Source organism: Hemiscyllium ocellatum, chromosome 5 (assembly GCF_020745735.1).
Source record: "Hemiscyllium ocellatum isolate sHemOce1 chromosome 5, sHemOce1.pat.X.cur, whole genome shotgun sequence".
In the NCBI taxonomy this organism is placed as follows: Eukaryota; Metazoa; Chordata; class Chondrichthyes; order Orectolobiformes; family Hemiscylliidae; genus Hemiscyllium; species Hemiscyllium ocellatum.
The window spans coordinates 49,357,252-49,501,430 of record NC_083405.1 but is presented as its reverse complement, the minus strand read 5'-3'; the positions used below and the strand labels follow the sequence as shown (position 1 = coordinate 49,501,430).

At 40.9% G+C, this 144,179-nt stretch overlaps 1 protein-coding gene across 1 annotated transcript; it reads left to right on the top strand.

The window, feature by feature from the left end:
• The first annotated feature begins 35,878 nt into the window (after positions 1 to 35,878).
• On the top strand, positions 35,879 to 139,079 carry scin (scinderin). The gene is made up of 16 exons (XM_060824740.1): positions 35,879 to 36,194; positions 36,310 to 36,464; positions 46,888 to 47,049; positions 73,268 to 73,417; positions 84,765 to 84,857; positions 86,186 to 86,318; positions 96,797 to 96,885; positions 97,359 to 97,574; positions 101,466 to 101,587; positions 110,027 to 110,117; positions 115,317 to 115,487; positions 120,281 to 120,455; positions 121,869 to 121,990; positions 129,507 to 129,584; positions 133,235 to 133,295; positions 138,657 to 139,079. The coding sequence occupies exons 1-16, from the start codon at positions 36,002 to 36,004 to the stop codon at positions 138,827 to 138,829; spliced, it is 2,184 nt and encodes a 727-aa protein (XP_060680723.1). The 5' UTR covers positions 35,879 to 36,001; the 3' UTR covers positions 138,830 to 139,079.
• The last annotated feature ends 5,100 nt before the right edge of the window (positions 139,080 to 144,179 follow it).

Genomic DNA, 144,179 nt, shown 5'->3' with positions numbered 1-144,179 from the left:
TTTGAGTGAAACAAAGAAATAGCAAAAGGGTTGCAGATATTTTGTCAATCTCACTAGAGGTCAGCATTACGAAATGAGTAAGGCTGATTAATAATTTTGTTGAAAAAGAACATTTTGAAATGAATGGCCATAATACGTCAGACTTTTACATTATATTTGAAAGTGAGGTCGTAAATTTGGAAACAAGGTTGTTAAATATGTGTTCTGGCTCTCATTAACAAGGGGATCAAGTTTAAGAGCTGCGAGGTTTTGCTACAGCTCTACAAGTCCCTGGTGAGGCCACACTTGGAATATTGTGTCGAGTTCTGGTTGCCCTACCATAGAAAAGATACAGAGACTTTGGAGATGGTGCAAAGAAGGTTTACCAGGATGCTTTGTGGACTGAAGGGCTTACCTTATGAAGAAAGGTTGAATAAGCTCGGACTTTTGTCTCTGGAGCGAAGGAGGAAGAGAGGAGATTTGATCAAGGTATACAACATAATGAGTAGAATAGATTGAGTCAATAGCCGGAGACTTTTCCCCAGGGCAGGATTGACTGGTACGAGGAGTCATAGTTTGAAGATATTAGGAGGAATGTATGAAGGAGATGTCAGAGGTAGGTTCTTTATGCAGAAAGTTGTGAATGCATGGAATGCATTACCAGCGGTGGTGGTGGAAGCAGAGTCATTAGGGACATTTAAGCGAGTGCTGGACATGCACTTGGATAGCAATGAGTTGAGGGGTGCATAGGTTAAGTTATTATATTTTATTTACATTAGGATTAAACCTCAGCACAACATCATGGGCCAAAGGGTCTGTTCTGTGCTGTACTTTTCTATGTTCTATATTCTTTGTTCTAATAAATAATAATCCTTCTTGAAACACAGTTTAGTGTTACCTGGAGTTACTTGGGTGCGACACCTGGAAACTATTTAAAAGATGAAGCAAGTTTTTTCCAGTGTTGGGATGAGTCTTGCTTCTCACATTATTCTGCCATTTTCATGCCATAGCTCACATCGTTCCGGTCCCTGTAAGATTCAATCTGATAAGATCACCTCTCATTCTTGTAAGCCCTACTGGCCCAATCCGTGTAATGTTTCTTCTTAAAATAATTCTCATCGCAGGAATCAATCAAATGATTTTTCACTGAATTGCTTCTAAAGCAGATACATCCTTTCTTAAATAATAAGACGAAAACCAGATTTGATTTCAACAATACTCTTCACAACTGAAGCAAAACATTCTCCTTTTTATATTCCATTCCTCTTTTGATAAATAACAATATCCCATTTGCATTCCTAATCACTTGCAGTGTCTACATACCAACTTTTGTGAATACCGAAAGCCCCCTGTAACGCAGAGCTTTGCAATTTTTCTCCAGTGAAATAATATACATCTTTCTGCCCTCCTAAAGTGGGCAATTTCATATCTTCCATATTATAATCCATTTTTTTTCCCCAGTTGCTTCAGTCTGTTTTGAGCCTCCTTATTTTTTCCACACAATCTACTTTCCTACCAATATGTGTGTCAACTGCAAATTGTTTCATCTTTCCAACACCAAACTGTCCTGCTATAACCCCCTTAATAAAAGATTTCAGAATTTTCCCTATGACAGACATTAAGCTAACTATACGTCTAAAGTGTCACCACGTCTTTCAACATCGGGGGATGAAGTCCATTAAGACATGAATGCTCATCAACTTTTTCTTAGGACTTTTTCTTAGCATTACAGCTGTACTGGGGGAGGATATTCCCGGAAATATATATAGGGAAGTTATTTGGGTGGAACTGAAAAATAAGAAAGGGATGATCAGTATCAGTTCAGACTTGAAATGTGAACTGTTTCTCTTTCCACAGAAAGGATTCTGGGTAAGCTAAGATGGAGGATGGGAAAAGTTTCTGGCTGTAACATCTGCTCATTTTTTGAGGTGTTTTAGATATTGGAGATGATTTCTTCGAATTCCAGGAGCGGCAATCACTGTGTTATATGCTGTTGCATTGTTTTGGAACTTTGGAGGAAAAAAAGTCGAAACAATAGCATTTTTAAAAGGGAGAAGAAATGACAAAGGAAGCACATGGTGAGGTTAGTGCAGGAGAGAGAGAAAGAATCCCACATTGCTAGCTGACAGAGTTAGCAGTTACTGCATTTGCTGTTGAATTCATGTGTCACTGGACATCGGAGAGCATCTGGGAAAATTTAAAAAAACAGTGGCATTCACAACTGACCTTGGAGGAACCTGTTGGGAGAGGTCACAGCACAGAAACAGATAAGTGGATGTTTTAAGCGTGGCCGTAAAGTAAGTCTGCAGTACTGATAAGAGTGGGTTCTTTCTCGACTATATATTTTATTGAGCTATGTTTCTTGATTAAAGTTAAAATATAAGCCATAAGTATTAATTTAACCTGGAGCAGTGTTTTGTAGAGGATTAACACAGTACTATTTTCTGGGTCTGTAGATTGAAAGAAGCAAAAATGGCCCTTAGTAGAGTGATATGCTCTTCTTGTCAGATGTGGGCATTTAGGGAGAGTTTATGGGTTACTGAGGATTATATCTGCAATAAATGCCATTGGTTGTGAATCCTATCAGATCAAATGGATCATTTGGAGAGCAGTTAATGGCAATGAGGAATTTACAAGTGCAAGGGGATGTGATGGATGGCAGTTCTAGGAAGGGGGGATGTTTAAAATCTGATTGAAGATTTGTAGCTCGGGTATCCGTTGTTGTGGTTCTGCTCGCCGAGCTGGAAGTTTTTGCTGCAAACGTTTCGTTCCCTGGCTAGGGAACATCATCAGTGCGGTGGGAGCCTCGTGTGAAGCGCTGCTTTGATGTTTCTTCCGGTATTTATATTGGTTTGTTCTTGCCGCTTCCGGGTGTCAGTTTCAGCTGCAGTGATTTGTATCTGGGGTCCAGGTCGATGTGTCTGTTGATGGATGTTCTTGCCGTTTCCGGGTGTCAGTTTCAGCTGTAGTGGTTTGTATATGGTGTCCAGGTCAATGTGTCTATTGATGGAGTTTGGGGATGAATGCCATGCTTCTAGGAATTCTCTGGCTGTTCTCTGTCTGGCTTGTCCTATGATAGTGGTGTTTTCCCAGTCAAATTCATGTTGCTGGTTGTCTGAGTGTATGGCTACTAGAGATAGCTGGTCGTGTCGTTTTGTGGCTAGCTGATGTTCGTGGATGCGGATTGTTAGCTGTCTTCCTATTTGTCCTATATAGTGTTTTGTGCAGTCCTTGCATGGTATTTTGTAAACTACGTTAGTTTGGCTCATGAGCCAAACTAACGTAGTTTACAAAATACCATGCAAGGACTGCACAAAACACTATATAGGACAAACAGGAAGACAGCTAACAATCCGCATCCACGAACATCAGCTAGCCACAAAACGACACGACCAGCTATCTCTAGTAGCCATACACTCAGACAACCAGCAACATGAAATTGACTGGGAAAACACCACTATCATAGGACAAGCCAGACAGAGAACAGCCAGAGAATTCCTAGAAGCATGGCATTCATCCCCAAACTTCATCAATAGACACATCGACCTGGACCCCAGATACAAATCACTGCAGCTGAAACTGACACCCGGAAGCGGCAAGAACAAACCAATATAAATACCGGAAGAAACATCAAAGCAGCGCTTCACACGAGGCTCCCACCGCACTGATGATGTTCCCTAGCCAGGGAACGAAACGTTTGCAGCAAAAACTTCCAGCTTGGCGAGCAGAATCACAACAAGGGGGGATGTCTCAGATACAGTCACATAGATGGGATAACTCAGGAAAGGTAAGAGAGGTAGGCCGGTAGTGCAGGAGTCTTCTGTGGCTATCCCCATTTCAAACAAGTATACTGTTTTGGAAAATGTAGGGGGTGATGGATTGTCAGGGGAATGTAGCACAAACAGGCAAGTTTCTGGTATTGAAACTGGCTCTGATGTAATGAGAGGTATGTCAGGTTCCAAGCTATCGTTTGTCTTAGTCTGAGGCACAGACAGACGTCTCTGTGGCCAGCAGCGAAAAATCAGAATGATGTCTCATGGGTGTCTCAGAGAGGGTGCAGAATGTTCTCAAAGGGGAGAGCCACCAGCAGGAGGTCATTGTACACATTGGAACCAATAACATAGGAAGAGAAAAAGTTGAGATTCTGAAGGGAGGTTGCAGAGAGTTAAGCAGGAATTTAAAAAGGAGGTCCTTGAGAGTAGTAATATTTGGATAACACCCGGTGCTATGAGCTAGTGAGGACAGGAATAGGAGAATAGAGCAGATAAATGCATGGCTGAGGAGCTGATGTATGGGAGAAGGATTCACATTTTTGGATCATTGGAAGTTGTTTTTGGGTAGAAGTGACCTGTAGAAGGATGGATTGTACTTAAATTGGAAGGGGACGAATATACTGGCAGGGAGATTTGCTGGAGCTGCTTGGGAGGATTTAAACTAGTAAAGTGGGGAGGTGGGACCCAGGGAGATAGTGAGGAAAGATTTCAATCTGAGACTGGTACAGTTGAGAACAAAGGCGAGTCAAACAGTCAGGGCAGGCAGGGACAAAGCAGAGAACAAGTCAGGACTGATAAATTTAACTGAATTTATTTCAATGCAAGAGGCCTAATAGGGAGGGCAGATGAACTCAGGGCATGATTAGGAACATGGGACTGGGGTATCATAGCAATTACAAAGACATTGCTCAGGGATGGACAGGACTGGCTGCTTAATGTTCCAGGATACAAATGCTACAGGAAGGACAGAAAGGGAAGCAAGAGAGGAGGGGAAGTGCCGTTTTTTTGAATAAGGGATAGCATTACAGCTGTACTGGCGGAGGATATTCCTGGAAATATATATAGGGAAGCTATTTGGGTGGAACTGAAAAATAAGAAAGGGATGATCACTTTATTGGGATTGTATTATAGACCCCCTAATAGTCAGAGGGAAATTGAGAAACAGATTTTCAAGGAGATCTCAGTCATCTGAAAGAATAATGGGGTAGTTGTGGCAGGGGATTTTTAACTTAACAAACATAGAATGGTGTTAAGGGTTTAGGAGAGAGAAATTTGTTAAGTGTATACAAGAAAATTTTCTGATTGAGTATGTGGATGTACCTATGAGAGAAGGTGCAAAACTTGACCTACTCTTGGGAAATAAGGCAGGGCAGGTGACTGAGGTGTCAGTGGGGGAGCACCTTGGGGCCAGCGAACATAGTCTATTAGTTTTAAAATAGTGATGGAAAAGGATAGACCAGATCTAAAAGTTGAAGTTCTAAATTGGAGAAAGGTCAATTTTGATGGTATTAGGCAAGAACTTTCAAAGGCTGACTGGGTGCAGATGTTCGTAGGTAAAGTGACAGCTAGAAAATGGGAAACCTTCAGTAATGAGATAATGAGAGTCCAGAGAAAGTATATTCCTATTAGGGTGAAAGGAAAGGCTGGTAGGTATAGGAATGCTGGGTGACTAAAGAAATTGAGGTTTTGGTGAAGAAAAAGAAGAAAGCATATGTCAGGTATAGACAGGATAGATCGAGTGAATCCTTAAAAGAGTATTAAGAAAGTAGGAGTATACTTAAGAGGAAAATGAGGAGGTCAAAGAGGGCACATGAGATCGCCTTGGCAAATAGAATTAAGGAGAATCCAAAGGGTTTTTACAAATACATTAGGACAAAAGGGTAACTAGGGTGGAGCCGCAGAAAATGGGAGAGATACTAAACGAGTATTTTGCATCAGTGTTTACTGTGGAACAGGACATGGAAGATATAGAATGTAGGGAAATAGATGGTGACATCTTGAAAAATGTCTATATTACAGAGGAGGAAGTGCTGGATGTCTTGAAATGCATACAAGTGGATAAATCACCAGGATCTGATCAGGTGTATCCTAGAACTCTGTGGGGAGCTAGGGAAGTGATTGCTGGGTCTCTTACTGAGATATTTGTATCATTTATAGTCACAGGTGAGGTGCTGGAAAACTGGAGGTTGATTAACATAGTGCCACTGTTTAAGAAGAGTAGTAAGGACAAGCCAGGGAACTATACCAGTGAGCCCGATGTTGGTGGTGGGCAAGTTGTTGGAGGGAATCCTGAGAGACAGGATGCAAATGTATTTGGAATGGCAAAGACTGATTAGGGATAGTCAACATGGCTTTGTACATGGGAAATCATGTCTCACAAACTTGATTGAGTTTTTTGAAGAAGCAACAATGATTGATGGGGGCAGAATGGTGTACATATCTGTATGGATTTCAGTAAGGTGTTCGACAACGTTCCTCATGGAAGACTGGTTAACAAGGTTAGATCTCATGGAATACAGGGAGAACTAGCCATTTGGATCCAGAATAGCTCAAAGGTAGAAGACAGAGCGTGATGGTAGAGGGTTGTATTTCAGACTGGAGGCCTGTGACCAGTGGAGTGCCACAAGGATCAGTGTTGGGCCCTCTACTTTTTGTCATTTACATAAATGATTTGGATGCAAGCATAAGAGGTACAGTTAGTAAGTTTGCAGATGACACCAAATTTGGAGGTGTAGTGGACAGAGAAGAAGGTTACATCAGAGGTCAACGGGATCTTGATGAAATGGGCCAATGAGCTGAGAAGTGGCAGATGGAGTTTAATTTAGATAAATGCGAGGTGCTGCATTTTGGGAAAGCAAATCTTAGCAGGACTTATACACTTAATGGTAAGGTCCTCGGGAGTGTTGCGGAACAAAGAGACCTTGGAGTGTAGGTTCATAGCTCCTTGAAAGTGGAGTCGTGGGTAGATAGGATAGTGAAGAAGGCATTTGGTATGCTTATTGGTCAGAGTATTGATTACAGGAGTTGGAAGGTCATGTTGTGGCTGTACAGGACATTGGTTAGACCACTGTTGGAATATTGCATGCAACTCTGGTCTCCTTCCTATCAGAAAGATGTTGTAAAACTTGAAAGGGTTCGAGGATTTGAGCTAGAGGGAGATGTGGAATAGGCTGGGGCTGTTTTCCCTGGAACTTCAGAGACTGAGGAGGTCTACAAAATCATGATGGGCATGGATAGGGTAAAGTCGTTTCCTTAGGATGGGGGAGTCCGGAACTAGAGGGCATAGGTTTAGGGTGAGAGGGGAAAGATACAAAAGGCATCTCAGGGGTAACTTTTTCGCACAGAGGCTGGTACGTGTATGGAATAAGCTGCCAGTGGAAGTGGTGGAGGCTGGTACAATTACAACAGTTAAAATGTATCTGTATGGATGTATGAATAGGAAGGGTTTGGAGGGATGTGGGCTGGGTGCTGGCAGGTGGGACTAGATTGGGTTGGGATACCTGGTCGGCATGGACGGGTTGGACCGAAGGGTGTCCATGCCGACCAGATATCCATGCTGTCCATCTCTATGACTTTATGAGATGCTGCCAGATCTACTGAGTTTCTCCAGGATTCTTTGCATAAGAGTTTGAGTCAGTGTACTCAAAATTATGTGAGGCTTTGATGTAGCATGTAGGGGGAGACCGATTTGTCTGACAAGACAGGCTGTGACCGGGCAAACATTTCCCAGGTCTATAACAAAAAGGCATAGTATGACTAATTCAGTTGATCTTGCAGAGACAAGCATTGACACAAATGGTTGCATGCTCTCCTCCTGTGCTGTAATTATTCTATGATTCTATAGTTTCTCAATTGGTCTCCTGCCTTGTCCTTATATTGCACCTTTCTCTAGTTTTAATCTCCCCTCATGTCCTCAATGAACTTACTTTGTACTTCAAATTTACTTTCTGCTTTCTTCATCATATTCTCATTAAATTGCTGAGGACACAACTTCTCTTCCCAGGTTCCATTTGAATCAATATTGTTAATATTTATTTCTCTTTCAATGTCTGTTTCTCATTTAAATCTGTTCTCCTCAAAAATCAACCCTGCTCCCCATCACTCTTGCAAACTCACATACCATCATATCTCTTCGGTTTAAATTTGAATTTGAATTTGAATTGAATTTTTTTTAAAAAAAGCGCGGAGCGGACCCGGACGTTGGTGTAGCGCAAGCTTACCTGGGTAAGTTGGTTTTTTTTTCCCCTATAAAGGCGCGCAGCTTCAAGGCCTAGGCCTCACTCTCTCAGCAGAGCAGGTAAGGGCTGTTTGGCAGTGGCTGCTTGAAGGCTCGGTGACGTTTGTTTAACAGTTTAAATTTGAATTTTTTTTTTAAAAAAGTGCGGAGCGGACCTGGAAGCTGGTGTAGCGCAAGCTTACCTGGGTAAGTTGTTTTCCTATAAAGGTGTGCAGGAGAGGAACCCAAGGCACTACAGAGGTAGAGCCTCCCACCCACCCTCCTCCTCTCACCTAGTAATAAGACCCGTTGTGGTAAGAAGGTAAGTGCTACATTTTGCTTATTCTCGTGTTTAGACCTAGTTTTTTTTTAAAAGGTTACTTTTAGAGGGATGGCAGTGAAGGCAGTGCAATGTTCCTCTTGCAACATGTATGAGGTGAGGGATGCCATGGTCATCCCTGCTGATTACACTTGCAGGAAGTGCACCCATCTCCAGCTCCTCCAAGACCATGTTAGGGAACTGGAGCTGGAGTTGGATGAACTTAGGATCATTCGGGAGGCAGAGGGGGGTCATAGATCGGAGCTTTAGGGAAGTAGTAACTCCAAAGATTGCAGACAGATGGGTCACAGTGAGGGGGACTGGGAGGAAGCACCCAGTGCAGAGACCCCCTGCGGCTGTTCCCCTCAAGAACAAGTATACCGTTTTGGATACTTGTGGGGGGGGGGACTTACCAGGGGTAAGCAATGGGGTTCAGGCCTCTGGCACAGAGCCTATCCCCGTTGCTCAGAAGGGAAGGGTGGAGAAAAGCAGAGCAATAGTTATTGGAGACTCGATAGTTCGGGCACAGATAGGCGGTTTTGTGGGGGCGAGAGAGACTCACGTTTGGTATGTTGCCTCCCAGGTGCAAGGGTACGTGATGTCTCTGATCGTGTTTTCCGGGTCCTTAAGGGGGAGGGGGAGCAGCCCGAAGTCGTGGTCCACATTGGCACCAACGACATAGGTAGGAAGAGGGATGAGGATGTTAGGCAGGCTTTCAGGGAGCTAGGTTGGAAGCTCAGAGTTAGAACAAAAAGAGTTGTTGTCTCTGGTTTGTTACCCATGCCACGTGATAGAGAGTCGAGGAATAGGGAGAGAGAGCAGTTAAATGCGTGGCTACAGGGATGGTACAGGAGGGAGGGATTCCAGTTTCTGGATAACGGGGGTTCTTTCTGGGCAAGGTGAGACCTCTGTAAACAGGATGGTCTACACCTGAACCTGAGAGGCACCAGTATCCTTGGGGGGAGGTTTGCTAGTGCTCTTTCGGGGGGTTTAAACTAATTCTGCAGGGGCATGGGAACCTAGACTGTAGCTTTAGGGTACAGGACCTGGAGTGTAGGGAGGTTAGGAACATGGCATCAATCTCGAAGGAGGGTGCCTGTAAACAGGAAGGTGGCTTGAAGTGTGTATACTTCAATGCGAGAAGTATACAAAATAAGGTAGGTGAACTTGCAGCGTGGGTTGGTACTTGGGAGTTCGATGTTGTGGCTATTACGGAGACATGGGTAGAACAGGGACAAGATTGGTTGTTGCAGGTTCCAGGGTTTAAATGTTTTAGTAGGGTCAGAGATGGGGTAAAAGAGGGGGAGGCGTGGCGTTGCTTGTCAAAGATAGTATTACAGCAATGGAAAGGACGATGGATGAAGACTCGCCATCTGAGGTGGTTTGGGCTGAGCTTAGAAATAGGAAAGGTGAGGTCACCCTGTTAGGAGTTTTCTACAGGCCTCCTAATAGTCCTAGAGACGTAGAAGAAAGGATTGCGAGGATGATTCAGGAGAAGAGTGAAAGTAATAGGGTAGTTGTTATGGGGGACTTTAACTTTCCAGATATTGACTGGGAAAGCTATAACTTGAGTACGTTAGATGGGTCGGTGTTTGTTCAATGTGTGCAGGAGGGTTTCCTGACACAATATGTAGACAGGCCAACAAGAGGTGAGGCCATGCTGGATTTGGTTTTGGGTAATGAACCAGGCCAGGTGTTAGAATTGGAAGTAGGTGAGCACTTTGGGGACAGTGACCACAATTCGGTGACTTTTACTCTAGTGATGGAGAGGGATAAGTGTGCACTACAGGGCAAGAGTTATAGCTGGGGGCAGGGAAATTATGATGCGGTGAGGCATGACTTAGGATGCGTGGCTTGGAAAAGTAGGCTTCAAGGGAAGGGTGCAATCGATATGTGGAGCTTGTTAAAGGATCAACTACTGAGTGTCCTTGATAAGTATGTACCTGTCAGGCAGGGAGGAAAGGGTCGTGTGAGGGAGCCGTGGTTTAATAAGGAATTGGAATCCCTTGTTAAAGGGAAGAGGTCAGCCTATGTAAAGATGAGGCGTGAAGGTTCAATTGGGGTGATTGTGAGTTATAAGGTAGCCAGGAAGGATCTAAAGAGAGAGCTAAGAGCAGCAAGGAGGAGACATGAAAAGTCCTTGGTTGGTAGGATTAGGGAAAACCCAAAGGCTTTCTATAGATATGTCAGGAATAAAAGGATGATTAGGGTAGGAATAGGTCCAGTCAAGGATAGTAGTGGGAAGTTGCGTGTGGAGGCTGAAGAAATTGGGGAGACACTGAATGAATACTTTTCGTCAGTATTCATTCAGGAACAGGACATTGTTGCCGATGTGAATATTGAGTCACAATTAATTAGAATGGATGGCTTTGAGATATGTAGGGAAGAGGTGTTGGAAATTCTGGAAAGGGTGAATGTAGATAAGTCCCCTGGGCCTGATGGCATTTATCCTAGGATTCTCTGGAAAGCAAAGGAGAAGATTGCAGAGCCATTGGCCTTGATTTCTATGTCCTCGTGTCTACAGGAATAGTGCCAGAAGACTGGAGGATAGCAAATGTGGTTCCCTTGTTCAAGAAGGGGGGTAGGGATAGCCCTAGTAACTATAGGCCAGTGAGTCTTACCTCTGTTGTGGACAAAGTCTTAGAGAGAATTGTAAGAGATAGGATTTATGAACATCTGGATAGGAATAATGTGATCAAGCATAGTCAGCATGGTTTTGTGAAGGGCAGGTCATGCCTCACAAACCTTATTGAATTCTTTGAGAAGGTGACTCAGGAGGTGGACGAGGGTAAAGCGGTAGATGTGGTGTATATGGATTTTAGTAAGGCGTTTGATAAGGTTCCCCATGGTAGGCTACTGCAAAAAATACGGAGGTATGGCATTGAGGGGGAGTTGGAGGTTTGGATTAGGAATTGGCTGGCTGGAAGAAGAAAGAGGATAGTAGTTGGAGTGTGGTTACCAGCGGTGTTCTGCAAGGATCTGTTTTGGGACCATTGCTGTTTGTCATTTTTATAAATGACCTGGAGGAGGGGCTAGAAGGTTGGGTGAGCAAGTTTGCAGATGATACGAAAGTCGGTGGAGTTGTTGACAGTGAGGAAGGATGTGGCAGGTTACAGCAGGATATAGATAAGCTGCAGAGCTGGGCAGAAAGGTGGCAAATGGAGTTCAATGTAGCTAAGTGTGAAGTGATTCACTTTGGTAAGAGTAACAAGAAGATGGAGTACTGGGCTAATGGTCGGATACTTGGTAGTGTGGATGAGCAGAGGGATCTTGGTGCCCATGTACACAGATCTCTGAAAGTTGCCACCCAGGTAAATAGTGCTGTAAAGAAGGCATATGGGGTACTGGCTTTTATTGGTAGAGGAATTGAGTTCCGGAGTCCTGAGGTCATGTTGCAGTTGTATAAGACTCTGGTGCGACCGCATCTGGAGGGTTGTGAGCAGTTTTGGTCGCCATACTATAGGAAGGATGTGGAGGCACTGGAACGGGTGCAGAGGAGGTTTACCAGGATGTTGCCTGGTATGGTAGGAAGATCGTATGAGGAAAGGCTGAGACACTTGGGGCTGTTTTCATTGGAGAAAAGAAGGTTTAGGGGTGACTTGATAGAGGCGTACAAGATGATTAGGGGTTTAGATAGGGTTGACCATGAGAACCTTTTTCCACGTATGGAGTCAGATATTACGAGGGGGCATAGCTTTAAACTAAGGGGTGGTAGTTATAGGACTGATGTTAGGGGTAGATTCTTTACTCAGCCAGTCGTGAGTTCATGGAATGCCCTGCTAGTAACAGTGGTGGACTCTTCCTCTTTATGGGCATTTAAATGGGCATTGGATAGGCATATGGAAGAAAGTGGGCTAGTGTAGGTTAGGTGGGCTTGGATCGGCGCAACATCGAGGGCTGAAGGGCCTATACTGCGCTATAATTTTCTATGTTCTATGTTCTATGTTCTTCCTTTATTCTCTGAAGTCATTGAATGTGTTGTCACCCAAAATATGTTTGAATCAATCCAATCAGGTTTTCACCCCTGCTGCAATATTATGAAAGGTCTTGTCAGAGATGTAAATGACAGCTCTGTGACCGTGGCAAAGGTGACTGTTCTCTCCTTATCCTTCTCAACCTGTCCAAAGTCTTTGGCATCTTGGCCTCACAATCCTCCTCTCGAGCTTCTCCATTGTTGTCCAGCTGATGGAAATGCTCTCACCTTCTTCCACTCTCAGTTATCAAACTGGAACTGATCTGTCACTAATCTTTCTTCTGGCATGACAGCCTTTTAGCTCCAGTTTACCCCAAGGATCAAATCTTGTTCTCCCTCCTATTTCTCAACTGCATGGCCTTAGCTCTATATTAAGATGTGGGGATGTTCACTCTCAGTTCCATATTGTTTAACACATTTTTAGCTCTTCAGACACTGAAACAGTTCATGTCTACTTCCACCAGACCTGGGCAACATTCAGGCTTGGGCTGATAAATGGTTATTAGCAGTTGGCCCATGCAATGGCTGGACAAAGACCATTTCTAATAAAAGGAAATTTAGCCATCACTCTTTGACATTCAATTGCATTACCATTGCTGAATCCACCACTTGGGAATCACCATTGACTAAAAGCTGAACTTAATTAGCCACACATATAGGGTGGTTGCACCAGCAGTTCAGAGCTAGGAAACCTGTACTGAGTAATTTACTTAATGTCTCCCCAGTGCCTGTTTAGCATCTAAAAGGCACAGGTCATGAACATGTTGGAATACACCATCTTGCTTCACCAACACTCAAGAAGAATCCAAGACAAAGCAGCCTACTTGATTGCCACCTTATCCATCGCCTTCAACTTCCCTTCACTACTGATGCATGAGGGCAGTAGTGTATACCATCTACAAGATTCATTGCAGAACCTCACCAGGGATCCTTTATCAACATGGTCCACACCTGTACACCTCTAACACTTAGAAGAATCAAACGGCATCTCCACTTCACTGTTCCTTCACTGTTCCACTGTTACTGGATCAGCTGATGAAATTCCTTTCCTAACAGCAGCATGGGTGTCCCTACATCTCAAAGACTATGGCAGTTCATGAAGGGCAGTTCACCGTCACTTACTGCATGGTGAGATAGAAATAGGCAAACATAGTGCCGTCACCAGCAACAACAACATCCCATGGGATTGACAGCTAGTTATGTAATGGTATGATGTACCCATCAGTGATTATCATAAAAGCTTACCTGGTCAACTCATGTTCTTTTGCAAAGGTAACAATTAGTTCTAAAGCAAGTTGTGAGTGAATAAGCAAAACAGAAGAACATACTAAATCTTGTCCTCCTTAAATTACCCTTTGAAATGCAACTGTCAATGGGATTATTTGTGGAAGCAAGCAAAAATCCCCTGGTTGACAAGAAATCCAATTTTTACAAAGTGTATAACACATTCAAAATGTACTGTAGAATTCCACCAAGTATTCTTTGAAAATGTTCTGGAAAATAAAGCTCTTTCAAAACATTCTTCTTCCTTCAAAACCCTGACCTCTTCCAGCTAGAAGAACAAAAGTAGCAGATGCTTGGGAACACTGCCACATAACAATTTTCGTCCAAACCACACGTCATCCTGACTTGGCACACTGATTTGCTGTTCCTCACTGTTGCTAGTTCAAATACCTGGAAGTCCCTTCATGTGCATTGTGGATATACATGAATCAAATGAACTATGATCATTCAAGAAGTTTGATTATCACCAGGCCCTTCTGTAGGGTGTTTGGAGATGGGCAATAAATGCTAGACTTGTCAGTGACACCCACATCCTGTGAAAGAAAATAAAATGTGCAGGATCCTACATGTCTTATTTACTGCTTTCTTAACCTGTCCTGCCAAATTCAATAATTTCAGTAAATATCCCTCAGATCTCTTTGTTCCTGCACTCTTTCAGGATTATAGATTAGACTCTCTACAGTGTAAAAACAGGCCCTTTGGCACAACCAATCCACACCGACTCTCTGAAGAGTAACCCACCCAGACCCATTTCCCTCTGACGAATGCACCTAACGTAATGGGCAATTTAGTGTGGCTGATTCACCTGACCTGCACATCCTTGGACTGTAAGAGGAAACAGGAACACCCAGGGGAAACCCACACAGACACAGGGAGAATGTGCAAACTCCACACAGACAGTCGCCCGAGACTGGAATCAAACCTTGGACCCTGGTGCTGTGAGGCAGCAGTGCTAACCATTGAGCCACCAAGCTGCCTCAATATTATATGCTATATAAATAGTATATATTATACTGTGTTATCATTTTAGATTGTCCTTCCCCATTTTCACAGCCAAGATAAATATTTCATATTGCTGTACATGAAATCTCATAAGTCATATGCCTGAAAATGTGTTGCTGGAAAAGCGCAGCAGGTCAGGCAGCATCCAAGGAGCAGGAGAATTGACGTTTCGGGCATGAGCCCTTCTTCAGGAAGTCATGTACCTGCCTATTACACCAACCCGTACACATCCTTAAGAAGTTTATATCCAACCATCTTATTGTTCACAATATTTTCCAAGTTTGTGTCAACTGCAAATTTTGATATTATGTCTTTTACACTCAGGTATCCTGGTTATAAATATTGTGCCCTAATACTAATCGTTGGGAAATCATTATGCAGATTTCTCCATTTGGGAGAACAGTATTCGCTATTTCCCAGGCTTTTCTATCACTCTACTCAATTTACACCCATGCAACCTTTGACCCTTTTATTCTATGGTCATTAAGTTTGCTGACGCTTTATAAAATATCTTTTGGAAGTTCATGCATACACCCACATTAACTACATTATTCTAAACAAATATTGATGTTACCTCATCAAATGACTGAAATAAGTTAGTTAAATATAGCTTTGCTTCAGTAAATCCGTATTGGCTTTTTAAATTAATTCATACTTATCCAAGTCACTGTTAATTTTTTTCCAAAGTACCACATTAAAATACTTCAGTCCAGCAAGGTTAAACTGACTGGCATGTTGTTGCTCAGTTTACCCTTAGGCCTTCTTTGTGAACAATTATATAATGTTTGCCATTCTTCAGTCTGCTGGCACTACCCTGTTTCTAAAGACAATTGGAACATTATGGCCAGTGTTTCCACTGATTTAATGTTTAACTTTCTCAGTGCTGTATCCTCCTGGTCAGGTTCTGGCAAATTATATACATTAAGTTCAGCGATCTTATTCGAACCTTCTCTTTATCATGTTTAACCCATCCAACGACTCAACTGCCTTTTCTTTCATGGTGACTTTGGACAGCATCTTCTCTTCTGGGAAAGACATGTAAGACGTCATTTATGACCTGAGTTTCTGCATCCCTGGGTAAATGTCCTTGTCAGGTCATTATTGGCCCAACACCCCCTTCCAAGATCAAGAGATCAAAGAAATATGGACAGGAGTGAGCCACTTGGTCTCTCTCGAGCTTATCTCACCATTTAATAGAATCATGGCTGACCTGACCATTTCACATCCACTTTCCAGCTTTTTCCCTGTAAACCTTGAATCCCCTACTGATCAAACATCCATCTATCTATCTATCTATCTATCTATCTATCTATCTATCTATCTATCTATTTATCCAAGCCTTAATAGACACCAGGACCATGTCCCCACAGCTGTCTGTGCTGCATAACAGCTCCAGGGACCCAGGTTTGATTCCAGCCTTGGGTGGCTGTGTGGTGTTTGTATGTTTCCCTGCGTCTGTGTGTGTTTCTGCCAGGAGCTCCGGTTGCCTCCCTCAAGATATGTAGGCTAGGTGGATTGGCCATGCTAAAGGGCCCCATAGTGTCCAGAGGATGTGTACGCTAGGTGGATTGCCCATGGAAAATGCAGGGCAGATTGGGTTAAAATATAAAGTAGGGGCTGGCTCTGATGAGACACTCTTCAGAGGATCGGTGCAGACGCGATGGGCCAAATGGCCTCTTTCTGCCCTGGAGGAATTCTATGATTCTATATTCCATTCACTTTCCTGATTACCAGTTTCACTGGTGTGCTTTCACAAGTATTGATTATTTATGTGCCTGTGGAAAATCTTTTACTGAATTTGTACTTTAGTTTATAGTCTCTTCCTATCCTTCCCATTTGCTTCTCTTCTTCTAAAACCCCCCTTTGAACCTTCCATATGCAGTTTGGGTCACAATTGTATGATCTACCTGAAATCTACCCTATGTACATTTTCTCTTTCTTATCTTACTTTTTTTTATCATCCAGGGAGTTCTAGATCAGCTTGTCCCATCGTTTCTTTGTGGGAATGCACCTAAACTGTAGCCAAACCATCTTCTCTTTACAGTCAGCACATCTTGAGATACTGCTTCAAAAACTGCTCAAAATGAACAAAGTTATGCTTTTTGATCACTCATGGTAAATTCCCTTTGCTTGCTGCTGGATTTCCAGGGTACCCTTTCATTATGTTTTGGTATATTTCATTGCTTACGTAAATGTCAGTTTTTATTATTGAAATTGTTTGCAAATTGCTTCAATTCAGTAATGCTCATGCAGTGTGACTGTTAAACGACAGGAAATAGGTCCACAGGTATAATTGCATGTAAAAACAAGGAAATTAAGAATGCATTATACAGAATGCAATAACAAATTTAGCAAATGAATATCCTGGTTTCAATTAACAGTAGAATTTTAATGATGTGATCTGGATGTAAAATGCCGCAAAATTGCAATATAACAGATTTTCCTATCCAAGGAAGTGCACACCTACAATTGGTTCCATCGGTATGCAATTTTCATCCAATTTGCTTTTAAAATGAGATCGAGATGTGGAAATTATTACAAGTACTAACTATGTCTTCTTGTTGCTTTTAAATTCTGGAAATAAATGAGAGTATGATCGAAATCTAAGTGCTGTACAATGTAAAATTTGGCAAGAATGATTGACTCAGCAGTGTGTGCAGTCTGCTGATGATACATAACTATATGTTTGATTAACCGAACAGCCTCAATTAAGAAAAGCAAAGAGCTTAGGAAAAGTGCTCTGTTGGTGTACTGGTAGTCTCCTTAGCTTGAGGCTGGAAGTCCTGACCAGTTTCAGACATATTACCATTATATAGCTGAACATGTTGATTTTTAAAAAATCTACCATTTGTCTAAAACAAACTGACTTTGGCAAGTGATAGTTTAATGCAAAAAAATTAAGTATTGGATAATGTAAATTAAGAACTTTGAGCTGATAATTATGAAAATAATTAATTTTTAAGACATTATACAACTAAAGATCAGTTTGTTTGTTACAACTGTGCTCATGCTTTAAAGGAACTGTCTCATTTAGTCACTGTTTCTCTCCACGACTCTGAAGTCAGTCATTTTCAAATTAACCTATTCACTGAAAGTTCCAAGGTGGATGATTTCACCACCCTTTCAGGCATTGTGTTCCAAATGTTTCTAAGATTTGTTGAAAATGTGTCTGCTCATTTCCACAGAGGTGGGAAGGCCTTGAATATTGAGGACATGAGTAAATGCCGCTTTTCATCTTGAAAGGACAACGTGAAGAAACCTATGGGGAGGTGGCATAGAGTGTGGAATCTATTGCAATAAAGGTGAAATGAGAACAGAGGGGCAAAGGATGGCTGGGCAAGGAAGGAATCTCTCCCGAGCTTGCAGGCAAGCCACCAGCACGTGGTCATCCCTCTCTCCTGCCACTTTTGTTGTGGATAAAACACCAATGACATTGGAAAGAGGCCCTTAGTGGATCACTAAGCTCAACAGATCTAAGGTAAGCTATCTACCCATCATGTGTCCTGTTGTTGGCAAAATACCAGCAGAGGCGAGTAGTTGATATGCATGGCACCGTCTGCCATTCTACCCAATTTTATGCCTTCCCAACCATGTCTCAGCCCACTGCAGAATTGAGCAGTCAGGAAGGGTGAATACATTTTAGGTTAGATGTCTCTGATTTATCAGATTCTTAATTGACGTCTCGGTCTGGATAAACAGAAATTTCCTCCAAGCAAATATTGGGACTATCAAACCTATTGTCTATGGTTCCTGCTACGAACTGTGCTCCCCACCCCCAATGCTTTGTCCAGCTTCAGGTCTGGTCAGACCATTCTTGAACCGTGGTCTTATGTTCAAACCTTAGTCGAGCCTCTGACCACGTTTGCTCTATCACTCATATGTCCTTTTTTCTCCATAATGTTAGCCGACCTGCCTGCTTTAATGCAACTGCTGCTGCGATTGCATTAACGTCTTTGCTCCCCCTAAGTCTGACCGTTCCAAATAGTGTAAAGGGAGTCAGACAAAATTCTGCTGTGAATATCGTACTCAGTTCCACTCACACATTATCCTTATGTTCACTGATACAATTTAAAAGAAACCTGAGGGGCAATTCTTTTCACACAGAGCGTGATGCGCATTTGGAATGAGCTGCCAGAGAAAGTGGTAGAGTACAATTAAACATTTAAAAGACATTTGGACAGATACTTGACCAGGAGAGGTTTAGAGCGCTATGAGCCAAATGCAGAAAAATGGGACCAGTTCGGTTTAGGAAACTCAGTCTGCATGGACAGGTTAGGCCAGAGGGTCGGTTTCTCTTTGTGCTGTGTGACTCTTTGACACTATGACTCCCAGCAAAACAAAATCCCCATTTTCAAATCCTTCCAATAACCTCCTATTTTCTCTATCGCTGCTGTGATTTTGTTCAACAAAAATATTTGCAGCCAGCAAGGCCCAGGACAAAACAAATAATTTGCATAGTCTCATTTCTAACTGTTCTTTCCTATTCTCTTCTACACCAACATTCTCATATTAAACATTATTATTATAACCTGGTGCCAGACATTGTTAAATATTTACTTACCACGTCAGCCATGCCATCATTCCTCACAATCCATGACTAATCTTAGCCATTCTTTGACCATTCTTATATGTTTTATATTTTGTCATAGCCTTTTTCTTATTTTATATTGTCATGCTCAGTACAGTCATAATATGCACTTGAAGTCAATACATTTTCAAAAAATGGCTATTAAGATGACTGCTGCAAATCATGTGACCTTTGGCATTTGCATTACAGATGATATCAAGTCTCAGACAATCCTTTAATTCACTACAGGCATAGGTGATTGTACCTTGTATTCATTTTGGAACACCTTATTAAGGATTAATCAACATCTAAAGACAATGAACCTTCCAGACTAACTTTAACGTCTCTCGTCATTTTAATTCCTGGACACAGGGAAGGCTGAAACTCAAAGGCATTTAACAACATACTATTGTATTGTGATGGCCTTTAATATCTAAACTAGACTCCGTAAGGCCCAGAAGTTAAATCACCATGGTTATGTCGATGACACTGTTTCAGGGACACTTGCCTGCACTACCTCCAATATCATTAATCATTAGAAAATATATTAATTTATATCTTGAATATGCTTAATGATTGAGCTACCACAGCTCTCTGAAGTACAAAATTTCAAAGAGTCATTACCTTCTAAGTGAAGGAATTCCCCCTCATCTCAGTCTTAATTGGCCCACATATGACCTAGGCTGATGGTAATATTGGAAAAGCCAGATTGTAGAATGAAACCTGCTTTGATAACTATAATTGCATTTTTGCAATTTGGTTACCAATGTACTTTTAACAAAAGACAAAGTGTGCCGCATAAAGTTTGGAGAAGCAAAGCTATATATCTCAGACCTTTGGGAAAGATCTTATCATAAACTATAAAAAGAATGATTTAGCTACCTTACCCAACAATATCTTTTACAGACACTCAACCCAAGTAAAGTATTACTCTTACCCTCACTTTAAACTTTCTTACTCAACTTCCAAATGCAAATGTTTACTGTTCATAATTTCTACATATTCATCAGATGTTATTCTCCCTGTTATTGTCTTTCCCTGAGACACCCAGACACAGACTAACTCATTGACTTTATCGACACTGATCTCCAAGTAAAGCTCAGGGTTATTTTCACCCATATATCATTGGAGACATGAAACATTTTAAGACTTCTATCCAACTCTAAAGGATAGCAGACTGCCAAAACCAAGCTTCCCTTCTACTGGCATGAATGCTTTTTCTTCTGAACTGAGGCCTGCTTCTAACCTCAGGTAACTTGCCAAGTTATTTACTTCAAGGGTCATGATTTCTTGTTTTACTTGACTTAAACAAAACGTTCCTAAATCTTTAAGAAAAAAAACACCTTCACAGAATTAAAACCCAGAAACCCACAAGTCTCTACTTCAATATGTTATAAACCTTCTGTACACAATTCCATATTTGCAAATATCCTCTGATTCTACAGGCACCAGGCAGGGGCTACATCCCATCTACTTCCACGGGGACAAAGTAAAATAAATCCGTTCATCACTTCTGAAGAAAGGTCACTGGACCCAAAACTTAAACTCTGCTTTATTTCTACAGATGCTGCTAGACTTCTGAGACTTTCCAGACTATTTTTTTGTGTGTTTCTGATTTCTGGCATCTATAGTTCTTTTTTTTCCCCTATCTACATCCACCTTGTCACCCGATGTACGAATTTTAACAGTTTCAATTAGATCACCTCTCATTCTTTGAAATTTTAGGCAATACAAGCCCAGTTTCTTCAACCTCTCCTTATAAAACAATCCCAGGGATTAATCTGGTGAATTTCAGTTGAAATCCTCCTATGGCAAGTATACCCTTTCCTAGTTCAGGCAACCAAAACTGTGAACAACCTTCAAGGGGAGGTCTATAGGCTCTGTACACTTACAGCAAGACATCTTTATTTCATATTCGGGCAGCATAGTGGCTCCGTGGTTAGCGCTGCTGCCTCACAGCACCAGGGTCCCAGGTTTGATTCCAGCCTCAGGCAACTGTCTGTGTGGAGTTTGCACATTCTCCCCGTGTCTGTGTGGGTTTGCTCCAGTTTCCTCCCATAGTCCAAATATGTGCAGGTCAGGTGAATTGGCCATGCTAAATTGCCCATAGTGTTAGGTGCATTAGGGAAATAGGTCTGGGTGGGTTACTTTTCGGAAGGTTGGTGTGGACTGGTTGGCTAAAGGGCCTGTTTCCACACTGTAAGGAATCTAATCTAATGCCCTCAGCATGAAAGCTAACACATCATTAACCTTTCTAATTGCTTGCTGCACCTGCATCATAATGTTTAGTGACTTATGGTCAAGGTCATCTGGATCTCCTCCCAACCTCTCACCATGTAAGAAAATATTGAGTGGAAAGTAGGCAGGAAGGAAACATTTGCATCAGTACCATTTCAACCTTATAGATGAGCAATCAGCCTGTAAGCAAAATCTCAACATTTCACTAAATACAATAAAATATCATGTTTGTTTTCTACCTGCCCTCCTGCACCTTACACCTCAGCGTTCATAGATTCAGACGCATTACTTTGAATATTTCTTACAGCACAAGTTGTAATACCAATAATTTGCTGTGTGCACACAATAAACCCAGATATCATCCCCTCTTTAAGGAACAGCAGCTGCCTTTTAAGAGCTGCTGGCTGGATGGACTTTGTGGCTGGTGTCCAGCAGCATCTCTGCTCATTTTTTCATGTATACAGGGACCTTATTCAAATGAAGGGAGTGATTTTCTAAGTCCTGGCTTGATTAAACAATCTGACTGCTGTATACTGCCAATTCTTTCAAGGTATGGGGACTGGGGATAGGTTTTATCCATCTTGGAAACCTCAGACTTATCTGTTGCAATGCAAATATGCTTGAGCTATGAAAACAAAGTGCAGAAGTGAACTTTTTTTTTAAAAATGCCTTTGCCAACCTCTTTAAAAGGCCAAATTGGCAATTAGTTCTGTTGTATTACAGGAAGATTCTACAGAGTCCAGCAGAAATATTTTAGAAGTTACTCACATCACTTATTTTGAGCTGACCTTAAAGACACTAACTGAATATTCATGAGAGGAAATGAATTCTGGGCAATTGTTACGATCAGGCAGTAGGCTAAGGAGAGCTGAGTTGGCACCACGACAGAGAAACAATATAACATGAACAGACAGAACAATAAGGATACTGACGCTACTTGCATGGTTTGTCTTTCAGCCCACTAAAGCAAGAAAGTAACTATATGTAAAGGGCTCCTCAGGAAGCCTGAATCTTAGATTGATCACTCAGATTTCAGGAAATCTGGCAGCTAAAAGGAGGCAAGGACTGTTGCACAGAACAGGTACATGCTTTATCAATTGTGCCACCCTAATATGAAGTAAAGATGTCTTGCTGTAAGTGTATAGAGCCTATAGACCTCCCCTTGAAGGTTGTTCACAGTTTTGGTTGCCTGAACTAGGAAAATTGCTTCCTCCTTTACCCACTAAGCAATTCCATTAATCCATCCAGAAATTCCAGGTTCCAACCACCTGGGAACCAATGTCTTCCACGATTTGGAGATGCCGGTGTTGGACTGGGGTGTACAAAGTTAAAAATCACACAACACCAGGTTATAGTCCAACAGGTTTAATTGGAAGCACACTGGCTTTCAGACAGCAACAACCACCTGATGAAGAAGCGATGCTCCGAAAGCTAGTGTTTCCAATTAAACCTGTTGGACTATAACCTGGTATTGTTTGATTTTTAACAACGTCCTCCACAGCTATCCTGCAATTAGCACCAGTTTTCACCTCCATCTCTCTGGTTTCCTGTGATCATCTTCCATAATGTCTAGAACCTTCAGGGACATCTGTCTTTTATCTTCCATTAAATCACCCGTATTTTTGATTCAATGACCAATTTTCATGCAAAGCCCATCGGGAGCAGTGGAATGGTAACAGCAGATTTTTAAAAAGTAGGGGAAGACGGAGGGGGCCAGAAACTTGCCTTTAGTTGATTTTGTTAATGCCGTTCCAGTGAAACAAGCCAGTGAGACCCTTATGTTCAGACTCCTGACTTAATAATATACTCAACAGTATGTACTTGAAGTATTCAGAAAGCAAACATCTGTGAAATGTTCCTTATGGTGAGTCAGATAAATTAGGATTAAAGTGTATTAGCAAGGGGTGTTGCCCCCAAAACTATTATGTCAGCAAAAGTTGGGTCTGGAGCAGAGGCACAGGTGTGTGTGTGTGTGTGTGTGTGTGTGTGTGTGTGTGTGTGTGTGTGTGTGTGTGTGTGTGTGTGTGTGTGTGTGTGTGTGTGTGTGTGTGTGTGTGTGTGTGTGTAGCTTTAAGGAGACTTGGTGGGGCAGGGAAGAGATATTCAGTAATGCTTAAAAGTATCTCTCAATATGAAGCAAAAAAAATGTAAAAAAAAGCCAAGTATCTGAAGTACATTTCATGAGTGAATAGAAATTTTCTGATGTACGATGAGAACAGTGTTAGAAGAAATGAAAGGTTGGAGTTTTGAATTTGTTTACTACCTGTGTTTGAAAATATCTTCACAAGTGAACTTCAGATACTTGTCTTTTCACCTTTTTGGGGTTTTTCTTGCTTTACATCGAGAGATGCTTTTACATATCACTGAACATTGTTTGCCATCACCAAATCAATCATGTTACATTTGCAAGATGGACTTGTGAAGATATTCTCAAACACAGATAGTAAGCAGGAAAAATTGAAGAATTGCTGAACCACAGTGAGTGAAGCTTTATTGTTCAATAAGTAAATGTGATCAATGGACCAACAGGTTTATTTTGAAGCACTAGCTTTCAGAGCACTGTTCCTTCATCAGGTGTTTCTGGAGATACACAAACCCTCACATAGACTTAAACCCCTTCAGACTCACACTCGCACACGTACACACACCCTCTCACAGGCACTCATAACCCACCGAAACTGCCTGTCCTCCACCCTCACTCCCCCCCTCCGCGCGCTCGCGCGCACACACACACACACACACACACACACACACACACACACAAGTTTGTGGGGTGAATTTGTATTTGCAGAATTACACTTTACTTTGCTCAAAAAGTGCATGAATCCAGGTAAGATTCTGTAAATCCGTTTTTTAGATTAGAATCAGTCTGACCATTGTGGCACTAAGTTAAAAATCACACAACACTAGGTTATAGTCCAACAGGTTTAATTGGAAGCACACTAGCTTTCGGAGCGACGCTCCATCATCAGGTGATTGTACACAGTGTGGCACAGACAGCCTCACAAGGAGTTAACACCTACAGTACCTTATCTGGGCCAACATGACACCAATTGTTAAAGTGCACTTGAGAATGTAACTTCCAAAGAAGGTTTTGCAATTTGCATATGAAATAACTGACACCAACATGGTCATTCTAAAAGATGAGAGACTTAACAAACAATCCAGGTCTTTTTCAATATATCATTTCAGTTACATCACATTGGAAACTTTTGCTATAAAGTTTGTGTCTTATAATCTTATTCTCCACAATCACCTGATGAAGGAGCAGAGCTCCAAAAGCTAGTGCTTCCAAATAAACCCGTTGGACTATAAGCTGGTATTGTGTGATTTTTAGCTTTGTACACCCCAGTCCAACACCAGCATCTCCAAATCATGGTCGCTGAAGATTAACTTCAAGTACCAAAACGAAAAGTTAAATGTTATTGTTTTCTTACTTACCCTCATTTAATCAATTCTCTTTATTCAGAGCTGATCTACTGTCCTGGAGGTGATGCATTTCACATGTGGGCATCACCCCCTCTGGAGAGATTTCCAGCAAGGCAGCAGGAACTCTCCTTTCAGGCAGATTTCTTAACAGGGCTATCTATCAATCCACATCTGAAAACCGCTTCTGTCATCACTTTTCCAATTCCCTCACTATGATCCAGTACGTGTGATGTGGAAGTCTTGAGAAGCCTCCGTTGAAATCTTCAGCAAAAAATCGCCCCTTAATCTTTTTGTAGTATTCTCAACTAAGGCTAGTTCAGCAATAAATTATTAAGAGAGGCATATTGTACCTAAGAAAGAACTGCAATTATGCAGTGCTTTTCACAACCACCTGATCTTAAAAACATCACAGAGCATTACATAATACAAAGTGCTTTTTAAGTATAATCACTGTTGTAATGTACAAAATGCAGCAACTATAAGACCATAAGATCATACAGTATAGGAGCAGAATCACTTCATTTGCCTATTCAGTTTACTCGACCATTCAATCATGGCTGATATGCTTCTCCATGCCATTCTACTGCCTTATCTGCAAAATCCTTATTCCCCTTACTAACTAAGAACCTATCTATCTCCATTGTGAATACATTCAATAACTTGGCCTCCACAGCCTTCTGTGGCAATGAGCTCCACAGATTAGCCAGCCTCTGGCTGAAGAAATTCCTCTTCATTTCAGTTCTAAAGGGCTGTCTCTTCATTATGGTCCTAGTTTCTCCTATTACTGGAAACATCTTTTCCATGCCCAGGCCTCTCAGTAACCTGTAAGTTGCAATCAGATTTCCCCTCAACCTTCTAAAATCCATTGGGTACAGATCCAGAGTCCTCAACCATTCCGCATATGACAAGACCCTCATGCCCAGATCATTCCTGAAAACTTCCTCTAGACCCACTCTCATACCAGCGCATCCTTCCTTAGATACAGGGCCTAAAACTGCTCACAATACTCCAACTGTAGTCTGAGCAGAGCCTTACACAGCCTTAGCAGCATCTTTGATCTTGTATTCTAGCCCACTTGAAGTTAATACTGACATTGATATCCTAACTGCTAACTGAGACTGTATATTGATGTTAAATGTATCCTGAACGAGGATTCCTAAGTCAGTTTGTGTTTCAGATTTCTGAAGCTCTTCCCCATTTAGAAAATAGTCTAAGCCTTTATTCTACGAACCACAGTGCACAACCTCACACTTTCCCACATCCTATTCCATCTGCTATTCCTTTGCCCACTCTCCTAGCCTGTTCAAGTCCTTCTGTTGCCTCCCCTCTCCTCAATATTAGCTGCCCCTCCACCTATCTTTGTATCATCTACAAACCTAGCAGAAATACTCTCTGTTTCTTCATCCAGATCGTTAATGTATGACATGAATAGTTGTGGACCCAACATTGATTCCCTTGGAACTCCACTATTCACCAGCTACCATCCTGAAAAAGTCCCCCCTATCCACACTCTCTATCTTCTGCCAGTCAGCTAATCTCTAACCATGCCAGTGCCTTGACCCAACATGATGGGTTAATATCTTATTCAGCAGCCTCCTATGTGGCATTTTGTCAAAAGCCTTCTAATTTCTGCAAGTCAAACTCACACAAGTGGAAATGTGAAAAAATGATCATGTATTCCGATGATTATGATGCAAATTGAGGGATAAATATTAGACAGCAAATCAGGACACAGCGTTCTTGTTCAAATGATGCCATGGGAATGTTTATGCCACTTAAAAGGGCACATAACGTTTCTGCTTATTGTTTGATTTGTAATCTGGCACTTCCAACAGTGCAGCCCACTTTCAATATTGGACTACAGCATCAGCCTAATTTTTTTTGTACTCAAGTCTTGGAAGAATCTAAACCCACAACTTTGTGACTCAAAGGCAAGTTTACCATCAGAGCTGCAGCTGTCAAAAGCAGAGTCTTTCCAAACCTTAATAAGGTTTAATTGATCATTGACTTCAAAAAGAAAGGAGGATAACACACCCCCATCCACATCAATGGAGCGGAGGTTGACAGGGTTGAGAGCACCAAGTTCTTAGGAGTGATTATAACAGACAAGCTGTCCTGAATTTCCCACATAGATGTGACAGTCAAGAAGGCACAACAATGCCTCTTCTTCCTCAGGCAGCTCAGGAAATTTGGTATGTCCATAGGACCCACACCAACTTTTACAGATGTACCACTGAAAGCATATCGTCTAGGTACATAATGGCCTGGTATGGAATTGTAAGAAACTACAGAAGGTTGTGTGCATAGCCCAGACCGTCGCAGAAGCCAAGCTCACATCCACAGACTCCATTTACATGGCTCGTTGCCATGGAAAGGCTGCAACATCATCAAAAACCCATTAGACCTTGGTAATGCTTTACAACAACCTCTTCCACTATGCAGAAGGTGCAGAAGCATAAATGCACACAAGAACAGCTGCTTCCCTACCATTAATAAACAGATGAATACATTCTCTAAATTCATATAATGCTGATGTTGCTAATGTTAATCTTGCCTCGTGTAGGCCCTGTGCGATGTAACCTGAATGCCTTTGTCCAAGATTGTTTTACTCCCTATGATCTCTGTGTCGTTGTTGACTATGATCTGCCTGTATTGCTTGCAAACAAAGCTTTTCACTACACTTAGGTACATGTGAAAATAAATTAAATCTAAATCTAATCTAATTTGTTACGACACTTTAGGAAAGATTTCAAGACCTTAGAGAGGGTGCAAAAGAGATTTATTTGAATGTACCATTCATTCAGGATTTCAGTGATGTGAAGAAGCTGGAAAAAGAGCTTGAAAAGAGAATGTTGAAACAAATTTGATAGTCATCAAAGATATGAAGAACTTTAATAGTGTAGTTAAGGAATAGTCTACAGGTGGTCTTGTGGCACAGTGGTAGTGTCCAAAGCCAGAAGCCTAGGTTCAAGTCCCATCCCTCCATAGACATGTCTGAACAGGTTGACCTTTAGTGAATGGCTGGCAACTCAAGATGATAGATTTAAGATGTTTGAGAAAAAAACTTTAGGCAAACTGAGTTGTTACCATTTTGAATACTTTGTGTGAAAGGGTCATTGAAGCAGATTCAATAACTAATCCAAAAGGAATTGATACATTTGGAGAAGAAGAAAATAAATACCCCAAGACCAGCAATAGAACAAACTGGATAGTTCTTCCTAAGTGCAAGTATAGATATATTTGGCCAAATGGCCTCCTTCAATGTTGCATTATTTTATGATTCAATATTTTTATAAAGAATGAAGATGGATTATTCAATGCTCAATCTAACTGAAAAACAGACAATGCAAGGATTAAAGTAATGTTTAAAGAAGAAGTTTATAACAAATGTCAGGGACAGACTATATGAGAAAACAAGGCAGAGAACAGAGTACTAGGTAAAATTAAAGGAAGGATCTAAGATGGGCAAAAGTAGAGCATGAGAGGAAATTCTGGAAAACATAGAAGAGATCCAAAAATCTTTCAGGATGTAAGGTTAGTTAGAGGAATCGCTGGACAACTTAGGGCCCTAAAAAGTAATTTTGTGAAGGTAGGGGGCATGATTGAGGCAATGCACTTGCTTTCACAATGGAAGGTGAGGCAAACTTTACAATGAAGGAAAAGTAGTAAAGGTACCAGACAGCAGGATAAAACTAGATTGGGTGGGGGGGCATAATAAATCTATTCATATCACTCAAAGGTAATGAATTACCCAGTACACATTCGATTTATCTTAGATTGATCAAGCTAAGCTAGAAATAGAAAAACCCTGAATCTAACTATTCCAATTCCTCTTCCTTTGGATGGGAGATTGATGTCAGAAAAGCTGGAGTTTTGGGAACATTAAATCCATATTTAAAAATCTGGTAACAAAACACTAATGAATTGAAAGTTTGGGATGAGAAAAGTTCTGTCAGGGCCAGAAGGAATTCTCACTGGTGGAAACATTGATTAATACGAGCCAACCAGTGTAGATTTCTTAAAGATAAATCAGGCCTGATTGAATTGATTGGATGCCTTGATAATGTAACAGAGAGGAATTAAGAAAGTTAGTGCAGTAGCTGCTATATGTATTGACCTTCAACAGACTTTTTATAAAACAAATGTATGTGAAATTAATGAGGTATGAGACATGTAATTGGCTTAGGGAAGCAATGCAGCATGAAATGATGAATAGATGTTTTACTGACAGGATAGAAGTATGTAGTTGAATGCCTGAGTGTTAGTAAGTAAGTACTAGGACCATTTTGAGTTCTTGAAAAGACTTGTAGCTTGGATTGTGGATGAGGTAGTGGATTTGTTTGCCGAGCTGGCATGTTTTGCTGCAGACATTTCGTCACCTAGCTAGGTGACATCATCAGTGCATCTTCAATAAGATTCAATATTGGTGGACTGTCCTTTCCAGCATTTATGTGTCTCTGTTTTATTTCATACTTCTGGTTCTGTATCTGAGTGGTTTGTGTATGGGGTCCAGTTCAATGTGTTTATTGACTGAGTTCCAGTTGGAGTGCCAGGCTTCAAAAGCACATCCAACAGCATGAATGTTATCTACAAGATACCTTGCAAAGACTGTGAAAAACATCACATAGAACAAACACGAAGGAAGCTGACCATATGAGTGCACAAACATCAGTTCGCCACTGCTAGACATGACCAGCACTCTCTCACTTCCAACCACATAGACAATGAAGGACACAAATTCAACTGGGACAATGTAACCATCCAAGCACAGGTGAAACAGAGACACGTAATAGAATTCCTTGAAGCCTGGCATTCCAAGTGGAACTCAATCAATAAACACATTGAAGTGGATGCCATATACAAGTCACTCAGACACAGAACCAGAAATACCCAAAAACAGAGACACATAAGTACCAGGTGGGACAGACCACCAACACCTTATCGAAGATGCGCTGATGGTGTCACCTAGCGAGGCAGTGAAACGTCTGCAGAAAAACACACCAGTCCGGCGAACAAATCTACAACCTCATTACAACCATTGTTTTTCGTGTTATACATACACAGGCTGAATGATGATCAGGGGATTATGGTTTTATCACCTACAAATGAAATTAACTGTTTCAATGTAGTAAACAGTGAACAGGATAATAGCAGCCATAGGAGGATGTAGGGAGGCTGGTGAAATAGACAAATAATTTCATGTGTATCAGTGTGAAATTATGCAGTTGAGAGGAACAACATGGGGAAGCAATAGAATTGAAACAGTGCCAATGATTTAGGTTAATAAACTTTCAACAGCTGATGAAATGTTAACTCTACTTTCCTCCCTCCACCAGATATGCTGGCCTGCATTTACTCTATTTGGTGCAAATGCCCCAACATCTAGTATATTCCATGCATTTAAGGTGGGGGGAGGGGGGGGATGCAGGTACACAGCAGTAGGACCTGTGGCTGCGTTTTCCAAATCTTTGAAAGCAGTCTATTACGTGCCTATGTTTCACCTGTGCTTGGATGGTTACATTGTCCCAGTTGAATTTGTGTCCTTCATTGTCTATGTGGTTGGAAGTGAGAGATAAGATGATTAAGAGATGTTTGGAAGAGTCAATTTTGTAAATATTGAATACAAAATCAAGGAAGTCGTGGAAAATCGTTCCAATCCATTGATTCAACCTCAGTTGGAATATTGCATATTCTTCAGAATGCCACAATTTGGAAGAGATTTCAACCATTTAGCAAGGGTGCACAAGTGTTTTATCACAATGTCACATGAAATGTGGAAGTATTTTTTGAGATTGTGATGGAGAAAACTTCAGCTGAAAGATTCAAAGTAAATTGGATTATTATCTGAAGATAAAACAAAAATATAAAGGCTTCTCAGAAAAGGTTGCTGAGTGGGACTAGCAGAAATGCACTTCCAGAGAGTGAGCAAGGACATGACAAGGCAATTAACCCCTCTCCTGTAATTATTTCATGATTCTATGTTCCTGTGTTTTAATGCATTTATGCAATTAATATGTTTTATTATGTTTAAATGAATTGGTTTCACTTCTATTAATGATACAAAGCACAAATTGATGTCTGAAGATCTTTGGTGAATTTCTATAGTGCATCTTGTAGATGGTACACACTGCTGCTACTGAGCATGATAGAGGGAGGGGATACTTGTGGATGTTGTGCCAATCAAATGAGTTGCTTTGTCCTGGATAGTATCAATGTGAAAGAGGAAATGGTGTTGAAATTTCTTAATCCCACCTATTTACAGGTATGACCATATTGATGTATTATAATCCTGTGTTTTTCTAAATTATAATATATTGAGGTAGATCTTTCATAATTTCCATAACAGTAATGAGACAGTAAGAGGGACTAATTATACTTTTCTGTTACTGATATGCATTGGCTTTTCTTCCTCATTCTCATGACAAAGAGGGAGCACTTCCTTTTCTGTACTCCAATTAGCCAAGCCAATTCCTTTATCACTGTGAGCTTGTCTCAAGTTGATGTTGAAGAACTAATACTAACCTACCATTATCTTCATTGGTTTATCATTAATCTTAGATCCCGGCACCTAGGTATCATCTAGGTCTATAACTGGAGCCATTTAATTTTCACCCGCTCAAATGCCAACTCCCTGAGCTAATATTCATTTGTTCTGGTCAAATCTCTACACCCCATGCCAGTTAGAAGAATTGGTCAGATCACTGTTCAAAATTTGTGGTTTTCATGTTCATTGTTTGACTTGTGGATCTTCGTCTGCATACTCAATAGGGTTCCTGACTTGTGGCTCAAATTAAAATACTTCAATCAATTTATTTAATCCTGGGATGTAGGCATCGCTAGCTAGCCAGTATTGATTGGCTTTCCCCAGCTGCCCATCAGAAGGTGCCTTCTTCAACTACTGCAGTCCATCTGCTTTGGGTTAATCCACAACACCATTAGAGAGGGAATTCCAGGATTTTGACCCACTGACAGTGAAGGAACAGCGATAGATTTCCAAGGCAGGATGGTGACTATTTCTGGAGGGGAACTTGAAGGTGGTGGTGTTCCCAAAAATCTGCTGGTCCTTGTCCTTCTAAATGGAAGAGGTCACAGGCTTAGAAGATGCTGTCTGAAGCTCTTTGGTGAATTTCTACAGTGCATCTTGTAGATGGTGCACACTGCTGCTGCTAAGCATCAGTGATATAGGGAGGGGATGCTTGTGAATGTTGTGCCAATCAAGCGGGCTGCTTTGTCCTGGATAGTGTCAAGCTTCTTGAGTATTGTTGGGGCTGCAATCATCCAGGGGAGTAGGCAGGGGGTGGGGGGGTGGGGAGGCAGCACTCGCCTCTAACATAGTTTGTTAAGTTTGAATTGCAGAATATCTATAAAAGGTCAGTTTTGCTGCATGGAGCATAAAGATTTTGTTTTACTTTATATCATATAATGTAATTTATGTATGATATTACCAATATCAAATTTGGGCAAATGATAAGGAATCAACTTTACATAAATTTGTCTTTCCACTTGTTTGACCTTTCCACTGAAAATGAGAAGATTGGAAAGTCTGCAAAAATAGATGAATTTGCAAGATTAATTTAAAAAAAAGCTTCTGTCATTTTCTCACAAATGTTCCTTTCTACATTTCTAAGAATTATGAAGCATATAAGGTGACTGAGCATAACAGATTCTGCTCGGTCTGCATAATGCAAAATTCACCATCCACAAATATAGTCAGGCTGCTGAATTAGATTCCCTACGTTGTGGAAACAGGCCTTTCGGCCCAGCCAGTCCACCGTGACCCTGCGAAGAGCAACTCACCCAGATCCATTTCCCTCTGCCTAATGCACCGAACACTATGGGCAATTTAGCATGGCCAATTTACCTGACTGGCACATCTTTGGATTGTGGGAGGAAACCCACGCAGACACAGGGAGAATGTGCAAACTTCACACAGATAGTCGCTTCAGGCTGGAATCAAACCTGTGACCCTGCTACTGTGAGGCAGCAGTGCTAACCACTGAGCCATCACACCACCCCAGACAGGCTAATGATTATTTATTGAGGAAGCCAGGTCTCAGCTTAACTTTTTATCAAAGATTTACCATCAGTTTAGGCCAAGATGTGAATCATGCACAAATTTGACACAGCAAAGCTGTTTTACATCAATAAACTATGTATTTGCACTTACCGTAACAACCTCAAAATAGCAAGCATGCAAACTGCTGAATGAATAAACTAATCTTTTCTTGCCAAGTCAACAAATAAGTCTGAAAACAAGTCATGCACAAATGATTGTTTGCTAATTTCAAAACAGGATCAGCATCAACTAAATTTAATTTTTTACTAAGTACATACAATAAGTTACATACCGGATTGGCGAGCAAGTGTATAAAGGCAGTGGTAACACAACAATTCAGCAATAAACAGGTTTACGTTTATGAATATTGAGTCAAATTTGGTTTTTGAGATAAAATCAGTGACAGTAATTTGCGTTAAAACTCCTTTAACAGCTGACAACAGTGCAATCAAATATAATTAAAATCCCTGCAATGATTTAGTGGCACATGACTGTCAAGATAGTAACTTTCTTTGATGGCTTTATTCTGTACCTGGTTAAATGCGGTACAAAAGTATTCTAATCAACTGGCCTTAAATGTATCGCCCACCAGAGCTGGCTGTCTTGGTAAATGGTATGAAGTTAAATCTAGATAGCATGAAGTTAAATACAATGGATGTCCAAAGAGATTTGAGGATTCAGGTGTGACACAGATCTCTAAAATGTCATGACCAGGTGCAGAAAATGATCAATCAAGCTAACGGACTGCTGGCTTTTAGATCTAGAGGTCTGGAGTATAAGGATACAAATGTTAGGCTGCAGTTATACAAAACCTTGGTTAGCCTCTATTTAGAATACTGTGAGCAGATCTGAGCACTGCACCTTAGGAAGGGTACATTGACCTTGGACAGATTACAACATGTTTCCAAAAATGATACCTGGACTTGAAGGGGTAAATTATGAGGAGAGATTATAAAAATTAAACCTGTTTTCTCTAGAGTTTAGAAGGTTAAGGAATGATCTGATCAAAGTCTTCAAGATATTAACAGGAAATGTCAGAATACATAATGATGAACTATTTCCACTGGTTGGAGATTCTATAAGTTAGAGGAAATAGCCTAAAAATTAGGGCTAGGCCATTCAGCAGAAATATTATGAAGCACTTCTACACACAAAGTGTGGTAGATGTTTCAAACTCTCTTCCACAAATGGAAGTTAATGCAAAATCTGTTGTAAATTTTATATCTGAGATAGGTAAACTTTTGTTTAGGAAGAGTATTAAGAGGTATGGGTAAAGGGAGCATCTATGGAGTTAGGTTACCCATCAGCCATGATCTCACTGAATGGGAGAGAATATTTGAGGGACTGAATAGCTTATTCCTGCTCCTATTTGCACCACATCCACAAACATTCACTCCCCTCACCACCAACACTCATTCAGAGCAGTGTGTATCGTTTGCAAGAGGTACTGCTCCTTAGACAATACCTTCCAACCCAGGACCACAATCATGTCTGGAAAGTCAATGCAAATTACACAAGAACACCACCAACTTCCTGTTACTTTCCAAGCCACTTGCCATCTTGTCTTAGAATACATTGGTGTTCCTTCAGTGTTGCTACGTTACATTCCTGGAACTCCCTCACTAGTGACATTGTGGAGATATCCGAACTAAATAGACTGCAACAATTCAGGAAGGCAGCATACCACCACCTTCTTCAGGGCAGTTACGGATGGGCAATAAATGCTGGTCCAGCCAGGAAAAAAAGCTACATCCCCTGAATGAATGGAAGAAAAGGGTGTTTGTAAAGTACCCATCAGCACTATTCCAGCAAGGCAGACACAATTAAAAGCTGACAGAGAGGAAGAAAGAGATTTTTTTTAAAATTTCTTTTAATATCTGTCCCTCAGAGAAAAACTCAAAATCATGGATACATCTTACTAGCTGAAGGTTCTCTTTCTGTAGCATGCTGCAGGCTGTGTTTTCTGGGGTGTGGTCACATCCATTCAAGCCTGGGCCTGGTGGGAGGAGGGTGCAAAGCTCAGCTTGCCAACTGTGGTTGGAAATATCCCAAGAGGTTTCATCATATGACCTCTGAGTTCAAACTGAGTCAAGCAGGCTTTTTTTTCTCTCGACCCATTTAAAAGAATAGAACTAATAGATGCAATAGTCAATAAAGGTAACAAATAAAACATTTTTATGTGATTCTGTGGCTACTCACACAAACTTGTTAATCAGACCTGAGTTGGGGAGTTGTCAAGGTGGGGAGTATTCTGCCATGGATTCTCTGCACTAGGTTACATTGGCTTACATTCTGTAGGTCAGTATCTGAAGTAGCCATCCATTCTGTTCTATTTCGCTCAGAAATCGAGTGGAATATTGTACTTATACTGCCTTCACGCCCACTGCAAGGCTCTGCTCCAGGTTGTTTAGTGTTTTGGGAGCGCAAATAGCATTTATCTGTTTTGTCAAAACATTAAGATAGATATGGTGCACTTTGGACAACATTGTTAACCTGACTTGATGTTACCCTGGGGCCACCGGTTGTGTACCCCTTGGGATTAAGGCAGACCCTCCCAGGGGACCTGCCACAGCTGCCAGCCTTGAAGTTACATGGGAGCTGACTCTGGAGTTATGTGCATCCTTTCAGCTGAATACCCAGAGGAAAGGTCTTGGTGCAACAGTGTCCTAAAATAGAGTTTATGTAGAACATAGTGCACACAAACAAGTCATTCCGCCCAATTCATCTGTGTCCTTGTTTATTTTGCACACGAACCTGAATCCCCTAATTTTCGCCCTAACTGCATATTCTCAGATCCGGGGAAAAAATAGCCACAGAATTCGGGGGGAAAGTTGTTTCAGAAAAGTTTGTCAAACTTGACTTCAACGCTGATGACTCGGACTGTGTGACAGTTTCCCCAGGAGTGAAGGTGCTAACTGTGGGGGCGATGGCTCCCGATGAAGGTTCCTCAAATAATTACAGACACTCTTTATTCCTCAGCAATCCAGTTCCGTATTCCACAAACTCTGACATCACTGTTGCTCTTACACGCCCCCTCGTTGCTTTTTTTAAAAGTCAGCCTGCCGAGGGTTTGGCAGCAAAGTTTTTCGTTTGGTTTTGCTCAGTCTGAGAAAGATTTCAATTGTTGCCGGCTCCCCCCGCCTCAGCAGCCCCGGAGAGAGAAGCATGGTGCTGTACCACAAAGAGTTTGAAAATGCCGGGAAGAAGGAAGGGGTCCAGGTCTGGAGAGTGGAGCATCTGGAGCTAGTGCCAGTTTCACAAAGTTTGCACGGCAGTTTCTATGTCGGAGACGCTTACCTGGTGATGCAAACCAGAAAGAGGGGAAATAACTTCACTTACAATCTCCATTACTGGTTAGGTGAGACGGAGTTGCACTGTATGGGGAGGTGTGTGTGTGTGTGTGTGTGTGGGGGGGGGATCTCATATTTTGTTCTAAAATTCGGCGCTATTAATGTGCTTGATCTTCCCCTTAGGCAAGGAATGCTCTCAGGATGAAAGTGGCGCCGCTGCGATATTTGCAGTGCAGATGGATGACTATCTGGGAGGGAATCCCGTTCAATACCGAGAGTTGCAAGATTACGAGTCGAATACTTTTGTTAGTTATTTCAAGGGCGGACTTAAGTACCAGGTAAATAAAACTGAAGGCGACTGCTCCCCAACTACACCGGGCATGAGTACAGCACTCTCATTTGTTTTGTCGTTCATTTTTCAACCGTTGACCACTTTGTGCTAAAACTACAGGGAGTGAGTTTTGTCATTTGTCGTGCGCCATAAAGTCACTTCAACAGAACATACAAGTCATGGTAAGGCATGTTAAGGGTGGACAGCGAGAAATTGTTGTCAGTTCCATAAGGTTAGCTCAGCAGCGTAAAGTGTTCATTTCCTCCCAATGTCCATTTCCTCCCACTGCACCTATTTCTCCTTACGATGTGTGGTCAATTTTCATATCTGCTGGAACAGTTACTTGATTGGCTATTTGTCCGGACAGCAAACCTAAAATCTATCTCTCTCATATCCAAAGGTATCGTGATTTTTACATAAATTAGAGTAATAAGTAGTAAGAACAACCGGAATCACAAACATTTGAATCAATTTGTCTTTTAATATTGGAATATAAACATTTAACAGATAGCAATAGTTATAACCCCAATTAGTATTGCAACCCAAAAATCAGAATTGACCAGTTTGCCTGAATGGTGAGACTGATAGTTAGTAACACGTCAACATCTTTGTGCTATTCTTCAAGAAAGTTTCTCATTAGGCTTGTAGACAGCCTCCAGTCAATCTGCTGGACAGTCTGCGAGTAAAAAGGTAAAAACAATGCAGATGCTGGAAACCAGATTCTGGATTAGTGGTGCTGGAAGAGCACAGCAGTTCAGGCAGCATCCAAAGTGCAGCAAAATCGACGTTTCGGGCAAAAGCCCTTCAGCAGGAATAAAGGCAGTGAGCCTGAAGCGTGGAGAGATAAGCTAGAGGAGGGTGGGGGTGGGGAGAGTCAGTTGACAGTGTCAACTCAGTCTCCTGCTCTCTAATTTTAACTGTTGTTCCAATCTCATTCAACTCCCTCGATAGGTGACTTATTCAGGATTCCAACCAATCCTTCAGTTTTCATAAAGCTGGAATTTTCATAATCCTCTCAGTATCTCCAAACTAACATGACTGGTTAATGAACGATAAGAAGATGGATGCCTGTCTGATTAATTCCACTTCGCACTCTAGGAGTGAGATGAGCAATTGCAGAGCCCATACTGCTTCCTGACTGTTGATGAACTAGCTCGGCATAGAGTAGGGCATGTAGTGGCTGCTTTATGCAGCTATTTCTAACCAGCTTTGTACGTTAATTTAGCATTTCTTTTCATTTATTTTTAATAGGATAAACTTTTATTTAAGAAGCATTGACATTGTACTTGGCAACCTTTGCCATGGATGAATACAATTTGCATCAAAATGCATCAGCATCAATGTTGCAGCATTGCCAATATATAATTGCTTAGAGGCAAAAAAAAATTACAGATGCTGGAAACCAAAATAGACAGACAGGAGGCTGGAAGAACACAGCAGGCCAGGCAGCATCAGGAGATGGAGAAGTTGACGTTTTGGGTGTAACCCTTCCTCTGGACTTGGGGACCATGTAATTGCTTAACATATATGGGGAGAAGCTGGCGTACTGGTCATGTAATTGGGCTAGTAATTTAAAGGCATTAAACTAATTCTCCAGAGAATTCTGATTTTTGAGTTGCAATACTAATTCCAATGACCTGGCAACAATGGTGGATTTTAAATGCAATCAAGTTACAAATCTGAAATTGTCCCAATAATGGTGGCCATGACAACTATCATCAGTTACTGTAAAAACCCGTGAGGTTTACAAATGTCCTTTATGTGAGGAAACCTAACATTCCAGATGGCCTACACTTGACTCCAGGCGCACAGCAACATTGTTAATTCTTATCTAACCTCAGATTATACAGTTCAATTAGCAACAAGTGCGCATGTCCCATTAAAGAATAAAGAACATGAGTTGAAGCTATTGGTTGCTCTTCCTCCATTTACTTCAGTTTACAATTGAGTCAGAATGGTTAGTATGACCTCGAAATATTGAACAGAAAGTATTAGTCACTAATTTGTGTGCAGCAAGCAATTTAGGAAGCAATGATATGTTAGTCTTTATCACTAGAGGATTTGAGTACAAGAGCAAAGAAGTGTTGCCTCAATTGTATTGAACACTTATGAGATGGTACCTGGAATATTGCGCACAGTTCTGGTTCCTTGTCTAAGGAAAGATATACTTTCTGGAGAAGGAGCACAATGAATGTCCACCGTACTGATTCCTGGAAAGGAGGGATTGCCCTATGAAGGGAAATTGAAGAGACTGGCCCAGTATTCTCTGGGGGTTTAGAAGAATGAGAGGTGATTTCAAGAAATTTACAAATTTTCTAAAGCAAAGTAGATGCAAAGAATCTTTCTTTGGTGGGGGTGGAGATGTCCAGAATAAAAGGATAAAGTCTCAAAATAAAAATCAAACCATTTTGGACTGAGATGAGGAGGACTGTTTTCATTCAAAGCCTCGAATTTTGAAGTCAAAAACTCAATAATTACTCATTTCAAGAAAGACGTTGATAACTTTCTAGATTTTTTTATATTCACAAGAGGGAGGTGGGCATCACTGGCTAGCCAATGACACTGAAGGAAAAGCTATATATTTCCAAATCAGGATGGTCAGTAACTTGGAGGAGAACTAGCCGGGGGTGGTATTCACATGTATCTGCTGTCCTTGTCCTTCCAGATAGAAGTGGCCATAGGTTTGGAAGGTGCTGTCAAAGGATCTTTGGTGAATTTCTGCAATGCATCTTGTAGATAGCATACGCAGCTGCTACTGAGCATTAGTGGTGGAGTGAGTGGATGATTGTGGATGTGCTGCCAATCAGTTAGGCTGCTTTTTCCTGGATAGTGCCAAGTTCCTTGAGTTTTGTTGGAGATGCAACCGTCCAGGCAAGTGGGGAGTATTCCATCACATACCTGACTTATGCCTTGTAGTTGATGGACAGGCTTTCGGGAGTCAGGAGGTGAGTTACTCACCACAATATTCCTAGCCTCTGACCAGCTCTTGTAGCCATTGTCTTTAGGTGGTGAGTCCAGTTGAGTTTCTGGTTAATTGTAACCAACTAGATGTTGATAATACAGAACTCAGTGATGGTATCACCATTGAATGTCAAGGGGTGGTGGTTAGATTGTCTGTTATTGAAAATGGTCTTGCCTGGCACGTGTACTTGCCACTTGTCAGCCAAGCCTGGATATAGCCCAGGTCTTGTTGCATTTGGACATGGACTGCTTCAGTATCTGAGGAGACACGAATGGTGCTGAACATTGCACAATTGTCAGTGAACATCCCCACTTCTGACCTTATGATGGAGGGAAGATTATCGATGAATTAGCTGAAGATGGCTAGGACGAAGATGCTACCCTGAGAAACTCCTGCAGAGATGTCCTGGAGGTGAGATGACTGACCTCCAACCAACCACAACCATCTTCCTATCTGCCAGGTATGACTCCAACTAGTGGCTGGTATGATAATGACAACAAGGAATATGGAGTCATTTGGGAATGAAGCATTGAGGTAGATGAATAGTCATGATCACTAATAGTGGAACAGGGCTGAATGGCCTATTGCTGTTTCATGTCATCCCCATTACTCACCTTTTAAGTTAATGCTTGTTATGTTTTTTGACACATCAGTTTTCTTGAAACCCTCTGGTCTTGATATTCAGAGTGATGTGTATTTGGAGTGAGGAGTATGTGATTCACAATTGATTTTCAGTTTTTAACTGCAGAATAAGCTTTAAGATTTGTTTCCTCTAGGTTCCCAATTTGGCAACCAGCCTTCTGTCAGGCAGGAAAACCTTCAGAACAAGGATGCAACAAAGGAACAGCTAGGAAAGTTCAAGGGTCCTATCTGCAGGACAAAGTGGGAGAAGTCTTGGTGGGTGTAGGTGCTAGTTTGGGGAAGAGAGGATGCAAAAGGTAGTCAGGGAGTGCGTGGACTGACCTCCTGACTGATCTCAGTTAAAATTAGAAGTTGGTGGGTACAGAACTGCAGAAACCTTTATACCCAGGCTACTGAAACCACCATCTAGTGAGAAACAATGTATATCTGTGTTGGGTTAGGAGAGCAGTACAAGTATAATTATAGTTCCTCATGAGTGGTACTGGTCAGGGAGCTAGTTAGCTTAACTGTAGATCACCCAACATAAGCTCCCTGCTGTGTGCTGATAATGGTTGGGAGGTCATTAAAAGGCGACCTGCAAAAAACTGACAGAAACCTCTAATGGTAGGCAAGGACTGAATAATGAACATTGCTGTCTGTCATCGAACACCAAGAAGGTGTCTTTAGAAGGTTTTCACTCATTTCTTCCTCAGCTTTCAGGATGCATGTGTCATATTACATGAAATTTTCATTTTCTATTACATCTTCCATCCCTGATAGCACTAAAATTACTATAGTTGGTGGGAATAATATTTTTGATAATGAAACATAGCTTCAAGTCATTGCAGCCTTAAGCTAATAGATATAGACAACTCTAGAATCCTGGTGGTGAATCCACTGAGTGGAATAATTATGTGTAACGAACCTAAACAGGGTGGTGGTGACATTATCTGAGTGCCAGAAACCTTGGTTAGCTGCCCCAACAAAGTTTGCAACAGGTTTCAATTTTTTTGCAGTCAGTTGAAAGCATATCATCTATTGTTATAATCTGCAATGATCCAGAATTTCCTCCAACCTTGGCTGTTTTTCTAACTGCTGGGGTTGTACTGTAGTTGAAAAATCTATTTCAGAAAAATCTATACATAGAGATCAAAACATACTACCAAACAATGCATTTATTGAATATTGCTCAGATAAATTTGATTGTAAATACCGATAACTTTGCATACTAATGAAGGCTAAACCAAAGGACAAAATCCGAAGTGACACTTTCACTATGTGACACATTGCTTGGCTAGTAATCATTTACAATATCTTCAGTGTGGACACCTTTCTACCCTACATCTGGCCCTGTCAGGATATTCACCAGCAAACCATCACCAAGGTGAAAGAGGCCATAAGGCATAGAACAAATTGAGACTCAACACCAAAGTGCCCTTCAACAGCATAGGCCTGACTGCTGACATAGCATAACTCTGAGCATTGAACAGTAACATTTGGAAGGATCAAGTAACAGCAATACTCTGTTATGAATATGCCCCTAGATCTTGATGGAGGGCATAATAGTGGTGGAGTTTAAACATGCTGATCACTTTGCCTTGTTAATTGTACCTGAGTGGTATAAGTTTGTCCTTTTAATAAAAATGAAGGTTCAAAGAAATAAATTGCAATGTTAAGCTTTATATCACCATTGAGATGGTGTCTGGCTGCAGTGTAAACTTGTTTTAGTGATAAATACTGTAAGGTTGTGGGATAACAGAGCATTCAAAGTAGTTTGCTTGTGTGCTTGTAAGCCAATGATTATTTTTATCTGGAGTAATACTTTATAATCAATGTATTTGTAAAGTAATTGATCAGTGAATGCAAATGAATATGTTATAGATTATGAACTGTTCTGTTAACAATAAACAATATTGCATGCTTACTTTACTACTTAATGATCCAAAGTATATCAAATAATCTCATAACAGAATCAAATAATATTTATGACTCAAGCAGCAATTTGACCATTCATAGTTTTGGTGACCAGCGAAGAGTGATGCTGCCTAATAATCCCATTCATATTGTCAATTACAACATTAAACTGTGTATCCAAGTTTTTAAGTTCCAGACTCCTATCACCCCAGGTGAAAATTTCACCTTAAAACCCCTCCAAGCCTTCTATGATTAATTTAAATTTGGATCTATTGATCTCCCTGTTAAAGGTAATATAACCAATATACTTGATCTAGATCCCTCATAATTTTGTACAACTCAGTTTAATTTGCTGTCATCTTCTTCTGTTACATAGAAAAGAAAACTTTTGTTTACCTACTCTTTCCTCCAAACTGAAGTTTTCTTGCTGTTCAACATAATTTTAATCTCTTCCGTAATCTTTCAAAACCAGTCGCATCCTTCCTGTGTTGCAGTGACCAGAATGGCAGACAGAACTCTAGCTTTCAGCATTCTCCTTTTTATTCCCTTGTTTATCTTCCCCAAGGCATTACCTCGCACTTCTCTGATTGTACTCCATTTGCCAGTTCCTGCTCACTTGAACAGTCCATTGATATTTTCCTGGACTCTGCAACTTCTTTGTTACAGTCAATGACAGCCATTTCATCAGGAAATGTTTTGTTCCTGATAAATGCCACAGACAGCAAGAGCCCTAGCACATGGTTTCAAGGAGAGCACTGGAGACAGCCATCCAACCATCAGGCAACTGGTATCTGTCGCTTGCTGCCACAAGTCAGATTTGGATTCAAAGTGCCAGTTGGCCTTGGATCCTATTAGCACTTACTTTTCTGACTGGACAACCCCGTGGAAGTGTGTCAAAAGCCTTGTTGAAATCCATGTGGACTGCATCAAAACTATAATCTCTCATTGATCTTCCTTTTATCTTTTCTCAAAATCCCAACAAGTTACTCAGGCATTGCTTTCCCTTCACAAATCCATGCCGACTTTCCAAATTAATCCAGGTCATTAATAAATAATGACTAAAACTTTTGAATAGCTTGGCTAGCATCAAGGTGAAGCAGAATGGCCTCAATTGTCACTTTACCACTTCTCAGTCAAGAATATAATATTAATAGTTCTCCGACATCACACCTGTAGTTTGGAATGACTGAAAAATGATAATTAGGGTTTCTGCAATTTCCTTCCCTCCCTTTATACTTTAGGATATAGGGGAGGCATTTCCTGAGTCGTATTATGCTGATAATAATGTGTAGTGTTGGAAAAAGCACAGCAGGTCAGGATCTACAAAAGCTGCAGTTTTTGCATTTTTTTGTGAAAAAAAGATGCTTGAGAAATGGATAGGGAGCTGAAGGCTGTGGGTACATGTGGCTAAGCCATTCCTTCCTCCTGAGGAACTTTCTAGTGGTGGCTGGTTAAGAAAGTTGACAGCCTGCTCCAATAAGATGAGCAACCTACTTAAAAGCCCAATTGGGGTGGGTTTTCTGAGGGAGCTTGGAACTTCCCACTGCGTGCAGAACCCACCAACTGCCTGCACCCTCCTAGTGGCAGGGTGTCCCCGGGAAGGAGTTGGCAACGTGGATACACAATAGTCAGAAACATAAACCAGTGGAGACATGTTTCCACCACACTGATGGCCCTTGTATGCTGTAGGCCACTTCAGTCTAATATCTGCAGAGTGCAAGATTATATCCATGTTAGTGTTGTTATGGACTAGGCCAGACCACTCAAAACATTATTAAGAAGGCAGCCCAGGCTGTAACTTTGCTATTTGTTTTGGTAAGTGTACAGTGAAAATGACCCAGAGTAAGTTAGCTAGGTTGACAAAAAATTTATTCACAGAATTATGGAATTAAACACAAAGAACAGAATATAGAATACTCACAGAACTCAGTCCACCCAAACTAGACTTAATTATGCTGTTCTGAAAATATACAACAGTCCCAATAAACAAACTCCTTTAAGACAGAGTAAAAGTGAAACAGAGGCTTATAAGTCGAGATTAGAAAGGCAGAAGGAGAAAGAGAGAGAGAGAGAGAGGCTTCCGGCTTTCTTCCATACACAACATTGCTGAACTGACCCAAAACTTCAGCTGCCAGACTGGCCACACCCCTTGCAGTATACAGTTTACTTCTAAAACATGAGGCCTGAGGTTTCATTTGTTTACATAAAAACAAAAGGCCTCTGAGTAAACACTTTCATTTCTGTACCAAACCAGCCAAATCGGAGCCTGGGCTGTTTTATGACCCCTCTGAAAAAAACCAAAGACACAGTATCCTCGAGGAAAAGGAACATCTTTTAGAAAAAGGACCAGCTTTCTATCAGTGTTCTGTCATGACTTCCTACCTACCTCAGCAGCAGCCAACTCTGCTAGTGGAGCCATCATCTGTCCAGAGCTGCAGATTCTCCTATTGGACCTTCCATGTAAGGAGCCCATCAGTCGGCCATATTGAATACCTCCTGGAAGATTCCTTCCGCCAGCACACAACTGACTCATATTGGTTGAGACCCAGAATGGTGCTAACATTGGAACCATTCAGGAAAATACAACCCAAATTGTTAATTAAGAGCCATTCAAGTGTCTTTTACTATTGCATATAGGTTACCGCTTTAATCCATAAAGGCCCTTTCTTCCCTCACCTTGTTTCTTGCACTTTATTTATTTGTAAAGGGTCTTTGGGTGTTTGAGTTTTCTTTGATTCTACTTGTTTGTATTTTCTCATGTACTTGCTTTCATTTCCTAGTTTCCTTTTTAATTTCAACCCTGCACTTCCAAAATTCCATTAAGGTTTTATCCTCGTTTTTGGAATCTGATACAAACTGGCCTTTTTGTCTCTTCCTACTCCGTGTGTTCTTTGATAACCACCGATCTAGATTCACAAGTCTCCCTCCTTCTCTTGTGCTATCATATTTATTATGAAGCCTTTGCTGTGTTTACAGCAAAGACAAAGCAGTAGGGAGTGATAGCGATGTAAAATATGTGTAAATGTTAGCGGTGAGAAGAAGATAATATATCTGCTGTGCTGAGAGCAAAGCTAGCAAGACACAAATAAGATATGGTCGGAGCTGGTGGGGAGTGAGGTGGGGTGTGTAAGGAAAAAGGAGGACAGAAATGAAATTGTGGAACTCAACATTGATTCCTAGAGATTGTAAAGTACCTAAGTGCAAAATAAAGTTATGTTCCTCCAGCTTGCATTGAGCTTCATTGGAAAAACATAGCAGGCGCAGAATGAAAATGTTACCGTGGGATCAAGGTGGTTTATTAAAAGGGCAAGCACCAGGGAGGTTGGAGTAACTCTTGATAGATCGACAATGGTATTCTGCAAAACAGTTACCCTCTGCATTTGGTCATGTCAGTGTAGATTCTAGTTGATTGGAAAGAAGTACATGTAAAACACTGCTTTATTAGAAGGGTAGTTTGGGGCCTTGGGTGGAGAAGAAGGAAGAAGTGAAAGAGCAAGAGATACACCTTCTGCATCAGTATGGGAACGTGCCACAGGAGAGTGAGGAAGTATTCGGAGTGGTGGAGGCATGGAGCAGGGTGACAGGAGGGAACAGTCCTTGCAGAATGCTGAAAATGAAGGTGAAGGGAAGATGTGGTCATCCTAATGGAGGTGTCAGAATTGGCAGAGGATGCTCCTTTGGATGCAGAGACTGATGGCATGGAAAGTGAGGACAGAAGGGACACTATCATTGCTCTGGAAGGGAGAGGAAAGGGTGAGGGCAGAAGTGTTGAGGGATGGGTTAGGCACAGTTGAGGACTGTGTCAATGGGGAGGATCTTTGATTGTGGAGAAATAAAGACCTGTCAGAAACATGACTGGAAGATGCAACAGATGGAAAAATTGGTCAAATTGAATTAAATCCTTGCAGCAACTGGGGCTAAGAAAGTGCAGTAGAGGGAACTGTGGCAATTGGGTCAGTTTGTAATGCATATTAGTTGACAGTCTATTCTCAGAAAAGTAAATTGTGAAATCAAGAAATAGAAGAGAAGTCAGAGGTGGACCAAATGACAGTGAGAGGATGGAAATTGGAAGCAAAACTGATTAATGTTTCTAAGTCCAGACAAGAGCAGGAAGCCACATTGATTATATCATTGATGTATTGAAGAGCTTTGTGTGAAGGATCAAAATAGAATTGGAATAAGGAATGTTCCACTACCCCAGTAAGAGACAGGTTTAAGTGGGACCCATGTGACTACCCATAGCTGTACCTTTGACTTGGAGACAGACGAGTGAAAGGAGAAATTGTTCAAAGTGACACAGTACAAAGACACAATTGAGAAGATGCTCCGTGAAAGCTAGAGGAGAAGGCTTTCACTCTAACTTATTTGGATCCTTCAGGCATTCCAAACTGAAGAGCAAGGAACTCTATTCAGTCCTTTCAGGCATCCTGCACTGGCTGCTATTCTGGCCATGTGTGTTCATTGATCTGATTAAAATAATTTGTATCTGCAGTCAGTTTGCTCCACCATAACCTTCAGGTATTTAGGTATCTGTTGTCATTGTCTGATGAACGATATGTGAAAGTACTACAATGAAGATGTAAGTTTCAGCAAAAGCAGAAGATTTTGTAACAACTGGCAAATTAGGCATAAATGAAACATACATGCCTGAAGTACCTTTGCAATAACATTGTGTCTTATTGGAATGCAAACTTCCACCAAGAACAAACATGCTAGTAGAGGAGTTCGGTTCTCACTGTTCTGTGAGCAAAAGTTAGCTGATACATAATCGGGCAAAAATGTGTTGACATTTACAGACAAGCATTAAAAATAATCAGTTTTACTAATGCTTGTAGTTTTTAATACATTTATTTCTAAATAGGTTTCTTCTCATGTTTGCATAGCCAATGGAAAATAAAAAATGCATGATTGTTTATTTCTTTTGCTACCTTAGGCCGGTGGTGTCGCTTCTGGCTTTACACACGTCATTACAAATGACCTCTCTGCAAAGAGATTGCTGCATATTAAAGGCAGGAGGATTGTCAGAGCAACAGAAGTTCCTCTTAGCTGGGCCAGCTTTAATAAAGGAGATTGTTTCATCATAGATCTGGGGAAGGTAAGTTGAAAGGAAGTTTTATTTCATAAATACAATTCTCGATGATCTCTTCTGGTCTACCTGATGTCTTTCACCTCCTCTGTGTCTTTCACTGTTTACTGTTGCTTACTGGAGGATTAAACATACAACAGTGCTTGAGATTGAATACTTATAATATCTGAACACTAGATCCTGAGTGAGACTTTTTGACATTGTTCAATGCCACTATTTTACTCAGGATAAGCTATATAACAACGTAATTTTGCAGTGAAATGCATTCCAAAGAACGTTGAATGCAATTTCTTTTTAAAAATACAAGGGTAGTTGACAATGTAGCTGAAAATGTGTTGCTGGAAAAGCGCAGCAGGTCAGGCAGCATCCAAGGAACTGGAAATTCAACGTTTTGGGCATAAGCCCTTCATCAACTTTCCTGTTCCTTGAATGCTGCCTGACCTGCTGCGCTTTTCCAGCAACACATTTTCAGCTCTGATCTCCAGCATCTGCAGACCTCACTTTCTCCTAGTTGACAATGTAGCAACATTGGAAGGTCTGCTGATTATGAAAGTGCCTTTGCACAAATCAATATAAATGTAGAAATATACCTAAGAAACAAAGGTGGCATGTCAAATCTCATGCATGGTGCATTCTGATGTGATTTGCTATTGTGTGATTTTTAATTTTGCAAACAGCCCTTTCATTGTAAATGTAGTCTCATCATCTGCCTCCAAAATCTATGTTTTTTGACTTTTAACTGATTGACTTCCCAAGAAGAAATTTGAGGATGCAATGAATAAGGTGAGAGTATTTCTGTCAGCAAGACATGCAAAGGAAACACGATGTTACTAATGTTGTTTTGCTTTGAGCCTTGGGCAAAGGCCAATCTGATCTCAAGTGGTCAATTGTGCTATTGATCTCCATTCACTTTGCTGTAAGATGTTAGGAAGGCAGTTTTGTATTTGTCATTGAATGTTAGGTGTGTTATAGTAGCAAACAGTACCATACTTACAGATCTAATCATTAGATTTTATGTCTTATTCCCACACTAAAACAACAGCTGCTCCTTTTTTTTTGAGATATTGTAGGTGTTGGAGGTGATTTCCTCAAATTCCGGGAGCAGCAATTACTGTTTTATATGCTGTTGCATTGTTTTAGAACTTTGGAGAAAAAGAAAGTCAAAACAACAGCAGTTTTAAAAGGACGAACAGACAAAGGAAGCACATGGTGAGGTAAGTGCAGGAGAGAAAGAGAGAGATAGAGAGAGAGAAAGAACCCACAGAGCTAACTGACAGAGTTAGCAGTTACTGCTTTTACTGTTCAATTCATGTATCGCTGGACATTGGAGTGTGTCTGGGAAAATCAAAAAAACGGTGGAATTCACAACTGATCTTGGAGGAACCTGTTTGGGAAAGGTCACAGCACAGAAGCAGAGAAGTGGATTTAAAGTGTGGCCTTAAAATAAGAATGCAGTAGTGAGTTGAGTGCATTCTTTCTTGATTGTATATTTTATTGAGCCATGTCTCTTGATTAAAGTTAAAATATAAGCCATAAGTATTATTTTAAACTGGAGAAGTGTTTTGTAGAGGAATAAGACAGTGCTATTTTCTGGGTCTGTAGATTGAAAGAAGCAAAAATGGCCCTTAGTAGAGTGATATGCTCTTTTTGTCGGATGTGGATGTTTAGGGAGGGTTTATGGGTTACTGAGGATTATATCTGCAATAAATGCCATTGGTTGCGAATCCTATCAGATCAAGTGGATCAATTGGAGAGGCAGGTAGAGGCAATAAGGAATTTACAAGAGCAAGGGGATGCGATAGATGGCAATTATAGGAAGGGGGGAAAGTCTCAGATACAGTCACACAGATGGGGTAACTCCAGGTAAGAGAGGTAGGCAGGAAGTGCAGCAGGCTTCTGTGGCTATCCCAATTAAATACAAGTATGCTGTTTTGGAAAATGTAGAGGGTGATGGACACTCAGGGGTATGTAGCACAAACAGCCAAGTTTCTGGTATTGAGACTGGCTGTAATGTAATGAAAGGTACGTCGGGTTCCAAGCAATTGATTGTGTTAGGGGATTCTCTAGGCCGAGGTACAGACAGATGTTTCTGTGGCCAGCAGCAAAAAATCAGAATGGTGTTTTGCTTCCTATGTGCTAGGAGCAAGGATGTCTCAGAGAGGGTGCAGAATGTTTTCAAGGGGGAGAGGGACTAGCAGGAGGTCATTGTACACATTGGAACCAATGTTATAGGAAGGGAAAAGGTTGAGATTCTGAAGGTAGGTTACAGAGAGTTAGGCAGGAATGTAAAAAGGAGGTCCTCAAGAGTAGCAATATCTGGATTACTCCCAGTGCTACGAGCTAATGAGGCCAAGATTAGGAGAATAGAGCAGATGAATGCATGGCTGAGGAGCTGGTGTATGGGAGAAGAATTCACATTTTTAGATCATTGGAAGCTGTTTTGGGGTAGAAGTGACCTGGAGAAGAAGGTTGGATTGCACCTAAATTGGAAGGGGACTAATATACCAGCAGGGAGATTTGCTAGAACTGCTCGGGTAGATTTAAACTAGTAAGGTGGGGGTAGAGGGGTACCCAGGGGAGATAATGAGGAAAGATTTCAATCTGAAACTGGTACAGTTGAGAACAGAAGCAAGTCAAACAGTCGGGGCACGCAGTGGCAAAGCAGAGAACAAGGTAGGACTGATAAATTAAACTGCATTTATTTCAATGCAAGTGGCCTAACAGGGAAGGCAGATTGAACTCAGGGCATGGTTAGGAACATGGGACTGGGATATCATAGCAATTACAGAAACATGGCTCAGGGATGGACAGGACTGGCAGCTTAATGTTCCAGGATACAAATGCTGCAGGAAGGAGAGAAGGGAGGCAAGAGAGGAGGGGGAGTGGCATGACGGCTGTACTAAAGGAGGATATTCCCGGAGATACATTCAGGCAAGTTATTTATATGGAACTGAGAAATAAGAGAGGGATGATCACCTTAAAGGGATTGTATTATAGACCCCCTAACAATCAGAGGGAAATTGAGAAACAGATTTTCAAGGAGAGCTCAGTTATCTGTAAGAATAATAGGGTAGTTATGGTAGGGGATTTTAACTTTCCGAACATAGACTGGGACTGCCATAGTGTTAAGGGTTTAGGTGGAAGGAATTTGTTAAGTGTGTACAAGAAAATTTTCTGATTCAGTATGTGGATGTACCTACGAGAAAAGGTGCAAAACTTGACCTACTCTTGGGAAATAAGGCAGGGCAGGTGACTGAGGTGTCAATGGGGGAGCACTTTGTGGCCAGCAACCATAATTTATTAGTTTTAAAATATTGATGGAAAAGGATTGACCAGATCTAAAAGTTGAAGTTCTAAATTGAAGGAAGGCCAATTTTGACGGTACTAGGCAAGAACTTTCAAAAGCTGATTGGGTGCAGATGTTCACAGGTAAAGGGATGGCTGGAAAATGGGAAGCCTTCAGTAATGAGATAACGAGAGTCCAGAGAAAGTATATTCCTGTCAGGATGAAAGGGAAGGCTGGTAGCTATATGGAATGTTGGATGACTAAAGAAATTGAGGTTTTGGTGAAGAAAAAGAAGGAAGCATATGTCAGGTATAGACAGGATAGATCAAGTGAATCCTTAGAAGAGTATAGAGGCAGTAGGGGAGTATACTTAAGAGAGGAATCAGGAGGGCAAAACGGGGACATGAGATAGCTTTGGCAAATAGAGTTAAGGAGAATCCAAATGGATTTTACAAATACATTGGGGCGAAAGGGTAACTAGGAAGAGAATAGGGCCCTTCAAAGACCAGCAAGGTGGCCTTTGTGTGGAGTCATAGAAAATGGGGGAGATACGAAATGAATATTTTGCATCAGTATTCACTGAGGAAAAGGAAATGTAAGATATAGAATGTAGGAAAAAAATGGTGACATCTTGAAAAATGTCAATATTACAGAGGAGGAAGTGCTGGATGTCTTGAAACACATAAAAGTGGATAAATTCCAAGGACCTGATCAGGTGTACCCTGGAACTCTGTGGGAATCTAGAGAAGTGATTGCTGGGCCTCTTGCTGAGATATTTTTATCATCGATAGTCACAGGTGAGGTGCCAGAAGACTGGAGGTTGGTTAACGTGGTGCCACTGTTTAAGAAAGGTGGTAAGGACAAGCCAGGGAACTATAGACCAGTGAGCCTATAGTTGGGCAAGTTGTTGGAGGGAATCCTGAGGGACAGGATGTACATGTATTTGGAAAGGCAAGGACTGATTCGGGATATCAACGTTTTGGGCATGAGCCCTTCTTCAGTACAGAACTAGAGGGCATAGGTTTAGGGTGAGAGGGGAAAGATATAGAAGAGACCTAAGAGGCAACTTTTTCGCTCAAAGGGTGGTATGGGTTTGGAATGAGCTGCCAGAGGAAGTGGTGGAGGCTGGTACAATTGCAACATTTAAAAGTCATCTGGATGAGTATATGAATAGGAAGTGTTTGGAGAGGTATTGTCCAAGTGCTGGCAGGTGGAACTAGATTGGATTGGGATATCTGGTTGGCATGGACAAGTTGGACCGAAGGGTCTGTTTCCATACTGTACATCTCTGTGACTGTATGACTCAAACCTAAAATCAATATGTAAACAATTTAAAAGTAGACCATCTGCCAGCTCAACAAGTAATTAACTATGCAAATGCGCCATCCAGATTGTAAAAGAAAAACCCAGACTTTGGTTGAATCATGAAGGAGAATTTTGATTCAAACAATTCTGGTAATTTCATGAATCCGAAGGGCCAATCTAAGATAATTTTGACCTTCATTTCAATCTCACATTGGAATCATGCTCTTGATGTTTTCACTCACATATTAATTTTGTGGCAGACATTGAATTTTTGGGGTAGTGGCAATCTCGGCCAAACTAACACCCTGGCCGTGTTTTTTTTTTGACAAGGGAAAGGAACTCTGTATTCCTGAGAGAAAATTCTGCTCAGGGCTTCCTCAGTAACGTGGAGCTGTACTTCCATGCTGACAGTTCAATTCAAACGAGTCAGCTGTGGCGAACAATCAAAGACCCAGCCACATAAGAAAATATGATGTCAGTGTGCTGGGAGGGTAATGTGTCAGACCAGTAGAGGGGACAGGTAAGTAACGTGGAGAAAAGTAGGACATGTCCTCAGAATGTCTGCTGGTAATGCCAACTGTTGGAGTGGGGGGGGTAGTGTGCCATGGGTAGTATGCAAGATGGGTAGGGCATGGGTGAGTAGATTGCCAGCTGGGTCAAGTGCTACACAGGTAGGTCAAGTGGCTGGGGTGCCAAGGTACAAAATGGCACGATAATTGATGTAGCACTTAGGTTATGCCAGGCTGAGTAGGCAGAGGGGAAGGGGATGTTGTGTCCAGCACAATTCAGTGTTAGGGGTTACATCCAGGAGTTTGGGTTTGGTCAAGTCCAGCAGAGGCATTAGTGCCAGATCAGGTCAGATCCAGAAGGGGGTGGGTTTCAGGTTAAGTCCAGGGGAGGGTCAGGTCCCTGAATAGTGTTGAGTCCAGTTCTGCGAGGTGTAAGGGGTCTAGGGAGTGTAGTTGGAGTTGTATAAGGTATGTATGAATTAGTACTGTTGAATTGTTAGTCAGGTGTTAAATCGTACATTAGTTGTCTAAGTTTTCCTGTGTAATTGCTTTACTTAATTTCTTCGGAATCCTCCACAGTTTCAAACTTAAATGGAAAATTTCAGAGAGATCCAGGCATAGAATAGGATATTTAAATTCCCAGGCAACTTCCATGGAGTCTGTTGTGATGGGGATACAGACCATTGTGTGTACTGCATGTGTGTCCAATATCAATGATCATCTGCTCTATTAGAGCTCAGTGTAAATTGCTTCTGCTAAAAGTATTGTGTAATGCCATTATGCTGCTCCAGAGACTGCACTGTGATGATGTGAACACTGAAAAAAAATTATAGCATGACATAATTGCAACTAAGTATTAATTTGATTCCGTTGATAACATATTACATCGGAGTCAGAAAATTACAGTTATGTTACACACTCCCTAAATTAAGCAGATAATTCAAGTTGATGTTTTAATACCAAAAGCTACATTTACATTGGTTTCATACTTCAAATGATAATGTTGAATTCAGGCCTTGTCTATCTATTCAGTTAGACATAACAGATCCCATGCATATTTCAAAGAAAATGTAGACTTCTTCTGTTGTCCTGCCAACAATACAACCCAAAATCATTACTACCGAAAACAGACTAATTGGCTCTGTGCCTCATTTACTGAGAAATGCCTGCCTTACTTTCCTAAATTACAGGAATTATAACTTTGGAAGCAATTATTTAGATGTGTGATCTTGGGGACATGACAAGGCTAAGGAGGTAAAAACAATGACTGCAGATGCTGGAAACCAGATTCTGGATTAGTGGTGCTGGAAGAGCACAGCAGTTCAGGCAGCATCCAAGGAGCAGTAAAATCAACGTTTCAGGCAAAAAAGGGCTTGTGTCCGAAACGCCGACTTCGCTGCTTCTTGGATGCTGCCTGAACTGATGTGCTCTTCCAGCACTACTAATCCAGTAACTAAGGCTGGTGTATAAACTGCAGTTTCATAGGAAATGAAAATCTAACCAGGTGGGAAACTAACTATTCTTACCCATTTTACACTTCCATCCTCGTCACAAGTTGTAGTCCCTTATAAAATGATGACCCCTTTCTTTAGTTTATCAACTGGTAATGTTTTGATTAGCAGATACACAAGGGCTTTTTTTTCACCAAAGTTACACTCCCAGCACAAACCTTTGTCTACCAAGACTGCATGTGTCCAATCAGAGGTCAGGATGCTCAACAGGTTTCATCTAATGGAAATTTCTCCTAATTTAGGTCAGAACTAAAATCTGCCTTCAGTTCAGTGTCACTAATTTTAAACTGAGGTTGCCAGGTTATTTCAAATATGCTGAAATGAAACTGTGAAATGAAAGGTTCCACTAATTAGTTAATTGATAAATGTCATTCAAACTTAACTCAGGCCCTCACTTTCAACAAGTGAGGAAATCCAACACTTTAAAATATCATGGTTGTGTGAGGCCTAATGTATATTGGCTACCTGAGGCCTTTTCAAGATTTTAAGGGAGATGAAATGGATGGTTATTTTTGTAGTGAACATCCCAGTCATTACTGAAATAGTTCATTTAGCATTCAAGCACACTGTACCAGACATAATCCAACACAATCTATTGGAGGGCATATTTGGTCATATGTGCAGTTAATATCGAACACAATCATTAACATGTAACATTTCTTTCGAACTATCTTCATAGTTCTCACTTGGTGGTCAAAAAATCTATTTTTAAAACTTCTACGCTTGTCACAATGGTGAATCAGTCATTTACAGGAGTAAAGCCAGAATGATCACAGCTTGAATACAAACCACAACCATGCAAAATGTAAGCTGTGCATGAAAAACTTGCATCGAAAACAAAATTGACATGTAGAATTTAATTCAGTCAGGTTGGAGCTCAGGCAGATGGAATAAACTTCAGACTGTAGTGATTACATTGAGGGCAGCCAGGTGGACCTCATAGAATATGAGCTCTCTGATTGTGGCTGTTAATCTGGTCCAATCAAGGAGCCCTGGCTGACAGATGTAAACCACCTGTTCACTCTGAGAGCCTGCTCTGAGCAAATTGGATCAATGTCAAGGACTCTGCTCATGTGAAAAAAGATGATTTGGTGACAGGATACCAGCCTCTGTGGAGTTACTTCAGTAGCAACAAAGTGGGATTAATGATGTAACCATGCAAAAGCACCTAATAGTTGAAGTACAGCTGGACTTCAAGCAGTCACTACAACTGACTTTGTCATGGGAAGAATGTGCCGTGGAGCATATGAGTTGCAGAGTATTTTGATGAAAGTGGACACCCTCATCAGTCCAACTGAGCTTGAGAATACCACTGCTGTTTCTGCTTGACCATTGAATGATGGATGGTATGGAGCTGCAGTCCAAACTTTGAAGGCAAGCTTAAAGAAACAGCCTAAAGCTTCACCAGCTACCACACTGTCCTAATTCCTATTTGTTTATAAGACCACCTTTAATGCAATTACAAGGATAGCTCCAGCAGAGTTCCTAATGAGGAGAAGACTCCTCATCAGGTTAAGTCTGATTTTCCCAAACCAAGGGGGGAGGCTGAAATGGCATCAGGAATGCCAGTGCCAGACACAAGACTTCGCTAAGTGAGAGAGACTATTTACTTCAGTGGACAAAGTTTGGGGTAGGAACCATGGGAATGGCTTTGCATGGGTAAGAGGCACATTTGATGCAAAGTCAGGTCCAGTGATGTATAAGGTTTGGGTAGGTGTGACTGACTTGGACAAGCACATGGACTGTATAAATATTGCAAATGGGGTGGGAGCAAAATGTGCCCGGCTCTTTCACTGCTTTGCTGGCTGGAACAGAGCCTGTGAATTCTCCCTTCTTCGTCAAGCGTTGAAGATGCCTCACATTTTGAGATGGACACGGCTGATGTCGCCGCCTTGACTCCTTTGTTGCCTGAAGAGGAGAATGAATTTTGTTCTGGGTGCAAGAGGCAAGTTACTGTGTATTACATGCCTTCCATTTCAACGGTAGAGTTAGAGGAACTTGATCTGGTGCTCAAACAATCCAGGAGGAGCTACAAAAATAAGAACCAGTTTATGCCCTTGGACTCAGAGAGGGAGAGAGGTAGTGATTGTGACAAAGTCAGCTAGTTGGACCTTATAGAATCTGGTCCAATCAGGGAGTCCTGGCTGACAGATAGAAACAGGAGTGTCAGAGATTCAGTTCACTGTGAGAGCTGGCTCTCAGGAAGCAGAATCAGTGTCAAGAGCTCTCCACGTGTAAATAAAGGGTGACTCAGTGATGGGATACCATCCTCTGTGGAGTTGTTTCACAGACCTCAGAAACAAACTTCAGATGCACAGACTCCAACGGTCTTCTGCTTGAACACAACTGGAAGAGGCAGCATGTTGGTGTGGGCAAGTGCAAGGAATTCATTCAAGGAGTTCATTCAACCAAGGACAGAAAGGAATGGCCAGTGGTTCACAGTGATTTGACAGTGGAGGCATGGGGAGGGATACTGTGGACAGCCTTATACAGGGAACGGATTGGAAAATGTGGGCCTGGGGCTGGAAGGTCTAAACAGCCCTTGTAGGCGCATTCCTATTGAAGAAAATTGAGATAGTGTTTAATATAGGAGAACGTGAGGACTGCAGATGGTCGAGATCAGAGTCGAAAAATGTGGTGCTGGAAAAGCACAGCCGGTCAGGCAGCATCAAAGGAGCAGGAGAGTCGACATTTCGAGCATAAACTCTTCATGAGGAATTGAGTATTTAACTAACCTTTTGTACTTTCTTTTCCCTTTTCCTTTCCCCTTTTTCCCTCAATTCTGTTCACATCCCTCCCAATTACAGGCTGGGTAGAAGATGAATATTCAGCCCGCAGCTGAGTACTGGATTATATAAACCTGAAAGTTTCAATATCTCATAATTCTTATGACAGTCCAGATGCCCTAAGCAGTCATAATCCTTATAATTTTCATCAACCATAAAGATAAAATGACTTCATAAATGTCAGCAGCCTAAGCAGGGACTTATAACCTTTATTAAAAAAATGTTGTCATCTTCTGTGTAAAACCGGAGAGAGTTGTAACTGTTATTTTTTTTATGCTTGATGTTGCCATTGACTCAGGAGTCTTAAATTGAAGCATTCAGAAACTAATTTGTTTCACATAGTAACAAACTTTGTGGCAACTTTCCTAAACTTGCAAAAAAAAACGGGGATAACGACAGTCTCTAACATTTGTGAAAAAGGAAGAGAGAACGTAATTAAAGAATGTTTTTTTCACTTTCTGGTTGAATGGGCTGTTTGATAGTGTTTGATTTTGTGCAATAGTTTAAAACCAGCAACAATGAATGGATAAGCAATTTTACATCACTCTCAATTGTCTATTTGCATTGAAGTCTTCATTTAACTTAATGAACTTCATTAAGTTAAATGGTGAGGAGTAATGTTAAACAAACTGATCACTCATCACTACCAACTTACCAACTTCCACTACCACACAAAGTCAAAATCTAACCCAGTGGCTAAGAAAAATAGAGGTTCATTCCACAACTTTTAATGCACAATTCTTCAACACGTGGAATTCTACCTACTTACTTCAGTCTTGAAGCTGTGCAAATTGTTCTGGTATTTGTCAAATGTATTTGTTGTAATTTTATTTGGTGGATGCTTTTGGGCATAAACCATCAACGTCCATGCCACTTGGCAGGACAGATTGAACAGAGATGATGGCACAGTGCTATATAGTCGGGAGGGAGTTGCCCTCAGAGTCCTCAAAATTGACATTGGATCTCATAAAGTCTCATGATGTCAGGTCAAAAATGGGTAAGGAAACCCTCTAATGATTGCCATCTTCTGCCTCCTGATCAACTGATGAATCTATGATGGACTGAACACCACTTGAAGGAAGCACTGAGGGCAGAAAAGACATAGAATGTCCCCTGGGTAAGGGATTTCAGTGTCCAGAACCAAGAGTAGGTTGGCAGTGGCTCTACTGGCTGATCTGGCCAAGCTCTAAAGATCATAGCTACTGTACTGAATCTGCAGTACATAGTGATGGAACCAATGATAGGCAAAAATATATTTGACCTTATTGTCATCAAGCTGCCTGCTACAGATGCATCTGTCCATGACTGTATCAGTGAGATTGTCCACCGCACAGTCATTGTGGAGACAAAGTCCTATCTTTACATTGAGAATACTCTCCATAAAGTTGTTTAGCATTACCACTGTGCTGCAAGAGATAGACTTTCAAACAGATTGAAGAGCTCATATTGGGCATCCATGAGGCACTGTGAGCTATCAGCAGCAGCAGAACTGTACTCAAACACAACCTGCAGCCTGAAAGCCTAGAATATCCCATATTCTATCGTTACCATCAAGCCAAGGGATCAGACCCAGTTCAATGAAAAATGGAGATGGCAGACCAAGAGCAGTAGCAGACATACCTAAAAATAAGGTTTCATTCCGGAGAAATCATACAAAACATGATTCCCCAAACAGCCTACGCAGAAAATGCTAGACAGGGCTAAGTGATTCCATAACCGAGGGATCAGATCGAAGTTCTGTAGTTAGCTGCAGACAAACAACATATTGAAGGAAGAGGCTGCACAGACACCCCATCCTCAACTGGGGGAGCCAAGCACATCCGTTCAAAACATAATACTGAAGCGTTCACAAATGTCATCAACAAGAGGTGCTTAGTGGATAATCCATCTCAATTACCTCCGAAGGCCCCAACATCCAGATATCAGTCTGCAGCCAATTTGTTTCAATCCATATGTTATCAAGAAACAGCCGAGGACTATGGTTACTGACAATGTTCTGGCATAGTATTAAAGACTCGTGTTCCAGAATTAGCTATGCCCCTGGCAAAACTGTTCTGTTAAGTACATCACTGGCATCTACCTGACAAAGCTGAAATTATATATCCCAGGTATATCTCTTTTGCAAAAGCAGGATAAATCCAATCCAACCAAATACTGGCCCATTAGTCTACTCTTGATCATCAGTAATGCAATAGAAAAGGTCACAACCAGTGCTATCAAGTAACACTTGCTTCACAGTAACCTGCTCACTAATGCTGAGTTTAGTCCACTAAGAACACTCAGCTCTTTACATTATAGCCTTAGTCCAAACATAGAGGGGGGGCGAATGACTACCTTTGACATCAAGGCACATTTGACCAAATGTGCTATCAAGGAATTCTTGCAAAATTACTGTCAATGGGAATCAAGAAAAAAGCTATCTGCTGTTTGGACCTGGCACAAATAAAGATAGTCGAAGCTGCTGAAGGTCAATTATCTCAGCTCCAGGACATCTCTGCAGGAATTCCTTAGGATAGTGTCCTTGGCCTAGCCATCTTCAGCTACTTAATTAGTGTCCTTCCCTCAATCATAAAATCAGAAGTAGAATGCTAGCTGATGATTGCACAATTTTCAGTCCCCATTGTGATTCTGCATATTCTGAAGTAGCCCATGTCCAAATACAGCAAGACCTAGATTATATCAAGACTTGGACTGACATGTGTGACAGATAATTGCTAGACAATGACCATCTCCAATAAAAAGAATCAAAGTATTGCTTCTTCACATTCAATAATATTGCCATAGTTGAATCTTCTATTATTAACATGCTGAGAGTTAACATTAACTAGAAACTAGACGTATAAATACTGTAGCTCCAAGAGCAGTCACAGGAGTCTTGCAGTGAGTAATTCACCTATTGACTCCCAAACCCTGTTCACCATCTACAAGGCACAAGTCTGGAGTATGATGGAATTCTGCCCACTTGGATGACTGCAGCAGCAACAACACTCCAAAAGCTTGACATCATGCAGTACAAAGTAGCCGCTTGATTGGCATCACATCCTCAAACAACCACTCTGTCCACCATTGATGCACAGTAGCAGCAGTGCTTGCCATCTGCATGTTGCACTGCAGAAATTCGCCAAGGCTCTTTAGACAGCATCTTCCAAACTCTTGACCTCTACCATCTAGAAGGATAAGTACAGCAGATATATGGGAACACACCACATGTACGTTCCCCTCCAAGCCTTTCACCATCCTGACTTGGAACTTCACTGCCACTGGGTCAAAAACCTGGAATTTCCACCCTACGGGCACATTGATGGCAGTGGATCAAAGAGGAAGATCACTTTTTAAGAGCAGCTACATATGCCCACATCCCCTGGATGAATAATAAAAATAAATCTTCTGTGCCTGAAGCCAGGCTTGACCCATAGCCCTGAGACCTCCACCATGGATAAGGCAAGGGTACAGGTCCGAATCTACTCCAGCTAGAAAAATTGAAACGCGTTATCGTCATCAATCTGATCCCAAATGGATTCTGAATTGTTGTGATAGCATACAATTTTACATGCATGTTTCATCCTGAAGTTGTGAAAATAAGTCTTAAAGTTTCCAATTCTGTTTCCATCATATGGCTGGCTGTTTGAGAAGCTGCCTTATTTTTACTGAGCCCCATTTAAATGATTTATACATTAATATTTACCCTCTTGGCCATACTTGGTCATCAAATTCTGGAATGGAACTGGAGCACGGAGCTTCCAGTTCAGAGACATGAGCACTACCCATTGCCCCAAAGGACCTCCTAGAAATATTCTTACCATCCAAAAATACTAAGAAGCCATTGAAGGCAAGTTTGTCCAAGTTCAATGCAATTAGTGGAATGTATTTCCACTTTGGAAAGCAATGAAAATATTTTTAGTGTACTGTTTCAAAAGCATGGATTTGGAGATAAGATTGAGAATAGAAGTGCATTGTTGCATTTCTAGACTGAGATTAGGAGTACTCTACTCAGACTCTCACAGATTGTTTCCAGTACAGCAGTAGTTGCAGTTTCAAACCTTTGTACAACTTTTGGGCACATGCCTGAGAAATGATGGTCATGTTCCTTGCAAAGTAACTTTATTTTATAGTTTCAAATGGTTTGCGACCTTTGAGCTGAACTCTTCTTAACAGCAGTCATTGCAGCTTCAGACAAACTTTGCATACTCGCTGAAACTTGTTTATTAATGTAGAAAGTGAATACAGCTATATGTATAAGGGTTTAAGCAATGCGTTAATCATTATCACATTCTAAACTACATTACTGGAAGATACACTAAATTATGACAGTCTCAGGACTTAACCTTTGAAACTTAAGCACAATTATTAACTCCATATCTGATGTCTCAGTTGTAAAGTTCACAGTCATGTTATGCACTTGTCTTGTGATAAACAACAAAGCTAAGTAACAGCCTCTAATATTCTCAGGTCAAACGGAACCACCTTATCATCCAGCTCTGACTTATTCTCTGCAAATAAAAACTGGTTTACTGTATTAAGGTTACTCTGAAAAAAAACCCATTAAAACTGCCCAAATTCTAAAAGAATATGTTCTGTCATTTTGACACATCTCATCACATATTCCTTGCCATATGCAGTGCAATATTGCATGCTTAGCTCAAAGATTAGGTAAATAGGATTTTGATTTCTGGATTTCCTTTTTCATTGCCATTATAAGGATTTGCCTAACTTGACACCTCAGAGTCAACAACTCCATCATTGTTCAGTAGCCGCATGCATTGCATTAAGCAATTTATTCTCTCAAAATATGACGATCACACAACAGTGTTACAACACTAAACAGATATGTTATTCAGCCCAAACAAAAAAAGCCATTTCTTGAAAGTTAATTCAAAATGAAAATGAATAGGATTATATTTAATGAAACACATGAAATACATTTTCTGAGACAGGAACACTAATTTTAAAGATATATGCACATTTCATTTTCCAACATACACAGAATAAGTCAATGCTCAAAGCTAAAATTTAAATGCTGTTGACCCAATTTTATTATTAATGTTTATATGTGGACACAATCTTGTATTCTCTAAAATTTGTTTGGGAAGATTAGCTCTTTCTCCAAGATTCCTGATATAGATTTATAGATCTCCGCTGTCAGTGCTTATAATTGCTCAGAGGATGTGCTGTGTGAGAATGATAGCAGCATTATACATTGTTAGAATTAACTCCTTTAGTCTCAAAACTAACATTTGTGTTACTTGAATTGATTGACTTTAAGGCCTAGAAATTAGTCACAGTCTGCTGAAAAACATGGCAGTGATGTGCAGGATAGTATCATCATCCAAATCCCTTGAAAATTAAAAGTCCCAATACCCATCAGTTTTGGGCATTATTTACACTATTTGGGATGAGTTGCTTGGGCCTTTTGCTAATTGTGATGTTGATTTTTGCCTTCAGTCAGGTATATTACCTGATGTGATAATGCTAATTTTATCACTCATAAAAGAAAAAAATTAAGTGATTAACAAATTTGACATGTTTCTTCCAGATCATTATCATGTGCGCAGGCATAGAAGTGCCTGGCCTAGTAGTAAGTGACAAGGAGCTACAAGGATCAGCGCAACTTTCACATTTTTATGCTTCAGTGACCTGTGATAAGATGGAATCTGAAACATTTATATCATCAGTTCACGTGTTATGATGTAGTGAAGATACCATGAGCATATCTTTTAAAGGTATACTCATCATGAGATATGCAACATTCCATTCTTTTCAGAGATAAAAATGTCTCCGACAGATGTGCTGTGCATAGGCACAAGTTGTTGATTCAATAATTGTATAAACAGGCAAAATAGATTTTATAAGTTTAATATTTCAAATTTCGACTAATCTTTGGAGATTTGTAACTTCTCTATTGCTTCAAAGTTGTGCTACAGAAATAACGGAAGACACTTAAAAGAATTGACTCTACATTTCATAAAGAAAGAAAGATTTGCATTTAAATAGCCCTTTTCATTGTATCCCAAAATGCATTGCTGCCAATTAAATACATTTGAAACTCATTCAAGGTTAAGATGTAGGAAATGCAGCAATCAATTTGTGGACAACAAGGTGGTCGTAATCAGATTTTCTTTTCATCTTGCTTTTTAAGAGATTACTACAAATTATGGAGAAATCCCAAGCTTTTCTTCAGAATAGATGCATGGGATTTTTATGTCCACCTGAGAAGGCAGGCACAGTTGCAGTTTCAAATTCCAGCTGAATAGTGGTATATCTGTTAATGTAATGACGCAGGTGGTATTTAATGGAGGTCTCATCTGGGGGCTGCTGAGCTGATGAAAGTCCTACATCATCTCTTGGAGAAAGCACACCACCTCAAGTGGTGTCAAGAAGAGGCACAACAACAGTGCTAAGGAGGTGGTGTAGTGGCTGCTGATGGTTCTGGGATCAGCGCTGAATCCCATGCCAACAGGTAAATGACAACAGGACAATAAGACAAGGTCGAGGAGGGGTTTGATCAAAAGCTGCAACTCCTCCTTGGCCCCTTCCTGGTATTGGAGCTCCTTGATCAGTTGCTGGATGTCTGACATTGAGTGCCCCACCACCTCTTGCAACTGAAAACAACCTGCTAACATTTTCTAATTGTGCTTGCTGCCTGTTGACAAACCCATCTGATGTTGCGTTAAAATCCTAATGGAGATAGGACAGATCCTTAAACAGTTACTGTTCTGAATTGGCAATTGATTGAATGAAGTTTGGAATGCCAGATTTGAGAGTAGAGTTCTTGTGATGCAATGGTAGTGTCCCTATCTTTGTCAGCCAGAAGGCTTTGGTTCAAGTCCTAGCTGCTCTGGAGTACCAAATCTGAGCAGTTTGATTCAAAAATATTATCTAAATCTTGGAAGTGACACAGTGCTCACCTGCTTCCTTAATTCACTCACTGTCACCCAACTGACCCGAGGGAGGGGGTTCAGTTCTATGCCACATTATTATAGTGTCAGCTTGGATTTCGTGCTCAGACTTTGAGGTTTGAACCCACAAGCTTCTGACTCAGAAATGTTAGTGACCACAACTCACGCCAAACGTTAATGAAAGTGTAGCACATGATTGTTACGTGGAAGTTCCACTTCTGGTCATACTAGGGCTCTGTGCATATTTGGAGTCATTATATCGCTGCTGCACAGTGACTTCACATCTGAAAAATTAAGAGCATACTTCTCAATTAATTGTGTTGGATGAATGAAATTCAAACTGATACTTGCACTTGACTGTGTTTTCTTTAGAAACTAAACATCAGTTAATTTTGTAGGCTATGAAATGTCGTACCAGTCTGTTACTTTTCCTGGCACTGCTGTTCAAGGTTGGAATACTTTAAATAGTGCTGCACTCTCTGAGTTTAAACCATGGGCCTGATTGTACCAAAAAGACTGAGTTACATACCCGACCTGATTGATGTCCATAAAAGTCCATAGAAAGGTAGCTGGAACAGAATTTACTGAGTGACTGATCTGCAAGGTTCACTTTACTGCCAGTTTGTAGAAGTTAAAATTAGTCCATGATATTCTAAAACTTCATTTTTGTGAAGTAGGAACAAATTTAGCAATTTTAAAACAAGGTAGCTTATATTAGAGACCATGATAACAAATGAAGCTTTCATCGTGGCCTCATTGGACGTGGATTGTGGTTTTGACACACATCAGAGACATTTTGTGCATGTTTTTATTTCTGTGCTGTGAGGAAGTAAAATGCAGCTGCCTATGAATAGCTGTATTTGTGATAAATAACCACAATGTTTTGCAGTTATCACATGGTCCATTTAAGAGGGTTAGTGTATTTTTGTGATATAATCTTAGTTTTATGCAGCAGCTATTTTCTCCACAACTGAATGTTAATCGTATGCATTTTTGGATCATGCATCCAATAGTGTCATCAATCCGGCAATAGAAAATATAAAAGGATGGCTGCGACTCAGTGCTTTGAGTATGAAAATCCAGGCCAAAGAGTCTGCAACAAGACATAGATGGGTTAAGTGAGTGAGTAAAAAATTGGCAGATGCAGCATGATGATAATGTGAAGTTCCTGTGGAAGAAATAATAGAAAGGTGGGGTCATTATTTGAATGCAGAGAGACTGCAGAAACCTGTTGCACAGAGATTTGAGTGTCCCAGTACATGATTCTCAAAAAGCTTTCATGCAGGTATAGGAAGTGATTGGGAAAGCAAATGGAATGTTAGACTTTATTGCAAAGAGAACAGAAAGTAAAAGTATTAACAAAATGACACCTTTAGAGTGTTCAAGTTTCATGTCAGTCGTTTGAACCTTATTTCAATTGCTTGATTAAATTACTCTGTTATCATTTCCTCTATTATCTATTCCAAATGTTTTAGCTTACTAATTTTATTAGAGTAATAAAGATCAAAGAGTAACATTAATTTATAGACTAAACCATCAATTTGCCTTGCAATAAACTGAATGTAACTCATGGTAAGTTACTAAATGATGTATTTTCAACAGTTCTGCAGCTCCATGCTGAATTCAATAGCTGTAGCCATTAAGTTAGATCCTTCTCACCTATTTATAAAGTTCCTACAATCACCTTTGCAACTTTTTGCAATGTATTTGCTTTTTCCTCACTCTGATGTTTGTTTGGTATCATCCTCTGCTTCTTATTATCCTTCTAACTGAAATTAAAGTATTTTAGATTAAAATTTTACTTTTGGAAAAATTGCTTTGTATTCAGCTGGAGAGACAAATATGTAATCACTTCATCCTTTTCAGGTTTTATAATTTGAACCTGTAACTTGCCTTTTATGTTGGAATGAAGTTGTATTTTGGGAACTTCCTGACACCTGTGAAATACTATTTAGTGTTGATAATAATTATAGCAATAATATGTTAGTTTCCCTTTATGTTAAGCCAGCATTGCTTAAGGAAGAAACAGATGAAAGAATATTCACTCATTAGCTGACATATCATAGAAGAACAGAGACTCTTTACATTGTGAAAGATCATTTAACTAACAGAGCCAATGGAACATGCTTCATCTTGTGCAGAAACACTGCAGAAGCTGCATACATTTGAAATCATCAAGTTCCTAATTACAACTTTTTCATTTCTGTATTCTTGTCCCAGATTTAATCCTTTTGTTCAGCAGCTTTAAGGCAAGTTAAAGGTTCACAATTATTCTATTCCTCCTAAAATATTAACATATGATATTCATTACACCAGCTGGTAGCTTAAAGATCTTAAAAAAAAGTTCTTTCAAATTGCTAAGTCAGAAATGACCTCTTAACTTCAAAAATAGTCTTTTTGATCTTTCATATGTGACCTAAATGAACAAAGTTAAGAACTTGGGTATAATACTGAACTATTTATTTGCAGTAACAAATTTATAACTATCATCTTCCTGATATATGCATTAAATTGGTAAACCCTCAAAGCTATCGGATCCACCAGTCTCCTGGATTTGATATCATGCATTGAAGTGTGTAAAAAGAAATAGAACCAAATTGATTGTTTAAAGCTCTCTGGATTCTGAAAATATCCAAGCAGATTAGAAAATTGCAATTGTAGCATGCATATTCAAAACCACATGGAGGATTGGTTAGATAACTGAAGGTGAAAAGCCACAACAGCTTATTTTTTTGGTGAGCAAATTATACCCAGTACCACCAGGATCAGTGCTGGAGCTGTAACTAATTACAATCTATATTAATGATTTGGATAAACTTACTGAGATTATGATAACAAAATTTGCTGATAACATAAAAATAAGTAGAAAATCAAGTTGCGATGTGGATGCAAAGTGGTGAACTTGCACGTCAGGAGAGCAGAATTAGAATGCATCCCATCTTTATAAAACTGACTTGAGACAGAGTACTTCAGAATTTTCAGTGCATGGTGGCTTGGTTTTCTGGAGGTCAGGCCTGGTGACCCTGGAATGAGTACAGAGTCTGCCAAGTGCAGAGGCAACCTAAGAAGGAGACCTGTCTCAGTAGTCCAGAACAGTATTGATGTTTAATTGAAAAATAGAATGAAATATAAACTGCCCTTACCGCTCTTCATCCCCACCCTCTCCTCATACCCATCCATGCCAACCCATAAAATTCCATCATTTCCCATACCTTTATGTGCTCTCTCTTCCTATTCACTTCATAACACCAATGTCAAAATTATTTTGCAACTCAGTCCATGTCTCTTTTTTGCCTTTGTATTAACCCAGGCCTCCACATATCACCGCTTAGTTTATACCTACCATTACAATTCAAATCTCAGAATAATGCTGAAATGAAATAATGTGAAGTTCTGTGTTTATTGGAGATATGATTTTTACCACTAATAGAAAAGGTCACTACATTAAACTTTCTTTAACTTAATAATCTATTATAGTTGTAAATATTTAATTCAAGTCCATAATATTTTATAACACAAGTATTGCAATTCATGGAATTCATTGAACCTGAACACCTTCTTCCATGTCCGTTACCCACCCCATACCCTAGGCCTTATCATAACCTGGGCTGCTTTCAGCACAGCCAACCCATTTTCACCTGTTTATGGTTCTCGCCAACAGTTTTCTTTCTTCTTGGCTTATTATATCCATCTCTTTGTCTCCATACTATCACTTTCCATCTCTCTCTCTCTCTCTGGGTTCTATTATCGATCATCCATTCATCCCCTTCTCCCCCTTTCTTCAGGATATTTGCCACTTTTTCCTTGCTACTATCAGTTCTGTAGAAGGGTCACTGGATGCTCCAGATACTGCCAGACCAGCTGAGTTTCTCCAGCAATTTTCATTTTTGATATTGGGATTCATGACCCCAATTCAATGTATCTAGTAGCATTTTGAGTTGTGAAAATCTTAGTCAAAGAGTCTGCAACAAGATGTAGAGAAGTGACATGAGGGGTAAACCTTTGGCAGATTAGATTAGATTTCATATAGTGTGAAAATGGGCCCTTCGGCCCAACAAGTCCACACTGACCCTCTGATGAGTAACCGACCCAGAACCATTTCCCTCTGACTAATGCACCTAACACTGTGGAGAATTTAGCACAGCCAATTCGCCTGACTTTCGCAACTTTGGACTGTGGGTGGAAACCAGAATACCCAGAGGAAACCCACACAGACACAGGGAGAACTTGCAAACCCCACACAGACAGTCGCCTGAGGCTGGAATTGAACCTGGGTCCCTGGCTCTGTGAGGCAACAATGTTAACCACTGAGCTGCTGTGCCACCCTCAAGGGTGGGGCGAGTGTGAGGCAAGTGTGAGATTGTCTAGTTTAGAAGGAGGAATAGGAAACCAGGTTATTATTTAAATAGAGACAGATTATAAAACTCTGTTGAACAAAGAAATTTGAGTGTCCCAGTTTATGAATTTGAAAAAGGCTATTATTCAGGTCTAGCAAGTGATTGGGAAAGCAAATGGATTGTTAGCCTTTATTGCAAAGAGAATGAAAAGAGAAAGTCAATGTTAGTGGCTAATTAGAATCTGCTCAGAGAAAGATCACTCAGCTGAGTCTCAGGATGAAGATTGTCATAGCAGGAAGGGTTGAGCAGGTTAGACCTGTACTAATTGAGGTCATTTTGGAGACCTGACAGAGTGGATGCAGGGAGGATGTTTCTCCTTGCAGGGGAAGCTAGAACTATAGGAGCAAGTTTCAAAATAAGGGGTCTTCTATTTAAGATGGAGATGAAATGGATTTTTTTCTTCTTACAGGATTGTTAAGCTTTGAAATTCTCTTCCCCAGTGGAGGCATGCTGTGCTGAGTTGGATCCATTTTTGAGCAATGGGAAAGTCAAGGATTGTGGGAACTGGCAATAAAATGGAATTAAGGCCATAATGGGGTCAGCCATGACCTTATTGAATGGTGGTGCATGGCTGGAGGGACTAACAACCAACCCCCTTTTTGTATTTCTTAAAGTATTTCAATAGTTCAAATTCTAGTATTTTAATAGTAAAAATTATTCTTCCAGACTCTTTAGTTTGCAATGAGTAAAAGAATATTGCAAAACATTTTATAAACAATGGTAGTTTTCCTTGGCCCTGGGTAAATGTTGTAAAGTAGGAAGTGTGACAGTTACAATATCTTGCAAATAACATGACAATAATAAGATTATTTACTTCTGTTTGTGATGTTGACTAGAGGATAAATATCAGTCAGGACAATGGGAAGACCTTTGCTGGTCTTCCTCAAATTGTACAATGGGACCTTTTACTTCTGCCTTAGTAACTAGCTGTATGAGAGACCTCAGATACTCTGCTGAGGAAGTTCTGATGTCTCTTTTTTGCAGAGTTGGTGGAACTATTCTGTACTGTTATGAGGAGTGTGAGTCAGAAGGGAAACTTTGGAATGGGTTGTGTGGTAAATAGTTACAGATCCCCTTAGCCTGCAGCATGACATGGACATAGAAACAGGTGCCTCTGAAGAAAGAAGACAAATGCAGAGAAAAGAGAATCAGCTGAATGTCTTTTATTTTCCAGCTGGAGATTTTTTGACCTGAGGTCTCTTGACAGTGCTCGTCTTACCAGCATTTCAGCCAGGACAGTCCCTGTAATGTCTGCACTTTATCTAGGAAGTGTTTACAGAACTGTATCACCTCCTTAAACTGGACCTGCAGGCATTGAGCAGGGTGAGGATGCCATTACCAATGTCCATCACACGCAACCTAAGGATTGCTCCAGGCTACAACTGTTGACGTTGCCATCATGGCTCAGTCTGTGACCATCATTGCATCCAGTAGTGTACAAAGACCTGTTATCTTTTGTGAGAGGTTTCGTAGTCTTGTAGCTAAGAAAGGAAGAGCAAGAGGAGTGGGCATGTCACTTCACCAATATAATGGCCTTCCCAATGGTTCATGGAGTCATTGGCTGTAAACACATGGCTGTGGAAATGGGTAAATGTAACACAACCTTAAAGAGTTCCATTCAATGAAATACATTGGTGATAGTCCAACAGGTTTAATTGGAAGCACTAGTTTTCAGAGTGCCGCTCCTTCTTCAGGTGGTTGTGAACCAACTGAAGAAGAAGGAGCAGCACTTCGAAAGCTAGTGCTTCCAATTAAACCTTTTGGACTATAACCTGGTGTTGTGTGATTTTTAACTTTGTACACCCCAGTCCAACACCGGCACCTCCATATCATGACTACATTAGTGAAGTTTTTCTCCTGCTGTCAGCTGTTCCTGCTATATTTGAACCAGAAGTGGCCACTCAGCAATAAAGGCTGCCTGCTGCACACGTGGCTAATGGTTTCTCTGGATGGACCACTCAGAGGCAGCCTTCTTAGTACCTTGTGATTTATGTTGTCTACAGTATCTTCCACACCCTTCCAGCAAGATTATATACTGGGAGCTCTTACAATTATTTACATTAGCATTGTATTTACAGTTTAAATACACAGCATGTTTCTGTGAACTGTGTATAATAGGACGCTGGGCACCTTATGCTTCACAACTCAATTTATCTAGAGGCGATTCATCATAAGTATTACTTTCTGCAGGATTGCACTTCACTGTAACTTCACAAGAAATGAGTAATTACAGAAGAGGCATCAGAGGTTAGGTTTGATAGCAACAACAAACAACTACACAATGCTTTTATCATCACATGCTCATTGACTATATTGCAAACAGCTTACTAACTTTGTGCTGTCCACTCATTTCAGTGTTTTCAGTTTACTGCTAGGTATGTTAGATGTTGTAAGAGGCTTGCTGCACTTCATGCCTGAACTTCTTAAAGCTGACCCACATCTTTAAAAGTTGAGGGGTATTGCAGCTAGAGCAGTTGTTTTCAGGAACTGAATCTGGCTTTGGAAACAAGGAAGTTCAGTAACATATGGGTGGGATAAAGCTCTCAATCTTGGAAACTACAGATTTTGGGACTTTGTACAGTAAGCTTTGTTGGTGAAGGTGAAATGCAGAGAAATGTCCTGTGCCTGGAGAGGGCCAGGTCATTTCACACACATGTTCAGAAGTGAATGAGAAAAAAAATAAACATTGCTGTTAGAATCAATGTCAAGGGTAAGGTGCTGACAAACTGAATGCAGTATTGGAAGATGTTTAGTGACCCCACATCAGTAGTCAAGATCACGGAATACATCTTCAAATACCAAAATGCTATAAATTACTATAAACCTAAGACATTGTTACACAACATCCTCCAATCACTCCCTTACCCACTCTCTCTACTAATGAAGATTTATGCTCTCATGCGTCAGGGAGGAGAAAGTGAAGGATTCAAAAGTTCCTGATGAAAGCCTTATGCCCGAAACATTGATCCTCCTGCTCCTCGCATGCTGCCTGACCTGCTGTGTTTTTCCAGCACCAGACTCTCGACACTGCTGTCATGTGTCACTTCATTTTATTTGTACATTTAGAACCACCACAAGCCTCACAGGGATAGTTCAAGCTGGCATTCACTGTCAAACGCCTGGTCACATAGTTCCCAATTGTTGCAGTGAAAGATAGTGCATAATTGGAGAACTCTTAAACATGTACTTGACCAGGGCTGGGATTTAAGCCCAGTTTGGTAGTTGCAACACCTGTCAGATCTGAAGGGTATTTGAATTTATTACACAGGGGATGGACTCCCATTGATCCAGGTAGTCACTGACTACCCAAATGAGGTAAGTAAATGGCTTTGAATGTTCATTAATTAGAAAAGATTTAAGTCATTTAATATTCAAATAATATGTCACCATCAGAAGGTTATTATGCGAAATACCTGCCATGGTTTCTTCTTCGACACCAAGGTTAATGACTAAGGTTAATCAGGAGGGAGAATTTAGTCCATGGGAGGAAGCATAACTAGGAATGTGAAAGCATATTTTAAGAATTTCTACAGAAATTCATTTGCAAAAGATAAGATTAAGTAAAGTGAGTATTGTTCCTTTGGAGAATGAGTGGTTGATTAATAGTAGAGAATAAAGAAATAATGGATCAAGTGAACAAATATTTTGATTCTGTCTTCACTATGGAAAAACAAACAAACATTTAATTAATACAACTAATAGCTGTCTGTAACAGGAGATAGAAGAGAGAGAGGAACTTGGTGAAGTTACAATCATGAGGCAAGTGCAACTAAGCAAACTGAAGGACCTGTGGATTGATAAGACTGTGTGTCCAGACAGATTTCATCATAGGATCTTATAAGAAGTTGCTAATGATGTATAAGTGTGTTGTTGGTGTGTTAAATCTTCCAAGATTCAGAAAAGCTTTCATTGGATTGTGTGTGTGAGAAATAGGCTATATGAAGAGGAGAGAAGGGCAGCATTTGTAGAAGATGACTGTGTGGTAATAATATGAGATGGAACGAGATGAGGGTGAATATAAGTTTTGGCTGTACAGATGGGGATGGGAGAAGTACCAGTGGAGAAAGAAATGAGTGAAGCTGCAATGTTTGTTAGTTTGAGGAGTGTTATATGGAAGACAGGTAGGAAGATTAGGCTGCAGGGATTGGTTCATTTTAATGACTTCCCAGTTGTGCAAGTTTCCCTCAGTACTGTGTTAATATTATATGGTTAAGTCATGGGAGTGGGCCTTGAAGCTGTGACCTTCTCTAAATAAAAACTAGTCAGAAAGAAAAATGATGCCCAACGTCTTGAAATATGTGTTGCTGTTAAATTACACAAAATCCATTGAACTTTACTGTTTGTGTTTTTGTTTAGTTGGTTCCCTTGTGTTGGATAAATATGTCTCAGAGTTTCCACAACATGCTACCTGTTTGTGTTGGAGGTATAGAAAAAAACATAAATGAGAAACTCTTTGAACCAAGAATAGCTTGGTAAATAGTGATAACTGTGGCACTAATTCACCTTGTTAAAGTAATATGATGTGCAGTAACAGCCAATATTAGAGAAGATGGGTTGATTCTCCTATTTTATTCCCATGTTTTGGATGCTAGATCAGCACTTTTCCCTCTAGTGCTGCCCCTTTGGGTACTAAATCATGCTGTACAGAGCTCACCACTTTGTCTAGATGTAACTGTAGAATTGTATATGCTGCTGCAACAGGAGAATGGTCATCATAATGCTATAATCATGGTTCAGGAATTGAACCCACATTGATGGCATTACCCTGTATTCAAACCAGCTGACCAGCCAACTGAGCTAACCAAACTCCTGTCCTAGTGTTGTACTTTAAGAGTACAAATGAAAGAGAAATAACTGTCAAGATTAAGTATTCATGTTTTTGTTTGCTTTCCTTGTGATTGCAAACTAATTGTAGAAATCATTTCGTAAATGGACTATCCCATGCAATTTATTCATATAAACACATTCTTGTAAAATTTCATCTCAATATCTCAATTTCATTCTGTCATATGAATCTCATAGAATAATATTGTCTTAATGATGGCACTGACTTATATTTATTTAGACCTCTAACTTATCCTTTGGCCCATTGTCATAATGTGACTCATAGGTTTGCATAATTGTACATAATGCCACAGATTTGATAGATAAGAGAGCTGCGTGCACAACTTTGTCAAACAGGTTGTGTATTAGCTTTTAAATCCTCCCAACAAATGCCAAAGGCAAGCAGCAAGAGTGGGAATGAATCCTGGTCAGCCAGGTGATGGAAAGAAATTGGAGACTCTATCCCCATCCATAGCTCTAACCTACAATATGCTTCTCCAAGTCAAACCTATGTGACTGCATAAATTCAACTATTCAAATAACCAGGAGCCTGCATGAATACTTGTCACCTGAAGTACCTGCTGAGTACAGCAAACTGGATGGAAATTTCAATAGTTTGAACAATTCTGACAGCAAATGCAGCATTTATTAAACTAACTGAGCAGGCAGCGATAGCAAATATTAACCTAATACCTTTACGATCTGCTCAACAGGTTATTTATCAGTGGTGTGGCTCCAACTGCAATAAATACGAGCGTATAAAAGCTGCCCAGGTTGCTGCCAATATTCGGGACACTGAAAGGAATGGAAGAGCACAACTTATTGTGGTTGATGAAGATCAGGAACCACACGATATCATTGAGGTAAGGGCTTTATTGCTGCTCATATAAATTGGCTTGTTAGCTAAATAACAATGCAATGTATGCTGGGCGTTGTCATCAGAATCCAAATGCCTACATTCTTCATTTCAGGGTGGCAACTACAGGTTTAGCAACATGTTTCGATCATGAACACTTGCTGTTAATTTTGTGGAACCTGAACACATGAGGGAAGAGCCTACCAACCTAATAGCCCAGGTCTTCCAGTCACTGGATAGTTGTAGACAGGATATACCTCCTTTTATGTCCCAATGCAGTGATTCTGTGTAAATTGCCTGGAAAGTTTAACTTATGAAGCTCAATCCTGTGATTAAACTTATTGTTCTCAGAGTCCAGGACAGTCCAGAAATGTCTCCAATTTTGATTTAAAGACACACACTTCCCAGGGTTCCTACTTACTTACCTTGGTAGTTACCTAGAAAGTGTTAGACTGATTAAAACCAACTGTGGTTCCTATGTTCTCCAAGACAACTGCATCTATCCCCATTACTGACCCTGTCCCCACTGATCCTCTGACAATTTCTCAACCCTCCGCCAACCCTGCTGACTCAAGATTCTAACCCAAATGGACTCTCACTACTCTACCTACCCTCACCCATTCAACAGGTCACTCTGTCCAGCCTTCAATCCAGCCATCCTTGTCAGCTAGCACCTTACTCCTTCCCATTTGCAGAGAGGTGCGAGGGAGGAGTGAAGGATTTCTGGGAAGTCATGTATTTGGTTGTGTTACCTGAAACATTACTCGGGTAGTGTGTCCCACCCATCCTCCTCCTCTAACCAAACAAAAAAGGTTTTGTGCGCCAGATTGGTGAGGTAACGAGTTTATTTTTTATTCCTTATTTTTCAACAGCCTGTTTGGGAATTTAGAATAGTGAGAATGGAGGTTAGGGCAGTTGAATGTTCCTCCTGAAGAATGTGGGAGGTAAGGGTAACCACTTGTGTCCCTGCTGACTACATCTGCGGGAAGTGCACCCAACTCCAGCTCCTCGAAAAACGCATTAGGGAACTGGAGCTGGAGCTGGATGAACTTCGGATCATTCAGGAGGCAGAAGGGGTTATTGAGAGGAGTTACAGGGAAGTAGTCACTCCTAAGGTACAAGAAAAAGGCAGATGGGTTACACTCAGGGGACGGAATGGGAACTGGCAGACAGTGCAGGGATCCCCTGTGGCCATTCCCCTCAATAATAAGTATACAGTTTTGGATACTGTTGGGGGGGTGGGGGGGTAGTTACCAGGGGAAAGCAGGGGGGCACAGGGTTCTGGCACAGAGTCTGTCCCTGCTGCTCAGAAGGGAAGGGGGAAGAGGAGCAAAGCAGTAGTTATGAGGGACTCCATAATTAGGGGGACAGATAGGAGGTTCTGTGGGGACGAGAGAGTCTCATGATTGGTGGGTTGCCTCCCAGATGCCAGGGTTTGTGGTGTCTCTGATCATGTTTTTGGATCTTTAAGGGGGAGGGTGAGCAGCCCCAAGTCATGGTCCACATAGGCATCAAAGACATAGGTAGGAAGAGAGATGGGGATTTAAGACAGAAATTCAGGGAGCTAGGATGGAAGCTTAGAGCTAGTTGTCTCTGATTGGTTGCCCGTGCCACGTGCTAGTGAGGCAAGGAATAGAGAGAGAGGAGTTGAACATGTGGTTACAGGGATGGTGCAGAAAGGAGAGTTTTGGATTCTTGGATAATTGGGGCACTTTCTGGGGTAGGTGGGTGGGACGTCTACAAGCAGGATGGTCTTCATCTGAAACAGAGGGATACCAATATCCTGGGGGGGGGGAGATTCGCTAAGGCTATTTGGGTGGGTTTAAACTAATCCAGCAGGGGGATAGGTACCAAAATTGTAGTTCAAGTATAGAAAAGTTTGAGAGTAGGGAGGTCCAAAATCAAGTTTCAGGGATGCAAGATGACACTGGCAAGCAAGAAGTTGATTTGAAGTGTGTCTATTCAATACCACCTTAAAAAGTGGGTGAACTTGCAGCATGGGTTGATATTTGGGACTTCGATGGTGTGACCATTTCAGAGACATGGATAGAGCAGGATCAGGAATGGTTGTTGCAGGTTCCAGGATTTAGATGCTTACGTAAGAACAGAGAAGATGGTAAAAGAGGGAGAGGTGTAGCACTGTTGGTCAAGGACAGTATTACAGTTGCAGAAAGGATGTTTGGGGAATCGTCAACGGATGTAGTATGGGCTGAGGATAGAAACAGGAAAGGAGAGTTTTCTATAGGCCTCCGAATAGTTCCAGAGATGTAGAGGAAAGGATAGCAAAGATGGTTCTCGATGGGAGTGAGAGAGGCAGGGTAGTTGTCATGGGGGACTTCAACTTTCCAAATATTGACTGGGAATACTATAGTATGAGTACTATAGATGGGTCAGTTTTTGTCCAGTGTGTGCAAGAGGACTTCCTGACACAGTATGTAGACAGGCCAACAAGGGGCGAAGCCACATTAGATTTGGTACTGGATAATGAGCCCGGCCAGGTATTAGACTTGGAAGTAGGTGAGCACTTTGGTGATAGCAATCACAATTCTGTTATGTTTACTTTAGTGATAGAAAGGGATAGGTGTATACCATTGGGCAAGGAAGGTATTTGTATACTTGCCTTTATTGGTCAGCGGGTTGAGTATAGGATTGGGATGTCATGCTGCGGCTGTATAGGATATTGGTGAGGCCACTTTTGAAAGACTGCATTCAATTCTGGTCTCCCTCCTCTAAGAAAGATGATGTTAAACTTGAAAGGGTTCAGAAAAGATTTACAAGGATATTGCAAGGTTCGAAGGATTTGAGCTTTAGGTATATATTCAATAGGCTGGGACTATTTTCCCTGGAGGATTGGATGCTGAAGCATGACGTTAAAGAGGTTTATAAACTCAAGAGGAGCTTAGATAGGGTGAATAGACAATGGGTCTTTTTCCCAGGGTAAGGAAGTCCAAAACTGGAGAGCCTAGCTTTGAGGTGAGAAAGGCAAGATTTAAAAGGCACCCAAGGGGCAACCTTGTCATGCAGAGGGTGATGCATATATGGAATGAACTACCGGAGGAAGTGGTGGAGGCTGGTACAATTACAACACTCTAAAGCCATCTGGATGGGTACATGCATCAGAAAGATTTACAGGGTTATGGAGCAAATGCTGGCAAATGAGACTAGATTAATTAAGGATATCTGGTTGACATGGATATATTGGACCAAAGGTCATTTTTCCGTGCTGTATAGTCTATGACTCTATAAACCTGCTCCATCACTAGAGTTGCATTTTTCCATCTGTGCAGGTACATAGTGTTTCTGCCATTTGCAATAGTGTGAGAGAGAGAGAGAGAGAGAGAGAGAGAGAGATGCACTCATCAGAAAAACACTAAATGACCTGAGTAACCTTGCCTTGTCAATTTACAGTTTTAAAAAAATGTCTTACTCTTTTGTGGCCTTCGCCCATGGACACAAGCATTTTATTGACTCAAATTAGATACCTCATCCTTAGCATTTTAAACTGCACAACAGAAAATGCTCAAAAAAATCAACTAACATCTGTAGATATAACTTAACATTTCAACTTTGGATTTGTCATCAGAACTACACCCAAAAATAATAAATTGTTTGTCAACTTAAAATACTATCTCCCAAAGCATACCCAGAGCTTCACCTTAGTTGACATTAGATATTAATGGCCCTTTGCATATGCTCTCGTCAGCCATTTGGTGAGGCTGGAAAGAGTTGCTTACCACACTAAGCAGCTGTTAAAGGGTTTGGTTTTGTTAGTTTTCATTTATAACTTGTTTACATGCTTTATTTTGATAAAGAAAAGGAATATTTCTCCTGAAATGAAATTAAGCAAACGTCAACATAAAAATCATTAGCAGGTGAACTGTCCTTGAAGGATTTTGAAGAGTTAATTGGAACAGAAGGGTTTACTAAAGATAAGCAGATTGAAAGAACTCTTGAGGTGCAAACTGACCCTCTTCCTTTGGTCATGAGGTGGCCTTTCACTGCTGTTTCTTCACTCCAACGTTTGTACCACTCCAACTTTCTCCTCACCAGCTGGTACTCCTTCATCAGATACCATCTTCTGAAGCTTGCTAATACCATTCTTAAGGTTGTGTATGGTTGTGCTGATGTTTGCAAATATTATTAAGGACAGAGTTACTTGTGACGCTTATCTTCTGGATGATAGGTGGTAGTGTCAGGTTACACAATAAAAGGCGGGTTGACATCTGTTCAGGTTGTTGAAATAGATACACCAACCAGTATCTTAACCAGTGTGTCTTGTGCTTCACTTCCAGCTCTTAACATATTGCTCCTGCCCCAGTTGTGTTTTGCCTGGCAACTAAAAGGCAGGATACTGCCAAATGTGTGGGCTATAGTTCCATATGTGATCGGAATGCAGGAAGAGTGAGAGGCCATTCGGCCTGTCAAGTCTATTCAACCATTCAGCTAGATTACAATTACATTAAAAAGATTAGATAATTGATGTGTATATCAACTGTCTTTAAAAACATTGTTAATCTTCCTTTGAAAAGTCTGTCTCCATTTTAAAACTTACAACTGATTTAAAATCAGAATTGGCTGGGGGAAGAAAGTTCCACGTTTACACTGCTTGCTGAAATCAGTTTGTGATAATGTAGCCTTAATTTGATTATACTCATTTGTTCTGAATTTCTCACCAGAGAAAATAGTTTCTCTCCATCACTGCTGTCATATTTGTTAATTGTTTCAAACTCCTCAGTTCATGCACTACTCTGTTTTCTAAGTAAAGAATGGTCAAGTGAGTGCAAACCTTCACTGTGCAATAACTTTAGATTAAATTACTTATTTACAGTGTGGAAACAGGCCCTTCGGCCCAACAGGTCCACACCGACGCAAAACTCACCCAGACCCATCCCCCTACATTTACCCCTTTACCTAACACTACGGGCAATTTAGCATGGACAGTTCACCTAACCTGCACATCTTTTGGACTTGTGGGAGGAAACCGGAGCACCCAGAGGAAACCCACACAGGCACGGGGAGAATGTGCAAAATCCATACAGTCAGTCACCTGAGATGGGAATTGAACGCAGGTCTCTGGCGCTGTGAGGCAGCAGGGTTAACCACTGTGCCACCCATGTTAAATAACTACAGACCATTAAATTCAGACTGCATTAGTGCTGCTAATTTGTAGGATGTTTGGCTTTGTACTCCATCCTTACTTTAGGTGCTTACTGTAAGAGCTGATCGTGAAGACAAGCTCAATTTCGAGCACATTGGTTTATGCAACGTGAACAGCAGGATCAATAACAACTAAAAGTTTTCTTGTTTTACTCATTCAGCCTTTTCCATGATATTGAATAATTGGGACAAAGTTAGTTTGAGAAATAATGCAAAGTTTTTGTTGCCAAATTATAGACTTCAAAAAGGGTTCATGTAAAGACAACTGCAAAAAAAATTTTAAAACATAAATTAAAAGGCAAACAAAACTAACGTGCCCTCCAAATTCTAGATGAAGGCTGCAGTTTCAGCTCTAACTTTGGGTTTCCAGTAAACCAGCAATCAGATTCTCAGCAGGTTTATAAATACAAACCTTCAATGAAAAGTGAATGTTGACAGCTGGCTAATTCCAAATAAGTCATTCCTGATGAAGGGCTTATGGCCAAAACTTTGATTCTCCTGTTCCTTGGATGCTGCCTGACCTGCTGTGCTTTTCCAGCACCACACTCTCGATCTGATCTCCATCATTTGCATTCCTCACTTTCTCCTAATTCTAAATAACGCCTGTTTGACAATTTAAAATTCTACTATATATTTAGTTCAGGATTCTCACCCAAACATATGCCAAAATATGCTGAACCAGGCATCTGTTTGGAACGAATCACCGTTGGGCCAGAGAAACAGCCCTGCCTTAAAGCATTTCTTAACAGGGTGAGACAATAGGAGCCACACTTAAACAAATTATGTTTCCATGGGAGCTTGTGTCTAGATCTGTTAAAATCAAGTAACTTATTCAACACTCAATTTTGGGATGTGCAAAAACTTAATGTGCAGTTTATCTGTCTCAGAGAAAAAAACACTCAACATAATAATTAGCAATTAACATTAGTAGTACCATTTTATAGTGTGCCTTATAAGGAGTTGAAAAAAGCAAAGCAAAAGAGAGAGGGATTAAGAGAGAGATAAAGCAAAAGCACAGACTATGGCCTGGATTTTTACCTGTGAGTTGGGTGTGGAGATGGGAGAATTCCCAGCTCTGTGAACGCTGTGAAATTTAAAATGGCCACCAGGCCGGCAGATTTCTATGCTGAGTGGGCTGACTCCATGAGAGCAGTGATCCTGCATTAAGTGGACATGGAGGTGGGTTGTGCAGAAGGTCTGCCTTTGTGTATCAGCACTGTATTTCAATTTAAAAACCAAAAGATTAGAACATAACATACTTCTCCAGCTCTCACCCTTCAATTCCCCCCTCACCTGTGAAACTCCTCATGCTCCATTCCCCGTAGCAATCCCATTACCTGACAAACACCCATGCCAACTCATGCTCTGCATCAACTGTACCAACTGCCTGTGGTCCTTCATATCCACATGCCAAGATATGTCTCTCTATCCACCTCTTAAGGCTGTCTATGGACCTCATGCCAACTTAGTGTGAATGCATATCAACCAATGTTTCCCCACACACCATCCTTTGTCCGTATACCTACTATGCTGACTCACCGGGATTCCATTATATACGGATAACAAGATCAGAGATAGATCTTTCATTTACAAAATGTTATTTAATTCTCTGTTGCAAAATTCACTATATTCAAAATGTAATTCGTGAAAACCAGTTTACTGCATTTACATTCTTTCAACAACAAACATTCTATTCAAGTGCACAGTACCCAATTTGAGCAAGAATTGGAATGTATTTATATTCCTACTTCAAAAAGGAGGAGTAAATATCACCAATGATTTATCCTGTCCATTCGAGTCAAGAAAGCTATAGTCAAGAAAGTACACCAATGCTTCTACTTGCTCAGAAGTCACATGTCCACAGTGACTCTCACCAATTTATATAGATGCACCATAGAAAGCATTCTATCCAGGTGAATCACAGCTTGGTATGGAAATACTCTGCGCAAGATTGCAAGAAATTACAGAGTGCTCTATTCCTGAGATGCTGCCTGGCCTGCTGTGCTTTGACCAGCAACACATTTGCAGTTGTGAATGCAGTCCAGTCTATCACAAAACCCAGCTTTTCTTCCATTGACTCTGTCTACATGTCCCACTGCCTCAGGAAAGCAGTCAACATAATCAAAGACTCCTCCCACCTCAATAATACTCACTTCTACCCTCTTTCATTGAGCAGAAGATACAAGAACTTGAAAACATATACCAACACATTTAAGAACAGCCTCTTTCCTGCTGTTATCAGACATATGAATGGACGTCTCGTATGTTAGAGTTGATCTTTCTCTGGGCCTTCTCTTAAACTGTAACACTATATTCTGCATTCTGTTCTATTACTCAGATCTATTTAAGTAAGCTATGATTTATCTGGTTAGAATGCAATGCAACATTTTTCATTGTATTTCTCAGTTCATGTGACAATAATAAATCAAATCAAATCAAATCAAAGGTCTATAACCACTTGGAGCTGTCAACCAAAGTGGGAAGTGGTAGGCACTCCATTGTGATGATGGATAGTTAAGAAATTATTCATACAGCAATAACCACTGATGGAAACCCTAAAGCTTAAATGAAGTGAAATGACAAGAAATTGTTTTATTTTAAAACACTGCATGGGTGAATCCCAATTCATTACCATTCCTACCTTTACAAAAATGAGAAATGCCCAGTTCTGTGATAGGATATATATTTTCTGGACAGTGTCTCCATTATGATTGTGTAGAACACATTGCAGAATCTAGGATCTTTGTTGTCAGAATAGTTCAGTGATGCACTGACTGAAGTATTCAGCTTGTAATACATTAATTTGGATTTCAAAGGATAATGTATACCATTAAAGAACTATTTTTAGGATTGTGGATCCAAACATATTGAATAATTATTTGTCGGTTTTTATTAAACCTTTACAGTAACTATAAATTGTAAATGAACCCAGCTTTAATACCACAAAAAGACTATCAATTCTTGCTTATCATTTTTTTTCTCCAAAGTGCTTGTATCCTGTTAAATTATGCACAGGAATAATACTACGATGACTAAAATACAAAGGACATGATTACAACAATTAGTTTTGAAGCTTCTTTAGACAACTTATAAATAAATGCCAAAAAAGCAGCTTTAATTCCACTTTATTAATTGCCAACAGCTAAAAAGATACTGAGAATGCCTGGAAATGCAAATAAACCTGTGCTTTATTATCTATTGACTTTCAGAATATGATGTGGGGACTGACAAACCCATTTTTGTTCATTTTAACCCCAAAGCCATGAATAAGAGTGCTGCTGTATTGCCCAAAAGGAGATGTGGCCAGAGTGCAGTGGATTGTGAAATTCTGTAAAGAAACTTTTGTGAAGCTTTGAATGTCATGAGCTGCAGTGGTGTGTTTTTCCTCTTCAAAAACAAACAACTTTCAACGAAATACAGAAATAGCAATAGAGAACATTTCCTAGAATTACCCATCTGGTAACCAGGCAACCAGATTTACTGGGGACTATGAATTTGGCAGCAGTTCACTTATTAACTATACTAATACAAAGATAAGTATACTTGGAGATATTTTTTGATTACGTTTTGACATTTGAGTAGTCTTAAGTCTCCATGCCAATTATTTCTATCCTCAGTACTGTCAGTTTCCTAATTATTATCTGAAAGGTATCTCCTACCTGATGCGCTTGGAAGAAGAGGAGGATGTATATAAAAACACAGGCAGGTTACATGGCTTATTTTTGACACACAACAGATGTTGGTAGACACTCCTCTTCCCATAATGAATATAGAACAGGAAAGCTGATATAATCATAACGATATTATGATGTTTCGAAGAAACTGTGATTGAGGTGCTGTCAGTGATGGTGAATGAAAGGAAGCAAGCCAGGGTGAGGAATGCCACTCAATTAGTCTCAATCATCGGAAAGTATTCAGAGCCTTAAGGTTGTGAAAGTGACACAGGGAAGTTCGGAGTCAGGGTCCTCTATAAGAACAACTATATCAGTCACTGGACTTGAATATCCAATAATCATCAGGGTCAATTCTATCCTAGAAAGGCATTTACTTCCTTGGAGTCATCTATGCAGCAATATTGTCACTTCTGCAGCTGCTATGAAAGAGGTCAGATAATGTCCATCTTGTTAGATTCATGCCTGTGATCTGGTATTCCTCCTCCTTCATTTGTGTTCACACACATTTTAATTCCCTGCCTTTTCAGTCCAAGCAAAGGCTAATATTGGAATGTTAATTGGTCTTGCCTCTAAGTTCCTGAAGGTACTGGAAACTGCAAACAGCATCAGTAAAGAAGACTTGTGCTGCAGAACGTGCTGCAACTTTAGCCAAGCTGTTCCAGTACAGCTACAACATTGGCATCTGCCTGACAATGTGGAAGGTTATGCAAGTGTGTCAAATGTGTTCACAAAAAGTGGGATAAATCCGACCTGGCAAACTGCCAAACTATCAGTGTGCTCTCAGTCATCAGGTTGAGGAATTAATTGACAGTACGAAAAAGCAGCATTTGCCTGACTTCTTTACAGTCTTGGTCCAAACACAAACAAAAGAACTGAACTTCAGAGATGAGGTAAGAGTGACTGCCCTTGACTTTGAAGTCACACTTGATGGAATATGACCTCAAGGAACTCAAGGAAAACTGGAATCGGGGAGGGAGCTCTCTGCTGATTGAAGCTACTGAGTACAAAAGGAGATGGTTGTGATTGATGGAGATCAATCATCTCAGGTGAAAGACATCCCTGCAGGGATCCAGCAGGGTACTATTCTAGGCCCATCCATCTTCAGCTACTTCATCAATGACCTTCTCTCCATCATAAGATCAGAAGTGGGGATGTTCACCAATGACTGTGCAATGTTCAGCTCCATTCATGATGCCTCAGATACTGAAGCAGCCCAAAACAGCATGATCTGGACAACACCTAGGCTTGGACAGATAAGTGGAAAGTAACATGCATACCACACAAGTATCAGACAATGTCCATGCGCCAAAAGTGAAAGACTTTCCTTGATTTCAGTAATTATAATTACTGAGCAGGAGAATCAACGTTTCGGGCATAAGCCCGTCTTCAGAAGAAGGGCTTATGCCCGAAACGTCGATTCTCCTGCTCCTTGGATGCTGCCTGGCCTGCTGTGTTTTTCCAGCACCACATTTTTCAACTCTGGTACTCCAGCATCTGCAGTCCTCACTTTCTCCTAGTTTATCCTTACAGAGAGGTAACTTACCCTTTAGCAAGAAGTTGTGCATGTGTGTAAAAGGTGCATTGAAGCTGCCAACTACATTGGTACTGATAAGATAGCTTTAAAAGGGAAGTGTCATGCTGTCAAAACAATTAAGACTCTCATTATTGCTGGACTCTGGACTATTGCAGTGTGTCTGTTGACATTTGTCTGAGGGTTATCCAACAAGATTAGTGTTGCATGACTAATTTTATAACCATCATTATATGGGGTCTCCATCAGATCGCAGTTTACTTGACAGCTGTAAGGGGAAATGAATTCTTGAAGTAGGACTTCAACACCTTCAACATATTGTCTAGAATATTTTAGAAAAAGTTTTGTCATTCCACATGAAAGATGTGAATTTATCATGATATTCAAACAGATGAAAGACTCAATAGACAATCAAGATATTTTTCAATGTACAATTTCAGTTACATCACACTGTAACCTTTTGCTATAAATTCTGTGCCTTACAATTGTGTCCTCCACAACCACCTGATGAAGGAGCGTCACTCCGAAAGCTAGTATGCTTCCAGTTAAACCTGTTGGACTATAACCTGGTGTTGTGTGATTTTAAACTTTGTACACCCCAGTCCAACACCGGCATCTCCAAATCATGAAGTAGGACTGTTGTGGATCCAGTGCTCCACCTAGTTTTAACGGACTGTACCACACCCCCAACCCTTCAATTTCATCCCTCAAGTGTTCAGTTTCATTCCCCTCCTTTTCCAGGCACCAGCTGCAACTGCTAACTTGTATTGGTATGTTCTTCACTATCTCCCAGACTGACCACTTGTGAGTTGTTGGCAGCCAGATGTTATTTTATTTTTAACTAGCATTCCACCTCTCCTCTGTAAGTAATACTTCAGAAACAAACCACATCCTGTGTTTAACTGTCTTGGAACAATTATTCTATAGATAGTTGGTACCGTTTTAATTTTAGAAATATCTTGATAAAAACAGTGTTTCTTTCTCTTTTGTAGGTTCTTGGTTGCAAGCCAGCACTGAGTGTAGGAGATGACGATGACGATCACGTTGCAGACATATCAAACAGGAAAATGGCAAAGCTTTATATGGTATTCTACATTTACTGTAGTACTTATTCTTACCTGTACAATATCTCGTCAAAATGTTCTCAATAGCTATTTTGGCAAACAGCAGTTTTCAAAACCATATTTCAAACATTTGCAGTTAGCAGCAGAGAACATACAATTATAACATTCAGCATATTTATATCAGAAATTTCAGTCTGCTTGCATGAGTGAGTAGAGAGGAATGATTATGTAAACAGCTTAGAAAGAACTGTCAACACTGTCACTTGTAGATATGCCAGACTACTTGACTCCACCCCTTCTTCCCCACCCGAGAATCCTGTGACAGTATTTCAGAATGAAATACATATTCTACATAATTGCTGAACCAATGATAGCAGACTGCCAAATCATTCAACCCTTCAGTTCTCTTTTCCACGAAAGTCAGTGGATGTGAAACTGCCGAATTACTATCATCTGTTTACATCGTCACTGAAAAGTAATTTCACCCCCACATTGAAAGTTTATTCACATCTTAATGATAACAAAACATAAATGTCATTCATTAGATGGAAATACAGACACCTAGGACTAATTATAATTAATTTAGTTAAGTTTTAATTAATGGTAGATAAAAGTATATTTTGAATTTGAATTTCAGTATCTGTGTGAACAAACATTAGCCACTGGCCATTACAGTTCAGCATGAACAGTTCTATTGAAAGTATCTAACCGTTATTTCATAGCAAGCTCATTCCTGCCTTTTTATTGGGGTATGTTGCAATAGAAAGAATGGGTATTGTAGTATTATAGTAATAAGCCTTTGTTAAATAGTCTTACTGAAAAATAGTGTACTGTGTTTAACAGCAGTATGGGGAGGTGTTAATCTCATGATTAAAACAAGAAATTTCCTTGATAAATAGACTATCTGCAAAACCACCTTTCTCTCCTCTGCTATAATTGGAGTTACCACCACTTGTTTAATGAGGAAATGCGTATAATTTGTGATCATAAGTTACACAACTGTGAAGATTCTGAGGTAGCTCGAAGATTTGTGCTAAATTCAGTGACTTTCTCTACAATGGCAATCAGAGTTTGGAAAATTCAAATGACAAGGTTCAAAACAATCAGGATTCCTGCTCCCGATCAGTCTAGCGACTCTGACTAGAAAGGTCATAAATAGTCGCAATATTGCTATGAAAGGGACTAATTACTGCGTGGATTTCCTTCACAGTTATAGAACATCAGGACTCCCAATGGGTAATGGCCAAATTGGCCAACTCAATGGAGTGTCCATGCCATAGAGACAGAATCGTGGAGTCCACTTTTCTCGGTGCCAATAGTTATAACTTTTTTACTATTTCTTCCTTCAGGTCTCAGATGCCAGTGGCTCAATGAAGGTGTCATTGGTGTCAGCTGAAAACCCATTCTCATGTGACTTGCTCTTGACTGAAGAGTGTTTTATACTGGACAATGGAGCAGACAGAAAGATATTTGTTTGGAAGGGTAAGATTATTACTAAAGTGGGATTCACCTGCTCTTTTGTCTTTGCGGATTCCTGAGTACTTGTGTATTCCCAGTTTTATTTTAGAACCATTTGGCTGAACCTTACTTAATTCTGCCAAAGTCCAATTGCACCAAGTCTTCTGGAAGAATGTCTGCTGTGAGGCCTAGTGAGGATTCTCCCTGCATATTAGCAAACACGCTGCATTGACTACCTACTGCTTCCCAATGGCATTTGTCATGTCTAATTCCAACTCCATTTTACCAGGCACCATACCTGGAACAACGTAACACTCAGTGGTTATCCTCCAAAAGATTGGCACCCTCGGTACCCACACTGTCTTTGAAAGGCTTCTGTGCACCTGAACACAGTATTGGCCATCTAGCAATGTCCCTCATTGGCATCATCCTGGCACAGAAGCCATGCTGCCCACAGCACATAGCTGGCTGGGCCTCCAATCCTCACACATATGACCCCAGTCTCTTACCCTCATTGCTGTTTAACCATCACACCGCGCACTTTGCTCACCTGTGGCTACCACCCTGGAGGCCAGTATGGCTCTGTTCCCAGTGCTAGCCGTAGACCCACATCTTGTCATTGTCCCGATGGGCAATTTCACATACAGACAGACGATTAGTCAGAAATCAAACATGGAGCTTTTATGTACAGACAGCAAAAGTGAACACAAACAAAACTAACAGAGGTTGAAATTCATTCCCACAGTGCGAATCAGATTTCAACATCATGACCATTTGACAGGCCACAGTGATCTGCTGTAGCCAGTTCTCAGCTATTGGAAGTGGGTGCCAATGAGGTTGTGTCTGGTTTGTGATGCATCAGGCAGCTGAGTTTTATCATGGCCAGTGTAATTTCGCCCCAGTGTCCTTGTACTCCTCACAGTGGTGTTTTATAATATTCAGTTTTATCAAGCCGAAACTGACTGCACACACCTCAGGCACTGTCGCAGCCATCTTTTAGGGCTCTGAGGTGTGACTGCTCTGAGTGATAGCAGGAAGTACAGATCATGGTGGACACTATCAGCATTAAACTCTATCTGGTCACCAGGTACCTCCCTCAAACCTTCCGTGTCTGCTACTACCTCGCACTATGCCAACAACACACTTCTACCCACCTCCCACCATGTGGAGAGCCATCACATTGAGTTTCGCCTCCAACTGTCCTCCATGCCCCAAGGATCCTGGCATTACTCCGTTAATGATGCCCAGCCTGCTCCTCCGTGCTCTCCCTGTTACAGCCACGATGGTGGTCGCAGCCACTAACACCCCCCAACCATCACCTGCCATGCTCTCCAGTGCTGTTCCCATACCCTCTACCCTATTCAACAGCAAGGGGTCAACACCTCTGCCAGTGCCATTACCCATCACCCCCAAATCCCTCCCCCAGCCAACCACCCTCTTCCTCCCAGCCCTGGCGTCCACTCCTTGTGGCAGTCATTCCCCACCGTCCCACTTGCATTTTTTTTTAAAGTTTGACGATGAGCCCTAAGGTCTGTATTTGTCCCAGACCTGAGCAGCTGCGAGACAAGACTGAGCAAAGCCCTGGCCATTTGCAGCTCCCCAGTGGAGGGTATGTGATTCCCCCGATTGTTCATGCTGCCCCTAAATGATGGGCTGCTGGTAGTCCCGGACTGTGGTTGGACAGATCTCTTGACTGTGAGCAACCCGAGCGGATGAGGAACCATAACAAAGATTCTTGACTGTGTGCAGTCTGCGTTTGTGACTGACAGCATTGGAACACCCCTCCTCGACTGGACTGAGGACCAGCCCCACTGTTTTCCGACAGGGCTGTCTGTTATGCTGCTCATCAACATGTTCCCCCCTTCCACGGGGCAGATCCCAGCAGAGAGCAGCATGCCTCTGGGAATGTGCTAAGCAGCACCTCACTATGGCGGGCAAGTTAGCTTTTTGGCTCTGTCTGAAGCACTGACATGTTAACAGGTTCAGCATAGCAAGGCAATACAAGGTATAAAAGTTGTGAGCATGCAGGTTGGCACAAAGGTGACAAGCCGCCCAGAGATGCAGCCTGCTGTAACCCTTGATCGGGTTGCTTGTTCACATGCACAAAGTCTCTCGGCTGCAGCCTGTGTATTCCAGTTGCTGATGTATGCTGCAATGTCAATCTGCCTGGGTGGCCTGCGAGTGAAACGGAGAGGTGACAGGATGGTCACAAGATGAGCACCTGGCAGATGCCAATGTCCCTGAAATTGGAAGTGGCTAATGCCCATGGCTCATACCCTGAGCTGCACTTTGGTTACATACATGGTGGAGGTTGTTAGGTTTAACCAACAAGCAGAATCTGCCAGAGACCTGCTGTGGATTCTCGCCATCCAGCTTGTTTGGCAAGTTAGTAACATTGCAAGATAATCCCTGGAATGGTTGGTCTGACATACGAGGAACCGCTGAGGATCCTAGGATTGTATTCATTGGAGTTTAGAAGATTAAGGGGAGACTTAATAGAAACTTAAAAGATAATACATGGCTTGGAAAGGGTGGACGCTAGGAAATTGTTTCTGTTAGGCGAGGAGACTAGGACCCATGGACACAGCCTTAAAATTAGAGGGGGTCAATTCAGAACAGAAATGCAGAGACATTTCTTTAGCCAGAGAGTGGTGGGCCTGTGGAATTCATTGCCGCAGAGTGCAGTGGAGGCCGGGATGCTAAATGTCTTCAAGGCAGAGATTAATAGATTCTTGTTGTCTCGAGGAATTAAGGGCTACGGAGAGAATGCTGGTAAAGTGGAATTGAAATGCCCATCAGCCATGATTGAATGGCGGAGTAGACTCGATGGGCCGAATGGCCTTACTTCCATTCCTATGTCTTATGGTCTTAATATTAATGAGGCCGGGTAGGCCATCAGAAAAGTATTTGAGAAGCAATTATTCTGCTTAATTAACAATTTGAGGCTACCTAGTGAGAACTCAGTGCTTAGTGAGAACTCCCCACTGCTAGTGAGAACTCCCCGCTGCTGAATGAGAACTCCCCACAACCTAATGAGAACTCTGTTCTTAGTGAGAACTCCCCGCTGCCTAGTGAGAACTCAGTTCTTAGTGAGAACTCCCCGCTCCCTAGTGAGAACTCAGTGCTTAGTGAGAATTCAGTGCCTAGTGAGAACACAGTGCTTAGTGAGAACTCCCTGCTGCCGAGTGAGAACTCAATGCTTAGTGAGAACTCCCTGCTGCTAGTGAGAACTCACCGCTGCCTAGTGAGAACTCAGTTCTTAGTGAGAACTCAGTGCTTAGTGAAACTCCCTGCTGCCGAGTGAGAACTCCAAGTGAAAGCATAAAAGTTAGAGTAAGCAACTCCCAATGCCACAATGCTCTCCACAGACCACCACTTCACTCAGTTTTTACCCTGTGTTGCACAAGGCAACTGGTGTGTGCAGATCAGAGGGATAGAATTTTTGTCCAGCAGGTTCTGTAACTAATGATCTCTTTTAATATTTACATGACAAAGAATTGTGGGCTGTATAAAAATAGACAAAAGTGTGTAGGTGTTAGCTAACGATGTGCAGTTTCCGCAACTTTGTGAAAATAATTGATATGAAATTCCATCAATCAGGATGACCACTAGGCCAGTTTTGTTCCAGATTCCCTGTTTATCAGTATAAATTGAGAGCAAGTTTCCCAGTGTATAAACAAGCCATCTCCCATCAGTATGGTTGAGACATGTTTTGAAATTGTATAATTGAATTTGTTGGAGAGATGTCAACCTTTTCCTTCAACGCCCAGCCTATTTTTGGCTGAAGAAAAAAGTAGACTCCAGCAAACTTCCATCCACTTTACACATTGAAAATCACTGAGTCTTACCCATTTGTGTCAAAACATTAGGAAAAGCTCTTGTGGGCAACACCACCACCAACAGGGTATTAGTGGTACTACAGTTCCTTTGTTTTCCATTTAGAAGTGTAAAAAATGAGGTCTGCAGATGCTGGAGATCGCAGCTGAAAATGTGTTGCTGGTTAAAGCACAGCAGGTTAGGCAGCATCTCAGGAATAGGGAATTCGACGTTTCGAGCATAAGCCCTTCATCAGGAATGAGAGAGAGTAGCCAAGCAGGCTAAGATAAAAGGTAGGGAGGAGGGACTTGGGGGAGGGGCGATGCAGGTGGGATAGGTGGAAGGAGGTCAAGGTGAGGGTGATAGGCCGGAGTGGGGTGGGGGGCGGAGAGGTCAGTAAGGAGATTGCAGGTTAGGAGGGCGGTGCTGAGTTGAGAGAACCGACTGAGACAAGGTGGGGGGAGGGGAAATGAGGAAACTGGAGAAGTCTGAATTCATACCTTGTGGTTGGAGGGTTCCCAGGCGAAGATGAGGCGCTCCTCCTCCAGCCGTCGCGTTGTTATGTTCTGCCAGTGGAGAAGTCCAAGGACCTGCATGCCCTCGGTGGAGTGGGAGGGAGAGTTAAAGTGTTGAGCCACGGGGTGGTTGGGTTGGTTGGTCCGGGCGGCCCAGAGGTGTTCTCTGAAGCGTTCCGTAAGTAAGCGGCCTGTCTCCCCAATATAGAGGAGGCCACATCGGGTGCAGCGGATGCAATAGATGATGTGTGTGGAGGTACAGGTGAACTTGTGGCGGATATGGGAGGATCCCTTGGGGCCTTGGAGGGAAGTGAGTGTGGAGGTGTGGGCGCAAGTTTTACATTTCCTGCGGTTGCAGGGGAAGGTGCCGGGGGTGGAGGTTGGGTTGGTGGGGGGTGTGGATCTGACGAGGGAGTCACGAAGGGAGTGGTCCTTGCGGAACGCTGATAGGGGAGGGGAGGGAAATATATCCTTGGTGGTGGGGTCCGTTTGGAGGTGGCGGAAATGACGGCGGATGATACATTGTATGCGGAGGTTGGTGGTGTGGTAGGTGAGAACCAGTGGGGTTCTGTCTAGGTGGCGGTTGGAGGGGCGGGGCTCAAGGGCGGAGGAACGGGAAGTGGAGGAGATGCGGTGGAGGGCATCGTCGATCACGTCTGGGGGGAATCTGCGGTCCTTGAAGAAGGAGGCCATCTGGGCTGTGCGGTGTTGGAACTGGTCCTCCTGGGAGCAGATGCGGTGGAGACGAAGGAATTGGGAGTATGGGATGGAGTTTTTGCAGGGGGCAGGGTGGGAGGAGGTGTAGTCCAGGTAGCTGTGGGAGTCAGTCGGTTTATAGTAGACGTCTGTGTTGAGTCGGTCGCCCGAGATAGAGATGGAAAGGTCTAGGAAGGGGAGGGAGGAGTCTGAGACAGTCCAGGTGAATTTCAGGTCGGGATGGAAGGTGTTAGTAAAGTTGATGAACTGTTCAACCTCCTCGTGGGAGCACGAGGCAGCGCCGATACAGTCATCGATGTAGCGGAGGAAAAGGTGGGGGGTGGTGCCAGTGTAGTTGTGGAAGATGGACTGTTCCACATATAATACATTTAGAACATTAGAACACTATTGTTCCATTTAGAACACTATTGTTAAAAAAATGATAAATATCAAACTGTGAGACCAAAAGGTATGATTCGTTAACATAAACTTGACTTTAAGTTAACAAACAAGAAATAAAAATCTTCCAAATGCATAGAGCTTTATTACATTCTCAGTATGCCCCAAAATCTTTTACATCTAATGAACTGCTTTACAGTATTATTTCCTAGTTTGTGCAGAAAAGTTAATACAAGTTTGAGCCGAGTGCATGAGATCAATCGCAAACACATCAAACAAATTGCCTTTTTTGGTGTTGTTGGTTTGGAAACTTTTTCATGAAATGTCTTTGATCCTTTAATCTTTAGCTAATCCTCTCATTCCTGGAGCATGCACTGCCTGGCATCGGATCATTACTTATAATCACTTACTTTCTACAAGTGGAGTAGTACCTGATGAGCTAGTTGTGATATTGAAAGCAATTGTTGCTGCTTTATGTCAGTGGGAGCAGCAGGAGCTGGAATATTCATCAATGAAATGTGGATGTTCCTGGGAGGTTGGCATCTATTCTCGGTTACCCTGAGAAAGTGCTGGTGGACCTTCATCTTGAAGTGTCCCAAAGGAAATAAAGTTCACCGACCAACTCTTAGATAAACAGCTCCACCATCCATAAGGCATAATTCAGGAATACTCCCCACCAGCCTAGATTAGGTCAAGAAATGTGACATCATCCAGGTCAAAGCAGCATGCTTGGTTGACACACCATCCAAAACCGTCAATATTCACTCCCTTCAACACTGATGCGCATTGGCAGCAGTGTGTACCATACACAAGGTGCACTGCCACATCTCACCAAGACTCCTCTGAGAGATACTCTGATGGAAACTCTACAGCCTGCAAGGTTCATTCCAAGCCATTCAGCATCTGACTCAGAAATATATTGCCATTCTTTGTCGCTGGGTCAAAATCTTGAAACTCCCCAGCACTATGAGTGTTCCTACACCATAAGGACTGCATCAGTTTCAAAAGACAGCTCACCACCTTATATTTGCATTGCAGTTTGGTCTTACACAAGGGCAATAAATGGTAGTCTAGCTAGCAATGTTTAATGTCTACCTCCCTTGAATGATTATTAAAAAAAAATCCTCTGAATAACGTTGCCCTCAAAATAAATGCTTCAGTAGCTCTGATTGTGAACTGTAAGGCAGGTTTTTACATTTATATTGCTCAAGACATTTTTATAGAGGCAACAAAACTGCAAATGCTGGTATCCAAAGTAGATAAGCAGGATTCTGGGAGAAGCCAGACAGCATCTGGAGTTGGAGATGTCAATGTTTTGGGTGTCACCCTTCTTCTGGAATAGGTTGGGGGTGAGGGGAGCTGGATACAAAGAGAGGGGGGAAAGTGCTGATAGGTGAATACAGGTGGTGGGTACAACCTGGTTGGTCAATGGGAGGAATGAATACAGTTGGTAGCTGGAAGGAGGGGTCAGTCGGAGGGGTGGAAGGGAAGGAGAGGGGCTGGAAAGGGAGTTGGGGGAAGGGAAGTGAGGTTATTTGAAATTGGAGAACTCAATATTGAGTCCTGTGGGCTGCAGGCTGCTCAGGTGGAAGATAAAGGTGTTGTTCCTTCAATTTGTGGTCTGATTCATTGTGATAATGGAGGAGGCCAGAGATGGACATGTCAGAGAGAGAATGGGGAGAGAAGTTGAAATGAGCGGTAACTGGGAGGTCAGCCTGGCCCCACGGGCCTGAATAAGATTCTCGACAAAATGTGCCCTTAGTTTACCCTTGGTCTCACCGACATTTTTATGCCAATGAAATGTAAACATAAGGTGCCGATGCATGGATATTGTTCTCCACCTTCTGAAATACAGGCACGTTGAATGTAAACTGAGAGCTTAAACTGGTGATGAGAACTGTTGCTTCCCAGAATGAGTGCATCTGAAAATGTGCATCCAGAGTTTGGTTCTTAATTTGCTTGGATTTTAAGGGAGGGATGGCTGTTACTGAAACTTCCAGTCTCCAGTAGGTGGAGCTACTCTACAACAAATGATGGTGTTTGCTCTTCAGCCATGAAAGCTGGTTTTTAATACTTGCTAGTCTTAATGTACTGCTCAATATGGTGCTTCGGAGGGGCAACTAGTAGGAAATACAGAGTTATTAGCTCTTTAATAACCAACTTCTGACTGTCCACTGGAGGGAGGGGAGGGAAAACTTACAAGGCCACTGGGATTGAACTGAAATTTATTTAAAAACTGGCTTGTCGATGAGTGATAACTGTCAAGTGGGTTGATCCTTTGTGCCGAGTTCAGCCAACTGTTAACAGAGTCATACAAATCTGCAGTAAGTCAGGACAGTGTTGATATTGCCTCTCTCCTGGGGCTCAGGGATTAAAGAGAGAGGGGTGGATGCTCCATTTGAAATGGGGAGTGAGCATGGAACAGGGCAATGTTTGTAGGTTTGCTGAGATTCTTTTCTCCAAGATAACATCACAACAATCTTTGACCAACTGACCAACAGCTCCACCTGCTGGTGAGTGCATGCAACAATAGTGAGTTACACTATTGCAGTGACCACATGCACAGCTGATGATTCAACAAACCTTGACTTCTGCTAATGTTCTCTAGTTTTAAATGGATGGATATTATCCCTGTGGAAAACACGTGCATTACATTTCAGACAACTAGGTTTGGTTTCTCAGTCAAGCATTTTGAAGGTTTATTATGTGTAATAGTCATAGAGATCTTGGGGAAAAAAAAATTCTTCAAAGTGACAATTCTATTCAGTTAAGAGAATTGAGAATTATGTCAGTCCTTAACCAGTTAGTGGTGTCACATGTATGTGAATGGTAATTGTCTAATATAGTCATTCATCAGCAATGATTAACTTTGCGTTACTATATTTAAAACCATAAGATGACAAGTTATGAAGCAGATATTACAGCAACCCAACGGAGTGATATATTTACAAATGCAAAGCAAATTGGCGAACAGAGTCACAATATTGTGTACATACGTTACATGATGACCTTGAGATTGGATTTTCTTAAGCGCAAAGTATACATACAACAATCCCTCCTTTCCAGAAGAAAATGTAATTATTTTTACAATGATGAATTAACCTATGATTCTGTACAGGTAATTTACTGAAACACCCAGATCTCATGATAATGCTTTTGCCTGGAGATGACTTTGATTTCCCATAGTCATCAGTGATATTGTCTGTTGTTCCTGTTTGTGTTTGGCATCTTGTAGCTGATGCAACAGAACCAGGAAGCAGTTAGAAAACTGGAACAGACCTACATTATTTCCCATTCATCTGACTGTTGTGCCAACAAGAAGGAAAGAGGAGAGCACAATGTTCTCATCTTTGACCTGGGAGCTGGCACCTTTGATATATCTATTGTTTTCATTCTCCATGGTATCATTGAAGTGAAATGGATGATGGATAATACCCACAGAGTTTTCGAAGCTAATGCAATGAGTTTGCCTTTTTTTAGTGTATGAGCTCCCAGACCTTTCTTTGAGACATCTATCTCCAGGGTAGTTTCCTCCATAGGGTTGTAAAATTGCAATGGTTGATGCTTCTGATGGTGACTGTTTCACTGCTTGCTTCCTGTAGTCCTTGTGCTATGTGAAATGCATATCCCTTCTCAATAATTCCCTTTGAGATAAAGAATGTTGAGCAAAATCTGAAATATTTAGCAACAAGAAAGAAAAAAAACTAGATATCTTGTTCATTTCAACAATATACTTTGACTTCCTCTTACTTGCTATGAATCCAGTACACACCCTGATCATTTGCCTTTCTCACTGGGTTTAATTGGCCTCTCATTAAGAATTTGTTGCTCACCAGCAACCTGTGTTTCCAACACTCCCTGATGTTTTAACAAATAAAGATTTTATATAAAGAGTTATATCCTATAATTGTGCATGATTTAAGACTGTGGATCAGGTTTTACACACACAACGCTAACTTGCTTGCTGGCTGTTTGAGCATAGGCCTCAACAACACAATGTTTTCCATCGTTGATATGTTACTGATAATGGTCTAATAATTGCTGTTTGGGGATTACTAAGGTCCCATCCTAAGTTACCCTGAGAAAGTGCTGGTGGACCTTCATGTTGAAGTGTCCCAAAGGAAATAAAAGTTGACTGATCAACCATTTGACATACAGCTCCTCTATCCACAAGGCACAAGTCAGGAATTTGATGGGATACTTCCCACTGGCCTGGATGAGTACAGCTCCAACAACATGTAAGAAATGTGACAGTATCCAGAGCAAAGCAGAATGCTTTATTGGCACACCATCCACCACCTTCAACATTCATCTCTTCACCACCGACACATAGTGGCAACTGTGTATACTGTAGACAACTCACCAAGGCTTCTCTGACACCATCTTTCAAACTGGTGACTGCTCCCTCCTAAAAGGACAAGGACAACAGATACATGGAACACAACAAACAGCAAGTTTCATTCCATGTCTTTCAGCATCTTTCACTGTTGCTAGGTCAAAACCATGAAACACATTTCCTATCAGCACTATGAATATTCCTATATCAATGGGACTGCAGTGGATTAAAAAGGCAGCTTATTGATCAATAATATGTTACAATTTATCGAGCAGACATTCCAGCTATTTAATTTTAATGTACAGCGTGTAAACCAAAGCAGACCAGCAGCTGAGCAGAGTCACAACATTGTATGTACATACCATAAGGAGTTCTTAAAAATAAACAATCTTAAAGATAATGTACATATACAATATGTAGGACTACCTTATTTCAAAAGACTAGCACAAGTCATTCATCCTTTAGGCATGTGATTGATACAAGTCAAACTGAGGTCTTCACATTTAACATGTTTGTGCATTGAATATATTTGATTTCCCTTGGTCTGAAAAGTTCTTTAGACTGGCAAAAGACCCAAGGCTGCTCAATCAGGAAAATACAACCTGTATAAAAATGCTTTAAACAATAAATTTGACGCAATCTAAAGAAATGCTAAAGAAAACAAGTGAAAACTTATATGAACTCTACTAATCATAACTGTCCACTTTACTGATTTGAAAATGCAATATTTTGGTGTTTAGGTAAAAATGCAAACCCAAATGAGAGAAAGACAGCTATGAAGACTGCCGAGAACTTTATAAAACAAATGAAGTACCCACCCAATAGCCAGGTAAGAAATTTTAAAATGAAACTACAGTATTTCATGAAATAACAGACAACATTTGCTAAAGGTGTGATTGGAATATGTTCATTGTTCATTTGAAAATAATAAATGATATTAGATGCATAGGATTTAGAAATAGGATTTAGAATAAGCCAAATTGCTAAATCAAGTTGGACCTTATCAGTGGCTTTTCGCAATATCCTACCATTGCTTACCTTGTACTGAAGATGACTATTTCACCCACAGTCCTAGCCTTGAAAAATTTGCTATTTAATATGATTTCAGTTAAAGTAAAATAGAAGTCACCTCTGAAGTTATAAAAGGACAATCAAAAAGTCAACAGTAAAATGGCTAATTGAAAATTGGGAATATTGAGAAGCTGCAAAGATATTGGGGTCAGCACAACTTCTGCTACTTCTATACAGTACGATATTTTAATCTGCCTTGAATTGACTTTAAAGCTTTGCTTTCCACTATAGATTCAAGTTCTTCCTGAAGGAGGAGAAACCCCAACCTTCAAACAGTTCTTTAAGAATTGGAAAGACAAATGTCAAAGCGAGGGATTTGGGAAAGTGTACGTCACTGAGAGAATTGCAAAAATCAAGCAAATTGAATTCGATGCTTCAAAACTGCACACCTCTCCTCAGATGGCTGCAAAACATAACATGGTGGATGTTGGTTCAGGAAAAACGGAGGTAACACAGTCCTCATGTGGAACAGAGAAAATGAAAATGTGTGTGAATGCATGTATGTATGTGCAGTGATTTTAAAAAAAGGCTGCTCATAAGAAACTTGGATAATAGTGGCCTGAGGAGCTACATTATAATACCATTTAGCTGCTGGGATTCTGATCGGATTTGGTCCTAAAGTTCAGTTCTCCCTCACATCATAGAGGATCTGGATTGGTGCAGGCTTGTAGTGCCAAAGGACCTGTTCCTGTGCTGTAATGTTCGTTGTTCTTTGTTATCTTCAGTCCTTTCCTGAAAGTGCTGGCTCATACTGCATTTCAACTCCAAAGGAATGCTCCGTGATCACAATCTTCATAATCAACCTTGAGTCATTTCAGTAAAAAAGGAGGTCTGCAGATGCTGGAGATCACAGCTGAAAATGTGTTGCTGGTCAAAGCACAGCAGGCCAGGCAGCATCTCAGGAATAGAGAATTCCTCTATTCCTGAGATATGCTGCCTGGCCTGCTGTGCTTTGACCAGCAACACATTTTCAGCTTGAGTCATTTCAGCTTAGTTTATCGTCATTTCAGCCAGGTCTGATGTTGTGTTTATCTTGAGTCCACATAACAGTATTTCTAACAGGACGGTTGGATTGTGCTCAAGAGTGAAAATACTGGGTGATTTGTCCTTTCCCTTGCCACGGTATAATGAGGTTGTCTGCAATTAACCCTGTCTTAGCCGATAGCATTGATCACAGGATCCACTCCACAATTTCATGGTCTGTATACTTTTTCAGAAGACAGTTTTGGTCCCAGCAAATACCATTTCATTGGCCTTTCCTTGTTTGTATTGGATCAGTCCATCATGCAGACCACATTCAACATGAACTGCTGGGCAGTTTCGACCATATTTTTGATTCAAGAAAAGAAATACTCAGTTAATTGACCACACACTCCCACCCCCTGCAGTTCCTTCTCTCTTTGCTGTAACTTCAGTTTTGATAGAATTCCCTTTGTAAGCACAAATTGTTGTTATATGAGGTCTATTATGTATAAAAGGGTTTCTCCTTGCTTGCCATACTAATGTATTGAAAAAATACTTGAGCTGGATATTCCAATGGCCAGTGCATCATGTGAGCATTGGAGTCTGGAGTCCCAGATGCAGCCGCCTTTCTGGGAATTACCATGAAAGCTGACAAATTTCTTGGGTAATTCCCCTCCGTGTGGAGCTCTCTGGGAAAGTCCTTTGAAATCAGGGATTTAAGAGAGTTATGGATCGCTCAGAATAATAGTAACCTAGGGAGTGTTTGAGACTTTAAAATATACTCTAACCATTGGGTAACTATTAAACTGAACCCATGACTCACCACTGAAATCCTCCAACTACGGGGGACCCACCACCCCCACCGATGATAGTCACAGACCTCCAACCCCTCACTACGGCCGATACCCACCTCCCCAGCTGTCCTGACACAATTCCTTGACAGGGTCCACAACCACTACCTATCATTCCTCACTACCTGCCAATTTAACACTCACCCTCCTCAACTTGACCCAAACACCCTCCTGGACCGACAGCCCACCACACCAATCCTGTATCCCATTGGACCCAATCCCAACCCATTGCCAGACCTGACAACCCTAGAGCAGCCCTGACACACATACCCAAACCTCACCCATCCCCTGATTCTCAATTCCACTTTTCCACCCATCAATCCCGTCTCTCTGTACTAGTCTGTGCATGCATTTCTAGCACCCTGCCCCCTCATTTACCTGCTCCCTGCCCACTCCTAACTCCACCTTATTTACGCACACCTCCCACCCAAATCTCTCATGTACCTGACATATTTAGCCTTTCAGAGATGCTGTCAGAGTGGCTCACTTTACTGCTGGACATTTAAACTTCAGAATACTGCACACAAACTGATGTGAAATGGGGCATGGTTTCTATGAACAGCACTGCTGTGTTTGTGGATTCCTGGATGAGTCTGTAACGAGGGGCCCCTCCAGCACAGAGTTCATCTAGAGGCAAGTGGGTAATGTATATGCTGGTTTGGATCAGAAATAGGGTTCTCAAAGCTAATTGGAATGCCTGCATTTAAAAAATGGCTCCATTTAAAAAAACAGTCTTGTGTAAAGGTAAAATCACTATAATCCTACTGGACCATAGAGTTGTTGTCTCATTAGAGTGAGAGAGAGAAATACTTGTGATATTTTAATCTGAGGGTCATACAAAGTGCATTATTATGATCTAAGCTTGTTTTTTTTGTGATTGAAGTGTTTTGATCCTTTTTAGATTGTTGAACCTATTGTATGAGAGGTGGACAATCTATAACATTGGAAGTGGCTTTTTTTTTATTCACAGGATGAGGGCGTTGCTGGCTACAACCTTGATAGTGTAAGGCTGCTACCGCTGGACAGGAAATGGTTAGCCATGAGCTGTCCAGTTTTCCTCACGGTTATTATGTGATTGTCATGGTATCAACCAGTTAGACTTCAATGGTGTCTTCTGGTGCTGTATAGCCATATTTTCACGAAACCCAAAGAAATGCTTGCCCTTAAAGCAGAAGGGATAATTGGAATGAGCATCAAATTTAGTTATTTGGCAAAGTGACATTTTGCCTCATTTATTGCCTCATTCCTAATTGTCCAGAGGGCTGTTTAACAAAGCCACATGTAGGCAAATTTCCCTCAGTAAAGGACATGAGTAAACCAAATGGATTTTATTTCCAAATGACCAGCAATGGATACATGGTCAACATTAAAGTGCTAATTCCAGATTTTACTTGAGTTTAATTTTGACTATCTGCCGTGGCAGGATTTGAACTCAGTCCCCTGGAACATTATCTGGGCCTCTGGATTAACAGTCCAGTGATAATACAACCGGGCCATAAATTCCCCCAGGTTGGTGCTGAATATATAGTTCAATAGCAGTGAAGTGTGAAAAGCTATCATAATGTTGTTTTAAAAATATGCCCCATCCTTTGTAGTTTGACGATTTGACAGGAAGCTTGGTTACTCCTGTCCTTGGGTTCTGAAAATGTCACTTTGTACATTTTGTCAAAGAACGCATGATAATAACTAAATTTGATGCTCATTCCGATTATCCCTTCTGCTTTAAGGGCAAGCATTTTTTGCGTTTCGTGAAAATATGACTATACAGCACCAGAAGACACCATTGAAGTCTAACTGGTTGATACCATGACAATCACATAATAACTGTGAGGAAAATTGGACAGCTCATTGCTAACCATTTCCTGTCCAGCGGTAACAGCCTTATACTATCAATATTGTAGGCATTGTTGGCAAGGCCAGGATTTGATGCTCATCACTTGTAGCCCTTGAGAGCAGTTAAAACTCAGCCACATTGCAGTGAGCCTACGTTCACTGTAGGCCAGGTCGTTAAGAATGCTGGATTTTCTCCCCTAAAGAACATTAGTGAGCCAGACAGTTTTTGCAACAACTGATGATCGTTTCATGGTCACTCTTATTAATACTAGCTTTTCAATTCCAGACTTTTAAAAATTAACAGAACATATTAATTAATTGAATTTAAATTCCACTAAATGTCATGGTGGGATTTGAACTCATGCTCTTAGTATTAGCTTGGGCATCTAGATTGCTATTGTCATAACTGCCACACCATAATTGTTCTTCAATTTTTAAACTACATGTATCAGTAATTGCAGCTCAAAGTTAATATGTTATTTGTGAAGTATTTTGGAATGTATTTTTGCAAGTGCAAATTTTCATAATTTCTTATTCCATATGTCAATATCTTATTGAGCAGAGTATAGATCGTTCACAAACATTCTTCATCAACTATGTAGTAAGCTGAGACAGTTTGGAATTGCATGCTGCTTTTTATTGAGAATGTGCATTTGAATTTGAGTATTAACAAACTTCTCTCCTGTTCTAGATTTGGCGGGTTGAGAGCAATGGGCGGATTCCTGTTGACCCCAGTACTTATGGACAGTTCTTTGGTGGAGACTGTTACATCATTCTTTACACCTACAAATTGGGCCAAATCATTTATACTTGGTGTGTATTATCAACTCTTATATCTATGTTATCTCCTATTCTGGTAAGCTTAATATAATTATAAGATTTACAGGTGTTCCTTAGCCTCAGAAAAAGAGACTGAGTTGGTTTGGATGATTCCAACTGTGCACTTAACTTAAACACAACCCTATTTCCACCCGCTATCAATTTGAGCTCGTCCAAAGTTGTGCTGCCCACTTTCTAAATTGTACAAATGAATCTTCCTGACCTACTTTGGCTCCCAATCTGTTGACATCAATTTTAAACTTCTTATAGGCATTTTCAAACCCTTCCATAGCCTCACCACTCTCTATCTCTGTAATCTTCTTCACCTCCACAACTCTCTAACATTATAATGCTCCTCCAACTCTGCATTCTTGTGTATCTTCTATTTTAATCCCTCCAGCACTGGTGCCTATGTTTTCCCTTGTCCTGGCTCTACATTCCAGATTTCCCTTATTAACAATTTTTTCTTTACTGTCTTTCTTTCCTTGGGTATGCTTTTTAAAACCAACATTGTTGTCTAGGTCTTGGGTATCTGTGCTGATCACTCCTAAAGAGGCGTAAGATCAAATTTTATTTGATATGTTCTGATGAATAGAGAATACCAACTAGATACCCAATGCTGCTCATTGACCACCAATCATAGTGTAGTTAGGTGGCTCAGAATTGATGCCAACCAGTATCAAGATAGGTACATAATATCAGAGAGTTGAGGGAAAAGGACATTCCTGAAGGGAGAAGCTGAACATTAATTTTATGAAACACAGAGGATCACTCCTGATTCTTGCAGTTTCTCAGAATAAGAGATCCGACCTAATGAACCAGAAAATCTTGTTAGGTGTCCAGTGGTAGATCCTTCCAGAACAATACACCTTGGGTTCTTTGACAGCACCTTCCAAATATGTAGCCATCTAAAAGGACAAGAGTGATTGGTGCATGAAAATACTGCCAAATGCAAGTTCTTCTCAAGCCACACACCATCCTCATTTGGAACTATATTGCTATTCCATTGCTGCTAGGTCAAAATCCCAGTATTTCCTACCTATCAACACTGTGTGTCTACTTACATGACAGTAGTTCAGAAACATAGCTCCATACACCCTTTCTAGGCCCAGTGAGGATAAGTCACAAATGCTGACCTTGTCACATCCCAAGAATGCTATGGGCTCAGTCAGAAGAGGGTACAAATTATTTAGCTTTCCCTGCAGTTTTCATGTCAAGTTGGTAATGTTTTCACTCAATGGTGATAGTAAAATCCTCCCCCAAATGTTTACTTGTACAATATTGAGAGGGTGAAGGGAATCCTTTGCTTATTAGAATATCCTGAGTTAAGAGAATATTGATTAAATTGTTTCACTCAATTACAGTTCAAATGCATTACATAAATGAGACAAACTGAAAACCATATTGCTGGAAAATGAAGTTACCACAAGTCATAGAGCATAAGCATCAATAAACTAATACTTCCAGTAAACTATTATATTAAAGTGTATGAAAACATTGGCTCTCAGGTTCTGCTATTATACAGCTGGGCTTTGATGTTTAATTTAAGCAGGACTGCAGTATTTTTCTCTTGCAAAGTGGAGCAGCATTACATTCTGGAGGCTGGGTCCTCTGGGAATGCTTTTGAAGAGGTTCTTACAGCAAAATACAGATGATAAGCACATGACTAACAAAGACAGAAGATAATTTTAGTGTGTAACTTGACACAAGAATAGCAAGCTTAAGCATCAAGAAATGTTGGAATGTAATTCTTCCAAATTAGATAAAAACAGCAGCATACTCTGTGATTCAACGGTCAGTCAAGAAAAAGAGAACAATTATTTGAAAGTTTAAATTGAACAGAAAAAAAAACTTGAAAAGACCAGCACGTTATTGACACCCGAAAGGAAAGAGCAGAATACTAACAGAGCTCATTCGGCTTAATGATGTTTAAAAAAGAGAAATTGATCATATCAGCAAATTATTTAATTCACAGAAAATCACTATTACAGAAAATAATTTGTAGATAATCATAATATCTATTTAAATTGTTATTTTTCTTATTCATTTGTTCTGACAGCATGTATTTGGCTCAACACATTTGGAAAATACATAATCCGGTACAGGAGTGTTTTAGATAGACTCACAAACAATTGATTTCCGGGTGTGCTGATAAGCTGAGTTTAGCCAGGCTGAGGGTGGAGGTGATATATTGTTTTATTTACTGTCGCTGGGTTAAAATCCTGAAATTTGCTTCCTTAAGGGCACTGTGGGTCAACTCACAGCGTGCGGACAGCAGTGGTTCAAGAAGGCAGCTCACCATCACTTTCTCAAGGGCAATTAGGGATGGACAGTAAATGTTGGCCAGCCAGTGGCACCCATGTCCCACAAGAGAATGAAAACATTTCATTCAGTGTTCCTTGGCTAGGGAGAGCAAAATCCGTACAGGATTTTCACTGTAGATATTGAAGCTGAAAAATGTGTGTATCATGTGAAGACTAGATCAGCCTCAGATTTGACAGCTTGAAGATTGAAAAGCGTCCTTATGCTCAGAATTGGAAAAAAATGCTTGAGTGAAGTCTGAGTGAATACTCAACACCTGTGGAACTGCACATTCAATCAAATCAGTGCCTTCAGGCATGGAGAGAAAATTGGAGGAAATGAAAAATGTAAAGGAAAATTTTAATTCCTTGATGGATTTTTATTGACCAACCTCATTTACATCACTGGCCAGTTGTTGCAAACTGCAGGATATTAATGATTGTGATTGAACATAGGCTGTCAGCTAACAGGTGAGGCAAATAATGGGGGAGGAAATGAATTTGCAAAACATCACAGTAGGAAGCTTGGGACCAAAGAGGTCCAAACTTAATTTGTGCGATTCAAAGAAACAATTCTGAATTCATAAAGGACTACTTACCACTGACCTGTTACTTTCAAACCAGATTTCATTGAGCTACTGTGTTGGCAGTTGGAATGCCAATGCATGGTCTTTTCATCGTAGGACCCCATACGACAAGGTGTGCATCTCAGCCTCGTGATAACACATTTTAAAATTGCTGTATAAGGAAATCAAGCACAGAAACTGAAAATGTCCTTCTAAGTGTTAATTCTGTGGAGTGTTCTATATAGTATATTCATACAGGATGTCAACATGATGTAATGCAATACTGATTTATAACCAGTAAATGAGAATTCAATGAATGAATCATCCAGATTTAAATCCCTACATTTCATACAACCACAGAAAGGTTAGCATAAACTGAACAATTATTATGTGGGTTTGTAAAAGTCAGTGGCAGAAGGTTGCAGCTTCCATCATTGGCACTGTAAAGTGCAACAACCTGATTATAATGGGTTCTGTCAGTTCCAAGTGAGCCTACCAGATGGAATGCTTCTTCCTTGGGGCAAGAAGACTTTGACATTGTCTGTCATGTCCAATACAAGTGATCTTGTGACAGAAAGTGAAGAAATGAGCAGTGTGCACCACTTTGACATCGACCTCCATCATGCCCTCGAGCACTTAACTGAAGAAAGCACTTGGAACAGAGACAAAAGCAAACGCTTGGCAAAATAATAGAAGTAATATTCGGCGCAGAATTTATTATTCTTTCACGGATGTGGGATTTACAGACTAGGCCAAGTCGTCCAACCCTAATTGCCATTATAAAGGTGGTAATAAGCTGCCTTCTTGAACCTTTGCAGTCTGTGTGCTGCAGGTACACCTGCTGTTAGGAAGGAAGTTTCCAACAACAGTGAAGGAGCAGTAATATAATTCCAAATCCGGATGGTGTGTGACCTTGAAGGGAACTTGCAGGTGATGGTATTCCAATCTGCCTGCTTTCCTTATCCATCTAAATTTGTGGAAATTACAATGTTTAGAAGGTGCTGTCAATGAACATAAGAACATATGAACAGTCTGTGTGTCATTCTATGAGACCATGACAGATCTGTGGCCTAACTCCACATATCTGCCTTTGGCTCATATGCCTTAAAACTTCAGCTTAAATAAAATTTATCCTTCTCGATTTTAAAATTAACATCTGATCTCACATTTGTGGAGCAAAGTTCCAAATCTCTAGGTCCAGAAGTGCTTCCAACATCTCCCTTGAATAGCCTGGCCCTAATTTTTAGACAATTCCCCCTACTTCTAGGATCTCCGACCAGTAGAAATAATTTATTTTTATCTGCCCTGTCTTTTCCTGTTATTATCTTAAAGACTTCAGTCAAATCCCCCCTTAACCTTCTAAAATCTGGAGAAAACAGGCCTAATTTGTAGAATAAGGTGAACAAGTTGGCAGCAGAGGAGGGCTCTTGAGCCATGGCTGTTTGCTCCGACTGCTTTTCCTTTGTCTTTCTTTCTGTCTCATTTCCTTTACTTACCTCCTGTTCTGAGCTCAGACAGTATCGACAGCAGTAAGTGGGCACAACGTGGACTCTTATGGCAGCAGCAAGTGAGCCCACAGCGGACTTGAGTGAGCACTTCCTTTTCTGGGCTGAGCACGGAACCTGGCACTGGAATTGTCGGCTGCTACATCAGCAGAGGCGAGATCAGTGAGGTAGGCCCCACAGCAAAGGTTAGTACCTAAAGATCAGTGATTTCATCGTGGGTTGGCTCCCGCATTGGCATCGGCAAAGCGGTGACAGAAGGGCATCACAGCAGCATGGACAAGGTAAGCCCGTGATGAGAGACGCGACGTCAATGTCATTTGGTCGGTGGAGGCAACGGCGGGGCAGTAGCGGAGACGAATTAGCCCAGCAGCGAAAGATGGCACCTGAAGAGTGGCAACGTCAACATTGATTGGGCCCAGCAAGCAGGAGGAGGAATAGCAGTACAGGCGTCATTAATGATCTGCTGACTCAGAACTGATAGACTCTCTTTAAGCTTTATGTTTTTTCTTCTTATTCTTAACCTATTCAAAATGCTGGAATATAGTGACAGTGGAAAAGCTTTTCATTGTACTTTAGTTTTTCTCACTGTTTTACCCATTCACCCAATGTCCCTTGATAATTTTATGCTATTATCGACATTGCCTCACTGCTCTCTGACTCTGTGTGTTATCAACACATTTGAATATATGACTTCCGATATCATTATCCAAGTTGTTAATAAATAACCTGAATAATTGAGGCCTTAAAACACATGCTTGTAGGACACCACTAGTCACATCCTGCCAATTTGAGTACCTGCCCATTATCTCTACTTTCTATCGCCTGCCACTCAACCAATTTCCCAGCCATGTTAATAATGTTCACTCAATTCCAAGAGCTTCTACCTTCAATAACAGTCCCTTATGTTGGGCTTTATCAAATGCCTTCAGAAGGTCCATATAAACAATATCCATAGACATTTCCCTGTCCACTACCTTCAAAAAATTACATTAAGACTTGTCAGTCATAACCTACCTTCATGAATAATGCTGAATCTCGAAATGCACCAGTGCTTTTCGGTGTATTCAGTTAATGATAGTCTCCAACAGCTTCCCCAACACAGATGTTCAGCTAGCAGATCTGTAATTCATTGGTTTTCATATTTTGCCCTTCTTAAAAAGCAGAGTAATGTGCAATTTTCCAATCTGGAGGGCCAACTCTTGCATCTAGGGAACTCTGAAAGATTATACTTTAGGTATGTACAATGTAATCCCTTACTTCCTTTAAAACTCTCAATGGAAGCCAATATGTCCTGAGAAATTGACACTCTTTAATCTCTCTTTATTGATATTTTACTCCTATTAATTTTATCTAGTACTTCTCTTCAATTCACTATTAATTTATTCAAGACTTCCGAGCCTTCCTCCTTTCCTACTGTAAATACTGAGGCAAGGTAATTATTTAACATGCCTGCCTTTCCGCAATAGTCATTGACAATATTCCCACTTTCTTTAGTGGGTCTTTAGTAGGTCAAATTTTCTCCCGACCACCAACTTTTGCTTTATGTAACTATAAAATTTATTCTTATTGATTTGAAGTCCCTTGCAAGTTCCTTTCATAATGCTGTTTAATAGCTCTCATTAGATGCTTTTTAACCCCTTGCTGGTCTTTGCATCTTTCCCATTGTCAGGATCGTGTCTTTATTTGCATTTTTGTGTGACCTTTCTTTTAATTGGTGGGCCATAGTGCCTGTTCCTGTGCTGAATTGAATTGTACTGAGTATAGTTTTATACTGTCCCTTAGCTCCTTAGTTGTCCATGTCTGTTTGTTTCTCTGTTATGTGGCTCTTTTGATTGTCAGAAGTATAAACTGGTTCTGTGATTTCAAACCCTTGACTGACTAGCAATATCCACAGGCTTAAGCAGCCAGGCACTATAACAAGGATCCATGAACAGCCCAATAGAATCAAATACAGATCAACACCATTAAGCACTACAAGGAGCAAAGGAATGGTTTAATGGAATCCAAACTGAGCATTAGTGTGCAGCCTTTGTTGTGTAACTGGCACTTAATAACATTGTCAATAATATTTATTGTCACTTTGATGATTGAGAGTAGACTGACTGGACAATAGTTAGGTGGATTGTTTTTGCTCTTATTTTTCTGGAGTGGATTACCCAAGTAATATTTATACTCTCAGATAGGCACTTGATAGAGTAAAACATCTTGGCTTGGGGCATGACTACTTTTGAAACAGGAGTCTTCAAAATTACTGTCAGGATATTTTCAGGACTCATTGCCTTTACAGTATCCACTGACTCCAGCCATTTCTTGATACAGTGTAAAGTAAATTGGATCAGCTGAAGTTCGACATCTGTGAAGCTGGAGTCCTTGAGAGGAAGCCAAGCTGGATCAATTCACTTGGCATTTCTGGCTTAACTTGATGGGTATACTTCATTTTCACCTTTTGCAATGTTGTGTTTTATTGCCCAGTATTGAAGATGGGGATATTTGAGGTGGTGCCTCCTCTGCTTAGTCGCTGAATTGTGTACTACCATTCATGGCAGAATTGCAGAGCTTTGATTTGATCAGTGCTGTTTGTAGAATCACTAAACTACTGTAGCCTGATTCCACTCTTTTGGCTTCTGTTCTAAATTTCCCCACTTGGAAAGGCACTGGTGCCATACAACATGTTGCAGAGTATCTTTGACGTGAAGGCTGGATTTCATTTCGACAAGGACGATGTAACAGTTACTCCTTCTACTTCTGTTATGGACAGACGCGTCTATGTAGATATGTCACTGACAGATCGGTGAAGATTTCTCTGTTGATTCCCTCATTACTTTATCCAGTTTCGGTCTAGCAGTTGTATCCTTCAGGAATTGGCCACCTCACTCAGTAGTGGGTATACTGTTGGTGACATTTAAGTTTCTGACCCAGAGTATGTCCTATCCTGTTATTATTCCCAATGCTACTTCTGTGGTGGGCGACACGGTGGCACAGTAGTTAGCACTGATACCTCACAGCGCTAGTAGACCTGGGTTCAATTCTCACCTCAGGCAACTGTCTGAGTGGAGTTTGCACATTCTCCCCGTGTCTGCGTGGGTTTTCTCCGGGTGCTCCGGTTTCCTCCCACAGTCCAAAAACGTGCAGTTTAGGTGAATTGGCCATGCTAAATTGCCCGTAGTGTTAGGTGAATGGGGTAAATGTAGGGGAGTAGGTCTGGGTGGGTTGCTGTTCGGAGGGTTGGTGTGGACTTGTTGGGCCGAAGGGCCTGTTTCCACACTGTAAGTAATCTAATCAAATTGGAGTTGCTACTTGTCATAAAATATTGTAAGATTTCCACAAATGAAAGAGTGGAAATCCATGATAAGAATGCATTTATGTGAATTAATGTTTCAAACATGTTCAGTCTATTTCTGTCAATCTTCTTTTACTGGGAAGAAAAGTAACATTCAGCAGACATCCTGAAACCCTTACCAACCTTTGAATACATATTGGGCCCAGTCTTCGACAGCAGGATCAAATGAGTCAAGTTTCCCAAATAATGTCATGATGCCAGAAATGCTTATCCCAATGTAAAGACAAATGCTGCGAGCAAGTTTCTTCAGGGAAGTCCTTTTCATTGTCATATTAAAATACCTCCACAGAGGCTGCTTTCCCTTCATGAAGTCACCCTTTCCTTACACATGGAGAATCTATGACAGCAATCCAGCTTCCCCCGGAGCCAGCTCCCAAAGTCAACAGGATGTCTGATACTCCTGATATTACCGATCAGCCAGGGCTCCCAGATTGGTCCAGATTAACAGCCCCAATCAGGGAACTCATATTCTATAAGGTTCCTCCCCCTCACCCCCAGTTGACCTCGTTATCACTGCACAGGCCATCCACATCAATAACAGCCAAAGTCGCAATGGCCCCACTGTAGTAAGCAGCAGTTTGCATGTGACTGCAAGTTTGGTCTCTCATGGACAATAATTACCATGTGGCCATACCCTCCAAACTTTTGAAAAAATTATATCCAACCCCCCCACCATTTATAAAGAAAAGGAAAATTAATTATGTCAGTTTGATTTATTTCAGGCAAGGAGCCCATGCAACTAAAGATGAACTCACTATGTCAGCATTCCTCACGGTCAATCTTGATCAGTCACTTGGTGGGCGAGCTGTTCAAGTAAGTGCTTCTGTTTTTAAGCAGATGTCAGTGTTGTATCAGTGAGGACTCCTGTCATTATAAAAAAGTGATATAACTACAAGAGGTTGGTTCTCATGCTTGTAAAGATATCAGGATGGAATTTCAGAAAATAATTTGATTTAATGAGACTATAAAGCTCTAAATGAAAGTGTACAGAGATGAATTGACTGTTATGGTTGGCAAAACAGCCAAAGTAAAATATAGAAAAAAGCCCAAAAGAACTAGAGTTGCTGGAAATCAGAAATAAAATCAGAAATTGCTAGAATAGCTCAGCAGGTCTGGCAGCATCTTTGGAGAGAAAACAGAGTTAATGTTCAGGTCCAGTCACCCTTCCTCAGAACTGTTCTGAAATTGGGTTGCTGGACCCGAAACGTTCACCCTGATTTCTCTCCACAGATGCGGCTAGATCTGGTTAGATTTTCCAGAAATTTCTTTTCTTGTTTCTGTAAAAGGTAGGTCAGTCTGTTTTAATGCGAAAGGTTACTAGCGACATCACTTGTCATCATATAAACATCAAATAAAATACAACAATTACCAGAAAAGTAAAACATGATGAAACATATTAAGATGAATTTGTTGCTTTATAAAGAAGGTAACAGATCATATAACAGCTACAGCTGGGATTGCAGTCAAGTCTAAAGTGGACCATGTTCTAAGTATGTATTTTCAAAGTCATCACTTCCACCAAGAGCAGAAATTAGAAATTGAAGTGTTTGGATTTTCTTGATTTTCTGTTTTAAAACGTGCTGTAACAAACTGTCAAAGCAGCCACAATATATGCTGGGAGTACAATTTTATAAGATTGCTCCAATTGTATATCAGATACGATCTGTAATTTATGGACACAAATGACCACAGCCTGTGCTGTGCGCACACTCAATTTGAACTGGGTAGTAAATGGACTAGACAGCAGTCCTTCAATCAACCACTAGAGGCCAGTCACAATACAGGCTGGGAAATAGGGAAATGGGAAATACAGCATATACCAAGTTTTTTCTCAGTATAATCAGTTCTGAAGAAGGGGCACAGGATCCAAACCATTAACTTTGCTTTCTCTCCACAGATGCTGCTTACCTGATGAGTTTCCCCAGTAATTTCTGTTAGTTTCTTTTCTGTTTTGTTGTATCCACAGTTTTTTTGTTTACTGGGAAAGAGCCAGTCACCAGCTGGAGCTGGAGTGCTCCTCCTTGACTGACAAAATACTCAAAAATATTTATTTGCACCCTATTTATGACTCTTGCACTCACACCTTTGTGATCATCTTGCACATGTCCTGCTGTAAATGTTAGCTGACTCAGGGTGGAATTTACATTGGGAACATTAGCTAGGATTAGGTTTAGAGTTAAGGCAGGTTCTTAAATGTTGAGGTGACGCAGGTTGGTGGAGTGTCCCTTGCTTCTTTTATGCTGTTGAATTGTATCATAGTTGGGAGGAGGACCCGTTCACCCAGGGGCTAATTGAGGCTCTTAAGGTGGCAAATACAAGACATTTAGTTTCTATGCTTATACCAGTGATGGGGGAGGGCACTAGTGGTGCAGTGGTAATGTCCCTACCTGTAGATGAAGGGCCTAGGTTCAAGTCTCACCTTATCCAGCGGTGTGTAATAAGATCTGTGAATAGATTATTCAGAAAATATCTATACCAGTGATAGTATATTGTCACATGGGGGGATTTCTTGGAAAACCTGGACTGTTCTCAACAGGCTTGGGATGAATTCTTCTGATTGGTGAACACTGGCGCACAAAGAGCTCTTTTAGCATCAAAGGACACCGCAGTGAAAACGTGGCATGACCCCAACACTATTGGGCCTGCTGTTTGGGTCATGTGATCTTTAATTTTCTCCAGGAACAGTAATCCATACTGCTTTTCCTGGCTGGCTGCTATCAAAGCAGTGGCTACCATTCCTCATGGCAGTCCTGGTCCTTCAATTGGTCAGAAGCTCCTGTATGTAGGATTTCTTTCCCTGAGAGAGAGACAGAGAGGAGCTTTGCAGCATCTCATTTACCATTAGCAGGCTACAGATACCAGTTGGGATTCCCCAGAATGGCTGAAGCATGTTTGTTACCCAACACTCCAGCCTAATACTGGTGTTCATACTGCCCATTAAATGTCATTTATTAATGTGAGAGCAGGACTATTTCCAGCTTCAGAGAAGTGGTGAGCTGCAGCAGACTGTCTGCAATACTCCAGCAGAATGAGGATCTGTAGTAAAGGACTCAGATTTCACACCAGCTAAACAATTTGTGCATTTTGCCTGCCATCTCACCAATCTCTGCTGATACTTAACATAAATCCATTAAATTATCACTTTCAATAAAAAATGTTGATTCCAAACACTTGACAAATCATGCATATTATTTTCCTGTTAATCATCTCTCCAATCCTGAGTTGTAAATGTATGATACACTTGATAACTATCCAGGCTAATTGGTAACAATATAGTAAATTAAATATTACCGTTGGACGAAAGCATCCGGACTACTATGTCAAAGCAAAAATTATGAGTATAACATTATATATTATTAATGATAAAAATATATTGTAGACTGAATATTCCCGATTATAACTTCCTTAATAGACCATCCCTGTAGATGTTTCTCACTTAGTGTTCTGGTCATGACAGTCCTCAATTCATTACTTTCCATTAATGGGATTTAATTTTCAAATCTTCTTGACCACAGGAGAGATGCTAGCTGACTGGATGACAACTAATGTCGTATGACTATTCAAGAAGGGTAGTAAAGATAAACCAGGAGACTGCAGGCCAGTGAGTCTAACATCAGTTGTAGCAAAACTATTGGGAAAAGTTCTGAGGACAGAATTGATGCCCAGTTGGAGAGGCAAGAATTAATCAAGGACAGTCAACATCACTTTGGAAGGGGAAGATCATTTCTAACAAGCTTGAATTTTTCCATGAGATGTAGATGTAGATAGGTATGTCGATAAGTGTAGTGCAGTTGATGTGGTCTACAGGGACTTAAGGAAAGCCTTTGACAACATCACAAATGGCAGTGTAGTTAAAAAGCTGTGAGCCCATGGAAGCCAGAATAAATTGGATCAAAAGTTGAATTAGTGGCAGGAAGCAGAGCTTGTATGACTGGAATCCTGTTTGCAGTGGTACCACAGAGCTTAATGCTGGGTCTCTTGTTATTTCAGTGTGATTTAATAATTCAGACACAAGAGTAGGAGGTATGATCAGTAAATTTGTAGATTACTTGAAAATTGGTGCTGTAGTAAGTAAGAAAACCTTAGATTGCAGGATGATACAGAGGGGCTGAAGAGTGGAAAATATAATTTAATCCTGAAAATTGTGAGGCACAAGAGGAGTATTAAGGATTAGCACATTGAAGTATAGAGGTTCAAAAGGACCTTGGGTGTACATAGATCCTTTAAGGCAATAAGACAGGTGGATATGGTAATTAAAAGTGCATTTCAGATACTTGCCTTTAATTAGCTGAGACATTGAATACAAGAGCAAGGAGGTTATGATGGAGATGTTGCTTAATCCACAACTGAAGTACTGTGTAGAGGAGGGATGTGACTGAACCAAAGAAGGTGCAGAAAAAATTGACCAGGATGTTGCCTGGGCTGGAGTGATTCAGCTTTGAAGAGAGACTAGATAGGCTGGGGTGTTTTACTGAGAGCAGAGAAGGTTGTGGGAGGGGTCTAATTGAGGTTTTCAAAGTTCTGAGAGGCATTGATAGGGTAGGAGAAATGTTTCCCCTTTTCAGGAGGGTCATTAACCAATAGGCAGAGTTTTAAGATAAGGAGCAGAAGGTTTAGAGGGGTTTTGAGGAGATTGTTCTTCACCCAAAGAGTAGTGGATAACTAGAATTCAATTCCTGATAGGTTGGTAGAGGTCAGGGTTCTCAAGTCTTTTAAAAACTACTTAGAAGAACATTTGAAAGGCCATAAAGTAAGCATGATATTTCTAATGCTGAAACCCCTACTATTGACATTCTGGGGTCTCATCATTAACTAGAAATATAACTGGAATAACCACATAAGTACCCTGGGGACAAGGCCATGTGGGAAGCAAGGAATTCTACAATGAATAGCTCACCTTCTGACTTGCCAAAGCCTATCCCACGTCTGTAAAGCACAAGTAATGAGTTAAGTAGAATACTCACGATTTGACTGAATGAGTGCAGCTTCAACAATACTCTATACACGACAAAACAATCCACTTGACTGGTACCCCATCCATTATCTTCAGCAATTACTTCCTTCACCACCAATTCATAGGAGCAACATTGGGTAACTATCTCCCAAGATGCATAGCAGTAACTCACCAAATGTCCTCTGACTGCACCTTCCAAATCTATGACTTTTGCCACCCGGGTAGAAAGGGGCAGCAGATGAATGGAATCAGCATTACATCCACGTTCCCCAAAAAGCCACAACCATCCTGACTTGGAACTGCATCATTTCCTCATTATAATTGCATCAAAATCCTACAGCTTCCTCTTTAACAACTTCACGGATGCTCCTACATCCAAAGGAATGCAGTAGTTCAAGATGACAGTTCACCATCACCTTCTGCAGGGCTATTAGGGATGGGTCATAAAAGCTGGTCCTGCCAGCGACATCCACATCCGATAAACAAAAAGAAAAGGGTTTGGATTGCCTGGTGCTATTAAGTTACTCATTAACACTACAACACTGCAGCCAGAGTCGAGGCTGTGTGAGTGCGATAGCAAACCTCACGTGAGGGATCAAATGTAACAACAATCAAATAACGCTGCTCAATCTTTTAACAATGATTTCGCTGCATGTAAACTGTTAGCCTAAGAAGTATGATTCAAATCAAAGAACCTTTTTTATCAAAGTAATTAATACTATTTAGACCTGCTTGAAATTCCAAAACATTGATTTGTTTTATAATTATGTTTTGATATGCATTTGACTGATGCAAGTATTCATTGCTTTAAAAAAAAAGGATTGCACATGTCCATGCTGAAACGATCAGTAATTTTGTCTGAAAAGTGAAATCTAAGTATAATGGAAAGAATGCTAGGTGGTTATTTATGACTGCACAGTAACTTAACCAAATGATTGATGAGAAAGACAATAGTTGCACTTGTGCAGAAATTAATATTAATGTGACTGCTTCAGTATTTTAGAGAATGGCATTTATCACTTTGGATTAGTTTACTATTGTTCTTCTTTCTTCTAAAGGTTCGGGTGACACAAGGGAAGGAACCTTCTCATCTGCTAAGCTTATTTAAAGACAAGCCACTTATTATTTATAAGAATGGAACATCGCGGAAAGGAGGTCAAGCCCCTGTCTCTCCAAAGCGGCTTTTTCAAATCAGAAGGAATCTGGCCACTATTACCAGAATTGTGGAGGTAGGAGGGTCATTCCGAAATATACAGCCATTAATGGGAGTCTTTGTTTAAATTACTCAGTTGTCAATGGGACCTTCATTCTATTAGAAAAATGTAGCATACTTGTTGGAAGAAATAACTAATTGGATAAATAAGTAGAATTCAATCGATATTGTGTATAGATTTTCAGAAAGCATTTGATGAAGCAAATGAAGCAAGGAAAATTCAGACACATTGCAAAAGGGGAAATTTATCAGCATGGATAGCAAGTAATTGGTATATTAAAAAGACAACACAGTATTACTCAGATCAGCACTGGGTTGGAAGTATGCCTGGTGTTACTGCTGGGTACTTATTTTTTGACGGACTGACAGATCATAATCATGGAATATTACATGGCCTTGCCAGGTAGGTTTTCAGTGAGAGTAAGTAAATATGTTGGCTGGATAGCCCACCATCTCTCTATCCACTGTTGATCTCACTCTCATGTTACGGGATGAAGTGGGCAGTGCTGAATTCAGAATTACATCTGCCATATTTAAATAAATAAATATTGATTGCTAAAAGCAAAATTCACCGACTATTACCCTGCCCAGGCCATAACAAGGTTGGCCTCCGCAGACAGTATGGCATCAAGGAGGTCTAGAAAAACTGAAGTCATTTGGGATCAGGTGAAAAACTCCCCATGAGTTGCAGTCATACCTAGCAGGCAGAAAGATGGTTGGACATTAATTATCTCAGCTCCAGGACATCTTTGCAGGGGTTCCTCAGGATAGTGTCCTAGGACCAACCATCTTCAGCTACTTTAACAATGACCTTTCCTCTATCATAAGGTCAAGCGTGGAGATGGTTGCTGATAGATGTACAATGTTCAACACCATTCATGACTCCTCAGTGTTATGGACCAGGCCAGACCACTTCAAAATATTTCAAGAAAGTAGCCCAGTCCCTAACTTTGCTCGTTGTTTTAAGCGGGTGTAACTATTTAGTTTTGAACAAAACAGAATTTATTTACGAGATTACCAAATGAAACATAAACAAAATAGAACAGAATACAGAGTAATTTAACCTATCCGAAAACCCAACAGATTATCCCAATTTAATGATGTTGTTCCAAATACTTGCAACAATCCCCATAAGCTCCCCTTGACATAAACTGTAAAATAAAACACAGGGTCTTACGGGAGAGAGAGAGATTGTAGCATGGGACACTCTCTTCCATGTAGCTGTTTCTATGATCAGCAGCCTCAAAATACCTGACTTGTTTTCTGTGAATAGCCAGATGGCCAAAAAATCAAACCAAGCCAGAGAAAAGCTGAGCTGGGAGAACTGGCCACATCCCTTTCATTATATAAATTTTTAAACTTAGAAGCCTTTTGTCTGAGGCAGTATCTGTTAGCTATAATCAAATTGGCCCTAAAATCTTTGAAACGTAGACTTTTCGGAGTCTGTGTCTTTTATGACCTCTCTGTAAAAGATTCAAGGACAACATAACCTTGTTAAAGGAGCAGTATCATCGCATCAGATACTGAAGCTGTCCTTGTCCAAATGTAGCATGATCTGGACAATGTCCAGCATGGTTTGACAATTCATGCTACATAAATGTAAAGCAATGACCATCTCCAAAAAGAGAGAATCTAACATTGTCCCTTGATAGTCAATTATATCGTCATCACAGAATACTAGCAACATTTTGGGTGTTAATATTGACCAAAAACTCAACTGGACTCACCACATTAACGCAATGGCGATAAAAGCAGGTCAGAGGCTAGGAATAAAGTCCTACATTTAACTCACTCCTGACTCTCCAAAGCCTGTCCACTATCTGTATGGAACTAATCAGATTGTGATGAAACACTTGACTGGCATCTCATCCACAAGCATTTACTCGTTCCACTACTGACACCCAGTAGCATCAGAGTGCACCATCTTAAAAATGCACATTCCATTAGCCTTCAGTTAACTGCTGCATCTTTGTGCTAGCTTTCTGTTTTTCAAATACACAAGTACAAGCACAGGTCCACCCAAGCGCCTTCATGTTGCAGCTTTCGGCAGTTTTCTCTGTTTAAATAATATTCTGTTCTTTTGTTCTCCCTTCCAAAATGAATAACTTTTCATTTTCCCAATTGTACTCCTTTTGCCAACTTTTTGCCCAGTTACTTTATCAAGCAATACCTCTCTGTTAACAGTTTCTTCTCACAACCTGCCTTTCCACCTTTTCTTGTGTTATCTGCATATCTGGCTACACTTCCTACCTCCAAATCATGCATGTGGTAAATAGTTGCAGTCCTTGCATTGATCCCTGTGGAATTCTGCTGGTCATGTGTCGCAAACCTGAAGAAGAACCTCTTATCCCCATTGGCTGTTCCCTGCCCATCAGCCAATTCTCAGACCATGCCAACATACCATCTGCAACACTATGGGCTTTTTTCTTATAACTTAACCTTTTGTGAAGTATCTTGTCAACCCTTCTGAAAGTCCATCTACTGGTTCTCCTGTATCCACTTTAATTGAGACTTCATCAAAAATACTCTAATAAATCAGTCACATATGATTTCCTTTTCACAAAGCCATGCTGATTCTGCTTGATTAGATTGTGATTTTCCAAATATTGCTTACTTAATAATTGGTTGCAATACCTTTTCAACAGTAGATGATCAACTAATCGGACTGTAATCACTTGCTTTTTAACCTCCCTTTTTGAATAGGGGTGTCATAGTAGCAGTTTTCCAATCCTCTCATACTTCTCCAGAATCCAATGATTTTTGGGAAACTGTCACCAATGCATCCATTATCTCTATAGCTACTCTTTTAGGATCATAGGATGCAAGCCATCAGGACCTGGGGATGTATGATACTTTAGGCCTGTTGGTTTATCTGATACTACTTCTTGCCCAATGCTTCCAACTCACCTGGATCTGGGATCCATTGAATCTTCTCTATGGATCAGCCTGCAGTCTCAACATTGCCCACTAGGGACCTCTGCCACTTCAGCAGGGTATCTTCTAACAATTCTTCTGTTGTATGTCACAACATAAGGAAAAAGACTTGGATGATATATCAGCTGAGACTGCACTGACCCGAGTGACAACCTCAGACCAGGCTGGCAAGGTCTGGTGCTGAAGGCCTCCTGTGGGAAGAGGATGTCGGCCCTCTCACCAAACCATCCAACAGGCCTCCAGGTCCCTGTTTGCAAAGCAAGCCACTGATAGCACCTTATCTGCCATGACCGGAGCAAATATCACGCATCATCCAGGGCAGATCCAGACCGAGAATGCTTGACTGATTTGGAGATGCCTGTATTGGACTGGAATGAACAAAGTTAAAAATCACACAACACCAAGTTATAGTCCAGCAGGTTTAATTGGAAGCACTAGCTTTCGGAGCGCTAAGGAGCAGCGCTCCTAAAGTTAGTGTTTCCAATTAAACCTGTTGGACTAGTACTTGACTGAGCCTTTTAAAGATGACTTGGAGGTGCCGGTGTTGGACTGGAGTGGACAAAGTTAAAAATCACACAACACCAGGTTATAGTCCAACAAGTTTATTTGAAAGCACTAGCTTTCGGAGCGCTGTTCCTTCATCAGGTGGTTGTGGAGGTTAAGATTATGCTCACAGAACTTGCAGCCAAAGGAGTCTAGTGTCATAGAGATGTGATACAGTAAACAATCTTAGATTAAAATTTTCATCTTTTATGATGGGATATGCTGGTTTCTGTTCTTTGATATGTAAATCCCAGAACTTCTTTTAAATTACATTCTCAAGATAGCTCAGCTTTTTAAACAATAGGTCTGAAGTCTGTCTGTGTCTCAAAGCTATGTCAGACTGACAAACCTTTTGTATAGTTTTACAGAGTTTTACATGGATTCATGCAGTTTTTGAGCAAAATAAATGTAATTCTGCAAAATCAAATTCACTCCATAAGCTTATATGTGTGTGCATGTAGGTTGAGTCTGCATGTGAGTGTGTGCGTGTGGGTGTGAGTGCATGTGATAGGGTATGTGTGTATATGTGTGTGTATGTAAACTTGGTTAAGTGTGTGAGTGAGCGTGATGGGATATGTGTGAGAGGGTGTGTGTGTTGTTGTGCGGGAGGTGTATGTATGCATATGAGAAAAAGCTTGTGTATGAGGGAAGGTCTGCATGGGTGTGTAATGGTACTTACACCATAGATCGTGGGATATTCCGGAAGTGCAGTGTACTTCCAGCTGTGGCAAGTGGCAGAACTGGACTGGCATCAAAGAGAGGGGTGTAATTGGTATGATAGATTAATGAGACAGCTTTGGGATGATTGATCAGGAAACCTGTAAGTGTGGAGAGAAACCCTTCATGAAGTGCAATGAAAATGACAGTTTTCTACATATGTTATGATTCAGCTCTGTCCTTTTCCCTACTGATATTATGATGATGGGCAATGCCAGAGTTTATGCCTCCCCCTTTTTGTAAAAGGGACATTTATTTACATTGGCCAAGGTCCTCTGAAATCTTTCCTCTATTTAAGAAGATTAGGAATATCACCATTACTTCCACTTGGATTTTTTTAAGTTCTTCTTCCAGACGCATCCATAGTACATAAAATTTGACACAGTTTAGTCTCATAATTAGACATCCAAGATAATGCCGCTAACTCAATGGTTAAAATGTGCATTTTTGTCTTGCAGCCGTTTTGTTTATGTTTATTACTGGCAAACTCTCTACTTAAAGTTATCTCTCAGTGATAGGTCACAGGTACCAACCTGTAGCATTTATCTGATATGCAAACTTGTGAAAGATGACTGCGCAGAATTCAATGGCTTTTTTTGTCTGTTCTGCTATCAGGTTGATGCGGTTGCTCTGTCTCTGAACTCGAATGATGTTTTTGTGCTAAAACTACCACAAACCACGTATGTTTGGATTGGAAAAGGAGCCAGTAGTGAGGAAGAGAATGGAGCTAAGTATCTTACATCTGTCCTGCAATACAAGCCAACCAGGATTGTTGAAGGAGAAGAACCTGGTAAGTTGTCATCTGTGAATAAACATGTATTTTTTAAAAAAATATCAGAGGGTGAAATCTTACAGGGATCTGAACAACTTGTGAGATATGTCGCAGAATTAGTCTGGCAAAGTCTGGGAATGATCCAAGAGGCAGCTTTGTTGATGCCTCTCCTGAGGGCTCAATACCCTCATCCACAGAGGATGAGAATGGTGCTTCTGGGGGATCCAGGGGCTTGTCCACTGAGGTCATGGAGACGACAGCGGAACCTGCAAGAGAAAAGAGGCAAGAAGGCACTCTGGCAGTGGTGCATACAGACTGAGAGTGACAATAGGGTTAATGAGACCACTTCTTTGGGATGGAATATTTCTGCATCTAGTCAGAAGTGGTTCTTTCACCCATTCTGGTAAGGACCAGGATTTTCACCTTGTAGGGGTAAGGACACAGATATTGGGTACTCTCCATTTCAATGGGCTCTCTCTGCCCTGTTATGGCCTGTCTTCTCCTATCATGAATAACAAGGGGCCAGTGAGTGAGAGTACAATGGGTGGCACTGAGGTACGCAGGGTTAATCATATGGGAGATTGTGGGGAGGGGGAAACACGACTGTGTTTGGGAAGATATTTGCACACAATAGTGAGAGCGGCAAAGCCCGAACCTTAGTGGGAAATGGTTGCAGGAGCAGTGAAAGAGTGAGCAGGAGGTATGAAAAAACAAGTGTAGCTTTCATCTTGGTGAAGGTCATTGGCCTTCTTTCTGCATTGCTGTCCATTCCTCCACATTGTACAAATGGCACTGACCCGAATGGTAACCTCAGAATGGGCTGGCAGGATGTGGTGGCATGGCCTCCTCTGGCCTGAGCTTAAGGAAGAGGACACCTCTCCTCTGGACTATTCTATCCACCTCAATCTCCATGTCCCTGTTGAAGAACCACTGTGCCATTTTCCCTTTCTCTGACAAGCCGGGCAGCGTCAGTGCTCATCCAGGTGCATAACAGGTTTTTAATGAAAAACAGAATGTGTTGGAGAACCCCAGCAGGTCTGGCCTCGTCTGTGGAGGGAGAAACAGAGGTAACGTTGTGAGTCTGATATGACTCATCTTTAGAACTGTGCAGGGCTTTTAAAAGTGCAAGAGGTGCAAGTGATGTTGCTGTTACAACTGACAGCTACTGAGTAGTAAGATGGAGGGGAAATCGGACATGGGAGACGTTGTATGGGCAGGTAAGTAATTAATGAGGCAAGTTTGGTGCGATATGAGAAGCAAACTTGCTACATTTTACGGCAAAAAACCTCTCCAAATAATTCAACACTGCTCAGACTTTGCCAATACAAGTAAGATTTGCCCATCAGAAATCCCATTGGGTGTAAAGCACATTCATTTCCATTTTTCCACTTAAATTATTTGTGAATTTTTATGAAATATTTCCCTCACCAGATGACTTTTGGACTGGACTTGGAGGCAAGCAAGTTTACCAAACCTCAGCTCTGTTGCAAAGCAATGCAGATGCCTTTCAGCCCCGTTTATTTGCTTGTTCAAATAAGACTGGACGCTTCATTGTAAGTTCTTTTTTGAATAAATTGGGTTTAGCATTCATTTTAATTTTCAGTGAAAGCTCCCTAATCTAATCATACATTTTTACCTGTTTCATTTTACCGTCTCAAATTTCTGTGTTTATGAAATTATAGCATGTTGATGTCTGAAATACAAGTGTTTTATTTCTCATTGCAGTCAAAACAAATGACTCATGAATGGTAGTTTAATCCATGTTCAGCTGCTTATTGTACCAGTGAATATTTAATATTAAACTGAAAGAAATAGGAGTAAGTTAATGCGAGGCCTGTAATGGTAGGAGAGTGAGAAACCTTGCTCGAGAACAGTAGGTAGAATTTTAGTAAAAGTGTTTGAGTCCTGGCAGTGATTGGAAATGTATGTCCACAACATACTGGGCTGGCCAGCAGGATAGCCCCTTGGTGTTATGGATGGCAGATCGTGAATGATTTGTGACAGAGAGTTGTCATCCTGTGCAAAATGGTGACTCCCCCACTAGGGCTGTCAGTCCAATCAGGGCCTGGAAGCATCAACAGGCCTAAAACAAAATGGTGACCACTGCTCATGAAGACTACACTCAGAAGGCTGAAGAAATGCTTTAAAATCCTTAAAAATTCTAATTGTGGAGAGAAAACTTGCCAAAATAATTGCTGGGGCCCCAGAGGTTGCCATATCTTTTCATACAGGAGAGGCAAAGGCCTGGTGGTATTATCTCTGGACTGTTAATCTCGAGACCCAGATAATTCTGGTATAAGCGAAAGTGAGGACTGCAAATGCTGGAGATTAGAGTCAAGATTAGAGTGGTGCTGGAAAAGCACAACAGGGCATGCAGCATCTGAGGAGTAGGAAGATCAATGTTTCAGGCAGGAGCCCTTCATCAGGAATGATGGTGGAAGCTGCCAGGTTTGGTGGGGGGGGTGGGGGAGGTGGTTGGTGGAGAGATAAATGGGAGGGGGTACTGTGGAGAAGGTGGATGGGGGAAAGGGTAAAGGTGATTAGTCGGAGAGGAGGGTGGAGCGGATAGGTGGGAAGGAAGATTGACAAATGGGACAGGTCATGAGGATGGGTACTGTGTAAATGTTTGGAACGAGGGTAAGGTGGGAGGAGGGGAAATGAGGAAACTGGTGAAGTCCAGTTGATGCTGAAAATGTGTTGCTGGTTAAAGCACAGCAGGTTAGGCAGCATCCAAGGAACAGGACATTCGACCTTTTGGGCCAGAGCCCTTCATCAGGAATGAGGAGAGGGTGCCAGGCAGGCTAAGATAAAAGGTAGGGAGGAGGGACTTGGGGGAGGGGCGATGGAGATGTGATAGGTGGAAGGAGGTCAAGGTGAGGGTGATAGGCCGGAGTGGGGTGGGGGCGGAGAGGTCAGGAAGAGGATTAGCCTGCCTGGCACCCTCTCCTCATTCCTGATGAAGGGCTCTGGCCCGAAACGTCGAATTTCCTGTTCCTTGGATGCTGCCTAACCTGCTGTGCTTTAACCAGCAACACATTTTCAACTCCGAAGTCTAGTTGATGCCCTGGCGTTGAAGTGTTCCGAGGCAGAAGATCAGGCGTTCTTCCTCCAGGCGTCAGATGGTGAGGGAGTGGCAGTGGAGGAGGCCCAGGACCTGCATGTCCTCAGCAGAGTGGGAGGGGGAGTTGAAATGTTCAGCCACAGGGCAGTGAAGTTGATTGTTGCGGGTGTCCCAGAGATGTTCCCTGAAGCGCTCTGCAAAAAGGCTCCAATCTCCCTAATGTAGAGGAGACCGCATCGAGAGCAACGGATACAATAAATGACTTGTGGAAGTGCAGGTGAAACTTTGATGGATGTGGAAAACTCCTTTGGGGCCTTGGATGGAGGTGAGGGGGGGCACGTGTTGAATTAAGGGCTATGGGGAGAATGCTGGTAAGTGGAGTTGAAGTGCCCATCAGCCATGATTGAATGGCGGAGTGGACTCGATGGGCAGAATGGCCTTACTTCTACTCCTATGTCTTATGATCTTATGGTGTGTGCGCAGGTTTTGCAATTCCTGCGGTGGCAGGGGCAGGTGCCAGGAGGGGAGGGTGGGTTGTTGGGGGGCATGGACCTGACTAGGTAGTTACAGACGGAATGGTCTTTGCGAAAAGTGGATAGGCGTGGGGAGGGAAATATACCCTTGGTGGTGGGGTCGGTTTGTAGGTGGTGGGAATGTCGGCAGATGACACGATTTATGCAGAGATTCGTGGGGTGGAAGGTCAGGATGGTTGGAGGGGTGGGGTTTGAGGGCAGAGGTGCAGGATGTAGATGAGATGCTTTGGAGGGATGATGCGGTTTATGCAGAGGCTTCCAGCCTCATTTCTGATGAAGGATTCCTGCCCAAAATGTCGATTTTCTTGCTCCTCTAATATTCTGGGATCCCTGGTTCAAATTCCACTACACCAGATGATGGAATTTGAATTCAAAATCCAGAATTGAGAGTCTAATGATAACCATGAATCCATTGTTGACTGTCAGGGAAAATCCAGCCGGTTCATTAATGTCTTTTAGGGAAGGATATTCCCATCCTTACATGGGTCTGGCCTAAATGTGACTCCAAATCCACAGCAATGTGATTGATTCCTAAGTGCCCTCTGGGCAATTAAGGGATGGACATTAAATAATGACCTGGTCAGTGATGCCCTCATCCCATGAATGAATTTAAAAAATCGGGCTACTGCTGGGCAATAAACTGGATTTACCTAGTAATCTTCCAAACAGCTATAGATCAAATCACCAATGACAAAATAGGAATGTGCCTGAGAAATTGCTATTAATGATCCATTTGTATATACATTTATTTCCGTCTTCTAGTGGAGAGAAGACTGCCTGAAGCTGGTCTTGCCACTGGTACATTTCTTGGCTGCAGGACATGATCAAGGACACAATCTGTCCTGACTGCTTTGATTCTTCCCTTACATAAACAAGCAAAAGTGATGCCCTGGAAGTCTGCCTGTAGCATATGAACTGCATGTTTCAACCAGCTACCTCATTATAGATTAATATCCAACTTGTGAGTTGTTGACTTGTATGGCTATATAATGTACCATGCAGCAAATGTGCCATTGCATTGTCAAAGGAATTTCCCACTGCAGATTTTTCTGTCATTTTGCACATACATAAAAATCTTCAATCGCAATTTCTCACCAAGAGAAAAACAAATTGCCAGACTAGGATGAAGGATTTGGAGGGTGAGCCCAGTTGAGTTACCATTGCAGAGTGCTAGTGTGGACACAATGACCATTCCACATTTTACAAAGCAATACTAAACAGATGTATGTTATTGTTTCGATAGTTTACATCATTTTGTTTACCACATTTAACAATGTCCATGCAGGAACTGGAAAGTTACCCATTTCCAAGATTTGCATGCTCTCAGTCTTTCATGTAATAGTGACACCCTGTTGGAAAACCCACCACATAGAGGTAAAAGACAAGATGCCAACTAAATGTCAACATGGTTTCGACAAATGAAATGCATTTTTAAAGATTTTGCTCTGCATCATTGCTCATTCTAACATTTCCCCACATTTCCTTCTGTAGTGTTAATGTGAAACTTATGTTTATCCCAAAACCTATCCTCAATGATTCTGGAGTAAATGCATATGAGTGGCATTGAATTCCAGCTTAGTTTTTGCTGAGTTACCTTGTTCAGCCAGAATGCTAGCTATGACTTTGGTATCCTCAGGCTAGCAGAGCATCAAAATAAATTATTCAACTGCCAGAAGTACATGTAGGTAAAGATGGAAAGCCTGATTCACTGATACAGTTTCTCCTTGAGGAATTGCCATTTGAGTGAGAAAGACTGCCCTGTGCCTTTGGAATGATGCTGAAATACACATACAAAAAAATTAAGATGCAGATCTTCTTGAAGATGGCATGATGGCATGAAGGGGGAGGCTGGTATCTTCCTGAATTGGCAGACCCATCTCCTTTAAAGTGACCCTGCTCACTATATTATTGTTCTGGGATGGCAGGATGATGTTGAATCAGGTTCATCACCTGTTGAGGCTGGCAGGTTGGTACACTTCCTCATCATACTAGGATATTGACCTGGTTTGATGGAATATTTTCTGTAAAATGTGGAATGGACTGATGAAAATTGACAGCAACACATACTTGCTGCCCGCAAGCAATGGCAAAACACAAGGATGTCATCCACACAAACTGCAGAGGCTATTTGTTTCCAAGAAATGGTATCAACAATCTTTCTTCCAAAGGACAATCCCTCAGTGGAACGCCTACCAAAGTAAATAGTTACAGATCCATCACTTGAAATCTTCTACATTTATCTTTTAAATTGTTTCTATCTAATAGTTTTCATTGTCAGTACTACCATTGCAGCTGATCGTTCATAATTTAACCAGTTATTGTAATAAATGTTGGCGGAGTATGAATATTTGATGCAAAGCAGAAGGACCAGTTTTAAGTGATGACTATCATGCCTTAAAGTTTCAGCGATCGATCCCTAACCCCCACTCCACATGCCCTCTAATGTCCCTGGTACCAACAAACCATTTTCATGTTGCCTCCATCCCGCAGAAAGTGACCTCCCACTCCACCAAGGACATGCAGGTCCTTGGACTCCTCCATCGCCAGACCATAGCAACACGACGGCTGGAGGAAGAGCACCTCATCTTCCGCCTAGGAACCCTCCAACCACAAGGGATGTACTCAGACTTCTCCAGTTTCCTCATTTTCCCTCCCCCCACCTTGTCTCAGTCCCAACCCTCGAACTCAGCACCACCTTCCTAACCTGCAATCTTCTTCCTGACCTCTCTGCCCCCAACCCCACTCCGGCCTATCACCCTCACCTTAACCTCCTTTCACCTATCGCATTTCCAATGCCCCTCCCCCAAGTCCCTCCTCTGTACCTTTTATCTTAGCCTGCTTGGCACACTCTCCTCATTCTTGAAGAAGGACTCATGTCCAAAACGTTGATTCCCCTGCTCCTTGGATGCTGCCTGACCTGCTGTGCTTTTCCAGCAACACATTTTCAGCTCTGATCTCCAGCATCTGCAGTCCTCACTTTCTCCATAATCACTTATCCTAGTGTTGACTCAGAACGGACCTCCAGATATCTTTGAGATGCACATAAAAAAAAAGACTTTAACAATTCAAGAGAACTTGCATATTCACAAACAGAAACTCTTCCATGAAATTACTTCAAAAAAAGTAAAACCCCCAATGTGATAGAATCATAGACTTTACTGTACAGAAAGTGGCTGTTCATCCCTTTGTGTCTGTATCAGCTCCTGAAACAGTTAACAGAAATTACTGGAAAAACTCAGCAGATCTGGCAGCATCTGTGGAGAGAAAGCAAAATTAATGTTTCGGATCCAGTGACAAGTCATCCCACATTGCAGCCCTATTCTATGTAAACCACCAAATTCATCATTTTCAATGAGAGCCATAGAGTTATACAGCACAGAGACAGATCCTTTGGTCCAATCAGTCCATGCCAAACATAATCCCAAACTACACTAGTCCCATCTGCCTGCTCCTGGAGTATATACCTCCAAACCTTTCCTATTCATACATTTAGCCAAATATATTTTAAATGGTGTAATAGTACCCACATCCACCAGTTCCTCAGGAAGTTCATTCTACACGTGAACCATCCTCTGTGTAAAACGTTTGCCCCACCTGTCTTTTTCAAATCTCTGTCCTCTCACTTAAAACGTGTGGTGCCTACTCTTGAAATCCCTCATCCTAGGGGAAAAAAAACAATTCCCATTATCTCTATCTATACTTCTCATTATTTTATAAACTTCCATCAGGTCACCTCTGAACCTCCTACTGTCCAGTGAAGAGAGTCTCACCCTATCCAGCCTTTCTTTATAATCAAACCTTACATACTTGGCAATATCTGGTAAATCTCTTCTGAGCTCTCTCCAGCTTAATAATATCCTCCCTATAACTGGGTAACCTGAATTGGACACAGTATTCCAGAAGAGGCCTCACCAATGTCCTGTACAACTACAACATGACTTCCCATACTATACTCAAAGGACTAAGCAATGAAGGCAAGCATGCAACATGCCTTTTTAACCATCTATCTATATAAGTAGCAAATTTCAAAGAACTATGCATCTGAACCCCTAGGTACCTTTGTTCTATAGCACTACCTAATATGATTAAACTGTGAAAACAACAAACACCTATCCACTTTCAACGCAACAACAGACACTCCTTAATAACGTTTTAAAACTATCTAACTATACTAATCATTCCAAATGTGAAAACAACCCTATATCCCTTCCCGTTGAGATAACTGTTTTTGCACTCTGGGAAATCAACCAATCATTCATAAGAGCATTAGCTATCAAAACAAATCCTGGGAAATGTTAATAATGGAGCCTATTGAATCGGAAACCATGTATGGCCTATTTTTTAAGGTGCTGTCGATACTTTATTTCCATTGCATGCAGATTGTCAATTAAGTACTTGCTCCTGTTTGTTTAATATTCAACGCCAAGACAATTATTTTCAAAGCTAAAGATCATTGGATATTTAAATCTTAATTCAAAACATGACAGGAGAGTTTCCCTAATGGAATTTCCCATAGTTTTGAATGCACTATGGCACTTCCTCATTTGGAATAAGTATGCTATTGCATGCCAACTCTGACATAACGGTCATTAATCTGATGGTTGACTTACCTTTGCTGGAAAAGCTTTCGAATCAATCATTGCTGTTAAAGTATGTACAACTTAAAATACAGCTATTCAGTGATCAAGGATAGGTGTTTTATGTTTTTCAAAGGTTGTTAATAAAAGAATTCAACAACCAAGTGACTATTTTTTGGTTCCCCGCTTAAGACTGGGGATTCCCCATAATATTCTTCTCCTCCAAGGTGACATGAAGCCCACCTGCCAAAACAGGCCTGACTCCATCAAATTAGCGGACAATCTGAAATAATCCCCTGCACAATTCTGTACACAAGGGCTCACTCCCTGCACCCTTATTTCATGACCATAAAAATCCTAAACAATAAGAAAGGGGTCAGAATCCTGAATTCAGATCTCATCCACCATTTCTAATATCGATCATTCTAATATTGGTTGAGACATGAAACTCTGCGATAAGGTATTTGTGCCTCATTACTTTAAATTAAATTTGAAAAATTCCACATGGACCTGTGTGTTTATGAATTTTCTGAGCTACACTGAATGTAATACAGCTGTGATTCTCTGAAAGTGTGTGTTCTGTTTTCGTTTAATATCTTTTGGGAGTCATCTGTTTATTATCCAGGCATAAAGATCGCATTTACCTCAGATGTTGCAACTGTAAACTTCAACTTGATTATTATCTGTACAAAGACTAGAACTGACTTAGCTTCTGCAACAACTCATACACACAAATCTGCAATAACCGTACAGTTTAAAATATAATAAATCCAGTTTGTTGTATTATAGTTCTGGCTTCTCATGCTGGCATTATTGTCATTTTGCAAAATTTGTTTGTCAGTAATATTTTTTATGTGGTGTGTTAATAAGCAATGTGACAATATTTTCCTCCTTTCAGATTGAGGAAGTTCCCGGGGAGTTTACACAAGATGACTTAGCTGAAGATGATGTCATGTTATTGGATGTTTGGGATCAGGTCTGTTTAGAAAGTCTTTTAAACCCCTACAGTAGAATTAATATATGCGATGAATGTGATGCAGGCATAAAATTCAGCCAAGATCCCACTCACTCCCACATAATTTATGGGTTTTGCTGGTTTTCTCTGATATGTTTGTAGTCAGGCATTAATTCCTCTGAATTAGCTTTCCACAAAACTATTTGCTAAGCAACCTATTTGCTAACTTTGCTCCTTAGATTCATTTCTTCTGAGCCTGTTTATGTGTTTCATCTGCTGGAACCAGTTCAATTAAATTGAATTAAAAGACTAAACTAAACTGAATTAGCTCAACCCTAAGATTATCTCAGAGGGTTACATCTGTGATTCCTTATTGAGTAAGTTCCTGATCTTGACTGCGGTTTTGCAAAGGGCACCAAGGTTAGTATCATTCTATGAGGCTTCACCATAGAAGATAACATGCACACAATGAATGCAAGAAAGAGATATACATTTCCTGATTCACTGGGTGGTAGCATAAAGTGGAGCTGAGATCCCCTTTTATTTGCGAACTGATAGACATGGCATGGAAGAAATATTGCTTCTGCTCTCTGCTCATTTACTGAGATGTTATACTCATTGGTCAGTGCACTAGCATGGATGTGAGCAGTACCAGATAATGCAGAACAGGCATATTGTGAGCAGCTGAGCAGGAAGCAGAGGAAAAAGTTGGATGAGGTTGAGTGGAGAATGCATCCCTTTTGCAGCTGGACTGTCTAGTATCAGCTAATCTGACTACAATACCAGTGAGCCCAAGCATAATCACCCGTTGTACGACATTCAGTAGGGGCATAGAATACAAGACAAGGAGATTGTGTTAAATTTTTATACAGCACTTGTATGGCCTCAGCTGATGTGTTGCTTTGAGTTCTGGGTGCCATACTTTAGGAAGGATAAGATGACATTGAAGAGGGTGCAAAAGTTTACATAAATGGTTCCAGCGATGAGGAATTTCAGTAAATATGACATAACTGAGAATTTGGCACTATTTTTATTGAAGTGAATGCTGACAGGAGATTTAAATCCAATATTCAATATCATGAGAAGTCTGGACACAATAACTAGGGTGAAAATATTCAGACTCATGAAAGGACCGAGCCCAAGAGGGCACAGATATGCAGTAATTAGTAAATGAAGCAAAAGTATGAGGACTGAATGAGATGCTCATTGGGAGAAGCACCATAGACACAGTCGGTCAAATGCCCTCCATCTGTGCTGCAACGATTTTATGACTCAATGATTTCCGCCTCTCATTGAAATGTTGATTAAAATCTCATTACAAACAACTATTTAAAACCAGCTTTATAAATCCATGCATTCAATATTCCATGCAAAGGTCAGCTAATTGTCCTGTGTATTCCAATAGCTCCTGCCTTGCAATTGTCTTTGCATGTCCTATTGCTCCTATGCAATGCTACACCAATGGTTAAAGTATGGCTACCAGAACACAATTGACTTTCAGTGAAGAAGACTACAAATAATCTTGAAGGAATTTTGGCTCTAGAAGCATGGCTTTGAGCATCACTTTATCAGCATGGGTGGGCTACTGGTTGACAGGTAACTGGAATAGTATTGGTCAAATGATACTGTACTAAGGTCAAAGGTTATCAGATTCATTTTCTATGTAACCACTACCATTTCACTGAAGTCACACATCTGTAATCTATTGAAGGAAAACACTTTGGACTGTCATGGGATCCTGAAAACTGCTAAGAACAGTATTTTTTGCAGTCATGATGTTAGCAGTTTGACCTTTCATGGTGCCAAACTGATGTTGCACCATCTCTGTCTCAGCTTGCACTACAACACTCAGACATTGGGAATTTCTGCCCAAGTTCCACTGGAAGTTGAGACATCAGTCATCAGACTATATCATGTTTGGGGTTTGCATACTTTTTCACTGAATTTACAACCACTTAAATACTGGAAAGGATGGGCTCCAAGCTCTGGGCAAAGCCCTGTGCCAAGTTGCTCCTTAACAACTTGTAGAGCAAGCTTTACAATAGGCTGGTTAATATATCTAGCATTTAATTTTGTATGCCCATCAACTTTTTCATAAATGCTATCCATCAGAGCCCTCTGCAGCAGGAGCTGTGTGTGACATTAGTTTCGGGAAAGCTGGCACCCAGGTTACCCTTTTTCTATTCGCTAGCTGCAGGCCACTCAGGTCCAATGATCTATCACAGGCAGATCCCATTTCTATGTCACCCTTGAATGTTGCACACTGTGCCACATCACCTGTGAGTGAAAATATGAGGTCAAGTTACTGTGTTCTTTAGCATCTGTTTCTTGTTCCTTTTAGACTCCAGATTTCCCTACCATAACTGGGCCAGGTGATAGTTTTTAGATATCTGAAAGAAAAAGAGCACAGAGATGGGGCTGAGGGGAGGGAAGGGAGAAAGCAGAAGGTGAATATTCACACTATTTTCAGTTTTATGTAAAGAGATGGTAATATGAAGACGATATGCAGTGTCAGAACGATGACTAGTTATGAAAATACCACAATAGTCTGGTTTCAAGTCTGCCACTGGCCAGCATGATCTCTTCTATCACATCCAAGTGTTTCCACCTGTTAATTGGGTGCTAAATTACATTGTCCTATAAGAGAAAAAGAAGTCTGTGAGTGAATGTGGTGCCATGTGTTGAGGTGATATGGCTGACATGGCATTGTGCGATAATGGAGGCTTGATGAATGGAGCAGTACTTTAGGCTTTGATACATTTAATGGGATTAAACATTTGAAACCACATTCAATGACCTTGACCGCTTTCTGAACCATATATAATGCTGAACTGAGCTCCTTAAAGCTACAATGCTGGGATCAATCACTGGCAGGAAAGCCTTGATCCTTCACTTTTCTACCTACCTGCTCCCATTACTTTCTCAGTGTTTGTCTAGAAGATCTCCTGGTCCCATTTGGTTAAGGAAGCTCTCCACTTCCTGCACAAAACCACTGACTTGGCATTGAGTCTTGGAGTATTCACTTAGTCTTTTTGTGTTATCTTCAGTCTTCTTGTAGGTTAGAGATTCTTTTCCCTAACTATTCCCACTACATACTGCAATCAGAATGTCTAAGAGGTAGTGTCTGGCTTTAAGTGGTCCCAACTTATCAGAACCTGGGAGTTTTTTTTTCCCTATTAAAGCATGCACATGGTGAGAATCAGGATGTGTTCTACTATCATTTAAGTTAGCAGGCAGAGCAAATTTCATGCAACCTATATCAAAATAAACAAAAGTATGTTAATTGTGCTCAGTGATGACCGTGCTTAGTTTTGGACATTTTCCATTATTTCCCTCATGTTGTTTTCCTTTGTAACATTGTCACTTAATGTGTCTTTCAAATGAGATTCCATCCATACAGAGTTAACGATCTAATTCAAATTAAAACAAATCAAAACAATTGTTTTTAAATGGCATCTGGTAAATGCATTTCTATTGTAACCATACCTAATCAATATTTCTGATTGTCTGCTGAAGCAGCTGATGAAATATTAGAGCAGGTGTTTTTTTGATATATATAGCTGCCAACATGCAAAGTAACTACTTAAATAATTTTGAAAGAATGAATGCAGTGCATGAAATATTTCCACTACAATCTGAGGTCAGTAAAGCAATTGTCTGTTAATAATTAGGTGTTTGTCTGGATTGGGAATGATGCCAATGAAACGGAAAAAACTGAATCAGTGAAATCAGGTAAGTGTGAATTCTCCTTATGTCTCCTACTGCAATTTTCGAAAGATAAGGATTAACAGAGAATCATTTCATGCAGCTACAATAGGAGTGATCAATAGAAAAGAGTTCACCTGACCCAGAGAATGTAAACATCACTATTCCCCTAATTCCCTTCACGTGGATTCTGTCTTTCAATATTGCCTCTGGTCCAACTGCAGTTTCAGGCTTGTGTTTGGATACAATTTCACAAGAACTGGGCATTATCCTGAGGCCATTACTGCTATCCCAGCTGAGTCCAGCCAAATCAGCACAGGCCAGGGATTGAACTGGGATTATTCACTTTCATAATGCTTTACCAGTGAAGCCATGGGAAGCTCACAAATATTCATTTGTACTCATGTTCCTTTTCAGCCTTGATGAATAGCATCAGACAACTTGGCATAAATCTAAACTGGTAAAAATCTACATTGGCACTGTCTTTCAGTTTCAATATCAAGAACGTATTTAATAATGCCATTTATACTGCTGTGTGCAATATTAATACACCATTTCCCTAATGAAATCTGTCTATTCCAATCAATTCCTATAGAGATGCAAGCAATTCTTCCCAATGGAACAGCAGTGTTTGCTGTGGTTATTTCTCCTACTGTACCATGCACAGATTTAATTTTTGATTCTGCACCTGTTTTTAGTTATCTTAAATTAACAACTATAGTTTTATGTGATCTGGTAACACATGTACAATTACTTTGTTTGATGTTTAAAAATTAAAAGATAAAAGTAATTCAGTTCCCTTCAAGTGGAGTTTTTATGCTGTTACATAAGCATAGATCTGAAATTTATGATTACATCCTTTGTGTTATTTCCTGCATGTGAACTATTATTATTTCATCAGTACCATTGAACTATCAGAAGGTATATTGTGCACAGCTGTGTCATTTTTACTATTAGTGGCCCTCAGATCTTTAACAACCTTTTGCAACAACCGTAAGCAATCCAAATAGCAACATAAAATTCATATTTATTGTTTAAGAACCACTTTAAATCTTCTACTCTGAGCCTTTAAAAATGACATGCTAAAATTTCTGGGAGAACTTTTAAAATAGGTGAACGTGTGGGTTTGGGCTTGGTGGGAAATTAAGTCCTAGAAAAATGCAAGCCCATTAGGACTTCAACCCGCTAACTTCCTCACTTAACTTCAGTGCATTAGGTTGATAAGTCTTAAATTAACAACTATAATTTTATGTGGTCAGGTGACACACATACAATTACTTTGTTTGATGTTTAAAAATTAAAAGATAAAAGTCATTCATTTAAGAACCACTTTAAATCCTCTAATTTGAACCTTTAAAAATGACACTGTAAAATTCCTGGGAGGAACTTTAACAAAGGTGAACTTGTGGGTGTGGGTTTGGGCTTGGTGGAAAATTAAGCCCTAGAAAAATGCAAGCCCATTAGGACTCCAACCCACCAACTTCATCACTTAACTTCAGTGCATTAGGCTGATTACATGTAAAAATCCTTAGGAAAAGTGGGTTGTCAACTGCAATGTGTTAATCGCTCAATTACAGTGATATTAATTTTATTTTTTGCAATTTACCATCTACGGGTGTCCCAAATTGCTTGGCACTTCTGAGTGAAAGCCAGGCAAGAATACCACAGGAATTGAGAATATTGAAGACATGATAGAGAAATGTGATAATAAATACTGACTCTTCACAGCTGTTGGTTTGTCAGCATGTGTGAAGAACTTTTTAAACAATATTTGTGTTAAGAAATGACTTCAAAATACCTACACTTTGGAGGATTGTATGTCTGGTCAGCACTTTGAAGCTCTGATCCATCAGAGCATGTGTCCCACTTACACTAGATTGCTTTGGACCTCAGATGAGGACCATGAGGAGCAGCAATAACAGACTTAGCAGCAACTGAAATAGCAACAGCCCACTGTAGAGAAATTTGGCACCATAAGATAGAGGGGATTAGCAAGAGATACAGCTTGCAGGAGACCATGCTTGGCATACAATGATTACAGGCAGAAAATAAGCTTCCCCAATATGTCAGATCACTAGTGACCCAGGAGATCTTCTGGTAGGTGGCATTCTGTATATATATAAATGTGTGTGTGTGTTGTGTATGTGTGTGTGAGTGAAAAGGCTGTACAGACTAGTGCTCCTGAGGAGGAAAGGGTGATGTAATGACATGTCCTTAAAGTAAAGAGTCAGTGTTAGTTTCAGACCAGAAATGTTGGAATAAACCCTTGAAGAGGTTACTTAAAGCTGAATACAATTGAATTCAATTATGTAATAGGTCCATGAAAAAGGGCTGTCACTCTTGCCTCATTTCTGAAATGTATTTGTTTGCTCCATGTTTGATACAAGGCTTTAATGTAGTTAGGATTTAGTGGCCCCTGACAGAACCCAAACTGGGTGTCATTGAACAGGTTATAGCTGATCAGGTATTGCTCTTAGCATTGGTTGTGACACTTTCCATCGCTTTACTGATAATTGTGAGTGGACTGATGGTCAGTAATTGGCCTGCTTGGATTTGTCCTGCTATTTGTGTACAGGATATACCTGAGTAATTTTACAGATTGTTGGATAAGTCCCAGTCTTGTAACTGTACGAGAAGAGTTTGGCCAGGGGAGTGGTAAGTTCTGGAGCACAAGTCTTCAGTCCTATTGCTGAACTGGTGTTAGGACTGATAGCCTTTGCGCTATCCAGTGCCTCCAATCATTTGTTGATAACATGTGAAATGAATTGAATTGATTGGAGACTGCCATCTGTGATGCTGGGAACCACTGGAGCAGGCCAAGATGGATCATCCACGTGGCACTTCTCGCTGAAGATTACAGTTAATGCCTTAGCTTTTGCACTGATATGCTGTGCTGTTCCGTCATTGAGGATGGGCATATTTGTGAAGTCTGGTCCTTCAGTGAGCTGTTTAATTGACCACCACCGTTCACGACCAGAAGTGGAAGGACTACAAAACTTAGATCTGATCCGTTGTGTGATTGCTTAGCTCTATAATTTATTCTTATGCTGTTTGGCATGTTAAGTAGTCCTGCTTTTTAGCTTCACCAGCTTGACACCTCATTTTAAGATATGCCTGGTGCTGTTCCTGGCATGCCCTCCTGAATTCTCCATTGAACCAGGGTTCATCCCCTCATTTGATGGTAATGGTTGAGTGGGGATATGCCAGGCCATGAGGTTGCAGATTGCTGGAGTACAATTCTGCTGCTGTTGGTGGCCCACAGTGCCTCATGGATGTCCAAGTCTCGAGTTGCTAGATCCTGTTGAAGTCTATTCCATTTAGCATGTTGAATGTGCCACATGGTGACAGTGTTTGGTTTACTCTATTGTATCTTCTTTTCATTTGTTAATTAACTTTGTTTGCCCCAAGATGCCTGGTTACCAAAAAAACAACCCAACCATTTTTTTGTTACCTCTTAAATGGATCTAGTATCTTGACATCACATACCTTGCTGTTGTAGTGAATTGTTTAGATTTTCTCTTTAAAGACCTCTTTTGAAGGTAACTCAGGTACAATATGCAATTAAGAAGTTTAATGGAATTTTAACCTTTGTTAGGAGAGAAACTGAGCATAAAATTGAGAATGTTCTGCTTCGGTTTTGTAGAGTAATGGGGGTGAGACCACATCACAAATATTGTGTACAGTTTCAGCCTCGTTATTTAAGGAAGGATATAACTGCCTTTGAGGAGCTTCACCAGAGGTTCACTAGATTGAGTCAGTGAGTTTTTTTAATGAAGTTAGAGGGACAGCCTGGGCTTGTTTCCTCTAGAATTTCAAAGAGTGAGTGGTGACTTGGTCGACAAAAGGTTGTTTCCTCTTGTGGGTAAGTCCAGAACTGGGGTCACTGTTTAAAAATTAAGGGTCTCTGTTTCAACAGAGAGATGAGGAAATCTTTCCCTCTGAGGGCTGTATGAATTTGGAACTTTCCCTCAGAAGGTGGAGGTGGTGGGGTCACTGAATACTTTTAAAGGTAAGGGAATCGAAAGTGCTCTGGGGATAGGTGGCAATGTAAAATTGAAAACACAAAATAATCAGCCATGATTTTGTTGACTGGTGGATCAGATTCAAGGGGCTGAATGACCAATTTCTGCTCCTAGACTGTATTTTCAGATACTCCTGCCCCTCCTTACTCCTTGCACAAAATATCTCTTGTTTGAAGTTTGAAACACTTTTGTAGTATTTCATAGTATGCTTTCCTTTATTTGTCAGAGTATTGAGTACAGGAGTTGGGAGGTCATGTTGCGGCTATACAGGACATTGGTTAGGCCACTGTTGGAATATTGCATGCAGTTCTAGTCTCCTTCCGATCAGAAAGGTGTTGTGAAACTTGAAAGGGTTCAGAAAAGATTTACAAGGATGTTGCCAGGGTTGGAGGATCTGAGTTACAGGGAGAGGCTGAACAGGCGTCGGAGGATGAGGGGTGACCTTATGGAGGTTTACATAATTATGAGGAGCATGGATAGGGTAAATAGGCAAAGTCTTTTGCCTGGGGTCAGGGAGTCCAGAACTAGAGGGCATAGGTTTAGGATGAGAGGGGAAAGATGTAAAAGAGACCTAAGGAGCAGCGTTTTCACACAGAGGGTGGTATGTGTATGGAATGAGCTGCCAGAGGAATTGGTGGAGGCTGGTTCAGTTGCAACATTTAAGAGGCATTTGGATGGGTATATGAATAGGAAGGGTTTGGAGGGCTATGGGCCGGGTGCTGGCAGATGGGACTATATTGGGTTGGGATATCTGGTCGGCATGGACGGGTTGGACCGAAGGATCTGTTTCCATGCTTTACATCTCTATGACTCTATATTATGGTTCTTTATATTATGGTTCTTTATATTTTTGAACATGGATCTGTTACCAATGCTCCAAGTATGACTTTGATCAGGAAATCTCCGGATATTTAAATTTATTAATGCAATTTCATAGGTTTTTTGGTTCTTTCGTAAAAATATTGGAGGTGACTAAGGCAGTCACTGCAAAGCACTGAAAGTGATCAAACGTCCATTCTCAAGAACAAAATCAAACATTTCTGGAAAAGCTCAACAGGTTTGGCAGCATCTGTGAAGAGAAATTGAAGTTAATGTTTCAGGTTCAGTGATCTTTCCAGAACTGAGTTCTGAGGAAGGATCGCGGGATCCGAAATATTAATTTGATTTCTTTCCACAGATGCTGCCAGACCTGCTAAGCTTTTCCATGCAAATTCTGTTTTTGTTTCTGATTTACAGCATCCACAGTTCTTGCAGTTTCCATTCTCAAGGAGATGTACAGATCTTTATTAGGAAAATGCTCATGAACAAAACATTCATTGTTTACTGCACAATCTATGACATTGATCTGTTTTCTTTCCCATATCAGCAAAACATTACATTGATTCAGATCCATCTGGAAGGGACAAAAGGACTCCAATTGTTATAGTGAAACAAGGGAATGAGCCCCCAACGTTCACAGGTTGGTTCCTCGCCTGGGACTCAAACAAGTGGGCAGGAGACAGCATGACAAAAGTTATGGCTTCACTCAAAGTGTCATAGAGTTCCAGCAGCTGATTGTTTGGTACTTGAAGAAAAATTGCAAATGTTCTTCAAAAGTATGTAGCCATAAAAATAATAATAATAATAATACAAAATGTCTGCTTAATTCCAAATTTGAAAGTATTTTTGTTGTTTTTCTAATGCTTTTGGTGTGCTTTTGTTAATTTGTAATCTGTTAAATTTTGTCACATGTGTTATTTCGATTCCATGATTACATTTAAATAATAAAAGCAGCTGTTGAGAAAGAAAACTGTTTACATCCATATTCAAGGAGCTAAATCCTACAGCTATCAACACAGCTAATGAACAAAAATAAGCCAAATAATTTAAAGTGTCACATTTATCATTACACATTCTGCATAAAAGAAAAATCAAGGCATAAAGCCTTCATTTTCATTGTAAATCAGAGCACTGGAGAGGTGATCTTTTATAGTGGTATGCTTCAATGTGCCACAGTTTCCACAGCTCAACCTCTGAAGTTACGATGTAATTTAAAATTCACCCACTTGGTTCCTAACTAGCATATGCTCATGTTAATGGATTATTTTAAATTGATCCATTCAGTGTGAACCTGGAGTAATTGATTTCCAAGTGACAGCTTATACAATTAGTTTCACTGGAAAATGTTATGATCTCTTGTTCTGTGCAATCTGTAATTTATTTAAGATGTAACTCTCCAACTGAAGTGTTATGAAATCAAAAATACATAACACAAAGCATCCTGAGTTACTGTTGCTGCTAAAGTTTCATTATTGATCACTGGCATTTAATTTTTTTTGTATTTTGCTAATGTTTAACATGGGAATGGGTAATTATTCCTTTTATTAAGATGGGGAATAATGGGGTAAAAAATGGGTAATGCAATTTTCATTGAGAGGCAGACTCTGCAGTTGATATAATACCATCAGTTTTTTGATATTGCACACATATAGGATTCTGGGTAATCCAAGATGGAGAACGGGAAAAATTTCTAGCTGTAACACCTGCTCCTTTTTTGAGGTATTTAAGGTACTGGAGGTGAGTTCCTTGAATTCCAGGAGCAGCAATTATTGTTTTATATGCTATTGCATTGTTTTGGAACTTTGGGGGAAAAAAAAGTCAAAACAACAGCAGTTTTAAAAGGGAGAAGAACAGACAAAGGAAGCACATGGTGAGGTCCATGCAAGAAAAAGAGAGAAAGAAACTGACACAGCAGTGAACCTGCACAGTTACTGCCTTTGTTGTTTGAATTCATGTATCGCTGGACATCGGAGTGCAACTGGGAAAATTAACAAACAATAAAATTCACAACTGATCTTGGAGGAACTCGTCTGTGAGAGGTCACAGCACAGAAGCAGATAAGTGAACAGTTTAAGTGCGGCCTACGGAAAGTTAGCAATAGTGAGTAGAGTGGGTTCATTCTTGATTACATGTTTTTTTGAGAAATGTCTCTTGATTAAACTTAAATTATAAGCCATAATTATTAATTTAACCTGAGGAAGTGTTTTGTAGAGTACTAAGACGGTGTTATTTCCTGAGTCTGTAGATTGCGAAGGAGCAGAAATGGACTTTAGTAGAGTGAAATGTTCTTCCTGTTAGATGTGGGAGTTTAAAGAGAGTTTAAGGGTTACTGAGGATTATATCTGCAATAAATGCTGTTGGTTGTGAATCTTATCAGATCGAATGGATTGATTAGAGAGACAGAAGCAATGAGGAAATTGCAGCAGCAACACTATGTGATGGATGGCAGTTATAGGAAGGGGGGTAAGTCTCAGATACAGTTACATAGATGGGATAACTCCAGGAAAGTTAAGAGAGGTAGGAAGCTAGTATAGGAGTCTTCTGTGGCTATACCCATTTCAAACAAGCATACTGTTTGGAAAATGTAGGGGGTGATGGATTATCAGGGGAGCGTAGCATGAACAGCCAAGTTTCTGATATTGAGACTGGCTCTAATGCAACAAGGGGTACGTCAGGTTCCAAGAGATCAATTGTGTTAGAGGATTCACTAGTCCGAGGTACAGACAGACGTTTCTGTGGCCAGCAGCGAAAAATCGGAATGGTGTGTTGCTTCCCTGGTGCCAGGATCAAGGATGTCTCAAAGAGGGTGCAGAATGTTCTCAAAGGGGAGAGGGGCCAGCAAGAGGTCATTGTCCACATTTGAACCAACGATATAGGAAGGGAAAAGGTTGAAATTCTGAAGGGAGATTACAGAGCGTTCAGCAGGAATTTAAAAAGGAGGTCCTCGAGAGTAGTAATATCTGAGTTACTGCTGGTGCTATGAGCTAGTGAGGGCAGGAATAGGAGGATAGAGCAGATGAATGCATGGCTGAGGAGCTGGTGTATGGGAAAAGCATTCCCATTTTTGGATCATTGGAATACCTTTTGGGGTAGAAGTGGCCTGTACAAAAAGGACAGATTGCACCTAAATTGGAAGGGGACTAATATACTGACAGGGAAATTTGCTAGAGCTACTCAGGAGGATTTAATCTAGTAAGACAGGGGGGTGGGACCCAAGGAGATAGTGAGGAAAGAGATCAATCTGAGACTGGTACAGTTGAGATCAGAAGCGAGTCAAACAGTCAGGTTGGGCAGGGACAAAGTAGGACTAATGAATCAAACTGCATTTATTTCAATGCAAGCGGCCTAACCGGGAAGGCAGATGAACTCAGGGCATAGTTAGGAACATGGGACTGGGATATCATAGCGATTATGGAAACATGGCTCAGGGATGGACAGGACTGGCAGCTTAATGTTCCAGTATACAAATGCTACAGGAAGGATAGAAAGGGAGGCAAGAGAGAAGGGGCAGTGGTATTCTTGATAAGGGACAGCATTACAGTTGTGCTGAGGGAGGATATTCCTGGAAATACATCCAGGGATGTTATTTGAGTGGAACTGAGAAATTAGAAAGGGATGATCACCTTATTGGGATTGTATTATAGACCCCCTAATAGTCAGAGGGAAATTGAGAAACAAACTTGTAAGAAGATCTCAGCTATCTGTAAGAATAATAGGGTGGTCATGGTAGGGGATATTAACTTTCCAAACATAGACTGGGACTGCCATAGTGTTAAGGGTTTAGATGGAGAGGAATTCATTAAGTGTGTAGAAGAAACTTTTCTGATTCAGTATGTGGATGTACCTACTAGAGAAGGTACAAACTTGACCTACTCTTGGGAAATAAGGCAGGACAGGTGACTGAGTTGTCAGTGGGGGAGCACTTTGGGGCCAGCAACCATAATTCTATTAGTTTTAAAATAGTGGTGGAAAAGGATAGACCAGATCTAAAAGTTGAAGTTCTAAATTGGGGAAAGGCCAATTTTGATGGTATTTGGCAAGAACTTTCAAAAGCTGTTTGGAGGCAGATGGTCACAGGTAAAGGGAAGGCTGGAAAATGGGAAGCCTTCAGAAATGAGATAACGAGAATCCAGACAAAGTATATTCCTGTCAGGGTGAAAGGGAAGGCTGATAGGTATAGGGAATGCTGGATGACTAAAGAAAATGAGGGTTTGGTTAAGAAAAAGAAGGAAGCATATGTCAGATATAGGCAGGATAGATCGAGTGAATCCTTAGAAGAGTATACTTAAGAGGGAAATCAGAAGGGCAAAAAGGGGACATGAGATAGCTTTGGCAAATATTATTAAAGAGAATCCAAAGATGTTTTTACAAATACATTAAGGACAAAAGGGTAACTACGGAGAGATTAAGCCCACTGAAAGATCAGCAAGGCGCCCTTTGTGTGGAGCTGCAGAAAATGGGGTAGATACTAAAAGAATATTTTGCATCAGTATTTACTGTGGAAAAGGATATGAAAGATATAGACTGTAGGGAAATAGATGATTAATACACCTTGCAAAATGTCCTTTTACAGAGGTGGAGGTGCTGGATGTCTTGAAACACACAAAGGTGGATAAATCCCCAGGACCTGATCAGGTGTACCAGAGAACTCTGTGGGAAGCTAGAGAAGTGATTGCTGAGCCTCTTGCTGAGATATTTGTGTCATCGATAGTCACAGGTGACGCGCCTGAAGACTGGAGGTTGGCTAACGTGGTGCCACTCTTTAAGAAGGGTGGTAAGGACAAGCCAGGGACCTATTGACCAGCGAGCCTGATTTCAGTGGTGGGCAAGTTGTTGGAGGGAATCCTGAAGGACAGAATGTACATATATTTGGAAAGGCAAGGACTGATTAGGGATAGTCAACACTGTTTTGTGCGTGGGAAATCATGTCTCACAAACTTGATTGAGTTTTTGAAGAAGTAACAAAGAGGATTGATGAGGGCAGTGCAGTAGATGTGATCTATATGGACCTCAGTAAGGCGTTCGACAAGGTTCCCCATGGGAGACTAGTTAGCAAAGTTAGATCTCATGGAATACAGGGAGAACTAGCCATTTGGATACAGAACTGGCTCAAAGGTAGAAGACAGAGTGTGGTGGTGGGCCGTTGTTTTTCAGACTGGAGGCCTATGACCAGTGGAGTGCCACAAGGATCAGTGTTGGGCCCTCTACTTTTTGTCATTTATATAAATGATTTGGATGCGAGCATAAGAGGTACAGTTAGTACATTTGCAGATGACACCAAAATTGGAGGTGTAGTGGACAGCGAAGAGGGTTTTCTCAGATTACAACAGGATCTGGACCAGATGGGCCAATGGGCTGAGAAATGGCAGATGAAGTTTAATTCAGATAAATGCGAGGTGCTGTATTTTGGGAAAGCAAATCTTAGCAGGATGTTTCCACTTAATGGTAAGGTCCTAGGGAGTGTTGCTGAACAAAGATTCACAGCTCCTTGAAAGTGAGTTGCAGAGGTAGATAGGATAGTGAAGAAGGCGTTTGGTATGCTTTCTTTTATTGGCCAGAATATTGAGTACAGGAGTTGGGAGGTCATGTTGCGGCTGTACAGGACATTGGTTAGACCACTATTGGAATATTGCATGCAGTTTTGGTCTCCTTCCTATTGGAAAGATGTTGTGAAACTTGAAAGGATTCAGAAAAGATTTACAAGGATGTTGCCAGGGTTGGAGGATTTGAGCTTTAGGGAGAGACTGAACAGGCTGTGGCTATTTTCCGTGGAGCTTCAGAGGCTGAGGGGTGGCCTTATGGAGGTTTACAAAATTATAAGATAAATAGACAAAGTCTTTTCCCTGGGGTTGGGGAGTCCAGAACTGGAGGGCATAGGTTTAGGGTGAGAGGGGAAAGATATAAAAGAAAGCTAAGGGGCAACTTTTTCACGCAGAGGGTGGTACGTGTATGGAATGAACTGCCAGAGGAATTGGTGGAGGCTGATACAATTGCAACATTTAAAAGGCATTTGGATGGGTATATGAATCGGAAGGGTTTGGCGGGATGTGGGCCAGGTGCTGGCAGGTGG

Excerpts from the sequence above, each read along its gene's own strand:
- scin (XM_060824740.1), top strand. The coding sequence starts at position 36,002 with ATGGTGCTGTACCACAAAGAGTTTGAAAATGCCGGGAAGAAGGAAGGG. Across the intron at positions 97,575-101,465 it reads TTGGTTCAGGAAAAACGGAG|ATTTGGCGGGTTGAGAGCAA; the intron begins GTAACACAGTCC and ends CTCCTGTTCTAG. Across the intron at positions 129,585-133,234 it reads TATTGGATGTTTGGGATCAG|GTGTTTGTCTGGATTGGGAA; the intron begins GTCTGTTTAGAA and ends GTTAATAATTAG.